The sequence below is a fragment of the Sapajus apella genome, unplaced genomic scaffold (genome assembly GCF_009761245.1).
Source record: "Sapajus apella isolate SASKATOON/1434 unplaced genomic scaffold, GSC_monkey_1.0 scaffold115, whole genome shotgun sequence".
Lineage (NCBI taxonomy): Eukaryota > Metazoa > Chordata > Mammalia > Primates > Cebidae > Sapajus > Sapajus apella.
This window is the reverse complement of record NW_022437055.1, coordinates 2,858,541-3,002,719: the sequence shown is the minus strand read 5'-3', so window position 1 is coordinate 3,002,719 and position 144,179 is coordinate 2,858,541. Positions and strand designations below refer to the sequence as shown.

The window sequence follows — 144,179 nt, the reverse complement described above, 5'->3', positions numbered from 1 at the left end:
AGTAGTGAGCTCTAATTTGTGTTTTTAAATTATTAGTGTTGGCAGACATTTGAAGAATAGATTAAGAGTACATGACTTCTTAGCTCCTTAACAACAATTTAGAGCTAATAGCATGGTGAAGGTCTTAGAATTTCCAAGATAGGGTGGGTGCAGCGGCTCATGCCTGTAATCCCAGCACTTTGGGAGGCCAACGCAGGTGGATTGCCTGAGATAAAGAGTTTGAGATCAGCCTGGCCAACATGGTGAAACCCCGTCCCTACTAAAAATACAAAAATTAACCAGGCATGGTGGCACACGCCTGTAATCCCAGCTACTCGAGAGGCTGAGGCAAGAGAATTGCTTGAACCCAGGAGGCAGATGTTGCAGTGGGCCGAGATGGTGCCACTGCACTACAGCCTGGGAGACAGAACAAGACTCCATCTTAAAAAAAAGAAACAGTACATGACTGATAACAGAGATCAATTATGAGCCTGCTGCAGAAGTCCAGGAGAGGGTTGGTGTGGTTTGCACTAGCATGATGGCAGTAGAGTGGAGAGAAATGGACAGATTTAGTAATCATTTAATGTAGTAAAATCTGTGGCAAGAGAGAGTTTGCCTTGGCAAATAGTGCACTATGCCCCTCCATTTCTTCTAGCTGCAGTGGAATTGAATCCTAGAGTTATAGGAAGACAATCAAGCTGAAGACACTAGAATTACAAGAAACTTACTTTAGCTTCAAGTAGGAAATGGTAAATCCATGCAATCATGTTCATCTTTGATGCTTCATAGTTTATGAAAATAAAATATGCTTAGCTTTCATTTAAGCAACATGAATGTTGATTTACAGAATATAAGAAATATGAGGCTGGGTAAGCACTGTGATTCAACCAATAGCAAGTGTCTCCAATAGTGATGTCAAGTGATAATTTTGAGGAGAGAGCAGCACTATCTTTTCATGGTACTGTTTCAGAAAATAAAGACTTGCTCTCAGACATTCCAGATTTTTCCTTTTGTTGTTCTGGATGGAATGGTCATGAATATATCTCTCCAGACTGGATTTCTCTGAGCTCCAAACTCATATGCCTAACTGACTTCTTGGTATCTTCACTTATATATCAATAGGCACTTTAAAGCTACTATGATCAAAACTGACATTATTTCACCCTTCACATTTTGACCCTCTCAATCTTTTTTCTCCCTCATTTATACCTCCATCCATCCACCCATTAACTAAAGCCAGAAATGTGGATGTCATCTTTGATTCCTGTCATTCCTTCAGCACCACCTCATCCAATCCTTCAGCAAATCCTCTAGTCTCTACTTCTAAAGTAGAACTTGAATCCTTTCACTTTTCTGACTACTGACATAACCCTAGGCAACTCCATAACCATCTTTGGCCTGGACTTCTACAAAAGTCTCTTAATTAATCTACCTATACCCAACCATCTCTGTCCACCATCAATTCTCTGCATTCACATTAGACATAAAAGATATAAGACATAAATCTGAAAATATATATAAGATTGGACCACTCACCTACTTAAAATCCTTCAAAGTTTCCCTATTGCCCTTAGAATGGGGTTTCTCACCTCAGCAATACTGGTATTTCTTTGTTTTGGGCAGGGGGCTGTCCTGTGCCCTGTAAGATGTTTAGCAGCATCTCTGGCCCTTATCCACTATAGTAGCAGCCAACCCCAAGTTGTGACTATCAAAAATATTTCTAGGCATTGCCAAATGTCCCCTGAGGGAGGAGGGAGCAAAATTACTACTGGTTCATAACCACTACATTAGAATAAACCAAATATCTTACCATGGCCTATACGACCTTTCACAAGCTGAACTCTGCTCACCTTTCTGATTTTAGTGTGTATCATATCTCACTATGCTCAGTATATTCCAGCCACAATAACCATCTTTTTGTTATTTGAATATGCTCTAGCTTCAGGGTTTTTTCCTTTGCTTAGGCTAATCCCTCTTTGGAATACTGTCCACAAACATGTCCCTGCCTCATACCACATTTGCTTATTTGATAGTTGTTCACCCTTCAGATTGTAACTCAGTGAAGAGTTACTTGATTTCCTAGACCACTGAAGTTCTCCATATGTACAATCTCAGGTACTGATACACTTCCTTCCTAGGGCCATGTCAGTGATGGATCACAATTGTATTTCCAGTACAGGCTCTAGGGATGGGTTCCTAGGTTTTAAACCCAGCTCTGCCAGATGTTAGCTATGTGGCTTTGGATAAGTCACTTGATTTATTGAAGACTTATTTCCCTCTTCAATGAAGAAGGGGCGTTACTTTATTGGATTACTGTTAGGAATAAATGAATTACCTAATGGAAATTATTTTATCAGCATACCTACCACATAATAACTCAATAAATGCTAGTTACTACTACTACTACTGTAACTGCCACTACTACTACTATTACCAATCATTGTTTATTGCATCAAGACAATGTGACCTTAGCTGGCAATTCAGCCATAGCTTTCTAATTATTTCCTTTTTGGCCTAAGAGGAGCTGCATTTTTCCCTTTAAAATATACAAACACATTGTTCATTTTGCTGATTTTATTTTATTTTTTTTTCACCTTTAAGGGGTTACTTGAATATTTCACTGTGGAGAGTGTAATAATAATATTCAGCCAATTCAGCATGGTCCTTTCTTGGTAAGTAAATTGGTTTCTGTATTAGTTCATTTTCATGCTGCTGATAAAGACATACCCGGGCAATTAACAAAAGAAAGAAGTTTAATGGACTTACAGTTCCATGTATTTGGGAAGGCCTCACAATCATGGCAGAAGGTGAAAGGCACGTCTCACATGGCAGCAGAAAAGAGAAGAGAGTTGTGCATGGAAACTCCGGTTTTTAGAGCCATCAGATCTTGTGAGACTCATTCACTATCACCAGGGCAGTGCAGGAAAGACCCGCTCCCATAATTCAATCACCTCCCATTGGGTTCCTCCCACGACATGTGGGAATTGTGGAAGTTACAATTCAAGATGAGATTTGTGTGTGGACACAGCCAAACCATACCAGTTTCTTAGGTGTAACTTCTGCTACTTAATGACTTTTCTCAGTCCTTGCCTACCTACTGTTTGTTCTTCAGTGTCATCACTGGAAGAACTGAAGAAAACACTTATGTAATGCTCAAATAATTTCCTATTGATTTTTTAATTGTCATAAATCATCATTATTTTAAACTTAAGAGGGTCTCTAATAGAATAAACACCCCCCTCCTCAAATATCTCCATACCCTTATCCTCAGAACCTATGAGTATGCTACCTTCCATGGCAAAAAAACACTTTGAAGATATGATTCAGTTGAGGATCTTGAGATGGGGAAATTATCCTGAATTATTCAGGTAGGCTCAACCACAGGGGTCCTTAAAGAGGGAAGGCAATGTGAGTACAGAATGAAAGACAGAGATTTGAAGCTACTCCACTGATTTTGAAGTTGAATAAGGGGGCCAGGAGGCAAGGAATTTAGGTGGTCTTTAGAAGCTGGAAAAGGCAGGAGGCATATTTCTTCCTTAAAGCTCCCACAAGGAACCAGTCCTAAGATGAAAGCAAGAATGAAGGGGAAAAAGTAAGATTTTCTTGTTAACTCACTGTTTTTAGTTTTTTTATTTATTGATATATAATTCACATACAATAAAATTCAACATTTTGAAGTGTACAATTCAGTGGTTTTTAGTATCTTAACAAGATTCCACAATCATTACTATTATGTAATTCTAGTACATTTTCATCACCCCAGAAAGAAACCCCATATCCATTACCAATCACAAACCATTTTCCCTCCTCCTAGCCCCTGGCAACCACTAATTTTCCTGTCTCCAAGAATTTGCTTATCATTGACATTTCATATTAGTGGACTTATACAAAATGTAGTCATTTGTGTCTGATTCTTTCACTTACAATCTCACAAGTTTAACCCACGTAACATGTATCAGTACTTCATTTATTTTATGGCTGAATAATATTCCATTGTACGGATATTCCACATTTTGTTGCTCCATCATCAGCAAAAGAGTGTTTGGGTTATCCCCACTTTGGGATGGATATTATTGTGAATAATGCTGCTATGAATATTTGTGTGGGTGGAAGTTTTCCCTTCTCTTGGGTATATGCTATATACCTAGGAGTGGAATTAAGTCATATAGTAACTCTGTGTTTAAATTTTTAAGCAACTATTAGATAGATTGTATTCCATAGCAGCTGCACCATTTTATTCCCATTAGCTGTATATGAGGGTTTCAGTTTCTCCACATTCTAATGAACACTTGCTATTGTCTATCTTTTTTATTGTACCCATCCTAATAAGTATGAAGTGATATCTTATTTTAATTGTAGTTTACATTTTCCTTATGGTCAATAATGCTGAACAACTTTTCATGACTATTTGCATATGTTCTTTGAAGAAATGTCTCCAAGTGTCTGTTGCTGATTTTTAACTGGAATATTTGCCTTTTTGTTATTAAGAAGTTTTAGCTCTTTACATAGTCTAGATATTAGACCCTTATTAGCTGTATGATTTATATATTATTAGATATTTGCATATTATTAGATATATGATTTGCAAACATTTTCTTCCATTCTGTAGGTTGTCTTTTTACTTTCATGACAGTGTCTTAAGAAGCACAAAAGTTTTTAATTTTGATAAAATAAAATTTTGCTATTGTTTTCATTGGATGCTTGTGCTTTAGGTGTCATATCTAAGAAACCATCACTCAATCAAATTTTACCGAGATTTACACTTATGTTTTCTTCTAAGAGTTTTATAACTTTAGCCATTCAATATAGATCTTTGATTCGTTTTGTGTTTTCAGTTAATTCTTGTATATGTTGAGAGGTAATGGTTCAACTTCATTCATGTGTGGATTTCTAGCTGTCCCAGAAAGATTCCTTAAAAAGATTATTCATTCGGTCGTAGTGGCTCACTCCTGTAATCCCAGCACTTTGGGAGGCTGTGGCGGGTGGATCACAAGGTCCAGAGATGGAGACCATCCTGGCCAACATGGTTAAACCCGATCTCTACTAAAAACGCAAAAATTAGCTAGGCATGGTGGCGTGTGCCTGTAATCTCAGCTACTTGGGAGGCTGAGGCAGGAGAATTGCTTGAATCCGGGAGGCGGAGGTCGCAGTGAGTCGAGATCATGCGACTGCACTCCAGCCTGGCGACAGAACAAGGCTCTGTCTTAAAAAAAAAAAAAAAAAAAAAAAAAAAGATCATTCATTCTCCCATTGAATTGTGTTAGCATCCTTGCCAAAAGTTAATTTGCCATTAATATATATTTACTGCTGAACACTCAATTCTATTCCATTGATCTATTTTTATGCCAGTATACAATAGCCTTGATTACTGTAGCTATGTACTAATTTCTGAAATAGGAAGGTGGGAGGCCTTCAACTTTATTTTTATTTTTCAGGATTGATTTGTCTTTTTTGTCACTCTTGTATTTCCATAGGAATTTTAGGATAAACTTGTCAATTTCTGCAATAAAAGAAAGCTGGGATTTTGATAAACATCACGTTGAATCTATAGATCCATTTGGGGAGTGTTGCCCATCATAGGGGAGTCTATAGATGAATCTATAGATCCATTGGGGAGTGATCCATCATAGTCGTTCTGTCTATGAACATGGCGGGGTCTTTTCATTTTTTTTTTCATTTAGGTTTTCTTTCATTCAATTATTTTTTTCTTTAGTTTTCAAGTTATACATTGCTTTTGTTAAATGTATTTTTAGTGTTATTTCTTCTGAATCTATTTTCAATGGAATTGCTTTCTTAATACCACTTTCAGATTGTACATTGACAATATATATAAATACAAGTGTTTATTTTTCCAGTACAATTCTGTGTATTTAAGTGATACCAAGGGAGCTGTCTTTCCTCACACTACATATTTTCTATTACAGATTTCAAGGTAAGCCTTACTTCATGAGACTCTTTGGCCTTGGGTAACATCTATGATATATTACCAAGTTATATTGTTCATATATGTATTCATTGAATGACAAATAAGTGCCATGTTCTGAGATTGGATACACGTATATAAAAACTCATAGTGTCTACCCTTCAGGAGTAACATATAAAGAGACTAGAAACACACAATGTTATACATTTTATGAGAAATTTGTCAAGATAATACAAAATATTGATTCACTACCTATTACAATTAATTTTTGCATATTTATCTTGTATTCTACAAATGTGGTAAGCTCATTTACAAGTTCTAATAGTTTTCTTCTGAATTTTACTTATATAAGTATTTTCTTATGTAAGATCATACCACCTGCAAATATGGTTTTACCTCTTCCTTTCCTGTCTGGATGCATTTTACAACATTTTCTTGCCTAATTGCTCTTGCTGGCACCTCCAGTATAATGTTGAATAGAAGCAGTGAGAGGCCTCTTTATCTTGTGCCTCTTATTAGGGGGAAATCTTTGTTTTACTATTCAGTATGATACTAACTGTGGGTTTTTCATAGCTTCCCTTTATCAGCATGAGAAGGTTCCTTTCTACTCCTAGTTTATTGAGTATGTTTATATGAAAGAAAACTGAATTTCTTCAAATGCTTTTTCTGAATATATTGAGATGATCAGGTAATTTTCCTTTATTCTATTAATATGATATCTTACATTTTTTTCTTTTTTTTCTCAAGTTTATTTTAATTGCATTTTTAGGTTTTTTTAGAGCCCTAAAAAAAGTTAATCCTGAGAAATATTGTCAGTTTTTAAAATTGATTTTAAGAATAAAATTTCAGAGGTCTACACTCTGCCATTTTCACTGATTTCATTGTTTGACTCATTCTTTTAGGACATTTAAGAGTTTTCATAAATATCTGGTTTTGAGAGACCTTTGTTACTGATGTGATGAGAACACATTCAATCTGAATAACCACAGATTAAAAGAAGTTTTTCTTTTAACTTTTAGAATTAGAATAAACTATAATTAAATGAAGTTTAAATAAATGGTCATTTAAATTTCATTCCTTGCTGAAAATATTTCAAATATATATATGTAAACTTTCATGGACCACTCAGGACATAGACATTAATGGATGCAAGATAACATTTCTGTACTCATTGAGGATTTTGCAATGGTCAATGGCCATCATTCAAATACAGGCTCTGCTGTCAAGCTGGTCTGGATTCAAATACCAGTCCTATTACTACCATGTGACCTTGGAAAAGTAAATTAACTTCATGTCTTTGCAAAACTCGACATCACTAATCTTCAGTTTTGTCAACTATGCAATTAGAATATATTATAACTTTTACATGATTGTTGTCAGGATTAAACAAAATGACAGATCCCTAGAATGGCTGGAAGGTATAAGGTGTAAAGTGTTAGCTGGGGCCAGATCAAAAAGAGATGGGCATGTGGAATGTGCCTTATAAATCTTGATTTTTTTCCCTATTCCTTTTTTTTTTTTTGAATTGGAGTTTCACTCCTGTCACCCAGGCTGGAGTGCAATGATGCCATCTTGGCTCACCACAACCTCCACCTCCTGGGTTCAGGTGATTCTCCTGCCCCAGCCTCCCGAGTAGCTGGGATTACAGGTATCTGCCACTCTGCCCAGCTAACTTTGTATTTTTAGTAGAGACAGGGTTTCTCCATGTTTGTCAGGCTGATCTGGAGCTCCTGACATCCGGTGATCCGCCTGCCTTGGCCTCCCAAAGTGCTGGGATTATGTGTGTGAACCACCACATCCAGCCCCCCTATTTCTTTATATACATATCACAGGAAAATGGCAGAAAATTGGGCTTATTGGAAACTAAGACACTCTCCCCTCCAGGGGATTTGGTAGTGTTTGTTAACCAAATTGACTGCCTTTCACTTGCATTTCATTTTTGTTTTAGTTTGTTTTTAGCAGAGATGGGGTTTTGGCCAGGCTGGTCTCAAACTCCTGACTTCAAGCAATCCACCCACTTTGCCTCCCAAAGTGCTGGGATTACAGGCATAAGCCACTGTGCCCAGTAACTTTATTGTTATTTTCTTTTCTTTGAAAGGTAATGACAACAACATTTCAGTAAAGTGTAAGTTCTAGTTGGTTGAGTTCCAATTAATTGAGGTTCTATCTACTATCAATAACTGGGAGTTGACTTTAAATAGAGAAAAAACCTTGTGATCCTCTGAGTATGTAATTTTGAATGGAAAAGTATTAACACTAATTACTTACTCAAGGGTCTGTGAGAAATTCTGTATTTGGCTTTTTATTTTGAGGGTCTTGAGTGGCCTCTAGTATTACATTTCTAAAAAGAAATCCATCCAGTGAAATTTTGTTCAAGTGAACTCAAATTAAGCTTCCCAATTAATTCATTTAGCTTTCCTTTGATAAGTGTGTTTTGTGTTAACATACTGGTGTAAGAAGAACAACGAATACTAAGTCAATTGAGAGTAATTAGCAAAATGGTTCTTCTTTTATTGGGTTTAAATGTGATCCTATCTTTGAGGGTTTAACCTTTTCTAATAAGATCATTTGGTATTAAGATAGGGAAAAGTGAATCATTAGTAAAATCCAAGCCACTGCATTGACTTTTAAATCTGTGTTCCTTTTTCTACTCAACCGTTCATTTCTTTTATCTCCATACTCTTCAAATCTTCTTAATGTTTTCCTTATATATTATAAGACAGGAATTTAAGCCACTAGTTTTATGTAGCGTGTACATGTGCATAAATGCCTATATTTATTTCCATAAACTTTATTCTTGAATGTGCACCTTAGGGTCTACAAAAGATATCCACACATCTCGATTGTTTATCACAACAGCCATTTGAAGTCAGAGTTTTTATTCCCATTGTTATAAATGGGGACACCTGGATTTTTTAATCCACTTTAAGCTAAGTTTTCTCCACCCTGTACACACAGTATTTAAACAACATTTAATAATTTAAATATAAATTAGTGCTGTCCCTTTTAGAGCTATACACTTATTTTGTTTTGGTTAATGACTTCCCCCCCCTGCTTGGAAAGTATCTTCTGAGACCACTCTTAATGACTCTCAGTGGTGTATAAGTTTGGTCTTCTGAGAATGGATTTAATTTTGGGAAAAGACACCTTCTCTGGAAGCGAAGTCTAATGCAGGGCAGGTGTTGGATCAAACTGAGCAATGCTGTTTATGTTCACCCACTAGGTGTGGATCTGAAGAAATGACTGTTTTTCTTTTATGACTCAGACACTGGCTCTAAAGACATTTCCCCAAGAGGAATTCCAAAATGTGAAGTACTGGCAGTGAAATGGCTACTTTTGAAAGACAAAGGTCACTTGGATGTTTCAAGTGCTAAGATTTTCTTTCAAAGTAGTCTCATTGCATTTTAGGTAGGCAGTGGTCATTACACAGTAGATCAGCTTATTCCCTGATGATTTAAGTATAACTTCACTTTCACTGACCTCAACTTCTGTAAAACAAAGTCTTGAAGTCACTTACTTTAAAAACCCTACGCTTCGCTTAAATAACACTTGGCCCCTTCAGGCACTCAGTAGGCATTGCCCTAGGATCAAAATGAAGAATGATTTTATGTCCTGCTGATGTAGGAAACATCTTAGTGAAGAGAATTGCCTCTGTTGATTGGATTGAGGAAACCTAAAATCTAGGTAACTTATTGCTAATCTTTCAAATGTAAAGAACTTGGATGCATGTGGATTTTACTGCTCTGAAGGGAATTGTGACTCAGGTCAGGACTTAGAAACAAGTGTAATCAGTGGCAGTCAATATCCTTTTAATTCTGGGTGGTCACAGTGTTAAAGGGACTTTAGGCAAGGATCCCATAACCAAAATATGCTGAGAAATACATAATAGGATTCAGGAGAAATCATCCTCAGGAGTATTAAGAAAAATTCACAGTTCTGTGGTGCCCTTCTTCTTTGCCACTGAAATGCAGCCAATTCTTGGTGGTAGAGCATGTAGCCCACTTCCACATAGCACACTGCATAGCAGAATTGGAAAGAAGAGTAGGAAAACTTTTGATTCCTTCCGAAAGTTTCAGCAAATTTTTATACTCCTGTGAAAGGCCCTGATGCTTCTCGTTGTAATGCTTTGTCTGGAAGAGCAAGTATCTGGTAATTGACCTTGTTTAGGATTCTTGGAAGCTACAAACACAGGGCTGCCAGCTTTGAGATTTTCCATTGCATTGTGCAATGGCACAGTCACAGGGTTCTGTTGTTGGACCATTATGCAGCAAAGGAGCACACAAATAATTCTTTAAGAATGTTCATTTGTGAATAGTTTGCTTTTATGGCATATGCTTCCTTTCGAGACAAGGAACACTGGAATAGGGATGGTGCTGGCTACAGAGGGCCACCCCTAACGCATATTTTGACTTTTAATTTTTACAGCCAAGGCTGGAGTGTTCCTTTTGGACTTTGAGCTAAGCCTTAGTCATTCATTACACATTGTTATGAAGCACCGGTTTAAATTACATTGCCTTTCTTCATACTCTCCTCCTTGGTCTGCCTTCCTAGGTCCATTTAAGAAATTGTTTCATAGAAGCACTATTGAGAGGAATCAACAGCTTTTCCATATTTCCCTTCTTATGTGCACCTCCTCTGTCTCTCTTTCTCTCCCTCTCTCTCTCACACTCCCCTTTTCTATTTAGTAAAAGCACCTGCATTATTTGTATGTGACTGTTGGCCCTTTTATATTTCATGGAATAACAGAAAGAAAAAACAGTGACAACTTGGAAAAATGTGCCACTTCAGTATACTCCATTTTTTAAAGTTGCTTTTTTCTCTGACCTATGTAAAATGTAAAGGTCTAAGACATATTACAGCTACACTCCCATTTAACTGTCAGCCAAGTACTCAGAACCTTCAAGCAACTGGCAGAAATTGCAATTGCATCTGCAATCTGGGGAAACCTGCATGGGCCAGAAAGCCTGCACTCCAAAGCTGGCTGCCTAAGTCTTCAGACACATGGGGAAAGATGCTGAAGTTATGCTAATTGCAGCCATCAATGATTGTGGAAAGAGAGTACTCTGTGGCTAAGATTGGCTGGTCATGGCATATAATCAGTTTATGTGCATCTGGGGAAAAAGATGCAGGTTTGTACAAAAAGGGAATACTGTATCATATATGAGCTGTTTTTAATGAGCTGAAAAGAATTATTTTTATAATAAACAGTGACAAAGGCTGGTGGAGAAACACAAATGTCATTTTTTTCTTTGCCTTAGAAAAGATGAAAATAGGTCTCATCATAGGATGAAGAAGACAAAGATGAGTAAAAATTGGGGGAGGCAGTGTACAAAATACAAGATATTTAAACCATTTAGCTATAATTTCTCCAGTCCTTCTGAATCATTCTGTTATCTATGGCCGAACCTACACAAACTGTGGTTTGAATTGGGATGGAAAAGTACTGATCCACCCTGTAGTTCAGAGGTCTCAGAAGATACCTAGTCCAACTCATTTCACTCATGTATTCATTTATGCCTTCCTTCCTTCATTTATCCATCAAACATGTTTGAGTGCTCACTGCATTCGAGGTGATAGTAATACAAATATCAGTAAGATATAATCCATGCTCTGAAAGAGTTCAAGGACTATTGGAATAGTGCATTAGCAGACAGAGTGGAAAGTGGAGAGGCTGAGTTGTGTCCAATACACAGTGGGAGCACAAAGGGGAGAATGATCACTTTTGTAAAAGTAAGTTAAAAAAAAATCATAATAGGGCTGGGCACAGTGGCTCACGCCTGTAATCCCAGCACTTTGGAGGCCAAAGCAGGTGAATTACCGGAGATCAGGAGTTCGAGACCTGCCTGGCCAACATGGCGAAACCCCACCTCTACTAAAAATACAAAAATTAGCTGGGCATGGTGGCACATGCCTGTAATCTCAACTACTTGGAAGGCTGAGGTAGGAGAATCACTTGAACCCAGGAGGCGGAGGTTGCAGTGGGCTGAGATAGTACCACTACACTCTAGCCTGGGCAACAGAGTAAGACCCTGTCTCAAAAAAATATTGTAATAATGAACAGACCAGGTAACACCATTACTGATGAAGAAAATGAGGCCTGCAGAGGGAAAATGAGCTGCCTAAAATCTGTGTGGGAGGCAGAATTGGATACCATCTTGCCATTGCTACAAAGGCCTTTGGTATCACACCTCTGAAGAGCAATAACAGGTCAGTCTTGCCCCCATAAATATGAAAGGAAACCTGAACCATTAACTTGAAGAATTCCACAGAAACAAAATTACATTCTCCTATGGGACATGGGAGGTTAGAGAATGATTAGAAAAATTTAGTGTTCCCTCCCTTTACCTCCCCCTCAGGCTTATTCTGCTCAGCCAGAACCACCCAAGACAGCCTGGACGTTAGGTCTTCATGAACTTTTTTTCTAGTGGGTTGTCACCAGGGCTGATGGTTTGTCTACAAGAGTGACGTCTTGGGGTTGGTAAAGGGCTGTATTTCTAATCATCCCTAACTGAGAGGTTAGATCAGTTAGCACATGTGTTATCCTCATTCAGGAGTGAAGGGGCGTCCATGCTGCTGGGACAGCCTCACCGATGGGCAGTTTTATTGCATAAAGAAAAAGGAATCTCCTCTTCTCCCCCATTAATCTGAATTTCATTTTCTAATGAGTCCACCTTCTGGAAATGTTACTGGAGTTACATGACCAACTTCAAGGTACTTCTTTATTAAGCCATAATCAGATGGTTTCATTTGACAAGATTTGAACATGAAGAAAAACAGTAACAACAGACAAAATCTGGTAATCTGGCTTTATTATTATTTGTTAACAGTAAAGACAAGGGTAAGGGATTATGATCTCGTCTGTTTCCTTGATCATTTTAAGCATATTTGTGATACAGGCCTATAACCCTTTTTTGAGTTAAGATACGTATATCAGAGGGAGTAAGATGATGGATGAGTTATCTAAGAATATGCAATAAATCAGTAATGCTAGAGGCAATGATACTGACTGTCAAGCTAGGATTTAACTTCCTTTGGGTCACATTACAATTAGAAAGTAAATGTGTGCTATGTGTAAACTTTGCAAAGGAATATTGTACCATGAATTTTTTACATGCTATCATTTAAATGGGAATGTTAGCTACACAAAATGGAAGATTATAATAATGTTAATAGGTTTTTTCTTCTTAGACTTTATTCATTTATTTGGGAAACATACAGGGTTACACTGTTCTAAAACTTACAAAAGTTCTAAATTCATTCATCTTCATAACTACCTTTTGAGGTAGATGCCATTATTATCCCCAATGTCCATACAGATGTTAAACTGGTTTATTTTAAATTTAAATTTGTTAATAAAGGGAAGAAGCAGTTACATATTTACCTCCCATTATTATTCAAATCTAATAGACCCATTTTTTCTTCCAAAGAAAATGATTAAGGCAAATTGCCAATTTCCATTTTTTCAGAGAAATCAATATTTATGGCATGCCCGTTATACGGCCTTATCTTCAACTTCACCCTTCCCTTCATCAATGAAAATGTACTATTATTGGCTTTTGGAAGAACACAGTAACTTATGTATAATTACGGGCTCTCTCTCAGGAGCAAAGCAGACTTGGGGTCTGAATGTTATTTACATTCAGACCCGTGTTTTCCTTCCCAATACTTCTGCTGTCTTTTGGCTAATTTTAGCTGTGTGAAGGGGGAAGACTGATGGATCCAATTGCCAAAGCAGACAGAGTGTGGACTTGCAGTGCCAGGTTCATGCCGTAACTGGTGATCACACCTCAGTAGAACCTTGCAACAGTTCTTGTAATCCCAGCTGGGCCTCCCCTGAGCAGAGACAGCAATTATGTGTAGTGGCTTTCAGATGTAAACAAATGTTCATGGGGAACTGACTTATAATCAGCCAAATCATTTCATTTATGGCTTGTATCAAATTGGAATGAAAGGCTCTGATCAGGGAAATCGAGTGCATTCATTTACTATCTCAGCAAGTGTTTTTAGAACTTACGTACATTTCTTTCCCTTTAGAGATATGGCTGTTCAGTATATTTAAGACTTTGAAAGCATTTTAGAAACAGAGTGTATCTTAAAAATAACTTTATATCTCCTTTTGTACTTAGCTCCAGTATACCAATGTACATTTGGCCATTTTCCATTATTGTTATTTATTATGACTCAGTGCCATATGCCTGGGAAGGAATAACATAGAAAATTATGTTTTTACAGGAATGTTGGTGGTGCCATGTTGTTTCTCTGTTTCTTAATCTCTGTCTCTGTTTCTTTCTCTCTCTTATTAACTGTGCTTCAGCAAATGCTTTAAAATGATGATAGCTGAGAGAATTGTTTAAAAAATACAAAAACCATACTAAAATTTATATAGAATGAGTTAAAAACTAGAATGTCTATTTCTTTCAGCCATTGGTTAGGAATGAAACCAAAACTGTGAAAATGGATGGGCAGATGTGGAAAATGTGAGCACATAAGACTGAAGGATTCCGCATCTCTATGCCCTGCCATATGCATGTCCCACTCAAAACTTTGTTAAGACCACTCAGTGCTTCAACTCGATGCACAGAGGAAATGCTAGGCACTTTGGGGGTTGAAAATAAGCAAGTGAACTCTCAAGAAGAGGTGTATGAACTAGTTTGAAAAACAAGATAATGTACAGGAAGAATTCAAGTCATTAGGCCAGCAGTCTGAAACTGGATATGAAGCTGGGAATCAAAGTAGGCATGGACTGGGTAATTTTCCTGGGGGATAGGGGACTTCAAGGAGTCCTTGAAGAGATGTCAAACTTGAGGTTAATGGAGGAGGTAAGAATTGTGCTAGGACTGAAGCATTTGGACCTGGGCTCAAGTTCTGCCTCCTTCTCATAATGGCTGTATAACGTTGGGAAGATTATTTTATTTACCATACACTTATATAACATGCCATATGTGGCAGGCACTGTTCTCAGTGCTTTGTCAATAGTAACTCACTTAAGCTTTATAATAATTCGATAAAGCAGGTACTATTATTATCCTCTAAGAGGAAACTAAGGAACAGAGAGGTTAACTAAGTTGCGCAGGATCACACAGCTGATAAGTGGCACGGCAGGAGCAAAACCCAGGCAGCTAAGTCTACACGTAGCTACTATATTATGCTGCAAATTTTTCAGCTTTTCTATTAGTTTTCCATTTATTGAACAAATAGAGGCAAGAATTCATTTGGGTCCTGTTATGAAGAATACACGTGATAAGGTCAGTGAGGGTGCCTGGTACAAAGAAGGTACTGGATAAAAAAGCTGTTTTTTTCTCGTTCTCTTTTTTTCATTGCCTTTCTCTTGAAAACTCAGCTTCGTCCTGGTTCTTGGAATCAGTCCTCCTTGCTACTTTCTTGAATAGTATATGCTGCCTCTCTGCTCAGATCTCCTACCCTTGCTTCTGCAGTGTCCATGACTATGCTCCAGCCATTTTGTGAGTACTTTCTTTTTTTCCTTTTATTTTATTTGGTGATTGACTTATAATAATTGTACCTATTTCTGGGGTACATAGTGATGTTTCAATATACATATTGTACAGAATGGGATCAGGGTAATTAGCATATTCATTATCTTGAACATTTGTCATTTATTTGTGTTGGGGACATTGAATATCCTCCTTCTCATTATTTGTAAGTGCTTTCTTAGTATATGTTAAGTTCCCAGCCACAGGTACCTACCCCATCCTATGGAGTGGGCCAATCTCTAAATTATGGCCCCTCCTAGTCAGTAGTTATTGAGCCAAACCTAGCTGTGTTCCACACAGGACATCCCTGTCCTGTCTTGGGGAGGAATGGGTAGGCATCTGTCTTCTCTAGGTACTTATTCACTCAGTAGGTACTTAATACATATCTGTTGATTGTGTTTCTGACCCTGTGCTAGGTGATGTATGATACACATGAAAATAGGGAAATAAAAAACAATTCAGGTCAAAGGGAGCAGGGAAGACAGTAGGACTAAGGAAGTGCTATGTTCCATCCAGGAGATAGTACGGACCCTGGCTTTGCCCAGCTTTAGTCCCCAGTAGCCCTTAGGCTGCCTCCCAATGCTCTTTCCCCCTTCTTTCCCTAGCAGTATCATTTAGCCATCCTTCATCTGCTGGCTTCAGGGTACAACTCCCAGAAGCTAAGTAATCTGATAAAAAGTAATCTCTGCTAAAGTGTTCATCCAGCTAACAGGTTGATGTGTTATTCTTCCTGGGTAATTTGTTCATTTTGAGAGGGGTTTTTGGAAGACATTAAGGCATGATGGCAGGAAATTTTAGGTCTCATTGCAGCCTAGAGAGGAAGAGAGTGCCCCCACATGACCCAGGCTTTCAGGATTAGCCTCGGTCTGGTTTCTATGGCCGTTCACAAAATCTTTCTGGTGCCAAAGCCACTTCACTGTCTTATCGCTTTTATTATGCCCCAACCAAGTTTGGATCAAAGAGAAAATGCATGATCCTCTTGTTTTTTTGTATTTGGAACGCGTTTTCTTGGACCCATGAAGAAAATTCTCCTGATCGCAAAAGAAGCTGAGGAATGTGCTATTTTACCTGGATAACAATAGGCAATACTCATGATGATCTGATAGGCAACATTCTAAGTGATTGAGATATGTGATCTCATTTAATTCCCACCGCAAACCCCATGAAGTAAGTACCATCATTATCTCATTTTTTAAATAAGGAACTGAGGCACAGAGAGGGTAAGTAAGTTGTTTGAGGTCACACTGCTATCATGTGAACCCATGAAGTGTGGCTCCAGGATCTATGCCCTTAATCACTAACCTATTTCTGTCAGTGTCTCAGGTTCAAGTCTCCTTTTCCTTCATAGAATCAGTGGATAGATCAGACACAACAATTGGCTTATAGAGATTCATCATTAAGGCACACACTCTAATCCCGTAGCTGGAGTATAGTAGCCATGTCCCATGTTTGGCAGAGCAGAGACGGGGCACTTACCTGGCACTTTGACCTTGCTCATAGCAGCTTAAGATACTCTGAGGTTGATATTGCCCTTTTTCCTCCTATGCTGCACAAGGTTGACAAGGGACTGCCTCTCGAGCCCTCCTTCTCCCACTCCACTCTATCCCCCAAAAAAGAAGGAATGCTCAGACTGGGGGTTGCTCTGCAGGTTTGACAAAGAACAGCTGAAGTGTGACTAATCCTATTTTCTAAAAGTAAAAGGATGATTCTCCAAAGTAACCCTTCAATATGACTGTAGGTAAGCCAATCTCTTCTCAAGCTAACGTGCACACTATGCCTCCAAATCTGCAATGTCTTCCATATTCTCTCACCAATGGAGCACTTACTGTGTGTCAGGTACTATGTTAAGTGCTTTCAAAACCTTGTCATATATTGATCCTACAATATATACTTCAAAAAGGTACTAGTATTATCTTCATTTCATTTATGAAGAGGCTGAGAGAGAATAACTTGCCCAAGGTCACTATACTACCAACAGATATTCTTTAGCTTCTTGCCCATTCTATGCATTTGTGCATTGTCATTCAGTTTCATCTCAGGTTCTATGATTAAAGGCACCCATTCATACTGATATTACATTCACAGTATCTTGAATGCAAAATACGAGATCATAATTATTGCATCAACATGTCTCATGAGAGTTAAAAGCATGTTTTAGCATAATTAAGAGGTAGATAGTTGAAAACTCAAAAATTGGCATAGCAGGGTTTCCTGTACATACAAATGTAAATCTTTCATGTTTATGTTCATTGTTCTTCCTGTGATGATAAATCTAATGGAATTATGATATGTAGTATTTTCCACTTGACATAGTTTAGGGCCTTGAAGAAGCTTTTGATTTGGCCTTGCCCATGCATAAATAATTAAAAGACAATTCAATTTGAGTGCCCTTTATAACAGAATTTAAAAATAATGAATTCAGCTCATTCACTTTAAAAATGAACAAAAGCAATGTTTTATTCAACAGATAAAACAAATAAAAAACATTCCTGTACCATATTTTAACCATTCCAAGAACAGAGGCAGAAAGAAAGCTAAGAAGCGTAAAAGGTGGAAAAAAGGTGTAGTAAAAGGGGTGATAGAGGAAAAAAAGAAATATAGTTGGAATAGGGAAAAATAAGGAAAGAGACAAAGTGCCAGAAAAAATATTCATAGAAGGTAAAAGAACAGATGTTGACAGATGCAGAGAAAGAGAAGAAGAAATGGCACAAGGTGAAATGAATAGAAGTAGTTCATTTGAAATAGCGGTCTAATTCTCCCATTGAATTATTTATTTCTCCAATTCAATAGTGTTTTATTAGACAGAATGCAAAAATAATAAAATAAAATAATATCCCCATTTTAACCTTTTTAAAAAGCAAATGAATATGCCTGGATGCAATCAAAGTAAAAAATACTATTTTGCATTTTAACCTTTTATTAATATTATGTTTATGCAGTTTTCTGTTTTTTTATTACAAGATTCAAATCATTTTATTGAATTAGTATATAATAAATAGCTTAAGCATTCCCCTATTTTTTAATGTTTAGGCTATTTTAAGGATTTCTTTTGTATTCTAACTAAGGTTGCTTTTTTTCTTCATTTGAATTATTGATTTAGGGTAATTTGCAGGATTAGAATCCCTGGGTCCAAGACTGAATATTTTTATAATTCTTGACTCTTTTTGCAATGCTATTTGCAACTTGAATAAGTCTTTTCTTCCAGAGCCTGTATAGTATTGGGTTTTGTAAAGTCCTAATTTGGGCAATTGAATTAGTATCAAATGGTGCCTCCTACTTTGAACTGTGTGTGTGTGTGTGTGTGTGTGTGTGTGTGTGTGTATATATACACATATATTGCTTTTAGCATGATGATGTTCTTTGACCATTTGTCCCTCGGGGATCTTGGAGGTGTTCTAGATTTGTAGTACTTCTGAATATACTTTAGATGATATTAATTTATCTCTGACGTTCCTAGTATTTCCACCATTTAATCTCAGTGTTGATCTTGGTTTTACATTGCTGTATCATGTTGTACTCTGACCAGTCTTCGTAATGTTTCCTATTATTTCAAAACTTAAAAAAAATCCCCATAGTTGATTTAAATAGTCTAGTCTCATGGTTAAATAGTCTGTTCCTTCTAGTTTTTAAACTTTTATTTAAATATTTAAATTTTTAGCTTATGTAGAAAGAATTGTTAATTATGGTAAGAGATAAAAGCTTATGTTAATTCCTCTCCATAATCATGATGAGTAACTCCAAGTGAATTTATTAAATAATGAGTGTTTTCCCCATTGTTTAGTTATGCTTTGTTCATCAAACGTTAAATTCTTACATTTACTACGGCTTTCCCCAGGTCTCAAGGTCCCATTTACTGATCTATATTTTTGATTTGCATCAGAATTCTGCTATTTTAACTAGAGTTAGCTTATAATACATTCAAGTATGTGGGAATTATTTTAGACTTTTGCTTTTCTAGGACACTTGTATATAATTGTTAATGTGTCATTTTTAAGATAATGGATATCTTCATTTGAATTGTCTACACTTATAAATTGACCTGTGAAGAAGTGTCATCTTCATACTACTGGTGATTACATTCAGAAACACAGTATGACTTTACATTTATTTAAATTTTTCTTTATTTTTGCCATTAAGGTTTTATATTATTTCTTTTTCTCACAATCTTCTGTGTATTGGCTTATTTCCAAATATTTTAATGATTTTGCTTTTTATTTTTTTGAGACAAGGTCTTGCTCTATTGCCCAGGCTGGAGTGCAGCGCTGCAATCATGGCTCACTGCAGCCTCGAGAACTCTAGTAATGTTTAATCTCTTTCAGTAAATTATGTGGATTTTCTAGGTATACAGCAATGCTATCTAAAAATTTTCAATCTTTGATTTTTGGGGCATTGAAAATAGTCTGTATGATACTATAATGGTAGATAATGTCATTATACATTTGTCCAAACTCATAGAATTTTGACAGTGAACTCTAATGTAAACTGTCGGTTGAATGATAATTATGTGTCAATGTTGGCTCATCAATTGGATGTTAATAACTGGAAAGGTTGTACATGTGTTGGGGGCAGGCTATATGAGAAATCTCTGCACATTTCAGTTCTGCTGTGCACCTAAAACTGATTTTTAAAAGATAGTCTTTGATGTAAAAATTCTCCATAGTTTCTTCCTTTCCAATATTTATTGTTAATCTATCTTTATATCTTATTGCCAAATCAAACATTTATCAGAAGCGCTAGACTTACAAATGATTAAAACACTCTTATTTTAGTTCAGCTTTTAAGAAAATAATGTTTTGTCAATAGGTAGGAGGTTAGTTCTTTGTTTTTTGAGTATACATTCTTTACTATGTCAGAGACATAGTTCACTATTCCTGATGTAACCATAAATAAGAGTTGGATTTTATTAAATACCTTTTTTTGGCATTTATTGGGATAATCATATATTTTTCAATATATTGATAGTTGTTGAAATTATCTTTACATTTCTGGGATAAACACTATTTAATCAAGACAAAATTATTTTAATAAATGTCTGTATTGTATTCATATAATTTTTGTTAAAATGCCCACATCAATGAGAGACAGTGTGGCATACTTGACGGAGCAAGTGTTTGAGTTTAAATCCAATTGGACCTCATAGAAGCTTTATTCAGTACTGTCTGGTAGTTAAAACAGAACCCTGTCATCAGAGTTAAAACATGAGCCCTGTCATCAGAGAAAAATAGTGTAGAATTGTAGTTCTGCTCCCTAATAACGTTTTTTTACTTTCGGCAAGCCTCAGTTTTTCTGTTTTTATGGGGACATAAAAAATATTTACCTTATAAGGATTTTTATGAGAATTAAATGAGCTAATGTGTGAAAAATACTTGGTACAGTGCCTAGCATGGAGTAGTTCCACATTAAATGGTTACTGTTACAATTATATTCCTAAGTGAGAAGAGGGCCTGATTTTCTTTTTTATATCATGCTTCTATTTTGAATTAGTCTTACCTTTTCGTATTATTTTTATCTGTATTATTCTTAGCATATTTCCCCGAGGGCAATTTTAAGAAATATACCATACTTTTCAATAATCAAGGAAAATTCGTATAATATGTTCTTAAAAGGCTTGGAAGAGAAATCACTTTGTACATCCATCAGGTCCAGGTGTGCTTTGAAAGATGTGGTTTTCTAACATTTGTCCACTTTTCTTCTGTATTTATTAGAATATGTCCAAATAATTCTGACAATTTTGTCCAGGTGAAAAAAAAAAAAAAAAAAAAACCTTGAGTTTCAGACATTTTCTTTGCAACTTGAGAGTTGTTGACCAATTTATTATCTATGCTTGCAATTGTTCTGCATTCAACTAGTTACTAAATTGCATTATAGTTTCTTCTGTAAGAACACAGTCTATATCATTTTACACAGGGGTTACCTTGGAAGCCAACCTTTAGTTGATTGTTTAAACCTTTTTAAGAACCAGATTCTGCTTTTTTCCCCATTTATTTAGTAGGAACCTTTGTGTGAACCCCAAAGTCCAAATTCCCAACTCTGAATGAAAAGACTCTTCAAGAATGAATGAATAATCAGTGTCTTTAGCTCTTGAACCAACCTTAAATAGCCAGAGGCTTCTGTATGGAATGACCACAAATAATGCTATGGGGCCATCGCTAGAACACAGCAGTAGCAAATAATACTATTGTTGATAGGCTAGTGAGAATAATCCCACAGGCTCAAAACAGAAAAGAGATGTTTGACCTTTTGTCCATAGCAAAGCCCTGCCCATATGTCCAATAGTACACGTTGACTGTTTAAAATAATAATAAATGAGTTATGTGGTATAGCAGAGGATTAAAAGGATAATTGTGATCAAATATGTTGAAAGTTCAAAAACTTTTCCAGACCCTGGTGCACTGATATATGCATGAGTCTAATGTTTCACCTATCTGACATCTTTAAAAACACAGCAACATTTGTTTGCTGGTGGATTACAATAATCCTTTTGTTACTAAATTATTACATAACTTTTAGAATTATTTCCAGCATCAGTCAAAGTTAATTATATTTATTGAAAGAACATGATACTTGAGAGGTTGCTCCATCCTTATCTAGAGTCCTAGCCTTACATTTGAGTAAGTGTCCATCTCAAGCGATAAGACCTAGTTAGGGCAGAGAAAATATGTCCCGTGGGTTTGTTGAAATGTTTGCTTACACACCCGCATTTGACTGGCTAGGTGGGAGGAACGGGACTTATTTATTCTTATTGTTATTATTATTTGAGACAGAGTCGCACTCTGTTGCCCGGGCTGGAGTGCAGTGGTACGATCTTGGGCTCAAGCAATCCTTTTGCCAGCCTCCTGAGTAGCTGGGACTACAAGCACGTGTCACCATGACCGGCTAAGCTTTGTATTTTTAGTAGAGATGGGGTATCACCATGTTGGCGAGGCTGGTCTGGAACGCTTGACCTCAAGTTATCTGCCCACTTTGGCCTCCCAAAGTGCTAGGATTACAGGCGTGAGCCACCCCACCAGCCAGGAGTTTTTATATTAAATCCAAGAGTTAATTTTTAAATCCAAGAGTTGCAAGACACTGACCTTTGAAGATTCATCAGGATTGTGGTTCTCAGATGATTTCAAAATGCGATGGGGGAACAGGCATATGTATTCCAAGACTATAATGTACATATATTATTGTGAGAATTCATCTGGCATATCAGTCAGTACAAGATTCTATTTTTCCTGGGTCATGCCACCAATTATGCCTAAAGAGAAGAACAGAAGAGAAAATATTGGCTTGCTCTACCCACTCTACTAAAATGGAAAGAAAGTAATTCCAAGGTGAGTCCACCCCAGAGAGCAAATTGGCCTTTGAAAAATGCTGGGAGGAAGGAGTAGCAATTTCTTAGGGCCTTTTACAACACTACCCAGTGGCCTGGTGGCATGGAAATTTGCCTAGCTTCATTTGTGGAGGTTTTGCCACCCTGGATAAAGGAAGGCAGTTTACCAGGCTAAAATTTGTCTATAAGGTTGCTTTCCCCTCCAATGTAGGAAAGAGAGAATAATAAAGTCTCATTTGCAATTTTCACTGGCCAGAAATTAAAAGCGGAAGAGACAATGTTGAAGCTAAAGTATCCCAAGAAATAGCCAATCGACCTATTTATGCCTTAAATGCAAGAAAAAACAATTATTTCAGCAGTTCAGTCAGATTGAGCCAGTTTTCGTGGAATTAGCAAAACGCTGACTGTCCCACAGAAGATGTGGCTTGCAATGGTGGACAGAGGTAAGAGAACTGGTGTTCACCCAAGTTATGTTTAATATAGACACTTCTTTGTTGACTCACTGTGATAACAGTTCCTCATTTGTTAGATCATTGGGTGTAAAGTTACATAATTCAGTCATGCTCTTCTCTCTAGCTGACTATGGTAGCCAGCACTGCCTACTTTTTGCTGTGGTAGATCTTGGACTGCCCAAGCCACTTCATGCATGTTAGAGACATTTGACTTTTACAGCAGTTCAGGCAATTTGGCAAATTTGAAGGAAGGTGGGGAGAGGTGGTTAGGAATTAGCATCTTTTCCCCTTTTTCTCAAATAACTAGAAACGCCTAGTGTCTTGACTTACGCTAGGTTTCTACCCAATATAACAAAATTTCGGACACCATCCCTGCACATTGTCCCGATGACTTTCACCATACTTGCCAAGCACCATCGGGGGTTTTCGCAATTATTTGAAGGGCAGTTTGTACCCAGTCTTCTTCTCCCAACAATTACCATCCTACTCCTATTATCTTGGACTTAACAGATTGATTTCTTGCCGAAAATTAGCTGGAGAATTCTATTTGGATCAGTCCATCAGAATTAAAAAGTATAATTAGCCTGAGAATTCACTCCACTTTTCAACCTAACTGCTGCTTGAATATCTACTCCAATGTTTTGCACTTTGTGCAGAGCATGTAGAACTCTGTCCCCGGGAGAAGCAGTTGATTACAGGAAAGCAGACATGAATTGCTATGAGCTTGTCACTGACGGTCCTGCATATGTGTGTGTTATCAACTACAATTGTCTTCGTAAAATTAAATAAAAGCACGCATTTATTATTGTGGGGCTCCAATTAAGGGACAGCTGGTGCTCCTATTACACTTGCATTAAATGGAAACTTGTAATTTCGCTGTGCAGATGCACACGTTTTAATCAAGATATAAAACTGCATTTGCTTTGTCCATTTTCCAAAGTAACTGGAACCTTACCTCAGGGTTCCTACTATCCTGCAAACTCCGTGGAAGAAGGGGAACAGATTGCACTCATCAGCATTTCCCTGTCTGAAATTCTTAGAGGGAAATAAAGGACTGGGACATTTATGAAAGGAAAAACCTCCAGGAAGGCAGCTGGTGAGTATGAACGTATTTATTTAGCCTATAGTGAGTGGGCATGTTTATCAACTAAGATGAATTTCGAAAGGACCCATTTCGCCTCACCTGTCTGGGCAGTGTCTATGAGCGTCCCGCTGTGAAGCACACTGCCTTTCTCACTGGCACTTCAGTTCCTGAAGCGGCAGAAACTTTGCACCCCCACTCCACCCCCGCCTCTGGGGATGTGTGCGTGCGCCGTTTGTTTTCGCTTTTATAAAATCTGAGCGTTATGATTTGCTCCCCCCAATGAAATGACAAAGGGTCTGTGCAAGGGGGGCTGGACCGCTGGGTTTGGGGGCGAGGCGCCACACCCCCTGAGAATAAAGCCCGCGCTGCGCTCTCGGAGAACCAGGCACGAGTGAGCGAACCACACAAAGAATATATTTCGCTACGAAACAGCGCCCTACAGGACGAAAGTGCCCGCACTCGGAGCGTGAGCCGAAGCGCGACTTTTTGGCGCTCTTTAGGAGCAGCGAGAGGGAGGAGGAGGCCAGAGAGTCCCGGGTGGGCGCGGGAGCCAAGGCGGCCCGCGGCCGTATTCCCGCCCGTCCCGCAGCGGCGCGCCGAGCCAGGTGAGGTTCGCGGCGGCACTGCGGACGCGGGGCGCGCCGCGTTACCTGGCCGGTCGGGGCGGGGCGGGGCCGGGCGGCAGATCGCCTGCGCCGCTTCCGAGTCCGGCGCTCCGGATGCCCGCGCGCAGCTCCGCTGGCCGGCGGAGTTTCGCGGGAGTTGCAGTTTTGGCGCCCAAAGTCCCCTAGCCGGCGCCGTTTCCCTCCGCGTGCCGCGTGTGTCCGGCGCAGGACGCAGGGAGCCTCGGGGGCCCGGGCTGCCCGGGGTCGACAGGGCTCCGCGAGGGAACGTCTGGCGTCCGGCGGAGGGCACTGGCCAGGGCGGAGGGCACGCCTTTGGCGATTGCCGGGCGGGGTTGGGACCGGGGTTGCCATGGCAGCTGCGAGCCCGGGCGGGAGCCCCACGCCCGGCCGCCGCGAGGGAGCTGGGGCGCTCCGAGGTGTGCTCCGAGTGGACTGAACCAAGAGTCTGGGAGGAGCGGGGAGGGCCGGCTGGGGGCCCCGTCCCTTCCCCCCACAGCCCGCCAGCCAGGCCCGGGAAGGGGCCCCGAGGAGCCCAGAAAAGAAAATATTCTGGGCCCTGGAACCGAAAGGAGTCTTGCAAAAGCACGAGGGGGCCAAGGGGGCAGAAGGGAGAGGGGGGACCGTCGCCTCCGTCCTAGAGTCCCCGTGCGCTTGTCTGTAGACTTGACATTTTATACCCCAGAGCCGCCGACTTGGAGCCGGGTTGCAAGTCCCAGCCCTGAAGTTCTGGAGGTGGGGCGGGCTTTAATTTGCTTATATCTAATGATTTCAGGAATCTCGCTTTAAAATGGCGGCATTCAGTATGCACCCCTGCTAAAGGCTCTCCCGGCACCGGGGCCACCTCGCGCAGCGCTGCTTTTGCTTCTGCCGCTAACAGATGGCATGTGCCGCTGCCGCTGCCCCTGTTGCTGCCGCTGAGATCAGGGCCCCTTAGCCACTGGGTTTGCGCTAACAGCGTAAGGTAAGGCTGGAGATAATTTGGGATTTGTAAGAGTGGCTGTCTTCCTAGGACCCCGAGGAAATAATGCCTCGTAAACTTCATTTTACAAAATAGCAAATAGAAGGAAAAGTCATCCTGCAACTTTGTTGCGATTTTAGAGCTTTGATCATTTCTTTCCTCCTTTCCTCCTCCTCCTCCTCCTTTTTCTTCTTCCTCTTCCTCCTCCTCCTCCTCCTCCCCTTCCTTCTTCCTTTTTTCTACTTTCTTCTCTATCTCTTTTTAATTTAAAGGAAATTCTTGCATGGCATATCAGCAGCAAATGCTTTTTAACAACTAATTTCGCCGTTTTCACGCGATATCATGAGCAGTGCCACAGCTTCCTTGCAGAACCTTGTCTCTTCCCGCCCGGAGTCAACACATTTGGGTAGCTCGCTTTTGCAACTGGGGTTTGAAGGGCATGCGGGTAGATTTTAGGAGACTATTAAAAAGAGAACTTTAGTTTTTAACAGTCACACAATAAGCTTTTATGGTAAGAAAACGAAATTAAACCCAGACGAGTAATGAAAGTTGACATTTAAGTGACTCATTGTTATAGTTTCGTAATTAGGGTAGTAGACCTACTGTGCGTTTTTCTGACCACTCTTGATTGATAGATAAATAGAACAGATAAATTTTTTGTGGCTCTAATTAATGTGTTTTACAGGAATTATTTTCTCCTAGATGTTCTTACATCACTGTAAATTGAGCTGGGATCCCCACAGCCTCTCCGTATTCGCGTGTAGACTTCATGGGAAAGCATCAATTAAAACAAAACTTGCAAAATTTAATTTTGAAATGATTGGTACTTTTTTATTAAGCGGACTCTGCTTTAGTCAATAAACGTTTGGGTCATTACTGATACCATGTTTGGAAAACAGACTGTTGGTATGTGGGAATAACTTAATATCCATGCTTCATACTATTTATCTAAATTGTTTTTTCTTTCCCCTCTGATGAAAGGTTTATTGACAGCTAGGCTTATCCGACGCCTCAGATTTTTCCTGATTATTTTCCTATTTTCTACTTGGCCGATGAAAATCTAGTCCTGAATGTTTAACTACTTTTTAAAGTAATTTTTAACTTGTTCCTTATGTGTAATACCTTTGGTGGATGCTTTCATATTTACCAAAACTTCTTCAAACATAGCCTAAAGTGGGCTTTTGCCCACAGCTCAGCTGATAATATTCTATCGCTGTGCACTTCTTCTCCCAAAGCAGTAGAAACTACTTGGTTGGCAGATACTCCTGCTACTAAATTTAGTAAGTGTGGGGAAAGGGAGAAAAATATTGTTTTGCATTTATTAAAGCATGGTGTCGTTTTCTGCCCAGGTGCTGCAGTCTACCTAGAAACAAACAATCAAACGGTTTAAAATGGAATTTACTATACAACAAATTTTCAGCAGTTTTTCATATTATTCTTGAGAGAAGTATGTGGGGCAATTCATTGCTTCATGTCTAAAATGAGAGTTCCTGCAGGTACAACAATAAACACTTGTATTTTGGTAAAGAGAGGATGAGGAAAAACAACTTATCCCATTTTTAGTGATTACGGACTTAGATCCCAGTTCAGAACAGCTTGCCTCTGGGTGTGCTGCCTTGCTGCTAAAAGACTTTGGACCAAATGCATCCTTTAAAAAAGTGAAAATACTAGACCTTGAGGCCAGAATAGACAAACTGGGGGAAATTTTGCTAGTTAACATTCTGCTGCCTCATACAGTGATGAGATTGGAGACCTTATATGAAAACATAAGTGAAGGAGTTTGTAAAAAAAAAAAAAAAGTTTTGAGAGATAATTGATATAGTGCTGGGCTACAAGTGGTGACTGCATGTTTTGCTCTACTTCTAAGGGCTACTTTATTTCTCTAATTTCCTTTGCTACTTTAAGCCATTGTAATGACTCCCAGGACTATTATAAAGTACATTTTTTCCTCAACTGTCCACTTTGGGCATTTCACAACAGCTGCTTTTTATGATTATCAGCTGGTAGCAAAGTACCTTTAATATTCTCTTGCACCTACCCTCTACCTAAATAATGCTTTGCACAAAGTAGGTGCTTAATAAATGTTGCATTTAAAAAGAAAAATGAATAGCTTATAAACTCACAGCGGAATAGATTTTGGGTACAACTTTTAAGCAGAAGGCATTTTTGTGCACTCACAAGAACCTAAACATTCAAAAATTAGTATGTACATTCGCCTAGCTGCCTGCATTGTATGTGCAGGCAACTCAGTGGGTTCTGTTGGCTCTCATTGTACTTCCAGGCACTTGTGTACTTCATCTTCTTGACTAGTAGATGTATTATTAACTATCCAGCTTCACTGTGATACTTCCCAGTAATCACAGTGGCTTGGGAATAAAAAAGGTTTTGTCTTTTGAGTGACTGTATAGTACATATAGCACATGCTGGAACAGTGACAACCTCGTGACTGTTGTGCAGATGTTGACAATATAGTTTAGTAGAGTTTTGTTCTTCACCCAGCTGCCTTTATGTGTGAGGGAGGAGGGGAGTGAATGGAGTGAAAATCTCTAAAATGATGAAGATTTCTATTAACATTTTACTTTGATTCTGCTTATAGTACAATAAATTCAGGAATGTGGCAGAATTTTTCTGTTTTGAAATAAATAATGTGGTCTGATAGGCTTACAAATAGGGATCGGGGCGTAGCCGACAGTACATAGGTTATAGTACGTTTTTGACAAGTAATTTGATCCTGTAATTAAAGTTAGATAACGTTCAGTGCCATGTTAACACTATCAAGTGTCTGTAAGAGCATGAAGGCAACACTCACCTTTACTTCATCAAGGTTCTTCCATGCTGTTGAGTTTTCTTACAGCAATGTCGACTAGGCAGAACAGATGGATTTTTCCCCGTTACAAATGTATGTGATGTCAAGAAAATAGAAATCAGAAGTTGTGTTTGTGGGATTTTTCTGCCTTTCTCTAGGTGTGATGTAGCTCTCACTTCAAATATAGAAAGAAACCTGAGCCTCAGCCAAAATGAGATGGACACTTTTCCTGAAAGAGAAGAAACTGTGTCTGGGAGCAAGTTGTTTAATTGTCAATTAACCAACCAGCAAACAAACATAAATTATGACTGAAAGAAAGCAATTAGATCTATAATAACGTGGGCCTTTATGTCTTACGGATACCAGATGGTTCCATGACGTTCTGTTCTTCCTAAATGGTTATCTGTTGCCTCAAGATAGCCAAATGACAGTGTTGGAAAGGCAACTTTGAGAATTAGGGTAAATAAGGTATTAATTGTCTTATTGGATGTTAATAACATCCACATGACCTGAAAGGGATAAGAAAATATTTTTTTTCGGATTATTCTAGTAAAACTTCAATCTTAATCCATCATTTGGATGTGCTTGGTATTAGATTGAATGATAGTGTTTTTTAAAGATTGATGGGGAAAACAATATAATCTGGGAAGTAGGACCTTATCATTTTTATTTAAGAAATAACGGGACTTCCAAATTGTCTAGGCATACAAACACATACATACATGAGTGTGCAAATTAGTGGTCAATTCAGAACAATTTATGCAGATATACATTGCTTTCTCACTGGAAGATTATAGAAAAATACCTATTTTTACAGCATTCCTCCAATTCTAAGAATAAAGGAAAAAACATTCACTGTAAACTATAATAAATATTTGATATAGTGATGTCTCTCTGAGGCTCAGGAAAAGAGCCAGGGCTCTGATTGTTCAACTCCAGGCAGTTAACTTTCAGAAAAAAAGATGCTTTGCTCAGAAATCAAGAGGAAGCAAGAATAAAAGGAGGCTTGATTTAAATGTGTGTGTGTGTGTGTGTGTGTGTGTGTGTGTGTCTGTGTCTGTGTGTGTTCTCCCTTTGTATGTATATGGTGGTTTTCAAGAAGCCCAAGCATAGGACTCAATTAGACATGCTTCCTAAAATATTATATTGACTCTCAAGTTTTACTTGTATCAGCATTAATTTGGCTCCAATGGAAAATGAATGATTTGTTTTCTGATTTGAGACAGGAGTTTGTTTTGAGCCCAGACAGTGAGTGAACTTGAAGAGCTTAGAAAGAAATGGTCTCCCGTTGAGAAAAGGCAACCTGGACACAAATGCAGGGCATTGGCAGTAGAGACTAGAGGTCATTTGACCTCTTTAAGCCATGGAAGCATCCCAGAGTCTGATAGTTTACTGGATTTTGTTTTCCACTTAGGATCATTCAAATTAGCTTAAAATTGCTCATATTGGATTCTTAGAATCCTGAGCGTCTTGACATTACCTTCAACTGGTGTGAAAAATTGAGAAAGGTTTCTTCAGGCTTACTAAGATTTTCTTGAATGTACCAGTAACTCTTCATTAAGCAGAGGTTATTGGGTCTCTTTACCTCATATCCCCAGTGCCTAGTAAATAGTAGGTTCTCAGTAAAAGGTTGTTAAATAAATGAAAGACTATATTAATCTTTCTAACTTGTTTTTGCATGTTACAAACATTCTTCCTTGTAGCATTATTTCTGTTTTTTATTGACAAAAGAAAAAACAACACCAATAAGCAGACTGAACACTAGATTGAATGACTGTTAGAGGCCACAGGAGCCACTCAAGTCCAGGGAGATGCAACAATGCCAGCTTTGGGGCTGAGACTTTGAGGGCTGGCTTCTGCTACTTTTCTTTCACTTGTAGTTGCATTTAGAATACCTCCCCCACACCCAAGCGATATCAGTCTTCATTATAAAGAAATGTTTACGTAGAAACAGTTCTTTAACTGTTTCGCCAAGTTAAAAATAAAGAAAAAAATCAGAAATACTGTGACTCTGATGCCTCCCGTCATGTATAGTTGAGGAAGTGATGAAGTTACAGACAAAATCCAAAAAGGACACTGGGAGCTGTCTCATTTTCAGTCAGATGCTAATTGCCCATTTAGAGGCTGGATTTGCATAGGTTTTTATTTACCAAGATACAGGTATGAATAGCGCCTCTTTTTCTTGTGTCCAGAAAGCAAAGTCCACACAGTAGAAGAGACAAGAGCTGTCATTTCAGATCCACCACAATCATCTTTTGTGCCCAGAGGATAATCCGTCTTTAGGTACAGTGCTTGCAATTTCTCCTTATGTGGCAGTACAAAGTAACTAAACAAGAGGTTGTGTTGGAGAGTGCCATGGGAGGGGTGGCCTATTAGCGAAATGAGAGAGTGAAAGAACCAGACAGCTTGCATTTTACCTTTTGTTTTGTAGCACTCAACTTCTACACAGGAAAACAAAACAAAGCAAAAGAAAATGCCCTGGAGAATATTAACTGGGCATATATCTCATGAAATAATTCCTCAGTTACTTAATTTACGAATGGGGAAAATGAGATTGTCAAAATATATAATATTAAGGTGGCTGTTTTAAGGTTGGATTCATGTATTATATACTCAGAACACTTTTTTTCTGAGTTCAATTTAAAATATATAGTGACAAATTCAACAAGACCCATGGCACAGAGGTGGGGATCACATTTAACCTCTGAAAAGTAGGCATTTGATAACCAGTTGGGGGTGCTAGTTTGCGAAAGGGTACATTGATATTTTAAAAATTGTTTGCTGTCTGTGATCCTTGGGGATCCCAAAGAAAGGATGGGGGTATTTCTTTCAGAAGTGATTTTGAGAAAAATTTAAACTCCCAACTCCTTTATGTCAGTATTTTCCCCCAAGTAATTGGACAACATAAAGAGAAACCTTATTAGCTCACCCAAATATATGAAGTGAAACATAGTACATGTTATAGAGTTATATTTTATATTTAAGGACTTCCAAATACATAAAATCATTGGGGAGGGGTTGGGGTACCATGCCTGTGTAATCTTATATGTTTCATGAATGCCTATAGCAGTGGCCTCAGCTGCAGACAGAGGCTGTGTCATTATGCACTCTGTTGGCTTTCTGAAGCCAGGGCCAAGGCCAGACTCAGATTGACAGGCTCCACAAGGGAGGGCCTTTTTTTGGGAAGGACCTTGGATTTCGGCAGGACTTTTTGTGGTGTACGTTATTGTTTACATTTATTAAATTTACTTTGTAATGCAAATGAAAATATACGGTCAAAATAAATAAACCTATCTGGAGATAGTGTTAAACATATGCATCTGAGATAATTTGTGAATTTGAGGCCTTAGGTAAATGGTCATCATGATGTTTAGATATCATGACATCAGAACCAGGGAGGAGACCAGTATCAGCAGTGAAGGGCTCCACTCCCACCTCTAAACTTCAGTTCAGTGTAGGTTCCACTCACCATAGAAGATGACTTGAAAATCAGTGTCACCAATCCAAATGAGGAGAAAGGGGTAACACCTGTTGATTGACCAGAGGGAGGGTCTGGGAGTTCTTTTTACAAATTTACATGTGTATTTTTAGTTGACACTTAATAATTGTAATATTTATGAGGTAGAGTATGATATTTCAATACATTATACAACGTATAATGATCAAATCAGGGTATTTAGCATATCCATCACCTCAAACATTTGTTATTTCTTTGTGTTGGAAACTTTCAAAATCCTCTCTTCTAGCTACATGAAAATATAAACTGAAGTGTTGTTATTTTCACCCTACTGTGCTATGGAACACGACAGTTTATTTCTCCAGTGTAACTATAGTTTTGTGTTCATTAATCAATCTTTGGCTGTTTCCCAACCCCTACCCTTCCCAGGCTCTAGTTACCACTGTTTTACTCACTGCTTCTGTGAGATCAACTCTTTCAGCTTCCACATATGAGTGAGAACATGCAGTACGTATATTTCTATGCCTGGTTTATTTCATATAACATAATGTCCTCCAGGCTCATCCATGTTTTGGTGGGACTTTTGACTGACTCGCAAGTTGCCCCCCCTACCCCATGTTTAATCCTATCTTTCTCTGAGAGATAAACCTGGTTTTGCTGGGGAATTCATTTGGATACACTGAGATTCAGTGCGGCAACAATACCAGGGCAGAATGCTTTTGTTTCTTACTGAAACTCCCCCTCCAAAGCTGTTTTGTGATTGAGAAGTTGACAGGCTAGAAAGATGTGTCCTAGGGCTTGGCATTTCGCAGTGTTGAACAAAAGACAGGACTGCCTCCGTATTTTGTGAAGAATGTCATCATCATCATCACATCCTCTTAAAAGGATCTGAAATGTGATTTGATTTAGAGAACTCTCTTACATGCATATACTTTGAACTTGCACAGGTAATTTTGTGGGATGATCATGATGAGACAGGAACTCTAAGAAGCTAGTTTTCTGGGATATTGTAGTCTCCAGCTCTGTCACAAATGAAGGCACATGAAAATTGTGTTTCTGAACATTGATCCTAAATTAACAGGAAACAGCTACGCAATGTAAGATCTGATTCTAAATGCTTTTACAAATATGGGCTTTTATTCCAGTATTCATTAAAATACAGGGGTTCAAGTGACTGGATCTGTAACCTGTGTTAAGTGAATGTTTTTTGGATAAAAGTTACATTTTTCACTTTCAAGCCTAGATCATATAATAGGCCTCCTTGTTGCCTTGTGTCTATTCCCAAAGAAATCTCTGTAATATTTTTAGCCATCTAAGAAAACAGTTCAGACAGAGGCACTCAGAAACAGTGACAAGCAATGACAGGAAATGCTGGTTGCACTGGTCTCCTTCATAACTTAGTGAGGCCACAGCTGGCTGATTTGCTTTTAACTTCCTGTTTGGGGGCTATTTGAGTCAAAAGTAGCTGTGTTTTCCATATAGAGTTTTTTTTTTTTTCTTTATTCTGTAAGGCCACAATAAATCTGTCACTGGGCTGCATGTTTCATATATTTTATGAACTGTATCATGTGGTTTGAGTTTAATTTGAAAGGCAGTGCTTTTACAATCAAGGTCCCTCCCCCCCACTCCCCCCCCCACACGTGCAGCTTTGTGGTCTGGGATTGCATGGGCCTTCGAAACTTTATGGCTTTATTTACACAATAGTGATTGCTGAGGAGGGCATTTCCTGCCAGCTAATGACTGGTTGGAAGGACCAACAGTCCAAATCCACGGAGGGAGGACCATTCATTAAATGCCAGGAAGCAACCAGGCTGCTTTTCTCATGAAGTGGTGGGGAGAAAGTGAAACCACATTCTGCCCTTTGAAGAGCCCAGAGCACCGTGGGCCGAGCTGGGTATGGATTGGTGCCTCCTCATCCATATGGATAATTGAGCTGCTTTTCCTAATAAGTGATTGGATCTGGTTCCACAAATAAATTAACAGGGCCAAACTACCTCTTTCCCATAGGTTACCAAATTGGGCCTTCGATGGGAGGGCATTTCCTGTAGGTCGACGGTCCAATAGAGACTGGCCAAATAAAGTTGAGGGCCCTGAACTTGCCATTAACTGCCTACCAGATAATTCTTAACTCAGTGTTACAGCTACTTGAAAAACCTTTAAGATCACATAATTGAGTTTCCTAATTGGTTGAATAACTGATCATTAGTAAAGTGGACAAAAACTTGGAAAGGAATGGAAAGAATGGTTTGTTTTCACGGACAGTTTAGCAGCATATAGATGTTTTACTTTGATCTACTAATATAATGAAAGTAAATAATACACATGAGGAGTGCTTTGCCTTTTGTGGAAGTACCACTGAGAGCTGTAATAGTAATCATTTAACCCATGACATTTCCAGGAAACAGTTTTGTCCTCAGTATAATTCTTGCCTGCTATAAAGCAGCTGAGGTGTGAAGAGTTTGGCATTGATTTAGAGCAAAAACAGAATAAGATCGAGGCTGGGTTCACATCCAGGAATCCCTGGCTTCCTGGCCTGCCCTTCACTCCCTTAGCTTCCTAACTAAACCTTCAATTTGCTAAAAAGTTAAATGTTTATAAAAGACAAACATCTGTTCTGAGTTTTTTGGTAGGTACCTCCATATAAAGGAGGCTATGTGACAACTTCTCCCCCCCCAATATCCCTGACTCCACAACTTGGCTTGGTCCTTTACCTTGAAATTTAAATGTCTTTCTTATCTTCCAAATTTGGTGGGGGGATGGCAGGGGTGGGCTGAATCTCTGAAATAGAAGCAATCATTGACGGCCAGACACCTGCATTTCTTCATGGAACTGAGTAATCTGTCACATGCAGAGCAAACCAAATATTAAGTTTCATTTTTGAGTCTGGCAAATGTCATTACATGCTTTTTAAATATTCAGTAATCCAGGGATTGCTGGTCATTACCAGTTCACAAAAGTGAAAGGGTTTTCTGAAGTTCAAACGTTCCACAAATAAACTGTATACTCATTACCGTTGTTATTATTAGATGATGCCCAGAGCAGATTTATAAACAAAAAAGTGGCTGATTAACTAAAATATATGTATTTCAAAACATTATTTTAATTTTTGAACACTTTTTAGTTTGAATGTTAAGACACACTAAAATTTTGCTAGCTCAGATTACCAAGACAGTATTCGATTTACAAACTGATTTGGACTAAGAGCAAACAAGGTTTTTCGTAAGTAGATTGGCCTGAATATTTACACACATTTATAATTAGCAACATAACTGTATTTATTTATGCATTTATATTTATATTTATTTTTATTTTTGGAGATGGAGTCTCACTCTTTCGCCCAGGCTAGTGTGCAGTGGTACAATCTCAGCTCATTGCAACCTCTGCCTCCCAGGTTCAAGTGATTCTCCCTCTTCAGGCTCCTGAGTAGCTGGGATTACGGGCACTCACCACCATACCCAGCTAATTTTTGTATTTTTAGTAGAGATGGGGTTTCACCATATTGCTCAGGCTGATCTTGAACTCCTGCCTCAGGTGATCTGCCTGCCTCAGCTTCCCAAACTACTGGGATTACAGATATGAGCCACCGCGCCTGGCCTGGACATTATTATTTTGTTTAGCAAAATCTTTCTTTATAGATAATCTAAAATATATATTTCAAGGTGGTTCAGGTTCAGTTATCACAATTTGGACTAGTGGTGTCAAAATTAATGTAGATTTACTCTACTGTATTTGGATCCAACAGCATTACCTTGTGGTATTAGGAAAGTCTATTTATTCTGTCATTGTAGTTTTCAGTGGTAGGCAACAACTCATTAGTGAATAATGAAATCCATTTAGTAGGTTGTGATTAGCATTTCTACTCAGCAGAATTGCGTTAAATAGTAAGAAAATATCAACATGTGTCATGTAGTAAGATTAGGTATTTTGGATGAACCTATTATTTCAAATCCATGCACATATATACTGAGTTACGATGTAAATTGTGTTTCTTACTATTTGTTGCTGTCAGAAAGGTTTAAAAGTCAGTGTTTTAGTGGATGTTATTTCTGTCTCAGAAATATTTTTCCTCTTTTTTTTGAAGGGAAGATGCTCAAGGAATGCTGAGGGCTTTGGTGTTGATATACCTAGGGCTGGTGGTTCAGTATCTAATAGTTATGCATCTTCTTTTCAAACTGAACAGTAAGATGTTGCTATAGATGTGCTATAAGATTTAATGTCCAAGGTATTTTGCAGTCCTGAAGGCAGAAACTTCATATATTATGTATTTACTAAGTGGTATTGCTAGAACATTAGGACACTGAAAATAAAACTGTCTGGAGAAAAAAAGCCAAAAAATGGTGTTTAACAACAACAAAAACAAAAAATGCCAGCTAAAAATATTGGGTCAATTGAGATGCTTCGAACTGCAAAAGAATTATCCAAAAATATTAAATTGGAAGAAAATCCAGCTGATTTTACTGAGTGAAATATAAGTTAAAGGGCTCAAAAATTGTTTTTGATTTTCATAAATCAAAAATGGTCATACCAAGAGAGAATGTGTTCACAAGAAGGAAACAAGCTGATTGATAAATAAATATAAATGTTTATGCTGGAAAAAGCCTGTGGGTGTTTGTTTTTTCTGCAGTGAACAAAGGCACACTTTAAAATGAATTTTAAAATTGTAGATGAGGCATAAGCTGAAAGTCTGTTAAACATACCTAGAATATTAATGGGAATGATTACAGAAATGAAAAAAAAATAGCCACATAGTCTTTCCAATCTTTCTTTTCTTGGTGCTAATGAGTACTGAGCCCAGTAGTAGGAGCAAATAAGATTTACTCACACGAGCAGATAGGAGATTAACTACTGAATGTGACCCATTAGGATATTGGAATCGTCCTTAGAAGTCTGGCCAATTTGTGCATATTTCTTAGAATTAAATGATTGTCAGGGGGAGGAAAATATTGCCTTCTGGGGTACTATTGCATTTCCGGTAGGATCATGAGGAGTTTGTCTTCATCCTCACCTCTCCTCCATTTCCCTCCCAGTGTCATTAAATCTCTCTCTGCCTGGGACATACTGAATTCATTCCCAAAGGTCTCTTCCTGTGGATATCCTTCAGAGCCTTAAAGCACTGTTACTTCCTCAACTTTGAGGACTTGACATGCAGTAAGGCTTTGTAGATATTTGAATGTAAAACTAAAGTGACTGCTCTGAAAATAAAATGTCAGCTTTTATGACTTAGTGACTAAACTCTGTGATTGTGACTTTATATCTCCCTTATCAGATAGAGTACATTTAAATATTGTTAAGAATAGAAAAAGACTTACACATCTACTGATTGTGTAATTAGCAATCAATTTATGGAATGAGATGCAAAACGAATTAAGTACCATAATAAAGAGTTACATCAGGAGTTTGAGGCCAGCCTGACCAACATGGTGAAACCCTGTCTCTACCAAAAATACAAAAACTAGCCAGGCGCAGTAGTGGGTGCCTGTAATCCCAGCTACTTGGGAGGCTGAGGCAGGAGAATCGCTTGAATCTGGGAGGTGGAGGTTGCAGTGAGCCGAGATAGCGCCATTGCATTCCAGCCTGGGCAACAGAGTGAGACTCCATTTAAAAACAAAAAAGACTTACATCATCACTAGCAAAACCCATTATATACATTATTCTGTTCATGATGATAAAAACTAAAAAATGTTGATGGGTGAAACTGAATACATGCCCTCATCCTGGGAGTTAATGGTTTTAACTTTCTTAGTCTGATGTTGAGATCTTTAGAAAGCAGTAATACATATTTTGGGGGGTTATAGAATACTTTTGCCTTTAAGCATCTATTTCACTGTAAACATTTACAGAGTAGTATAGAGTCGGTTAAATAAGGTGTAGGAGGTTTGAGTGTGAGTTATTCAGGGTTTTCAGCTGTAGGAAGCATGTAGTTGAATGTGTGTTTTAGGCAAACAAAATTAGTCATTGTTTTGGGTGTCAGCTACCTTTTGCACATTAGCGTTCTGGGATTTTTTGTTACAGGGTGCTTGAAAAATTAATAGTGATAAGCAAAAGCTATGTGAAGGGGAGTGCTCAAGCCAACTAAACCCCAACCTATCATTAATTTAATGCAACATTCTAGCTTTCATCAGGCTGTCTGGGAAATATTATGACCTGTTATGTAACACACCTTCCATATTACATTTGAAACTTTAAGGTATACACGGAACTCAAGACTTTTGACAGACGAGTTTGTTTTGTTTCTTGTGAGCGGAAATTTTCTTCGGTAGGCAATGAGACTGTGGAGGCAAACTTTCTTGTAGAATGGAGGAGGAGGAAGGAAAGAGAGAAAGAGCTGCATGGTTTGCTGGTATTTTGCTTGCGGAATCCCTTATACTACATTCCTCATTTTCATGAAATCCAAAAGAAGTTTGAAATGCTGTATTGCTGTTAGCAGAATTTTCCCTAAACTCATAAATGAGGGAAACCCCTTGGTCCCAAGAATTGCAACCATTAGCACTCTCAGGAAGCCTGCAATTATTTGGACATAAGGAAAACAAAATATATATACCTTCTACTTACTCACAACTGTTTAAAAAATAAAAGTAAATAAATAAATAAACGTAATCATGTTGAAATAAAGCCTGACCATCTCAGATCCAGAAGAGGAGCTTTGGCTCATATTATTCCTCATGTTAGGTAATCATTAAAACAGAAGAAAACAAAACCCTCTTGAAATGGCAGATTTTTAAAGTTAAAATAAGTAGGGTTTCCTTGGATCCTTATAAAGAGGCTCTTGTGGAGCATACATCCAGACTTTTGAGACTTTATACTTTTTGCTTCCTAGAGCAAGAAAGACTTAAGAAATAGGAAGTCAGAAAATACAGTAAAAAACTATGGCTTCTGTGCTGTTAAGGGTCCCTTTCTGATTGGATTGATGTGAATAATGGTACAGAATTGAACCATGTAAGATGTTAGAGGCCTGAGACTTCCCTTGACATTTCCTTATGTTGGCAGGCCCAGGCAGTTTGACGTTGGCTCTTGTAGCACTTGGGTGGCAGGAGAAATAGTGTTTACAGCCACCTTCACTTCCAGGAATGTATTATACTTTTAAATCAATCTTAGTATCTGTAGTCAGGAGTTTATATATAGGAATAAAATTTGAACCCCCACTTTCACACCCAATAAAAATGTCCTGTAATAGGTGTTTATTCAGAGTCAACTGACATTTATTGAACAATTACTGTGTGCCAGATGCTCTGCTAGGTACTTTCATTTTGTTATGACAGTTTTTTTGGTTATGAAATACAATTGGTTTTAGCCAGGCCAATACGTTCTTTGGCATCTAATAGATAGATATCAGGCTAAAAATTCTATCTTCAAGTCCCTGCTCACTTTTTATATACAACACCTCCAACCCACAATCATTGCTTTTCTGTCTTGCTTCATCATTTGGGGACCATCTAATGGCCTATGGCCTGCCTCTTCCATCTGTGAAGATATTTATTTCATTATAAATCAAGCCAACACTAATCTCTTATCCATCTTGATGTAACAAAAGACTGCTTTCACTATTTGATGGATGGTGCTACAGTAGGATAGGAGAAACAGAAGAAGAGGCTTGAGAGGTGGATGTAGAGTGAAGAGTTAGGAGTGTGAAATGATGTGGAGTTAAGTGCTAATGAAAGCCATGTAGAAAAATCTAGAACAAAATTGGATTAAACTTGTCCAGAATGCAGAGAAAATAACAGGGTGAGCTGTTGAAAATTAATCCCTCAACCCTAGGAGTGTCCAGGACAGCCCAAGTTGAGCCACACAGGAGGAATTTTTTTGTAAAGAAGCAAAGGGCAAATAAAGTTTCTAGAAGAAGAGAACAATCAAAAGATACCGCAGGAATTATGTAAGTTGAGGCCACTGGTTTGGGCATTGAAAAGGTTGTTGGTGACTTTGGAGAGCCAAGAAGCTGGTTTCCAGTGGGTTGAGGAGTAAATGAAAAGTTGGAAAGTGAAAGTGGTAATGATGAATTTTCGAGCTATATGATGATGAAGGATGAGATATGTTGGAACTTCAAAAGGAAATTACATCAAGGGAAGGAAAGGTTTTGTTATTAGGATAGAGATGACTTAGATGTACTTACTCGCTGATGAGAAGGAAGCAGAAGTGAATATCGAAAGTGTCTGTCAAGCATGGAATGTGTTCTGAGTGGTTACCCTACTTGCCCAACATCTCTGTTAATATGCACAGTACTAATTGTGCAGTCTGATCAAGTAATTTATGCAGAACTCTGGTGAGCCTGAACTTTGGGTCTTCTGGTCTTCTTTATTCTTTTTGCCTTAAAGGCAAAAAGGAGGATTAGGGTTGTTCATAAAAGAACTGGGATAGCTACAACCCCCCAAAAAAAGGGGTGGGAGGAGGAGGGTGAAAGACAGTGGAATTCTGCCAAAATAACGGGATTATTTTTAAATGGCTTCAGAGGCAAAACAATGCTACTGAAATAGTGAAAATGTGACTGACATCTTTTTACAGCACAGGCTCAATGAAAATGAAAGAGAGGGTTGGGAAAAGCTATAAAAAATGAGAATTCAAATATAACTATCAAGAATATAGTTTTACCCTATCATTTGCCTTTACACTAGGATTCAGTGTCTTTCATAAGCTTGGAAATTTACCATAGGCATTAATTCCCATATGTTGCATCTGACAAGTTCAGTTTTTCATGGGTTTTATATTTCAACTTGTAATAAAAATAAAAATAAACCTCAGGTCTGGTTCAATTTCCCTCATTTTAATCACCCTCCCCATCTTCCCATCTAGAAGAATATATTTATTTCCCCCTTTTCGGAAGCTTATGATTATTGGTAGAAAATATCTCTACCTTCTCTACCTTAAGCTTTTAATTTAATGTCTAGGTTGATTCTAGTCAAATAAAAGGTGATGCCGCTCTGAGGTTCTGCAGATTTCTTTTTACTCTGAAGCGGAAAACGATGGAAATTTTTCTTCTTCTTTTTTTTTTATCACTTAAAATGTTTATTTTATGCTGCCTATTTGAAGATGTTTTTGGACTTTTAGTTTTTTACATGCATGTATAAAGGGAAAAAATAAGCAAGGTAACTCAGTTAATTGTTTCTAAACTTCATGCCGAATTAGATTCTTCTAAATCACTATCCTAATCAGTCTTGATGAAAGGAAATTTTTCAATGCAAATGCATTGAAAAACTTAAATCTTTGAAATTATATTGTAGAGATACTAATGATCTAAACAAGCATTTTCAAAACTATGTTTATTTTGCCACATGTTCTAGGATAAAAAAGATTTATTAAGTGGAATGCCTTAGAATTGAGGTTGAAACAAATACCACATTCTGAAAATTAAATTGCATTAAAGCCACATTCCTAAAAATGTATGTAAACATATGTATGCATATGGGTTTTTTTTAGGTGCATATGTGTGTGTGTGCCTGCGTGTGTGTGTATTCCTTTAAATTTCAGCTTTTGGCTTTTTATGCTGCATTTCAAGTTACTGTTGCAAACATTACTTGTTGATAAGAATTTAAGAATACTCTATCAATAGGGATCAAAGTAGATTAATGACATCTTCATGCCAAAAGAACACATTGCATAAAATCAACAGGACCTTAGATTAAAATATTTCCCCCAATGCTAGAGAAAAAATGTTTGTTAAATGCATTTCTTAAGTGAATACAGGAATTTTGCTTTTAATTTTTTGTTTATGGTTTCTAGTATAAATTTCTTTATTATTTTATACTGGGAGAAATAGATTTTATGGTATCCTATATAGAGAAGAAAATCAAATGGCTTTACACTTAGATTATGGAGGATATAATTTGACTTTGTTGAAAAAAAATATTCGGCAGGTTTAAGTTCTGGAATAATAGCATGAATGAGCTTAATAAGCCTGTGATCAATGATTTGCAACTGTTTGCTTGATAATTGGAAGGACTGCAAAGGAAAGCAAGTTTATGTGGTTGGTTTCAATTAAGGCTATTGTTGAGGCAATGAGACAGCTTGGTAATCAAGCTGTGAACTCTGTGCATCTCTTAACTAATTCATTTAGTGTGATATCCCCTCTAAGTCCACTTTCTGTGTTACCGATTAGCTATACCTCATAGGAATCTTAGCCCCACTTTCAGGGTCTGCTCTGTGGTTTAATATTATGTTGATTATTTACTGGATTCAGTAAAGAAGTTCAATTTGCGAACATATCCTTTTTGGGTTTGGGTAGTATCAATAATCAACATTGTTAGAATCCTTTTCCTCTGTAAAATTACATTTTTGAACAAGTTTTACACATTGAAATTAAAAGAATTAAAATTGGAAACCTATAGAAAAATGTATTTCCCCCAAAAGTCTTTACTGCATTATCTTTTGGGGGCATGTGTCTGTATGATTAATATTGCAATAAATACCAAAGAAATGACGACTTGTTTGTTGAGCTTAAAGTGGAAAAATTCCAGCAAGGAAGACACAAGTGAGTGGTGAGAGAGTATTTCCAAACATATCCCTCTTAAAACGTCTTAAAATGGCTTTTCAGGAAAAAGTTTTTGCCTCCATCTCTGCCCAGCTGCATTTTAGTTGAGAGAGAGAAACATTTACTTCAGGATGCTAAGTACCTTGCCTTATTCAAAGACAGAGAAGCCTAGTTTGAAGGACTTGTGATCTTTGAGAGGTATTCACTTCCTCCAATTCAAATTCCAATCAATTTCTCTTGTGTATGTACATCATCAGAACTCCCTTTTGTCTGAAAGTGCAAGCTTATATTTAGTCCTTTAGCCCCAGTTCCTGGTACAGCATCAATGTTCCTAAATATCCATATTGACATTCAAAGTTCTGTCTCCTCTTTTCTTGCCAGGAATTTGATTCTTCCAATACTCAAATTGAAAATTGTGCCCTTACATGTGTAGAGCAGTTGGCACAAAGGGGAAGGGAGCTAACTTATCTGACTCTAGTCAAGAAGCCTACACAATTTCACATGAAAAAAGCAAATCTACAAAATACATGGAGAAAAGTTAGGTATAGCAGTTGTGTGTGAAATCTGCAGTTGATCTTCTATAGCATATCAATGCTGGCATCCTCTCAAGGCAGTCTTAGCCAGGAAATCACTATACTTATAATCTTGGAAAATTGCTTCAGCAGCAAAATATATTAGATAGCATATCTTCTTTTTGTTTGCAAAGCATATTTACAGACTACATATGATGAGTTTATAACAGGGCATCCTAAGTGCTAAATATCTTTCCTTCCCTCCTGCAGCATGCACATACACAAATAAACATAAGAGCAGCTTTAACTTATATTTAAACCACAGCTATATAGTAGCTTGCAGTTACATTGTATTTTTATTTTACAAAACAGGGGTCTCTGTGGCCCAGGCTGTAATGCTAGTGACACAATCATAGCTCACTGCAGCCCAAACTCCTGGGGTCAAGCCGTCCTCCCACCTCAGCCTCCTGAATAGTTGGCACCAGAGGCATGTGCCACCATGCTTAGTTAATTAAAATGAATTTTTTTTATAGACAGAGTCCGCTGTGTCATGCAGGCTGGTCTTGAACTCCCGGTGTCAAGTGATCCTTCTGCCTCAGCCTCCCAAAGTGTTGGGATTACAGGTGTGAGCTAATGAACCTGGCCCAGTTATAGATGTGTAGCAGTTGTGAAAGTTTTTCAATTGTGTTTTTTCTTGTAATAGCAGACCTAAAATAAATCACTTAATTGTATCTTTTTATTTAAATGTAGTATTAATTGATAGGCAATTTTTAGTTTCCGAGTGGGTCTAACTGTAGAACAATCCACTGGAGAAAAAAAGGAAAATAAAAGGAATATGATATCATATTAAGAAGTGGTGGGATGAGGTGATGTAATTTTGTACTTTTTCTAATAGTAGCAGCTACTTACTATGTGTGAGTCTCTTTGGTAAGCACTTTACACACATTATCTCATCTAATCCTCACAGCAACCCTATGAATTTGGTGTTCTTATTTATCTCCTTTTTACAGATGGGGAATCTGGGGCTCAGAGAGAGGAAGTAGTATGCCCAAAGACATGCTACAAGTAAACAGTAGCATCAAAACTTGAACTTAATGCTCTAACATTAGTCTATACTTATAATCCCCAGGGTTATATTATGGAAATATAAAAAAAGGTTTGATTGGGAACTTGAGTTTACTGCTTGTCTCTTTCACAGTGTATTAGCCACCTAGGATTGTGCACTGGATAAAGATAGTGCTGCATGAATGAAGTAAACATCTGGAAGCACCAGATGCGACAGACATTACAATTCACTTCCGAATTATAGAATTATAAACTTTTAAAAGTTGAGGGGGGAAGCATCATGTGATTAATAATACACTTGTGCAGAGTAAGACTATTTGGCATAATATTGGCAGTAATAGCAATCCTAAATGTTTCAGACTTTTAAAAGCTGTATTACAGTGAGATTTACTATTATTTAATAGAGGTAGTTCCTGATATTTTTCTAGGAATGTTTCCTTTAGGAGACTTTAATTCACTCTCCTTTTCACCCCAATTGCAATTTTTTTTTTGCATTTGTTGTTCATTCAATATACTTGATTGAGCACATACTCTGAGTCAGCCATGTTTCTGTGTACTGAGGATATAACTCTGAGCATGTAAGTAAATGAATTTTAGTGTTAATATAAGGGACCTAGACATTTTTCTATAAATTGAGCATCACAAAGCATCATTGCCTTTATTGCCTTGGATGTCCTTCTTTATCTTAATCATGTTGTTTTCAAACATGATGACTTTATCCTAATCATGTTGTTTTAAAACATGTGTACTGATTTAGTCACAATAGCCAAAAAGTGGGCACAGCTCAAATGTCCATCAACTAATAAATAGGTAAGCCAAATGTGGCATACCCACAAATGGAATAATACTCAGTAATAGAAAGGAATGGAGTATTGATACATGCTACAACATAGATGAACCTTAAAAACATTGTATTAAATGAAAAAAGGCAGACACAAAAGGCCACATACTATATAATTCCATTTATATGAAATGTCCAGAATAGGCAAATCCAGGTACAAGAAAGCAGATTAGTAGTGGCTGCTTAGGGAGTAAGGAGTGGGAGTACAGCCTCAGAGGAATGGGGTTTCTTTGGTGGGGGAGTGAGAATATTATAAAATTTACTGTAGTGATGGTTGCAAATATTAGTAAATAAAACTAAAATTCACTGTATTATATTTTTTTCAAAAACTACTTGGATTTTTAATGTGCCAAAATCTCTGGTAACAGACATGTATAAATTTTAGATTATGTTTGTATATTTTTGTGCCCTTTGGAGGCAGTACAGAGAGGTGATTGACAAAAAGCATTTTGGAGTATGCCCGATTTTGATCCTAGCTCTTCCACTCATCTGCTGCATAACTTTGAACCAAGTTACTTAGCCTCTCTCTGTCGCAGTTTCCTCATCTGTGAAATGGATACAATAATGGAACCTCCCTTTCAGAATAGTTATGAGCAGTAAATGAATTAATATATATGAGTGTGCTAAAAACAGTGCCTTGCACATGGAAAACGCGTGCATATTTTCTGTTGTTACATTTTCAATTCAACTGAAATGTCATGTTTTATTAGTCTGTTATTCATAAATCATATACACTCACCATTAAATGACATTCAAGTAATTGGAAATTGAATGTTCCTTTTACAGGAACTTATAGTTCTTGAGTGTTCTCACACCAAAAGCCAACTAGATTTTCTAGTATCTGTACTTGAAAATAAGAGGTCATGGTTGATCTTTTCTGCTCCTTTTACATGGTCACAAAGTTTTATAATGTCACATGCCTATCTGTTAGCTTGATAAAATCTCTATAGCTCACACATTATTTGATGCCAAAGGATCAGTGCTTTCAAAATGTTTGATGCATAGTTACAAATCCATAGGAAATAAAGCATAAACAGGGTTGAATTCACACTTCTTGACTGCATTGATGCCATTCTGTTTGCCAGTCTTGTGATTTACAGGGGCATTTTTTTTTTTAGTCAGCCAGTAGCATCATTGGCAAATATGCTGTCTAGGGCAGTGTTTGTGAGTTCCGCTTGGCCAAAAATTGACACATACAAAGTAATAATAAAATACTATTATTACTATTATTATTAATACTACTATTACTAATAGTAATAACTAATAATTTAAAATAATAACAAATTAACATTAAGATGATTGTTTTTGCCTTAGTGCAGATGCAGATTACTAATAACCTTTCATCTTTCAATATTGCTTCATATTTATTATTTCTAGTACAGTGATGATATATAGTCATTTTCAGGATTAAGCACAAGTATAAACATTGAAAACAGTATAAAAAATGATGGAGCTAGTTTGGCACAGAAAAATAGAAGCTCTTTGAGACAAGATGCTATACTATGTGCGACTCAGTGTAGGGTTTACAGGAGATTCGCTTTGCACTTTTAACCTTTTGGAATCAAGTTGTTAACAATGTCTCATCATTGTATTTAGGTCACAATTTTTTCTTTGTCATTTAAATGTAAACATATTACTGTTGTGTCCACAAGAAAGTTTCCTCAGCCCCAACAAGAAAATGAATTATAGTCCTTATGTGTATGATCATTATTAATTTTCAATCAGAACTTCCCTTAAATAAAATGTACAAGTAGTTAAGTTGGGTTTACAAATTTACCAATAGTCTTTATAACCTGCTGTAATTATCTCTAGAAATTTTATTGTGTTCAGTGACTAATTCTCCAGAGCTTTTACTAAGATAAATGAATGGAAACAGCAATAACCAGTTTCCTTGTATTTCCTAATTATTGGCATGCCTTTTAGTCATATTTTAGACCTAAGGAGGGCTGTGTCTCTCTCTAGGCATCCAAACTATGCTTTCTCCTAGTTGGCTTCCTGGAAAATCTAATCCTCCCTCTTGCTCATGGACTCAAGTCCAACTAAGCTCTTGTATATCCCTTCATGTTGTGCATATAATGTCAAGGGATCTGAATTTGTGTTGTGCATTAGCAAGCACCCAGCACAAGGTAACAGTGTAATATTCTGGTAGTATGCATGTGTATGGCCATATAGTATTCAATATTTATTGAAATACTTCCTTACTGGTTGGTAAATAGACACTGCTATAGTACCCTTTCCAATGCTCACTCCCTGACAACCCCCCATGATTCAGCAACAAAAATGGCAACACCTGGCAGAACACCATCAGTCTTGACTGGCCTGTGACCATGATATAAGAATTGTTTAATATTTTGAGTATCATTCCTGGCTCATGGTTTACTATGAGGTCAGTCCCCTGAGTCACTGCCCAGGCCATTGGCGCTCTGTGACATTCACAGCCTTTTTCTGAACAGTTTTTCCCTGATTGCTTCTTAAACATTAGCTAGACTTCTGAGAGAAGAGTTGTATCTCATAAAGAAATGGGATACTACTTCCAGACCTCAACTTCTAACAGACATTGTAGATCTCATGAAGGCCGGGTCCTAAAGCTTTTAACATACTCATAAGGAAACCCCCCAAGGCCCTCTCTAAGAACACTCAAGAGCCCATGTCATTTATATTTTAAGACCCAAATCTTAAAGACTCTTGATTTAATACCTTACACAGAGCAATTGTTTGCTGCAGTTTATTTGATTGAATGTGACTTTGCAAACCACAGAAAACTTAACCAGTGTGTTTGTGGGGAACTTAATAGAGGCAGAGGCATAGTGAAGTCATGGCCAATAAATAGCTGCCAGTGAGGAAGAAGACAGACAAACTGTAAAAAGTGGAAATGAAGACACCAGACACACAGGCATGTGGAGCCATTTGAGAAAGTGCGCAGTATATCCTTCAAGGCATTACTAAAGTTTCTTTCTAATGATAACCTAGAATTATCAGAAAAAGCATTACTTTTCTCACTGTCTCATGTCTAAGGGAGAACAAAGTTTTACCAAGCATTTCAGAAATATTTCTATCCAAAGATTGATTAAAAGAGAAAAATATTAATTTATAAGAGTTTTATTTTTTGAAATTTTATTCTTATTGATCTCCTTGCCTGACGTTTTTCCAATAAGTGAGGTGTTGTAATAAGAACTTTATGTGAACTTACAGACTTTTGTAGTATCTGATGGGCTTCCAATATTAATCAAAATTATTTGTTATAGAAATTATGGCAGTGAGAAAATTATTTTGGGACCAGAGCCAGCATTATAAAGAAGTATCCAAACTGACAGAAGAGCAGAAGATCAAACACCGCATGTTCTCACTCATAGGCGGGTGTTGAACAATGAGAACACATGGACACAGGGAGGGGAGCACTACACACTGGGGTCAGTTGGGGGGAAATAGGGGAGGGAGGGTGGGGGGTGGGGAGCTGGGGAGAGATAGCAAGGGGAGAAATGCCAGATGTAGGTGATGGGGAGGAAGGCAGCAAATCACACTACCACGTGTGTACCTATGCAACAATTTTGCATGTTCTTCACATGTACCCCAAAACCTAAAATGCAATAAAATAAATAAATGGGAAAAAAAAAAAAAGAAATGGCATATGGAATCAACGTTTTTGTGGGGTTTTAAGTCTCACTTTTGAGTTCCCACTTAGATGTGAAAACCAAAAGTCCCTCACTCTTTACTGTTATTTTATCAACCTTTGCAATTGTGAGGAGCAGATATTCTTGATTGTAACTTAACATCATAAGTTATTTATTTACATTGTATGATCATATTATTTATTTTCAGTGAGGGCTACTGATACATTTTCTCAGGTACAATGAAATATTAATTAAGTGAACCCAACTGTCTGAAACCCACAGTTGACAAAAGCTTTATTTGGATTTGATCATTAGGAAAAATATGCGTTTGCCAAGGAGTCAGTGTTGAGGAAAATATAAACACATTCTTTAGTAATGAGAGAAAGTTTTAATTCAGTTTACGATATACTGTTTACTAAGACAAAAGAAGGAATGGTATTTTGAAATGGTTTCTATCAAAAGTGGTTTTTAGCAACCACAATTTAAAAATTCATTCAGTATTTTCATTAATTCAATCTATTTCATATGTCTACTGATTTTGGACAATATTGCGCTTTATCTTCTCATAAAACAGAGAAAGAAAAGCTATTTTTCTCATATCAATTTTTCTTATTCATAATCTCATGCCAAATTATTCTCCCCTAACCCCTTAAAAATTGCAGACAAATTTTTTTAGGGACAATGATGGCTTAACTTTTGTTAACTTTGGGACATATACAGATCATGTTTGATAGATTATAAATGAGAAATCTATTTATTTCTAAATTTTACACAGTGATAGGAGTTGCTATGCAATTGATTCATTTCTAATAATCTATATATAACTTAAATATCACAAAATGAGAAAAAGCAGTAATTGAAATGCATGGCCATAGTAATTTCTTAACGTTTATCGGATACGTATTTCTTTTTAAATCGTGTGCAAAACTCATTTTGAACTAGCCACTGTGCTTGCAATTCTGTTATCTGCCACTAGGTGAGGTGGTTTGTGGTTGTAAGTTGTAACCATCTGGGCTTGCCATGTGTGGATAACAGAATAGGTTTATAGTACACAACTAAATTCGTTTTTTTTTTTTTTTTAAATGAAAATTAACTATTAAAATAGTCAGTATAAGTATTCTTTCCGTTTTTTGAGACGGAGTCTTGCTCTATCACCCAGGCTGGAGTGCAGTGGCACAATCTCAGCTCACTGCAAGCTCCGCCTCAATCGTTCAAGTGATTCTCCTGCCTCAGCCTCCAAAGTAGCTGGGACTACAGGCGTGAGCCACCATGCCTGGCTAATTTTTGTATTTTTAGTAGAGATGGGGTTTTGCCCCGTTGGTCAGGCTGGTCGCAAACTCCTGACCTCAGGTGATCCTCCTGCCTCAGCCTCCCAAAGTGCTGGGATTACAGGCATGAGCCACTGTGCCTGGCCTCAATATAAATATTCAATCAGCTTCCAAGTATAGTCAGATTGGTATGCATTTTTAAATAAAATTTAAATAAATGAAAGTGCATAATTATGAGTACTTTTCTTTCACCAAACTCTAAAGGTTTTAAATCACCTCATGTACTTTCTTTAGTTTTCTTTACAGGAGAATTTGACTCTTCCTGTCATTCAAAAATTTTTGTTTGTTAGAAAGCTCTGGGCCATATGCGTATGGACAGCTTCCTGTAGGCTCTTTGCTTATAGCTTTCTCTTCTATTGTCCTAGTTAATTGTTTTGCTGCTAGTTCTAAGTGCCCTAAATAACTAAAGTCTGGGTTAGTTGGGTTTCAGTTGAAGTGTTAAGCCCTAGCAATTTTATATAGGAAAGAACTGTGTCATATATTAAATACAGTGTATCAGTAGGTTTAGCTCCTTTTTGGCCATTGGACATAAGATTCCACATGCATGTCCAAAAATAACAACATACACGCACACACACACACACAGTGCAGGTGTACTCACCCCTCTACACACACGGGTTTATAACAGTATAGTATACATATGTAGACATGTGGCTGTGTCTTTCCTTGGTCTCTGAAAAAATCCTGCAATGATCTCTCTTCCACCAGCTAGCTTCCTGCTTATCACTCATTCTAACTTGTACTTTCTTTTGGATTTTGATGCTTGGATTGGTATAAAAACTAATTTGCATCAAATCATGAAATTGCCTGTTAACTTCGCTCGTAGATTCCCAGCAGTTTTACAGTCTGCTTTGCAAAAGGAGGCCAATAGTGTATTTCTACTGCATTTTTGAAGGCATTTATTTCAACTTTCCATTCAAATAAATAGAATGGTTGCTTTAGTTATTTGACCACATGTGCTATCATGCCATGAAAATCGAGAGTTTAACTGTAAAGAGAAAGAGGAGAGAGGAAGGGAGAGGGAGAAAAAGATTGAGATTGGGAAAGAGATTGAGATTTAAACTTTCTCCAAAATGTAGAACAAAATATTCAACTCCAGTTGTCAGAACTGAGCTCTTATGCTGGCTCTGTCACTCTTTGTAACTATGACTGTGTCATTTATCCTCTGTAGTCCTATTGTCTTCTCTGAAAAATGAGGGAGTTGGCCTGTAGATCATCACTGTCCACACTGTTAGTCTGGAACTCAGGCTTTCATATTAAAGCAAAAATGTGGGGGAATGCATCTTAGCTTCAGGTCTGCCTACATTCATGACTGAACTACTCAACTTCCCATAAAAATAACAGATTCTTATGTATAATAGAAATGTATATGTTCATTATTTTTATTTTTATTTCTTGCATTTTCTGAATCTTCTGCTATCAATGCAGTGCTTTGCATTTGGGATATCTTGTTAGATATATCATATTCCCATTCATGTTAAAGGAAAATAAGAACCCTGCAATGATGATTATTATTTTTTGTTCACATAGGTAAAATCATTGTGATCTACAAGAAATATTGCCTTTGGATAAGAGAATGTATTCTAAAAGGGCAACGCTTGTTATTTTATATTTTTTTAATAAGAAGCTAGTGAAATTCAGAGCTTAATCCAGTGCTGCCTCTAATAGTTTTGGGGTGTGAGATTATCTCCCCAACTAGATTATAAACTCATTGAGAGAAGAAAATATCTTGTATGCATTTTTTTATCAACCAAAAACCAAATGCAGTGCTATGCCCCTAGCATACAGGATAGAAATCTACACTATAATAATAAGTTATTGACTTATGGTATCTTAGCCTTGTGTAGTCGTTTGGGGGTTTCTAGCCCAGTTTCCCATCCACTGTGACAGAAGCTCAGTGAAAAGGAGTGCACCACCCAGAAAAGCCTTTCAGCATACTGTTGGAGAGCTGAAGCTGTCAGAAGTCTCTTCACTGTGTTAAGCTAAAGTATATCTCTCTGTACCTTTTACCTGTAGATCTTTCAGGAAAAACATAAAGCAAGTGAACCATTTGTCTTTATTTTTTCTTGTTCATCTGTGTTCATCTCCAGAATTTATCATTTCATAATATTTATATAAGGACCTTGATGGCTTCAGAGCAGATAAATAACAAATTATTTTTAAAAAATTGAGTCATTGCAGCCATAAAAAAGGAACAAAATAATGTCTGGAGGCCATGATTCTAAGTGAAGTAACCCAAGAATGCAAAACGAAATACCGTAGGTTCTCACTTATAAGAGGGAGCTAAGCTATGAGAACGCAAAGACATACAGAGTGATGTAATGGACTTTGGGTATTCATGGTGGGAAATTGAGAGGCCCGAGTAAAGGATAAAAGACTACCTATTGGGTGCATGGTACACTGCTCAGGTAATGGGTGCACCACAATCTCAGAGTTCACCACTATAGAATTCATCCATGTAACCAAAAGCCACTTGTACCTCAAAATGCTGTTGAAATAAAATGTAATAATAATTTTAAAAATTGAGTTACTGTAAAGTAATGGGATGAGGTTTGTCAGATTTATATTTCACACTGAATGAGATAAGTTCAGGTGATTTATTTCAGAAGCACTTAATTAGTATTTACTCTGTGCCAGACATTATTCTAAGCCCTTTATAAATATTAACTAATTTCAATCTACAAAACGGCCCTAGGAGACAGATTCTATTACTAACACTATTTTATAGATGAGGAAACTGAAGTACAGATTATTTAGGTAACTTGCCCAGGATTTTCAATTAGTTAGTAAGAAGCAGAATGATAAACAAGGTCTTCTGACTCCAGAATCTTATTCTTAACCACTATGCTATGCTGGGATAACTGTTATGGGTCTCAAAAAAATCTAGGACATTTAATTTTGTTTCTCTTTTGTTCTCATAAGTAAGTACCTACTTATTTAATGTTTCCAGTTTTTCATGAGAATTTTATTTACTTATTTTAAAATTAATCTTAAAAGATCTGGAAAAGGTACTGCATTCATTTGTTCTGTTTGTGTCACTTTGAAGCACTCTACCTTAATTTATTTTGATTATATAAAATTTTTGCCTATTTAAGTAATTGGCATTGCTAATATCTGGGTAAGTTTTATTATCGTCTCTAAGGATGCTGTTACATCAGCTCTGTTTTCTATCCCTTGGGCAACCGTTAACTTTTTTCCATCTAGGCCCCTTGCATTCTCCCACACTTAATTGAAAGATTCATGTTGACTGAAGTCAAGCCTAAAACACCAAATAAATACTATAATTTACTCATTTTTTTCATTTTCTTTAAATTCCTAACAACCCATTTACCATGTCTGTCATTAACTGGGATCTTGGCTTTATTGAATACCGACTTCACACCAAGCATTTACACATCTGTCATATGATTTATTCCTGCTAGGAGACTGAGATACTGAGTTTAAATATTTTGACAGAGGTTCAAATTCAGGTCTTTGTGATTCTAAACCTTATTCTGTAGTGTATACAACAACACACTTTTTTCATTTCTCTGGGTCTTAGTTTCCTCACCTGCAAAAGGGAAAAAAAGTACAAAAAGTAGGCTGAGAGCCTATTAAGTGTTAGGCACCAGGCTAGGTTCTGCTCTGAAAGCGTTCACAGAAATACACAGCTTTAATCTAATGGGTTCATGGTGGCGAGATCTGTTTGAACAGTGTTTTGAGTACCCATTGCTCCCTTTTACTTGGTGTAATTCAAAAGCTGGCTCTAGAGGAATGAGTAGGATTTCTCCCTTTCTAAGGAAGCACATTCCATAATTCTATAATACCTTTAAATATATTTTTAAAAATCAAATTTATGTACTCTTCTTTCTGTACACAGGTTTATTAAGTATGTGGCATGGAAATTATAGTTTATTAGACTATTAAAGTTCATGAGAACAGGAACCATGTCCACTGCCTTGGGCTAGTACATAACACATATTTGGAAAACAAATGAAAGAAAACATAGTTGTAAATATGCAGAACACAACTGACAATGTGAAGTTGCATTTAATGAGTAACTCCTATATAATGCACACCACCTTTATTATTTCTACAAATTTCAACTCAGCTAGTATTTATTGAGAATCTAATATTCCAAGTACTACACTAGGAGAGGTGATATTCAATTCAAACTAATGTTGTACTTGAATGCAGTCATTGAATCTGGGGGAGTTTTAATAGAATGATAGATGGAAACCATATTGTAGTACATGCTGGAGTGATTAAGGGTGAGGAAGAGGAGGCATCACGTAGAAGAAATTTCAACCATGAAGGCTTTGGAAGCCTTACTCTAGAAGGAGGCAGAGTTGATGTTCAGGAAAGTCACATGGATGTTTGTCGAGGAGACAAAACTATGGCTCAAATGATAGTGGAAGGAGACCTGAGGAACATGGTCAAGGGATAGATGGGTTCTGCCTTGGTTGGTTGTGGTTTGTCCTTGTTGGTTGTGGTTGGTTGTCCTGCCTTGGTGTGATTTGTCCCTGCCAAGACTCATCTTCAAATTTAGTTGCCAATATAATGGTATTGAGAGGAAGTGAGCCCTTTAAGAAGTGTTTACATCATGGGAATTGCACCCTCACAAGTAGATTAATGCAGTTCTCTTAAGACTGGGTTTATTCTCATGAAAGTGTTTTGTTATAAAGTGGGCCAACCACTTTGTCTCCCTCTCTTTTGCATTTACCTACTTCTTGTTCTACTTTCCATTATGAGCTGAAATAGCACAAAGCCCACACCAGAAGGAATGCCTAATCTTGGACTTTTCTACCTTCAGAACCATGAGCCAAAATCAACAACTTTTCTTTATAAATAGCCCAGTCTTATATATTCCTTTATAGCAACAGAAAATGGACCAGTTCCTAGTGATGTTATGGTTTGGCCTATTCTTCAGTAACCCTGTGGGCTTACACGTAAGTTTACTATTGTTTAAATGAAAGGTATATAACATCAGTATTCCTAAAATCATATCATTTATCCACGAAGACATTTTTTGAAATTTGTTTGAAATTTTGAAAATAAAATGTAAACATGAGGGACTGTGGCTTATCCATGTTTGTACTTTGAACATCTAGTTATGTGGCCCTGAGTTAGTTCTTCCTAAGTGTTGGTTTAGTTAATAAATTTATAAAAGGTTAATTATAGATAACTGCTATTGATATAAATTGAATAAATGGATATAAGCCATCTACCCTGAAAGGTTTAGAGGCCTACAATTACCTGCCTGAAGGTAATAAGCTTGACTTGATCTTTCAGACTTATTTCCAACTCTAGAATTCTCAAAATTCTTATCCTTTACTAAATGAATCTTATCTGACTTTTGACAAACCTGAAAACATGAGTTGTTTCAATAATTACTAAATGTGATAACTGCTTTGCTGTTTGAGGCTTGAGTATCTTCAATGGAACAAGTGTTTAGTAGTACACATAACTGATAATACCATCCATATTAGACCCTGGAAATTTCAGCCTAGTTTTATGTCAGTGTGAGTTGAAAAAGTTTGTATTTGCTGAGAACCTTTATGATCTTTTGTAGGATTATACTGTTATTTTAAATAGAATGAAGGCATTTTGCTTCCCTTTCTGTATATGGAATTATATGGCTGTCAAATTTAGTAGCTTAAACCATTCGGTACTTAGTGATATAGATGATATAAAGTAAACCTTAATTTTCTCATCACCTCAGTAATGTATATGTATATGACTTTAAATTGATGGATGCAACATGGTGGCACCAAAATCAGCTTTCATGGACTTTCCCTTCACCTCAGTATAAATGTGAATGCCCTCCTTTAATTACTATTTAAGCCACCACTCCTTCTCCTCTGTCTCCTCCTTTTTCACCTCCTTCTTTTTGCTTAACCATTTAAGCTGAGTTGATTTTTTGAGACGATTTTTAATCTGTAGGTACCTTCTTACTTTCCATATTTGTTGGTACCATGTACAGACTTCCTTGCTGGTTTGATTTCAGTATTTCCCTTGATTTTATTTTCAAATTCTTGTTTTCTTTGTAGGCTCTTACTCAGATCTTGTCCTGAAAACATCGTGTGGTAAAATCTTTTAAAAAATATTTTGCCTCATGTATGTTTTCTTTTGTAAAGTGTCTGTTCATCTCCATCGCCCATTTTTGGATGGGCTTATTTGTTTTTTTCTTGTAAATCTGTTTTAGTTCTTTGTAGATTCTGGATATTAGCCCTTTGTCAGATGGGTAGATTGCAAAAATTTTTCCCATTCTGTTGGTTGCCAATTCACTCTAATGACTGTTTCTTTTGCTGTACAGGAGCTCTTGAGTTTAATTAGATCTCATTTGTCTATTTTGGCTTTTGTTGCCAATGCTTTTGGTGTTTTAGTCATGAAGTCCTTGCCTATGCCTATGTCCTGAATGGTTTTGCCTAGGTTTTCTTCTGAGGTTTTTATGGTGTTTGGTCTTATGTTTAAGTCTTTAATGCATCTGGAGTTAATTTTAGTGTAAGGTGTCAGGAAGGGATCCAGTTTCAGCTTTCTGCACATGGTTAGCCAGTTTTCCCAACACCATTTATTAAACAGGGACTCCTTTCCCCATTGCTTGTTTTTGTCAGGCTTGTCATAGATCAGATGGTTGTAGATGTGTGGCGTTGCCTCTGAGGCCTCTGTTCTTTTCCATTTGTCTATATCTCTGTTTTTGTACCAGTACCATGCTGTTTTGATTACTGTAGCCTTGTAGTATGGTTTGAAGTCTGGTAGTGTGATGCCTCCAGCTTTGTTCTTTTTGCTTAGAATTGACTTGGATATGCGGGCCCTCTTTTGGTTCCATCTGAAGTTTAAGGTAGTTATTTCCAGTTCTGTGAAGAAGGTCATTGGTAGCTTGATGGGGATAGCGTTGAGTCTGTAAATTACTTTGGGCGGTATGGCCATTTTCATGATATTGATACTTCCTAACCATGAGCATGGAATGTTTCTCCATCTGTTTGTGTCTTCTCTTATTTCGTTGAGCAGTGGTTTGTAGTTCTCCTTGAAGATGTCCTTTACGTTCTTTGTTAGTTGTATTCCTAGGTATTTTATTCTCTTTGTAGCAATTGTGAATGGCAGTTCGTTCTTGATTGGGCTCTCTTTAAGTCTGTTGTTAGTATATAGGAATGCTTGTGATTTTTGCACATTGATTTTGTATCCTGAGACTTTGCGGAAGTTGCTTATCAGTTTCAGGAGATTTTGGGCTGAGATGATGGGGTCTTCTAAATATATAATCATGTCATCTGCAAATAGAGACAATTTGACTTCCTCCTTTCCTAATTGAATACGCTTTATTTCTTTTTCTTGCCTGATTGCTCTGGCTAGAACTTCCAATACTCTATTGAATAGGAGTGGTGAGAGAGGGCATCCTTGTCTAGTGCCAGATTTCAAAGGGAATGCTCCCAGTTTTTGCCCATTCAGTATGATATTGGGGTCTGTCGGGGGGAAATAGGGTAGGGACAATGGGGGGTGGGGAGTTGAGCATGGGGAGAAATGCCAGATATAGGTGATGGGGAGGAAGGCAGCAAATCACACTGCCATGTGTGTACCTATGCAACAATCTTTCATGTTCTTCACATGTACCCCAAAACCTAAAATGTAATAATAAAAAAAAGAAAAAAATATTTTGCCTTCTTTTTATGATTTGCACGATCCAGATTTTGATATAGTAAGTTTATAAGTTAGCAACAGAGTTGAATTTGTGAAGGTACTGACAGTCTTGTTGTAATATTATAGTTTCATAGTTTTTTCATAATTTCCAAATCTTGGTTTAGAGATTTCACTTTGATTTGGATAGCCATGTTAAGGCAGAAAAATATTTATTATTGGCAGAAGGATCTACTGTGCCCAAGGGCTTTTATGCTTCCATTCTGCTAGCTGGATGCCAGATTTCTGAACCACATGTTCTTTTGAATGATGATTTTAAACCCAATGTGTCAAGCAGCTTCTAACTTATTTGCCAGATATGTATGAAAACATATACCTTCTAAATTATAAGCAATTCAGGATGCTCTGGGTTCCCTGGGTAGGAAGTAGTAAGCTTTCTTATTGTAATTTCAGGAATCTGGCAGAGGGGAAATGAGAACTTGGAGATTTTTTTTTGGTGTTTATGACTGTTATGATTTCTAAGAACTTTAAATATTGAAAAACTCAATACAATGACATGGTGACAAGTCTAGAATTGAAATTTGTGAAAGACTGATTTTGTTTTTAAATGAAATTTTAACATTTTTAAAAGTATGTACCTCATAGGATATTGGGGATGATTAAATGAGAAAATGAATATAAAATGCCTAGTACAGTGTCTGGCACAGAATAAAAGATCCATACATGTTAACTGTTATTAACATCCATGACTTAATAATCAATAGATTGACCTTGGTAGATAGAAATACCTATTAGTTAATAACACAGATACTGGCTTTAGAATACATCATATAGTATGCTCAGCAAAGCAAATTTATCTTCCTCATTGTGTTCTAGTGGTTATTTTGTGAACCCTAAACACACTCTTAGAATTATTAATACAATTCCCAGTATCCTGGTTGATTAGAAATTAATATAGACAATATTTTGTATGGACACAGTTTATCCAGACCAGATGATAACAGGAGAAATAGGCTCACAGAGGTAGAAACAGGAAAAAGAGAGAAAACCAAATATTTGTTTAACAGAAGAAATGTGCCAGATCTTTCAAGTTTTGGCTTGCAATAGACTGTGGCCAGGAGGGTCAGATGGTTACAGATAAACTAAATCTGATTCTAACAGGTTTTAGAAAGTAGAGAGGATCAGGTAGAGTATGATAGAAAAGCTGAATCCAAAGTTTGGACAACCGATAATAGAGAGGCAATGGAAACAAAACCACATGTACAAAGAAGATGTTGTTCTCTGAAACTGAACAAGGGTGTCACTGCAGTTGTGTTGAAATTAATGGAAGACACAGGCCCACAGAGGTCAATGAATCTTTATAACCTCAGAAGCAAGGGATTGCCTTTCTCTAGGGATTTAAAGCTACAGAAGATGCCCTTCCGGTTTTCAGTATTGTGAAAATGCCTCCATAGCCAGGAGTTAAGTTCCAACATGAATATGAGCTGTCAAAATAAACTAGTGAATGAGGACAATTGGGTTAAACTTCTGGGACTCTGCCCACCCATTCTGATCACAGATTGCCAAGATATCAGATAAGATGAAATTATAGTGTGAGCTCTTCGTGTGCACACTAAGAATTTTAGGCATTTTAGCCAAGTAAATGAACCCTTCTGGGACTCTGTTTAAGGTTGAAGTAATCAGCAGGTTACTTTGCCCTCACTGGCTTTGATAACTCTATTATGAGCTCATTTTATTTGGAATATTTTCATATTTGATGCATACTTGATTGTCCATATCCTTTTTTTATACCCAAAACTTGGATTTAAAACACATGCTTTGCAAAAGTCAGCACAGAAGTTGTTTCCCCATTTATTGAAGCAAATCAGAGTTGAAACTGATAGGTATCATGGCAGCACAGAAGTTGTTTCCCCATTTATTGAAGCAAATCAGAGTTGAAACTGATAGGTATCATGGCATCGTTTTTATGGAAGATGAGTATTAGATTATGGGGGTAAAGTGTTGCTTCCCAATCTTATGGTAAAATTAAACCAATATCCTTTCCAGCCCCCCTCTACTTTGGCAGTTCTATAATCTTTCTTTGAAGATTTATTGAGATGGACCTTGGAAGATTGAAGAGAACTATTCTATCTGGGCCAGTAAGATGACTTTATAATGACTGTATTATATTTACACACCTTTCTTTATATTAACAAGGGCATTCACTGCTTGTACAACATTCAATTAAAACATGTTTAAAAGCAAGCATATTTTACAGTTTCTCTAAATTTTTCCATAAAGAAAGGCTTATAATTTTTAGTCAAGCATAAATCACTTTGGAATATCAAGAGAAAAATGAATTTTTTATTTTAGAAACTTTTAAAGAAGGATACCCTTAGGCCTGTGTAAAGATTGGGAAATGTAGACCTTAACATTCTATCCTGTCTGTGCTTCCAGCATTTTACTCGTAACTTTTTACTAAAGCAGCCAACTTTCCAATGAACTCTAGGCAATTGGTTTGTAGATATGTATTTCAGTCATGTTTGTGATATGAATGTGAAATAATGCCTCTAGAAACAGTAAGTTCAGACACAGAGGGTTAGAGCTCTTGTGTACACTTTCCTAGAAAATTCACTTTCCCAGAAAACTCGCCTCAAGGCTACCAGAGGGTTTGGCATTGGTCTTTGAAATTAGGGTACATTTGGGACTCTGCCAACATTTTCAGCCACAAAGCTTTTTTCTCTGTCTTTTCACTAGTTTTATAAGTGCTCCTGATAAGGAGAGAGTACTTAGTATGGATATTGAGAATCTGAATTTATTGGCTATAATACCAGTGATGAATTCAGGTAAGGAAGCCCTCACTGGATGCCTATTAGGTATGGTAGTGAATCCCTTTACAACATTAAATCACATAGATGCTACCTTAGTTTACGTCTCTGCCAAATAATCATCCTTATGTGTCCCTCATGTTTGACTACAAAATTACTTGGGCTGTTTATAAATATTTAAAGGATGAATAAACATTTAGTGATAGTTTTTGATGTGTGTGTGTGTGTGTGTGTGTGAATGTGAATGTTCAACCAAATCTTATCAATGAATATCTTGGCCACCAAAATTTAATTTGATCCAAATTAAATTGGGATTACAGACATGTGTCTCCATGCCCAGATAATTTTTGTATTTTTAGTAAAGATGGGGTTTTGCCATGTTGGCCAGGCTGGTCTGGAACTCCTGGCCTCAAGTGACCTGCCCACCTCAGTCTCCCAAGTGCTGGGATGACAGGTGTGAGCCACCGTGCCCATCTGCATGAACACTTTCAAACCACTGGGGTGCTGGTTAAAGACCTATAGCAGGAATTTACAGGATGACACTATAGCCAAAACATTATTATTCAAATTTAGTTCCTGGTATGAGGTTATTCTTTAGCAAAATGTAACTGGAAAAAAACATCCCACTTGAAAGTACAACTACATTTTTGAGAGGAATTTCTATTATAGAGATAAAGGTTGAAAAGTGTTTGAGTCATTTCAGAAAATAGGAATGCAGTTATGTGTCCTTAATGACTGGGGTCATTGATAAATGATGGGTAGGTAGAAAAATGCAAACAAGAAGCTGTAATTTTCTGTTTCCCAACCTTTTTATGTCGGCCGGTCCTGAATTACTCTGTCTTGGCCTCATGGAGCCTGTAAAATCCAGAAAAACACTCTGACCTTTATCTACTTTCGCTTCACCTTTTGTTCTTCCACAGTATGTTGAATGCATGAACTTTACTCTGACTCTGTGCTGTGGGTTCCTTAAGTAAAACAATTTTCCAGGAGCAGATCATTTTCAACACTCTACATTTATGGCCTCTAAGATTCTACCCCGCTTCAAGTCTGTGAGAGAGGCTCCTCCTTCTATAACAAATATATACTTTTTGGGTTGCTTTCCAGGTTCTTCAGAAACCACCTATACATTATTTTTCTTCCCTAGTATAAACGTAACATCCTAACCAGCCCATGTATGCTCACCATCCTATATACACCAGGTGCCCAATTTGATCTTCCAGCCCTTATTCATGTTGTTACCCTGTTCAGAAATACTATCTGCCCCTCTTGCCTTCACCTAGATCCTTCTCATTCTGTAAGGCCCAGCTCCTCTTTCTTCTTGAAAACTCCTTTGACTACTCTAGACTTCAGTGATGCTCTGTTTTTAGAACTGTCATCTCATTTGTTGTTAATGTTACCAAATTTTGTTCTTAATTGTTTGCATTGTTTGCAGACATACCGTATATGTTGTTCTTACCTGCCCAACTAAATTAGTGGCTTCTTGAGTGCAGAGGCAGTACCTTAAGGTTCTTCTAATTCCTAAGAAGCACGTGATACAGTTCTGTGCAGATATTTGGTGTACAAAACATGTTCGTTGATTGGTATTTTCCTATATGAACGTTTCTAAAGGTTTTACTTGCCTTGATATTAAATATTTGTTGATTGGATAAAATGAATGATGGATATGTTTCTTTTTGTATTTTCTGCCTCTCTGGCCAATCCTCCCCTGCTGCCACCCACTTGAATGTAAAAGTCAAAGGACAGGGCTTTTATCTTGTTCACTTTTGTTTCCCTAGTACCTAGATCAGGGCCTGGGTCATAGTGGATGCTTGATAAATGTCTGCTGAGTTAATCATCAGCAAAATCACCCAGCATATATTAAATGGAATCAGTCTTGGGACCCATTTTGTATTTCATTTATCTCAAATGCTTGAGCATTATAGGACTGGAATTGCCAAATGTATCAAATTCCTGTTGCCTTCAAGTTGAAATCCAGTTTTTGGTGAAAGAAGACCTTTTAATGGCATTGGGATTTCTGTCACATGCACATAAGCAAGCACTTAACTAGTGTGATTTAATAACAACTATGTTTATGATCCAAGTTTTCAGTTGTTTTATATTAAATTGGGCTAGTTAAATATTTAACATATTTAAATGGCAGATTCTGGGTGTGGACCAACATGACTGAATAGGAACAGCTCCAGTCTGCAGCTCACACCAAGATCAATGCAGGAGGCAGGTGATTTCTGCATATCCAACTGAGGTAACTGGCTCATTTCACTGGGACTGGTTAAACAATGGGTACAGTCCATAGAGGGTGAGCCAAAGCAGGGTGGGGTATCATCTCACCAAGGAAGTGCAAGGGGTTGGAAAACTCCCTCTCCTAGCCAAGGGAAGCCATGAGGGACTGTACCATGAGGAATGGTGCATTCTGGCCCAGATACTGTGCTTTTCCCAGAAATACAGCAAAGCTTTAAAAAAAATTAATGAAAAAGTTCTGTACATAGGCAAAATATCCTTATTTTTATGACCTTTTTTTTTTTCTGGAGAGAAGACTTGGTTTTCTTTAAGATGCCTGTGAAATCATGGTTTCCATTTGCAGTGCTGAGCACCTCTTATATTCCTTAAAGAATGTGTGGCACTGGACCACTAACCAAAACACGTGAGGGAAACAGAACTTGAAGCAAATTTGAAAACTTGAAGGCTTTTAAATCTTGTCAGCCATCCAATTCAAGCAGTGTATGGCAGGTGTGTCATATATTTGTAGAGCCAAAATAAATGGCCACAAGAAATTCAGAAGTAATACAGATGTAAGGAAAGCTTAAAATGGAAAGAAAGAAAGAAAACATTGTTTTCATTGTTTATTCAGGGGTTGATAAATGCATTTATAGGAAGACCTCTTCAGTGATTCGTTTAGGTGCCAAATATCTTTGTGATATTCTGGACCAGGCACTGGCAGTACTTCTGTTATGTGCTGTTTTGTGGAGGGAAGGCAAAAGAAACTAGGAAACAAGGAAAGTATAGGAAAGCTGAGGCAAAAGTACCTGCTGGTAGTGGCCTTGCAAACAGCTCTATTATAAGTTACTATTTCTATTAAATTAGAAGTAAACATGTCTTTCTTCTCTTGTTTTACTTTCAAGATAACTTCCATGAGAAAAAAATGTAAATCCTCAAAAATAATGGAAACTACAGTACTTTTTCCCCAAAGGTGGAACTTCATAGAGAATCTGTTCTGTATATAATTTTAAAATAAAAGTTTTTACATTTTCCTTATGTTGTGTCTTGTCTAGGATTCTCATAGATGAGCATCAGTTAAAAGTCAAAACTTTCAAGTGGGATGGTTTTTTCCAGTTACATTTTGCTAAAGAATAACCTCATACCAGGAACTAAATTAGAATAATAATGTTTTGGCTATAGTGTCATCCTGTAAATTCCTGCTATAGGTCTTTAACCAGCACCCCAGTGGTTTGAAAGTGTTCATGCAGACGGGCACGGTGGCTCACACCTGTCATCCCAGCACTTGGGAGACTGAGGTGGGCAGGTCACTTGAGGCCAGGAGTTCCAGACCAGCCTGGCCAACATGGCAAAACCCCATCTTTACTGAAAATACAAAAATTATCTGGGCATGGAGACACATGTCTGTAATCCCAGGTACTCGGGAGGCTGAGGCATGAGAACTGCTTGAGCCTGGGAGGAGGAGGTTGCAATGAACAGAGATTGTGCCATTACACTCCAGCCTGGGCAACAGAGGGAAACTCTGTCTCAATAAGAAAAAGAAAAAAGGAGGTGTTTAAGGTTCTCTCAAAGTACATATTGAATTGAATCAAATTAAATTTTGGTGGCCAAGATATTCATTGATAAGATTTGATTGAACATACATACACACACACACACACACACCCAAAAGCTATTATTAAATATTTATTCAGCTTTTTAGGAAGAATTAATATCATGAAAATGGCCATACTTCCGTAAGTAATTTATAGATTGAATGCTATCCACATCAAGCTACCATTGACTTTCTACACAGACTTGGAAAAAACCACCTTAAACTTCATATGGAACCAAAAGAGAGCCCACATAGCCAAGATAATCCTAAGAAAAAACACACAAACAAACAAACGAACAAACAAAAAAACCCACAAAGCTGAAGGCAGCATGCTACCTGACTTCAAACTATACTACAAAGCTACAGTAATCAAAGCAGCATGGTACTGGTACCAAAACAGATATAGACCAATGGAACAGAGCAGAGGCCTCAGAAGTAATGCCACATATCTACAACCATCTGATCTTTGACAAACCTGACAAAAACAAGCAATGGGAAAAGGATTCCCTATTTAATAAATGGTGGTGGGAAAACTGACTAGCCATATGCAGAAGGCTGAAACTGGATCCCTTCCTTACATGTTATACAAAAATTAACTCCAGTTGGATTAAAGATTTAAACATAAAACCTAACACCACAGAAACCTAGAAGAATATCTAGGCAATACCATTCAGGACATAGGCATAGGCAATGACTTCATGACTAAAACACAAAAAGCAATGGCAATAAAAGCCAAAATAGGCAAATGATATCTAATTAAACTTAAGAGCTTCTGTATAGCAAAAGAAACTATCATTAGAGTGAACCAGCAACCAACAGAATGGGCAAAAATTTTTGCAATGTACCATCTGACAAGGGCTAATATTCAGAATCTACAAGTAACTTAAATAAATTTACAGGGAAAACAACCCCATCAAAAAGCAGGCAAAGGATATGAACAGACAGTTTTCAAAAGAAGACATTTATGTAGCCAACCAACATATGAAAAAAAGCTCCTCATCATTGGTCATTAGAGAAATGCAAATCAAAATCACATTGAGATAGCATCTCACACCACTTAGAATGACGATCATTAAAAAAATCACAAAACAACAGATGCTGGAGAAGATGTGGAGAAATAAGAATGCTTTTACACTGTTGGTAGGAATGTAAATTAGTTCAGCCATTGTGGAAGACAGTGTGGTGGTTCCTCAAAGGTCTAGAAATAGAAATACCATTTGACCCAACAAGCCCATTACTGGTATATACCCAAAGGATTAGAAAATATTCTATTATAAAGACATATGCACACATATGTTTATTGCAGCACTGTTTACAATAGGAAAGACTTGAAACCAACCAAAATGCTCATCAAGGATAGATTGGATAAGGAAAACATGGCACATATGCACCATGGAATAGTATGCAGCCATGAAAAAGGATGAGTTCATGTCCTTTGCAGGAACATGGATGAACATGGAAACCATCATCCTCAGCAAACTGACACAAGAACAGAAAAGCAAATACCACATGACCTCACTCATAAGTGGATGTTGAACAATGAGTGCACAGGGACACAGGGAGGGGAACATCACACATCGGGGCCTGTTGGGGAGTTGAGGGGTGGGGAGGGATAGCAGGGGTTTGGGAGATTGGGGAGGGATAACATTAGGAGAAATACCTAATGTAGATGACGGGGTGATGGATGTAGCAAACCGCCAATGCACGTGTATATCTATGTAACAAACCTGCATGCTCTGCACATGTACCCTAGAACTTAAAGTAAAATTTAAAACAAAGGGAAAGTAAAAAGCCCTCTGAGGAAATGAAAATGAGTGGCTTTGATGGGAAGAAAGAATCCTTTAAACTGAAACTGCGTCATCCTTTCGCCTATTTATTCACCTATTCCTTTTTCCATTAAACCTTTAAACTATATCATTCTAAAAATGTCAAAATTAACTTTTATTTTCGTGGAAGAATACTTAGGAATGGTTTCTTCCTATGGATCAGAGTGAAATCTCCCCCACCCTTACTCCCACTACCAGTTCAGTTTCACCACACCTATTATTAAGCAAAAACATTTCAAAGATGTTTTGAAGAACTACTATCCAAGAACACAAACAGAGATCATCTGGAAATTTAATATTTTTATAAGATCTTGTTGCTATCAAATGGACCGGAATAGGTCATTCTTTGTGGAGATTGAATTCACTGTATGTGAAGAATCTTAGGTATTGTCATCCCAATTTGAAGGCTAGAATTGTGAGAAAATATTTAACTTCACAGGTTTGATTGATTCAAAACTAACAGGTGGCCAAAGCTCTAGCCTAGAGGATGCCCAACTGACAAAATTCTTTTCTAGTGTCATACAACAGAAGGGTTAATGTTAAATTACCATTTAATCTTTATAGTTTTCAAAGTAAAAATCCTGGGGAATGCTACTCTAACCCCCAATGACAAGATAGAGCCAGCAAAGCAGAGGAAGACGTGATCTCTATTCTTAAGGCATTTAAATCTAATAAGAGAGGAAGGTTAAGGGTCCCAGCCAGCAAGCATGAGAAAGAATACAATAGATGCTGTAAGAGTCACACAGTATTGTGGCATGGTTAAGTGGGGGAAGGGACTCTGGAGTCAGGCTGCCTGAGTTTGAACCATGGCTTGATCACCTGCTAGCTTCATGAAATTGTGCAAGTTAAATTACTCAACTTTCTCCACCCTCATTTCCCCATCTGTAAGATGAGAACAGTAGTTGCCCTCTCTAAGAGGAATCTGGAGAGCAATAAGTCATAGTATAATTTTAAGATATTCCTCTTGATGACTTACTTCTATGTAGCAGTATTTGAGTGTGTGTTTAAGCGTATTCTTAAGTCATGGTGCTTGGTGTATCATTCATGGTGAGTTAGAGGTTTGTGCTGAAGACAGAATTCCTAGTGTTTACTTCCAGCTCTTCATAAATTCTAATACTTATTTTACTTCCTTGTACATCAAGTTACTTCTTTATTTAAATGAGCATAGCATGTTCCACGAGAGGAAGGACCTTACCAGTCTTGTTCCGTACCTAGAACAATGCTTGGCACACAGTAGATGCTGGATAAATGTTGGTTGAGTACAACTTACGGAGATTATGAAAATGTTGATACATCAGGCATGAATGTAATTCTGAGAACGAACCATAAGTACTCTACAGAAATGACAGGTTTCCCTTGTTTAAGATTCCCAAGAGAGATAAGCAATGCTATCTATGACATTTCTCGGCTAGAATCTATGCATGAGATTTGGAGTCAGAAGTTCTTGCCTGGAGACATGGCTCTACCACTAGGCTTTGTAACTTCAAATAAGTAATTTAACCTCTATGAGCTTGATTTCAGTCATCAGTGTTTTCGGTTATTACTCACGCACTTGTAAACTGCAAGTACAATAAAGTACAAATGCACTAAGAAATGGTAACTTTTCATGTTCCACTTTAGAGGACTATAAATCATAAGAAGCAGAACTATATTCCTGTTACTTGAGTCTAAAGTAGTGAAGATAAAGCTGTATTATCCCCAAAACAAAATTGATCTTAAGAATACAGAGAAAACCAGCACTTCTCCCTGTCTTGTGTACATAGTCAGACAAACAGAGCTGCATGAGAGAACTTCTCCCCATTTTTGCACCAGCTCTGTTAAGTGTTGCACTTAGTTTCTTCTGAGTCAGCCCCTAAAATAGTTTCAGTCTGAAGGAAGACATGTGGTGGATAGAACTGCTTTGAAGAATTGGCCAGAGCTTCAGCAAAGGTTACAGGCCAAAATTTTTAAAAAGAAAAAGAAAAAAGAAAATTCCTTCTTCCCCTATCTCTGATATTACATAAAATGCAGGTCCGGAAGCCAATTCTTGTTTGCATTTTTCATTTGTAAAACTTCAGAATTCACATGTATTATTTATTATGTTTCTATACTTGATGGACTTCTGTAGAAAAAAATCTTTCTCCAGACCCTCACTGTTTATGTTTTGAGCAGATCTTATATAGATAGATCTTTTTAGTCATTTTTCTTCCAAATGTGTTCCGGCAAGCTATATAATTTAGTTGTGGGATTAAGTTGGAATATCATACTCTTTCAGAGTAGTTTTCATAATACATTAAGTCAGTTACAGTGTGGAAATGAATTTACTCTTGAAATTCGACTTAGTAACACTACTAAGAAAAAATCTGTGGCTAAGGAGAAATTCAGAAAGCTTGGGATAGCTAATCCCATCACTAGTCAGGCTGTATTTGGTTGTCATGTCTCTTTAGACTTTAAAAAATATATATAACAGCTTTATTGGGATGTAATTCAATACATCCAATTCATCTATTTAAAGTGTACAATTCAGTGAATGGGTTATGATATTTCAAAAGTCATGCAATCATCACCAGTATCTAATTCCAGAACATTTTCATCACCCCCCCAAAGGAGACCCTGTACCCATTAAGCAGTCATTCACCCTTATCCCTTTTTCCCAACCCCTGGCAACCACTAATCTACCTTCTGTCTCTGTAGATTTGGCTACTCTGAACTTTTCATATAAATGGAATCATACAATATGTGGCCTTTTGTGACAGGTTTCTTTCGCTTAACATAACGTTTTCAAGGTTCATCCTTCTGGTAGCATGCATCAGTACTTCATTCTTATTTATGGCCAAATAACATTCCATTGTGTGGATATATCATATTTTGTTTATCCAATCATCTGTTAATGATGCTTACATTATTTCTACTTTTTGGCTATTGTGAATAGTGTTGCTATGAACATTCATATACAAGAATTTGTAGGAGGATTTCTTTATCCCTTGTTTTCAGATACTTTGGGTATATACTGAGTCATGGAAGTGAGGGACTGTCTGACAGTTTGCCACAGAAATTGCACTGTTTCATATTCCCAGCCACAATGTATGAGGGTTCCAATTTCTCCAATTTTTCTGCCTTTCAAAGTTATAGTTAGATTAATGAGAGTGAAGTGGTCATCACATTGTGATTTTGTTCTGCATTTCCTCTATCAGGTTATTTTAAAAATACATTTTTCTAGAAGTCATTTGTCTGCAACTTTAACCCTCTAGAACATAGCCCTGCATGTAACTTGATACAGAAGGGCCCCCAAAGAAGTAAGAGCAGTCTTAGAACTTCTGTGAGAAAGCTCCGCATCTTGTTCCATAGGCCCCTCATTCAGTGGGTAACTAATTGTTATTCAACATTCATGACTGGCTATTAGGTTTTTCAGAAGAGAGATGGAAAATTCACTGTGGTGAATTTTCTCTTATTGTGACAATCAGAGAAGTGACAGTGGATGTGACAATTAACAGTCTGCCACTGAAAGAGGAGAACTATTATACTTTCTAATACATTAACAATTCCAAGTCTTTGATTAGAGTCCAAATTATGTTCAATATTTTTTAATAAGACAAAGTTACATAGAATGAATACATTTTAGAACAATTTCCATGAAGAATGACTCAGAGAAAAACATGTTTTGCTCTTGAGTAGATAAGCTTATTTGAATTTTCTAGGTACTTAATTTCTCAGTGATATTTGAAAAGTCAGGTGATACTAAATTTCATCTTAAATATGGAAAAGACAAAGAAAATTTAGATTTTGTAAAGTTGTTGAAAATATTGTCCAAAAAATCAAATGAAATATTTTTAAGAGCTTTAATCTCACTTTTCAAAAAAGCTAACAGTTGATTTTTCTAATACTCAGAGCTCACTTTTACAAATTAGTGCTATTTCAATATGTGTTTATGGCATATGCCAATAAATTAACCTTTTCTGTATCTTCTCAGCTGTCACTAGAAATTGTAGCTGGTTCACACTGAGTTAAACTGCAAACCATAAAGCTGCATAATATTTAATCTATTTCGTTAAACAGCACATTCTGTCTCACTTGTTTGTACATACTGAAATCTTTTTCTGAGTTGTTCCAATTTCCCTTCATAAAGACTAAGGAGGCTACACAGAAAAAAAAATCCAGTATCTTTACAAATAATTTTTTTATTCACTTAGTTTTATTTATTTATAATTTCCACTTATTATTGGTTCTTATCAAATAGATGCTTGAATACATTTTTATGCAAAAAATACAACTTATACAAATAAAGAGCCCTTTGACTCACCCTTAATCCTACTGAGTAAGCCATTATTGTCAGCTTGCTATGAATTATTCCAGATATTCATCTCTTTATGCACATAGGGAAATATATTATTGTTTTATAGATTTTTCCATAAATCATAACACATATATATTACATGCAATATGCATTTATTTGAACTTGATAAACCTTGGTGATGTCTACACATCAGAACCCATATATGTGCTTCTTTCATTTTAACAGCTGCATGGTATTCCATAGCTATGCCATGTATACAACATAATTATGATACACCCATATATATATATATATAAAATTGTACTTTAGGTTCTGGGGTACATGTGCAGATCTTTCTGAAGCACATTTTACATTTCCATCCTCCACTCCACCTTATGTGAGATTGTTGCCCAGTCTTGTACTTCAACAGTGAATCTAAGCAGTGCTTGCTTTTACTATGCAGTTTGATACTGGGAAATGCCCTTTTTATTGACAACGGCTGACTGTACTATGTTGCACTGTCAGTATCTAGATGCTTCCTGTTTTAAATAGGATATAGTTACTTCTTTTCCAAATCTAGAGTTTGAAACGGAAGCATTGTGTTATTTTAGCTAATTTTATTTATTTTTTTCTTGCAGGTTCTGAAAAGTGCCTTTTCTGAAAACTCTGCTGCTTGGATTCTACTCTAGAGCTGTCTCTTTATAAACCCCTCTCCCTAACATAACGTTCCCTGCCCTCTCCACCTCCCCGCCGAACCTGGTGTGCTTGTAGTTTACTGTCAGCAGCTGGTCCATTTCTTTTTTCTGTGATTCTCAATTTTCCTAGTTATTTTCCCTCCACTTGATTTTGCAACAAAACTTTTTTGGGTTTCTAACATCCTTCCCAATCTTATTATTTATAGCTAATAAATAAGGAGAAAAACTTTTCTCCTCCTGATCTGAGACCATTCCACAAATCGAAGGGCAGCCAGCAGCATATGTTTTTTGCCAGAGTAATTGAAAACATCAACTGCAGAGCACAGAATTCTTTTGAAAGTCTGCCGGTTATTTCACATAAATTCGGCAAAGGAACAAACAGTTGGCTTCTTAGGAGTTGGTCTCTAATTTGATTTTTAGTTATTCTGATAGAGTTTTTATGATTGGCTTTTTGTTTGACTAGACCAGATTTGAGTTTAATGAAAACCTAAGTGCCAACAAATAGACGTTTCACCAAAATCACCAGTTATCTCTTCACACTTAGTTTGAATTCATTTTTAATCCTTAAACAGTCGACAATAATATTGTACTTAAGAGGGTACATTGGATTTTAATTTTGCTTTCAATATGACGGCTGTCAATGTTGCCCTGATTCGTGATACCAAGTGGCTGACTTTAGAAGTTTGTAGAGAATTTCAGAGAGGAACTTGCTTTCGAGCTGATGCAGATTGCAAGTTTGCCCATCCACCAAGAGTTTGCCATGTGGAAAATGGTCGTGTGGTGGCCTGTTTTGATTCTCTAAAGGTGAGTCCCATCTGAATGCACATAATTTAAATTTGTTGATTTCTATGTTTTTGAAATATGATGTGCTTTGAAATGAGTAAAAATAATAGCATGAAAATGATAATCTTTTTAAAAGACAGAATGTCAAGATAGAAGGTCTTAAAGTCAGAATGTCTTAATGACAAAATGTCTTAAGTCTTTGTGTTTGTAGAGCTAAACCAAATCTAAAGCTCATTTCACTGATGACCACTTATCAAGACAGATACACTTAAAGAATAAAAATTCAAGAATTTTTGTAGGAGTGAGGGATTGTAGTCTTGCTATTGTTTACTTTTTTGTATATGATTTAGATGTTAAATATAGTGATCGTAATCCTTCTATAACCTAGAGAAGCCCTTCACTGAATTATAGCTTATTATCCATAGTACCAAAATGCACTTGGCAGGGACCAGTCAGCTTTCAGAGAATAAATAAGTCAGACTGAGAGAGTAGAAGGTTTCCAGAAGGAAAATTATGGCATTTTGAAGTGTCTCAAAGTATATTTTGAACCTTTAACTTAAACATATTGCTGCAAAACTAGGTTCACTTAATTTTTCTCCTGGACAGCTGATTGACCAATTTCAGATTTGTGAGTATATTTTATAAGGAAAGTCCTATTACCAAGGTCATCAAGCCTGAGTATAATCTACTAGATTACAAAGAAAATATAGGGGCAGATGAGATATTATGTAGAATAGGACATATATGATTGCAGAAAAAGAAAATGCACTGATTTTCATGTTTTATTCATAGTTATCCTTAAGGATAAAAAGTACAAATTAAAACATAGAAGCAATAAATTGTAATGGATTTCTAGTTTAATTAATAAGATTTACTACAATGCATTTGAGATTTTTTTCAAAATCTGTCAAAATGAATTAAGCTTAACAAGAACATTTTCAGTTTTTTAATATTATTTTACCCTCATCATGACCAATTTTACCTCATTAACATTTTTATTTATGGCTGCATTGGCTAACAGAGATGTATCCCTTCATGTGATGGTTTCCTCAGGAAACATTTTCTTAAGTGATGTACAGATTAAGTATCACTTATCTGAAATGCTTGAGACAAAGTGTTTTGGATTTTAGAATATTTGCATATCCATAAAGAGATATCTTGAGGATGGGACTCCAGTCTAAACATGAAATTCATTTGCATTTTATATATACTTTTTACACATAGCCTGAAGGTAATTTTATACAATATTTTAAATAATTTTGCACATGAAACAAAGCTGTGTACATTCAACTCTCAGAAAACAAAAGAGTCACTATCTCAGCCACTCACGTGACATCATGTTGGCACTTAAAAAGTTGAGGCTTTTGGAGTACTTTATACTTCAGGTTTTCAGATTAGAGATGCTCAACCTGTACTACTTAAGGAGTTATTTTTACTTATTATGTGATTACTAGGTTGTTTTTTTTTTAACTTGCAGACCATTCCATTTTAAGAATTGAAACTTGTTATTGTAAAGATAAAGGTAATTTCTAGCACTGAAAAATCTCTGAATTGCTTTTATTTGTGGTAGACATTATGACTAAAGAGCTCATTTTGTTTTCTTCATTTCGGCTCCACTTCAGTTTCTTCTACAATTATTTTGTGTATTATTTAAATCTGCTGCTACAGGATTGGGCAGTGCCTTGAAGTGGAAAGAATGCTGAGTTAGTTGGGAGAAAAAAGGCAGCATCTTTCATTCAGTCCATATAGAGAGTTAGGAACTGCAGTAGGAACTTTGCATGTGTTGTTTCAGGAGATCTGGGGTACTGCCCCAGCCTCATTACTGTATCTGACCTCAGGCAACTTAACCTCACAAACCTTGAGTGATTTCATCTCTAACAGATGGGTAGTATCTTCTCTATCTAATTCTTTGATTATTGTGGAGATTGCAGTGAGCTAGTGTAAATGGAAAACCATATATCACTATAGAAGTGAATTAAATAAAAGGCTTTCTTCCTGTCAACTAAGGTTTGTTGTTGGCATTCTTTAATAAAACTCTATTTAGTTAGGGTTTGTTATTGAAAATTACAAACTCATGTTCCAAATATACATGACCAAATCTAGTTGCTGTGTGATATTAGTTGTTCAAGCTAAGTATAACTGTTTTTATGGTTACACTGATATAGAATTCCTTGTAGGCTTTGTAAATTCTGTCTTTCTGAACATCGTAGAATGTGGACGGAAATGTGTAATCTTCCTAATGATTAATACACTCAGGTCAGTAATTCCATTTAAAGGCAAAAGAGTCATAAACTAAACATTTTGAAGAAAAGTACCAGGGAAGGTAACTGTTTACAAAATGAGTATTGCCCTACAACTTTAAAGCTTGGAAAGTGTTTAATTTAGAGACAAAATATATAATAGCCAATGAATATTAATAATCCACTTAATTATTGAAATAAGTTGTCTACTCACTGTAGCCAGTGTTTTTAAAGTATGTTTGCATCATGTTACTACCCTGATGACCAGTCACACAGGTAAAGATGATTTACATAATCCTTACATTCTCATATTTTAGTGAAAACCTTAATATTTCACATATATAAAGCCTTTCAAACAATTATTTAATTCACCAGATAGCACATTAATCAGAGTTCCATGTATGCACAAGAGCTTTGTAGTTCTTATCCATGACATGCATGAAAGTTAAATTGAGGGTAATTGACCTATGTGCATTGTACTAGTGTCATATCTGTGATACGCAAATAACATACCTCAGTGGTTGCTGCAGCATTTCCTACTTCTCTTGAGTTCGTATAATTGAAACACTGTTGAAATTCGCCTGTGTACTATTTCTTCTCTCATGAGTGATTAAATAACTGAAACAATCTTTCCGTGCGTTTTGGGTTGCTGCTTTTGTTTTTGTTTTGTTTTGTTGTTCTTGTTGTGTAAGAATTCTATTAGTACTAGCTACTCTACCAGATGATGGTTACTGCCTTAATAACAGGTACAACAGATACAATGTTCTATAGTCACGTCACAATGAGGGAATGTTATGAAAATAAGAAGGGCAAATTGGATGGCTGGTTGTGTATTGTGCTGAAGTGCTGTGCCCATCAATCCATGAATGTTGAATGCTCAGTGATGAAGGCGGCACAATCTTCAAATGGAAATCTAGTGCAGTCCATGGATTAATTTCTAGATACATAGAATGGTCTCATGTCATGTGGATATGCAGCTGCTTTTGACTCAGTTGCCTTGTGGGCAATAATCTGTTTCCAAAGTTCTCTTCAAAGTATCACTTAATCCATGCTATGGCAATTTCTTGATATTACAGTTTGCCATTGATCTAGGTTGGTATTTTTAGTGAATGCTCCTTGGATTTAATGAAGGATCATCGTTTTAAAAACTAAATCAATCTTTGTGATTACTTTTATAGCCAAGCTATTCTGCTTCAGCAATATCATGATGTCTTGAACCTTTCCCTCTATACTTGAAGCAATGTTTTATCAGTAACTTTTTATGCATGAAGGGTATAAATGTTGTCATTATTTCATTATGACAGATCAACACCCATCACATCTGTTCATACCTCTTACTACTTTGGATAGTTTTGTGCCAATAATTTCCTGGTAAAGGCCATAGCATCAGGCATAGTTAGAGGATAGTCAAGCTAACCTATATACATTCCTAAGAAAATGGGAACTGGGTGAGAAATGCACATAAAGCAGTCACATGCCATGTCTTCAGATATCACATATGATCACAAGAAAAATAATATTGTGACAAGTAAAACCTGTTGTATAAGCATATGGATATGAATCTATTCTTGCAGGTCAAACTGGCGCAAGTTACCAGTATATTCTGTAATAGCACCGCTAGTCACAGCAGTTTTCATTAGTTTAAAATTTCACCGTTTTTGACTGAATACTTACTCATCCCTATTTGCTAAGGGAAAGTTTAACAGAAACTAGACACCTAGCAACGCAATCCCAGGGGTCACTGGATTATGCAAGACTTAGCACCATTTATCAGCTCCATCAGAGAGGTCTGTCTGCACTATAAAGATACATAAGCAGCACCTGTCATCCTGAGAGTCAAGGAAAATAACATTTTACTTAAGGATCTCTATTTTCTGTGATGCTAATCTTTAAAAGGAAGTATCTTTGACTGGTAAAAGTCAATGCTATTTTGGACATTTCAAAAACCTCTTTTGAAAGGAAAATAGAATTACAATTATAGGTTGGTGCAGAAGTAATTTTTTTTTTTTTTTTTTGCCATGAAGGTAATGGCAAAAACCACAATTACTTCTGCAGCAACCTAATGGTACCCAAACAAATATATATTGATAGTTCAGCCTTGCATTTTAAATGTTTTATTTTGAAATATTAATAATTTTAGGCTTATAGAAAAATTACAAAAATAGTACAGGAAACTTCTGTATACTTGTTATCCCTATCTGTATACAGATTCCCCTAAGGTAAACAACTTACATGCCATGCATAGCACAGTTATCAAAAACAGGAAATTATCACTGGTACAAGATACTTAAGTAAATTAGAGACCTTATTTGAATGTCACCAATTTTCTTCCTAATGTTATTTTTCTATTCTAGGATCAAATCTAGGATCCCACACGGCATTTATTCCTCATACCTCCTTAGTCTCCTCCAACCTGTGACACTTTCTCAGTCTTTCCTTGTCTTTCATGAACGTGACACTTTGGATGAGTACTGGTCAATTATTCTGTAAAATATATCTCACTTTGTGCTTGTTGAATGTTTTCTCCTGATTAGACTGAGATCATGTGGTTTTGGCAAAAAAAAAAAAAAAAAGAAAAAAAAGAAAAGAAAAGAAAAAAGAAAAGAAACCCACACACAGAAATGGTGTGCATGACATCTGAGGGTATATGATGTTTATAGCTCTTATCATTCATTATGTTAACTTTAATCACTTGGTTAAGGTGGCATCTACTGGGTTTCTCCACAATAACATAACCAATTTTTCTTTTGTAAAAACTGATAACTATCTCCCCCATTTATTCATCATCCCCTACAATATGCCATTGATTGTAATGGGCATCCCAATGTTCTAGATGTTAAAAAGTTAGCATGTGTCCATCTTAGAAGTGATGGGTAATGCACTTCTATAATTATGGTTAATCAAGAAAGGGAGCAAGAGGAAATGAGCATGACAGAAAAAATAGCAGCAACAAGCCACCGGAAAGACAGAAGACTGGAGAGTAAGAAGTCCTAGAAGTTGTGTGATATATGGATGCATATCATATACTCCTCCAGAGTGTGACAGCTGTCCCCTTCTGGTTCACAGCCTTGGGACTTAGCTGTGAATCAGAAACAGTCCCCACCTCCATGGTACAGACATTCTCCTTGGGAGTTAGAGGAGGAGCAGGTAAAAAATAAGTAAATATTCAGGTTAACAATATATTGTCAGGTGAGAGGAAAGGGCACAGAGAATGGCAGGGGCTACTGTTTTAGATACAGTGGCCAGGAGGCTTCCAGTGGGGTGACCTTTGAGGAGAGGCATGCAGGAGATGAGGGAACAGTGAAGAGGATTTCTAAGAACACTCCAGGCAACGAGACAGCCAAGGCCCTGAAGCAGTCAGGGGCCTGGTGTGTGTGAGGAACCTCAAGGTCGCCAGCGTGGCTGGAGCAGAGCCATGAAGAGAGAGGGCAGTGAGCAATGAGGGCAGGGAAGTCCCGGGGGTGGGGAGATCATTTGGGGCTCTGTGTATCATACTGAGGACTTTGGATTCTGTTCCAAGAGCTGGAAAGGTTGACATAATCGGGGAAAGCAAGCCCACACAAAGCAGAGGTGTCTATTCTTTATATTTTTTAAATGGAAAAGAGAATGATTTACATGAAGACAAATAACTCCTGTTTACAGATGAAGTAGAAGTCAAATGGTGCCCAATCCCTTTTCTTCACTCCCTTCTTTCTATGACTTGTACCTCAACTCCAGTTCATATGCCAATGGTGGGGGATTAGCAATAAAGAAATCTCATGTGAGGAAAGAGTTAACATAGCAGGTTTGGTGGCTTACTCTTTGCTTGTCTCCAAGGGAAACCTTAACTATCCCCTGGGAATGTGGCTACCATTCATTTTGTCACTGATTGGTTATTGTGTTATATACACCTGGAACAATGGACCATGCCATAACAGCTTGTCAGGGTTGCTTTGCTCAAGATCAAGATTGATGACTGATTTATTGTTAGGGTCCTGGATTACAGTTGCCATGGCCAGTTGGTAGCAGGCTTTGCATATGTGACCAGGACCCATCTGCGCCTCAGACCTTGAGACTAGAACTGGGCTTCCCAGGGTGAGACATTCCATACATGCCTCTGTAGTTTGCTACTAGAGAGTTTTTGTGTGTTCAGTGTGGCTTCAAACTAGGAAGGACATTGGAAGCTTGTGTTGGGCTTCTCTTGACTCTACTGATACATATATTTTTCCTGCTACTTTTCCTCTGTATTTTATACTGTAATAAATTTTAGTTGAGAACATAAGTTGCTATTGACTCTGTGAGTCCTGGCAAATGTCAAAGGTGCTTTTCCATGCATTACTATTTTTCATACATTATTTGCTTGATATTTTTTATGTTTTTTCATTTTTTTATGAGAGGGGCTTGTTCATTTTGTTTCTATTTTGTGTTTAATTTTTGAATGGATATTTTCATAAATCGAAAATTTAGCAGAACAGTTATCAACTGATAGCTGCATCAACAAAATGTGGTATATATATATACAATGGAATATTACTTAACCACAAAAAGGAACAAAGTACTGATCCATGCTACAGCATGAATGAACCTTAAAAACATGATGTTAAGTGAAAGAAGCCAGACACAAAAGGTCACATATTGTGTGATTCCATTTATATGAAACATCAAGAGTTGGCAAATCCATAGAGACAGAAAGCAGATTAGCATTTGCCAGAGTCTTGTGAAGGGCAGTAGGTGGGTGGGTAAGCGGTGAGGCATATGGGAAGTAACTGCTAATGGGTACAAAAGTTTTCTTAAGGGTAATGAAAATGTCCTGGAATTAGATAGTGGTGATAGTTACACAACTCTGTATATGAATATATTAATAACCTCTGATGTGTAGACTTTAAAAGGGTGAGTTTTATAATTTGTGAATTATACTCAATAAAAAAGTTTAAATTCAACTATAATAGAGTATACAGTGAAGTGTTCCCCTCACCTCTTTTCCTTAATCAGTTGACCTCCAAACTAATATTTTAGTTTTCCCTCTCCCATAGATATTTTATATATATATGAGCAAATATTTGTATGCTTCTTTTCCATTTGTTACACAAATAGTAGCATACTGTTCTCCTCCTTGCTTTTTTTAAGTTTAAAATATTAACAGTAAAAAGATGGGAAAACCTATGTCATGCTGACATTAATAAAAAGAAGCCTGGAGGTGCTATATTTATAATAAAGATAAAAAGAAATGCACAGGAATAAAGACTCTAGTTAGTAAATCTGTTCCTCACAGGCATATGTAAGTATGTGGATACTGTGGTTGAACAAATAAATACATAGAGAGTAGGTAATGAAAGCCTATTTTCTCACTGTCAGAGAAAAAAAGTTAAAAATAAAGAAAAGGGGAAGGTTAGGATGAATACTGTGGTGTAGATTAGAAAGGTTACATGTGTATGTATACAGGAATGGATATTGATCTGTGTGTATGCATGGGTTATTATGTATGCTTTCATTTCCTAGCTCTGTCGTGGGAGGACCTAGAAGCAATTAACACCCCAATAGCAATGAGCATACCTGGTACCCACATCTTTGTGTCTAATATCATTCTCCAATGAAGGAACCAGGGATCTTTGGAATAATGGCTGATTCTGGACAGAAGCAGGGAAAAATGCAAGATGACGCTGTAATGTCTTTTGCTGTAAGAATGTAAGAAAGTGCTAGAAAAAGGGTGAGGGCATGACAAGTGAGCATAGTAGCCAATGTGAAGGAGCTCCCAATGGCTGAAGTTGGAATAACTTGAGCAAGAAACTAAATGATGACAGTATTGAGTTATAGCCCATGAAATAAAATAGATGCCCATGAGTCCATGGTTACACACAAAAGAATTGGATAAATGGATAAGTTGGGGAGAAGGGACAACTTCTCCTTACAGAAGAATTCCAGTTAATAAATGGAGAACAAATGAAGGAAAAATCACTAGTAGGCAAACACCATGGTAATGGTTGCAGGCAAGATCCACTGATATGTGCTGAAATCAGTGAGTAAAAGTTGGACGAGAAACAGGATATTTGCATTGTCCCTAAGTATCTCTCCCAGGATATTTATCAATTAAAAGTGAAAAATAGACAAGGCATGGTGGCTGGCTCAAGCCTTTAATCCCAGCACTTTGGGAGGCCGAGGTGGGAGGATCTCTTGAGGCCAGGAGTTTGAGATCAGCCTGGGAATATAGCGAGACCCTGTATATACGAAACTTTTTAAAAATTAACTGGGCATAATAGTGCATGCCTGTAGTACTGGAAACCCAGGAGGCTGGAGCAGAGGATCGCTTGAGCCTGGGAGATTGAGGCTGCAGTGAGCAGTGATTGTGCCACTGCACTCCAGCCTGGGCAACACAGCAATACTCTGTTTCTAAAATAAAGAAATAAAGGGAAAATAGTCACTTTACAGTGAAGAAACCCAGCAGATGCCACCTTAACCAGATGTTTAAGGTTAACTTAATGAGTGATAATATATATCAACATTGCATACCGTCAGATAGGATACACATAATTTTTGTGATGTTCCTGCCAAAAAGACATGGTCTTGGTCTAATCATGAGAAAGCATTCAACAAACACAAAATGAGAGGCATCTTACAGAATAAATGACCAGTACTCATCCAAAGTGTCATGGTCATGAAAGACAAGGAAAGACTGAGAAATGTCACAGATTGGAGGAGACTAAGGAGAAATGAGGAATAAATGCCGTGTGGGAAGCTGGATTGGATCCAAAACAGAACATTAGGAAGAAAATTGGTGACATTCAAATAAGGTCTCTGGTTAAGAGTCTTGTACCAATGTTAATTTTCTGGTTTTGGTAATTGTGTTATGGTTATGTAAGTTTTTAACAGTAGGGGAATCTGGGTGAAGAGTATACAGAGACTCCAGGTTTATTTTTGCAATTTTTGTGTAAGTTCAAAATTATTTCAAAATGAAGTATTTTTAAAGTTAGCTTTTTCTAGTCTGCCCATTGAGGCTCAGAAATATTGTGGGATATTGTTTCTTTTCATTTTTCTTCTTTAAGAAACACTTTGAGTATGGTGATGAGAAAACTCTGAAATCCATGTCATGGCTGATCATGAAAGTGGTCCCCCAAAAGCTTGATGACTCAGATAACTAGTTAAGAAAGTGCTCATATATATAACAGCACTTCACAAACCTAGCAAATGAAAAATGTTGGCTGTAGAAGGAAAAACATTCATTTCAAAATTGTTGCCATCTACAGATGGGTAAACTAGAGATCCATTGAGGGAGAGCAACTTGCCCTAGTTCACATACGCAGCTATCTAAAGAGCCTGATGACTCTGGTGTTCTTTCAATCATTATTCAGTCTTCTTTCCTATGGAGGAGAAGGAAATGGAGAAAACATCCATTAGGCTCTTGTTTTAGTCAACCAAAAGCATCCAGCTCTTATCAGAGTCATGCTACTCTACATGACATTGGGATGTACTGTCTGGGAAGTTTTGTGGTTCTCCTTTATTTTTGCACTTAAAAGTGAGGCGTGGAGAAGCCAACTTTTCCTTTGCTAATCCCTCCCTCTTTTGTTGTTTCTGATTCATGATAACTTAGATTAAGACTTTAAATTAACCTTCATATTTACTTAATAGACAATTATTTGGATAACTTGTTTTGAAAAGAAGGCAGAAGAGAAGCAGGGTGTTTTTAATTTTTAGATAAAGTTACCTAACTCTGTGATACTAAACTTTGCTAGTTACTGAGTGTCAGAACACTGAGCTGTCTCTGCTCCCTTGTCCATCCTTCTCCCCAAACACTGCATTGTTGAGTTTGCTGGCAAGAACTGGGAATTATAACTGTGGCTGTGAATCACATCTTCACTGCATAAAACTCATTGATGTCTGATTCTGTTATACACTCATTAGTACGGTGCCCTGGCCCGCTAGGAAGAAACCTGTCTTAGATCAGCTGAAATACTGCAGTAGCAATTCAGCCTTATTATGGGTCAAATGTTTTATGCAATAATTTGGAATCTAATCCAACTTATTTAAAGTGTTGTTTTATGGGATCATAGCTCAAAATCGTTTCTCTGCAGCCAAGTTGTAATTGGGCATCTGGTGAGAAAAGACTTGGGCTAGGGCCAGGCATGTATCCCCCAACCACTATTTGATGATACCATTTATACTGACCCTTTGCTACAGTAACTTCATTAAGTAGGAGAGATTTGAAAATCTGAAATTTAACAGCTATTATATGTCACCTCTTTTGTCTGGAAGAAACTCTTGATGTTAGGATAATATATATCTAATCCTACTTGGTTCGTAAATAATCTCTTCATGTAGCATAGCTGAATGAAGTCTTTTTCTCTATATCAGATTTTTTGAAATGTGGATACGAGGTACATCTGGAAATAGCAATTAGTTCTTCTAGGAACATGACATTGTTCGTAGAACATTGTTTACTTCCTGCCCTTTTTGCCCTTGCAGATGACCTTCTGCATGTACCATCCTTGAGGTGATCCTTGTTTTCCTCTATCTCAGTGTGTCACTTGGTCCCTGACTTATGGGGTTATATATTCCAGAGTAACCTTAGCTCTCTGCTATTTTCCTTAAATATTCTTTTTATTTTTTTTTTTTGCTTCAATGTTTATTCTGCTACATAATCAGTCTTCAGTTTCTTAAATTTGTGGGGTATTTTTAAAAATTACTTATGTCTAATCCAGATTTGCAGTCCTGCTTGTGTTTTCAATGTTTTTATTTCTGTGCCTTCAATTCTCGCCCTAGAGTCAATTTTTACTGCTAGATGTCATTACAAGTTTATCTCACATATTTTGCCATCTTTCTTGATACTGTTTTCTTAAGTCAGTAAACAACTCCATTTGTTTTTCACCCTTTTATTTTCTAAATGATCTCCAGGATTTGGGTTGAACCATGTTGTTTCTAGAGATAGAGTAAATCATTTTTGGTATCTTGTTGATGATGAGTTTATGTAAAATAGCTTAATGTCATGTCTAGTCTGTTATTTAGTTAAGTAGATAGGGCTATAGAATCCATCTGTTGGAAATGGTTTTAACTTGGTCATAGGCATTTAAATGTATGCCTTAAATTGGATTTTTGTCTATCATAAATAAACTTTTTTTCTGTTCAAGCTCAAATTTTTATTTATCCACTGGAAATTGGTAGAAAAGAAATTAGGCTTTGCTTCTACCAATATTCTTATGAATAGGTATTTGGACAGTGAAGGCAGTTTCCACACTGAAAACTATACAAAAACTTGAAAATGTAAAGTCCACAGTAATATAACTATATTACATAGGACAAATTCCCTTTAATTCCATTAAATATAACAAAAACCAAGACATAGCCTATGTGTCATCCATTATTTGTTAGCTAACTGAATGGTAGTAATGTTCTACACATTGTCACATTGTCTTAATACCTTTGTTCATTCTCCTATTTGTGAAAGATAGTAAAACTGAAGTAACAATTTGAGGATTTTTAATACCTCCATGTACTCTGTGTTCTTGTTTTAAATATTGCACAAATACCTATCCTAGGAGTTGTTCCATTTAACAAAGTTTATTTTTTCCAGCTTTTATAAAAATGTAATCTCTAGAGTTTCTGCAATTTCCTGGTTATTTTACTTTTTTTTTTAACTAACAAAGAAAGTGTTCTGTGTAGAAACAAATTCAGTCTTAACTTCCATGTTACTAAAAAATTTCAAAACCATGGCCTCTTTAATCTGCCAGTATCCCACTGCAGGAAGAATTTCACCTTGGAATATTGTATCTTTTTTTAAAGGAGCCTGAGAAGTAGTTTTAGAAAATGCCTTTTTCTTGGGTGAACACTAGATGCAACAATTGAAATATCTGAAATGAAACATTCTATCAGAAATGGCATAAACATAGAAAATACTGCCCTGTCACACATAACAGTTCTAACAAGGGCTCCTTGTGTGGCCTTGAGCAAGTCATGGGAATCCTACTACCTGTGTTTCTCTTCATATGAGAGCAAATAGCAGCCCTGAGTTTGTAAGACTATTGGTTGTGGTTTCCTAGAAGGACTTTTATAAATGTCAGGGGTTATTTAATGCTGAAAGTTCTGTTAAATCCATTAAGAATTCTGTGTACATTCAATTCCCCAAAGAAATGATTCATTCAACAAACATTTATTGAAACCTATTACTTGTTAGGCGCTGGGCTCAGTACCGTGCAGAAAACAAAGTTAGGAAAGACTTGGTTCTTGCCTGACCTTTTAGTAAGAGGTTGCTTGCGTTATATGCCGTAAGCCAGATACAAACTAACAGCTAAAACAGTCCAAGGAGACAGGTAGGGGCTGGGATTATATCCAGCACTGGTGAGTAAAGATGCAGTCATGGGAGGGACACTGTTTAAGGTATTCTTTGAAGAAAGAGTAGGAAGATATTCCAGGCAGAGGGGATAACCTGAGCAAAGATAGAGTGGGGAAAACTGAGATGTTTGGGGGTTGAATGTTAAGTCAGAATGGCTGAAGCATGAGAAATGACACCATCATCTTGTACAAAAAAAAATTGATAGAAAAAAAAACTGGCAAAAGGAAGCACCTCTTAGAAAGCTGTTGCAGTATTTACGATATGAAATATTAAGGTTTTGAATTAGATGGTGGCAGTAGGAAGGGAAAACTGGAGATGGAATTGAGATGGAGATGAAGCCAACATGATTAAGTAGAAAGGAGTGGATATTTCACTCCAGCTTACTGACCTGAAGCTCATCTTAACATCAGATTGCTTTGAAGTTGCAGTGAAAGTCTGCCATACTTTTTTTGTTTGTTTTGCTTTAGATGCTATCTTGTCCACGATCATATCTTTTGTGCCTAGTGCATGTTGGGGCCTTGAAAAATATTTGTTGAAAGAAACATGAGGTTGTTGAAACACTTTGAGAGAGGGAGAATAAATATGGGCTCAACTGAGAGATACACAGAGATCTCTTAATCTGCAGCTGTACTTTGACTCCCAGTTCAGATTTTACTCAAATATGGATGAAAATTGTATACACCCATGTGCCAACTTTCCTCACTCAACCACATTTTAACCTAGATTTGATGGCCTACAGTTTGCTGATATTTGCAAATTTAATTCCATCCTGTAGCATTATAGAAATATTATTTGACCAAATGCTGTTGGATACTCTCCAACTGTTACATTTTGAGTGCTTTTATCTTATATATGTATTTTTTTAAATTTACTTAGTGGCCATTGTTAAGTGTTATTTTTAAAATAATTAGTGTGATTATGTAGTAATAGTCTAGCATTTTTTTTGTCTTAAAATGTTTGAAGTTGAATTGTACAGCAGATAGGTAGCTTGCAAATCAAGATATTCTTGAAAGCCTAATGAGTGCTAATAAGGTGATTCTGAATCAAGTACAAGCTCATAATCTTCAAAAAGGGATTTTTTTAAAAGGGTGACCGCCTAGTTCAAAAAATGTATATTTAAAGTTTAATAAAGAACTCTTGTTCTAAATACACAGTGACATTTTGAAAGTCCAAAAAGTTTGAACATAGAAAGACAAAGAAAAATTATAATAGAGAGAGCCTATGAATTGACACTTAAGAAAACCTACAATAACTGTAATTTGGTCCAAGCATTATGCTTTTAAAAGAAATGGGAAAATAATAAGAAAGTAATTTCAACATGGAAGTTTAAGAAAGTATCTCTAGGCTTACGTATTGTATCTTCTTGGAGTTTGTACAGTCAGCCCAATCTCTTAGACCTTCTCCATGTTCATCTCCATTCCTGGATAGTGATTGTTGGTTTTCAGAATAGGTGATCCTGAGGTCTTGGTGCAATCCTCAGTAACCAAGATATGTATGATTCAGGTTTGGACAACTGGCTCTGCTTTCAAAAACAGGGAAGGTGTCTGGAACATTTGAGAAAAGAGTTTCAACAAAAAACAAAATTTAAAATGATTTTTAAACATTTAGCATCATTCAGCTGATGTCGACTTTTGGCAATGATTTCTAGAATTGTGGCTTGCACATTTTAATAGGCAACTGACAGATAAAACAGAACCAAGACTATCACCCCTTTTTCCAAATTCTTGAGGCCTCGCTTTAGTGGCATGTGACATTTAATTCATCTTTGAAATGATAAAACATTTAAACATGTTTCACTTATTTCTCCCCAAATTTTCCTATTGTCTCACTAAAGAAATACCTTTAAAAAGTGACATTGGTTCTGATTCAGAGATTTAAAAAAAAAAAAAAAGAAGGAAAGAAGGAGGAAAGGAGGGAGAGAGGGAGGGAGTAAAGGAGACACCCATTGAGAAAGGCTTTTCATTCTGAAATAATTCAGCTCAAATAATAATGTATTTGTAACAAAAACATAAGGAAAGTGGAATGAATAGAGTAACATACTCATGAAAAGAGGGTAATATACAGAGTAGGATTCCTTCATCCCCAAGAGAGAATTATTTGTGACATTTTTATCACATATTTTTTATTATAAACTCCTCTGCTTTTGTAAGCAAAAATGAATAGCTGTGATTAATTATGGCTGAGAGAAGTCTCATTCTCCCTATGGAGCTTGCTCTTCCTCCTTTTCAAAAGCACCACTAAACATACACCAAAAGTCACCTTTGATCTCCCTATTGTTCACAACCTCCAAGCAGGTGTCAAGCTCTAGGTCCCGGTCCCCCCAGCACAAGTACTCATGCCTCTGTAGTTAGGAGAGAGAGGAGATTTGTAAACCCCTGGTAGGCAGTTTCCGTGTCATAGTTTTCTTCGTTTCTTCCACAGTGTCTAGCACAGTTTTTACTTTTATAAAGTAGAGGTATTTATTAGATGCTTTATTTTATCAGGCAACAGGAACAAATGCAATTCAGTACATTTTCCTATTTACTGTGGTTGCCAGAAAGCTCACAGCTATGTTTTGGGCCCAGCTGCAGCAATTAACCTTAGTCTAGAATTTTGAAGTTTTTGATATAATTATCTCCATTGTTCTACCCTCTCCATTATATCAGTCTTTACACTTACTGTAATAATCTTACTGCAAAAATATCTTTCTTGAAGGTCATTTCGAAGGCTTTTGAGAAAAATGTAATTGTCTAAGAAGTAAGAGAGCAAGTCAACAACAGAAGGGGCTAATTCCATTTCTGAATTTCTTATTTGCAGCTTATAAGGCTATCTGAGTGATTTTCATTTGGATATGTTAATGTATTCCAGCCATTCCAGTATGGTTAACTGGGGGCCTCAGTTTAAAATGGGCTTCCAGTGATACTCACAAGTAAACCAAATGCAGCTGGGGCTACTTGTAAAACAGAAAGGAATAAATAACAAATACTTGAAACTCCTTAAATGTTTATTTTTTTTTTCATTAGGAAAAAAAGAGAAAGGGTTGTATGAGATGTATTTTTTCCTTACTGCTTCGCTGCAGGATGCAATTGAACTTGTATTCAGTGCTTGTTTTGAGGTTTAGTAATCTATTGATACTTCAGCTTTCGATCATCTGTGCTGAAACGCTGTGTTCAGCATTAGGTTGTTTGCCAAATCGATGTGGAAAGTATTTTCCTCCCTTTAGCTTGTTTTCGTTCCAGGTATCTTTTTTTTAGGGATGAGGAGAAGGGGTAATGTTCTCGAATGATTGGGATTTCTGCACTCAGTAAAGGTATGAGTTTATTGGAGAGCTGAGGAGCAGTTTTTAAAGAATCCTATATTTGTTTAAATTTGGGTACATAGGAAACATTTCAAAAACACTCTGGAAATGTTTATACAACAAATGTAAGCAACATACAATACAGAGCTCTCATATACATACTCACCATCATAACTAATAGCCCTACTTTGTAAACAGAAAATGAATGTGTTTCTTAGGAGTAGTAGAATAGATTTTGAGACGGCCAATCCTTTTTCATGACCTGGACCGGCCTTCTTTTACGTGACTGCTAATACCATTACTGATGTCAGAGATGTGAAATTAAGATGTCCAAATTTCTTCAATATGACCTTTTGGAAATTGAATTATCAGTACCATAAGAAAATGCTTAGCAAATAACTAAATCCGCTGTTGGACAGGACAATATTCCCTTAGAGAAGGGGTTCTCAAATGTGTGACGAACAGACTAGCAGCATCAGCTTCACCTGGGAGCACTACACACTGGGGTCAGTTGGGGGGAAATGGGGGGGGACGGTGGGGGGAGGGGAGCTGGGGAGAGATAGCAAGGGAAGAGAAGCCAGATGTAGGTGATGGGGAGGAAGGCAGCAAATCACATTGCCACATGTGTACATATGCAACAATCTTGCATGTTCTTCACATGTACCCCAAAACCTAAAATACAATAAAATAAATAAATGGGAAAAAAAAAAAAGAAATGTAAATTCTCACCTCACCGACACCTACTGAATCAGAAACTCTGGGGGTAGGCCTGGCACTTTGTGTTTCAAGAAACTCTCCTGGTGATTTGGGCAAGCAGTGAAGTTTGGGAACCATTAATTTAGAGAAAACTATAATTGGTTTAGCAGGATGTCAATTAAGGATGATGTTTTAAAGATTCAGAATTCTCAGGACTCTGTGTTGTTCCTCCAGTGTCTTCTCCTTCCTCATCACTTGTCCAAACGGCCCTTTCTTGATATATATTCAGATCTGTTGGAAGGAAAATGATGTCTGTTCTGGAAGACTTATGTTTTTTTGGGAGACCTATTATATTTTCCCTCCAAGGAGCATCACATTGCTTTTTAGTTGAGAAAAGGCTCTGAGAGGTATTGCATGAAAGACAGCAGTTTAGTTCTGTTTAACCCAAGAATTTCTCTAAATCCTTTGATCACAGAACCCTATCTTTGTGGAGCATAGAGAAACTTGTCATGGAATATTACATAAGAGATGATTGTCCAAGAATCATGCTGGTGTCTAAATGTGTGGAACCCAAAAGAAATGAAGTTGTTTTAATTATTTACTTATTATAACCCTTTGAAAAGATTAGTAACTTTTTTGTACTGCAAAGGCTTTATTGTAGGTGTTAATAGCTGCCACACATGGATGTTCAAAATTTCATATGTAGCAAGTGTGAAAGCAAAATGATGTATATATGTATGTATACACACACACACAGCATATTTAGACATTTCACACTTATATGAGTCAATCTTCACTTCCATAAGGTTAGCCTATTAAGATGAAAAATAAGAAAAATGAAAAATTAGCTCCAACATTTATAAACAGTTTTCTAACAAGATTCAATTTTATTATTTTGGCAATTTATTTAAATGATATTTACAATCACTTAGCCACAATTATTTTTTAATATATTAAGCACCCTTAACATCTTTTACAGTCTCTTATTTGCCTTTGTCTTTCTAACTTAGCAGGAAAAAAAAAATGACTTGCCTGGTTTCTTTTTATCGTTTTAATATATATTACAAGTAAAATATAGCAGTACCCATGGCAAAGTTAGAATAAAAATAGTACCAACTAGAGTGTGACGCTCCGTGCTTTTTTATATAATACAAATGTCTTTGAATGTTTTATTCATTATGATTTTAAAGTGGATGTACATTATGCTAAATCTTAAACTTGTGATGGTAAAAGAGTGTCTCTTGACTAGGTAAACTAGTCTTCTAAGTAGGCACTGGCTTATTACCACTTAAAAAGAAAAAGAAGCAATAATTCTTTTCTCCTTTTAGTTATTTATAAGGATGACATTAAAGCTTGGATCTGCTTCTTTATCCTTTGCCTTTTCACCTAGAATACCACTAAGTTGTGGGAGCAGCAACTATTTAACAATAATATCCAGCTCTAATAAGAGAAATGTCTTCAGTTTTCTAACATTATCCATATATAAATTCCCTCCCTAGGCACATAGTAATTTATATCACTCATATAATTGGTAATTACTCTATGATAATATATTACCTCTTTTAGGGAGGTAAAATGATTTAAGGTAGTTATGATCTGTCAGAGTTTTTATACTTAATTCTCAGAAAATATTTTAGTTCTATTGTAAAGAACTAATAAAGAAAAATATATTTTTGACATTTTATACTGATTTTTCTTTCAAAACATACTAAATTTTGCTTTGTTCCTTTTTCCTTTCAAAGCATGTAGGAAGCATGTAGGGGCAGGAATTATTTCTAGAGAAGTTAACACAATTGGAAAATAATTTACCGATGATTTAAAAGTAATTAGAATTAAGGGCACTAGAATCTCAGCTTAGCACTCTTTCTAATAAAACACTGTATTCCTATTAAAACTTAAATTCATTTCTTCTTTGGGAACAGATAACATTAGAGGTCAGAGTATGAACAGCCTGTGACCTGCTTCCAAAACAGTTGATTCTTATAACAGTGGATTTGTTTGTTGTTGTAATTATTTTCCCTATTATATTGTCTTTAGAAGTATAAGTACACTTTTGGATTCTCCATGCTCAGTTGTCTAGTCACTTTTTTTATTTTTCTGAGACAGGGTCTCACTCTGTTGCCTGGGTTGGATCATGGCTCACTGTATCCTGCCTCAACCTCCTGGGCTCAAGTGATCCTCTCACCTCAGCCTCCTGAGGAGCTAGGACAGCAGGCATGTGCCACCATGCCCAGCTAATTTTTTTTATTTGTTTTTAGTAAACACAGGGTTTCCCCATGTTGCCTAGGCTGGTCTTGAATTCCTGTGCTCAAGCAATTCTCTACCTCAGCCTCCCAAAGTGTTGGGATTACAGGCATGAGCCACTCTGCCTGGCTCATTTTTTATGTAACAGGCAGATTTTCTAGTATCATCATCAAAATGTCTATAACACTTCATTTTAAAATGCTGTGGAGAAACCTGAATGATAAATCGAAGACTAGAATTGATGTGTTTATTTTATTGGTGTGTTTACATGATGCAGCCACATATTAAAATTTGTATTTGAAACCCTTTAGTTTTATTTTGTGAATAATGTTTACTTAACCAAAAATAAATTGACAATAAAGAAAGGAAAGAAACGTAATTTGTACATTTAAAGCACTGAAAAAGTCAAACCCTAGTGCCTAAGCCCACAGATCATCACCTCCACTTTGCAGTATCTCAAAATATATCTACTTTACGATCATTTAACTAAAACCTCCACTGAAACTGAGCTTTCGGTGGGGTAGTCTTTTGTGAAGTGATGTGTGCTGTTCATGTACATTCTCGTTTGCCTCTGTCCTTAGGGGAATGAAATGCTTCAGAAGAACACTTTGTACCATTTTGTGTTAAGGTTGATCTTTTCTCATCATTTGGAGACTTTCTCTGCTTTGTGATAGTGTCGACAGCACTCACTTGTCATCTGAGTAAACTTGCTTCTGAATGGCACTATGGTGTTTTTAAAAGATTATTCTCTTAGGGTAGTAATGATAGTCATGAAGTGCACAGACCACCTCTTTCACTGAGTCCTGCTTCCATTGGTTCTCAGTCTCCATGGTATATCGCTGGACTGTTACTTTTGTCAGGTCATGGCCGTTTATGCTTAAGTCCTCATGACCCAACTCCTGATAATTGAGCATTGCTTCTCCCAAACAAACTAGCAAAATTCTACTGTGCAAACAGTTACTAAAAACTGTGTTAAGAGATAACATGTTTCGCTAATTGTTCTGCTTCAGGAACTATGGAAGGCCGTTTCTAACATTTGGTTTCCTAGGGCCAGGTGCAGTGGCCCACGCCTATAATCCCTATCACTTTGGGAGGCAGGTGGATCACTTGAGCCCAGGAGTTCCAGATCAGCCAGTGCAACATGGGGAAACCCGTCTTTACAAAAAATACAAAAATTAGCTGGGCATGGTGGTGTGCACCTGCCCTACTCAGGATGCTGGGGTGGGAGAATTACCTCAGCCTGGGAAGGTAGAGGTTACAGTGAGATGTGATAGTGCCACCACTCCAGCCCGGGCAACAGAGTGAGACCCTATCTTAAAAAAAAACAAAACAAAACAAAAAAAAACCATTCAATTACCTTGTCTTATTCATTCTCAAGTCATCCAAGATCCCTAGGTTCTGAACAAAATAAATTTGCCATAAATTTGGGCTACTAACTGGTGTCTGGACATACCTAACAGTCAGTTGATATGTAGTCTTTGTTATAATCTTAGAGGGAATGTGGTGGGCCAGACAGTATAAATATTTGAACCAGTTCATTCCTCTATTTAGAACTGTCACAGTATTATGAAGCAAAGTATCCTGATGGAGTGTGAGCTCTGGACCACAGAACACATGGGTTCAAATCCTAGCTCTGCTACTTATTAGTTATGTCAGGTTGGGCATGCTTCTTCACTTCTTAGTGCCCTGTTTCCTCAATTGTGAAGATTAAATGAGATCATGCATATAAAGCACTTTGAACAATGCCTGGCACATGGTAAATCTACAATAAAGTTAGCCGTTAATATTCAGGTGGACATGATGTGAAAAACTGGAAACCATTTTACAGTATTCTAAAAAATCTGTCAAATTTTGTTTTTATGACTACTTTCATGATATTAATAGAAAATATAATTTTATGGGAGCCTCAACCTGGTGTCTGTGTATCAACAATTGTCTCATGCCAAGCAACATGAGCTAAAGCTGTATATATAATATCTACAGCTTATGCATAAGTGATCTGAATTAGTTAACATCAAAAAGGTCATTTGACTTTATATGCAGGAGTCTAGTATACCAAGTCAATGCAAAACATGAAACAATGTAAAACCAAATGAATACTCCAGTTATCTTTAATAGAAAATAAATGTAAAAGATTAGCACACTGATATTTTACACTATTTCGTTTCTTTCACTCTATCCATTTTGTCAAAATCATTGAGAATGGAATTTGATTTACCTTATTTAACAGATATAAACTGACTTTTTTTTCAAAAAGACATGTTTTCTGATTTTATCTTGATTTTGAGGGAAAGTACAACTGAGCTAGAGTAGATTTATTTTTTTCTCACCGAAATAAGGATTCCACTAATTAAAAGGCACTGACTAGAATATCACCATGGCCTGAATGACCCCAGAAATCCTTTCGTGCTTAATATAGACGATGTACATTTTTAATGAACACTACATCTTTAGACATGTACTACTCTTCTAATAAGTCTTGTTCCAGCTGTTTAAATTGACTAAGGGAGTACAGTTCATAGATTTTGAAGGTAACTAATTAACTCTCTGTTCTTTGCTTTATTTTTTCCTTGCTTTGGGTGTGGAGCTGTGCATCCTTTGGCAGTGGTCATATTTCAACTCTTTCTCTGTAAGGCCATGAGACATTTATGGTTGAAACATTGATTTATTTTAAAGCAAAAAGCCTCCCTTTATCACTATTTTCTTTAACCCCATTTCTAGTTACGTTGTTTGTGGAGGGCCTTGTTTAGTTCTTTAAATACTGGGAACAGTTTCATCATCATTAAATATTAACTGCTCACTGGAAGCAGAAGTGAGCTTCATTAAGGTTGCTGTATTTACTAAATTAGACTGGAAGAGGAACATTTTAAGACACAGACACATATCTGAAAGAGAGAGTGAAGAAAGGAAGAAAGACAGAAAGAGAGAGAAAGAGAAAGAAAGGAAAAGAAAGAAAGAAAGAGAAAAAAAAACCAAAAAGAAAGAAAGAAAAAGAAAGAAAGAAAGAAAGGAAAAAGAAAGAAAAAGAAAGAAAGAAAGAAGAAAAGAAAGAAAGAAAGAAAGAAAGAAAGAAAGAAAGAAGAAAGAAAGAAAGAAAGAAAAAGAAATCTCAGCAGTTTCATTAGAGCTTTGTCAATTGTGTTCACATCTCTGAAACATTTCATCCAAAATGAAAGTTACATTTTGGATGAAACTTAACATACTTGGTAGATAGTCAGGACAGGCAGAATAGATCTTTATTTTAGAAGAGAAAGCATTTGTATCAATACCTTGTTTTCATGTTTGTAGAACAAAAGCAAACAGTAAGTTGGCCTAATTTTCAGATGCTTTTTAAAAGAATCACTTGGCTAAAAATGCCACTTAAATACACGATATATTTAGAGTTTGGAATTTTCTCTGGGAATTTGCCTGATACTCTAAACTACATACAGTTGTATTTTATTTTTAATTAATAATTATTATGGGAACATAATTGTGCATATTTATGGGATACATGTGATGTTTTGATATAGTTATACAGTGTGTAATGATCAAATCAAGGTAATTGGGGTATCCATCATGTCAAACCTTTATCATTTCTTTGTATTAGGAGCACTCAAATCCTACTCTTTTAGTTATTTTAAAATATACAATAAATTGTTATTAACTATAGTCACCTTATTGTGCTACTGAATACTTGAACTTATTCCTTCTATCTAACTGTATTTTGTGCCCATTAACCATCCCCTCTTTATAAACCTCTTCTCACTACCCTTTATAGCCTCTGGCAATGATCATTCCACTCTCTATCTTCATGAGTTCAGTTTTTTGTTTTTTAACTCTCATATGAGTGAGAACGTGCAGTATTGATCTTTCTGTGCCTGTCGTATTTCACTTAACATAATGTTCCCCAGTTCCAATCATGCTGTTGCAAATGACAGAATTTTGTTCTTTTTTATGGCTGAATAATATTCAATTGTGTAATGTACCACATGTTCTTTATCCATTCATCCGTTGATGGAAACAAATTGATTCCATATCTGGACCATTGTGAGTAATGCTGTAGTAAACACGGGGGTACATCTCTTTGAAATACTGTTTTCCTTTCTTTAGGATAGATACCCAGCAGTGGGATTTCTAGAGCATATCATAGTTCTATTTTTAGTTTTTTGAAGAACCTCCATACTGTTTTTTATAGTGGCTGTGCTAATTTACATTCCCACCAACAGTTACCTACTTACCTGCAATTTTAATAACAAGTTAGCACAAAGGTTTCAGTAGAACTTTTAGTGATGAAATATATATTTTCCCTAACAAAACATAAACTTAGTCCATGCCTCAAAAGTATTTTAATGGCAGTCCATGTCACCAAGTAAAAACTTTCTACATGGAAATTCCATTTTTGCTTATTATAAAGTGGAGACATTTGGCTTCATTGGGGGGTTGAAACATAATTTCACACTGATTAACTCACCCTGTAAACAACCATTTTGGTACCATGTTTTACATTTCTTTATCTGAACGAAGATTCATATTTAACAAAAGAGGAACTGATTTTCATCTTTGTACCCCTAATTTAAAAATACAGAGGTAAACCAATAGCTATATCTACCCTTTATATAAAGTTTGAGTGGAGAGCTATGTGGCTGGTTATAAAGACATAATTATTTAATTCATTCTGAGCAGCACACTGAGTCCAGCAAAGATAAATTGTTTAACTCTGAGCAATAATCAGTGCCTTTCTCACTATATACTCTTCATATACATTTGTAAGATATTTTTGCAAATTAAATTTTGCTTTGAAACTTTTCATTTTACTTAGAGACAGGAAATTTAATTTTGTCAAGTGGAAACCCCAAGGTTTAAGGTTAGTGCAAAACTAAAACCCTTTGGAGTTGAGGAGATTGCCCAATACCTTCTGACTTCCCAGGTTTCGGTACAGCAAAAACTCACTTGAGACCCTTAAGTCATGGAAAGCCTAAAATAATTAGCACAGTTTCAGGGGGCAGAACTCACAATGTAGGAAAGCCAGTTAGACAGAGAAGGCTTGATGTTCTTACTTCAGAAGTTGCTTGACTAAAGCCTTCAAATGCAAGAAGAAAGCCACGGCAACCATTTGGAAAGATCTGATGAAACTTACAGCTTTGAAAAGGGGTGTTGGGAAGATGATTGTGGGATGTTACTTTGCAATCATAGGAATATATCCATCTTGTTAGCTTTTGGGAGATCATGGATGGGCAAAAATGTCATTTCAAGAGAAGAGACATGTTTTGGGAGTTCACTCTATTTTTCTATTTAAGAGAGAAATCAAAATGAAAGTACGAAGGAAAACTAACCTAACCTGCAAAACACCATACAATTTGCTTTAAGCTTTACTTTATTTACCTATAGAATGAGGAATTTCGATTAGATCAGCATTTTCCTAAGGGTACACTAAAGAGAGATGTTAACGGGAATATCATGAAAAACAGGGGGCACGGTTTCTGAGTTAAACAATATTGGGAAATGCTGAGTTAACAAAGGTAACCAGGTTTCTTTACTTTAGGACATGTGAGAGCCTTCATCATACTCTTGTGTATAGTCAGCATACAAGAGAGGAATATAAAGTGACATTTCTTATACTCGATTGACCAGTGAACCCAGCGTTTGAGGTTCCTCTCTTGGGATTAGTTGTCTGTGGTACATACTCTGGCAAATACTGGACTAAATGATCTCTAAGAGCCTTTCTAGCTTTACTATTTGATGTTTCTATGATATGTCCGTAAACATATAAACTTCCCCAGAGCAGTACAATTTTATTATTTCTGACCTTACTAATTCTTAATCTTTGATCATTCCAATGAAAGCGTCTGCATTCTTAATGAAAAAATAAATTCAGGACTGTGTCTAGCAATTGCTTAAATGTTCACGATTGTAATGTGAGGCTATTATGGATTGCCATTTTTCTCGAATATATTATTTGGTTCATTAGAATTAGCCATACCTCTCTACTTTGCATTCTTTTAATGTGAGTAATCGAGGATTGACTGAAAAAGATATCTATGCAAATAATGGCTATTCATCTGCATGCTCTGAATCTGGACCTTCATAGAGCTTATGTGTGCATATAGAAACGTAATGCTAAGCGGTCATTTTCCTGCACTTTTTGACTGCTTAGCATTCTGTTTCTATATGCACACATAAGCTCTATGAAGGCAGGGCTGAAGGAAAAAAAATGGTTAACCACCCCTCCTATCTGCACACACAGCTAAAAGCCTTAAAAATCTTAAAAGCCTCATCTTTATGTAACACTTCATATACTCAAAAATCTATGTGTAAATTTGGAGTTACATGTTAGGCAGGTGTTGGTCACACACCATCCCCCTCTTCATTCTAGCCTAAAGGGGGAGCTCCAGTGGACATCGAGGGTATTTAAATATACTGTTGCGCCACCAGTGGGTGGGAAGGTGGAGTGGCTGCCAGAGTAGCGAGCCGTGTGAAGCTTTTGGTGGGAGGAGCTATGGATCAAAAATTGCTGTCTCCAACAGTCAACTTCCTTAAATTTCCTTGCAGCTGATCAGGTAAGCTGGGGCTGAGAGTGCCTTCTACTTTACTCCGGGCAAATGAAGGCCTGAGAGCGCCTGGGCTGATTTCATAAAGAGGGCTGCTAAGAATCTTAAGGTAAACAGGTAAAATGGGTTTTCAAGGATTTGCCTTTATTGAGCTCAACTCATCAAGGTAGAAGCAGAGTGGGAGAGGGCTGCCAGATAAAATATTGTATGGGGCATACTTATACTAAAAAAAAAAAAAATTCACTGTTTATCTGAAATTCAAATTTACCTGGGAGTCCTGCGTTTTTATTTGATAAATCTGGCATCTCTAGAGAGGATCCTAAGCAGAAACCCTAGCGGGGGAACGAAGGGGGCAAGCAACCGGTACCCTCTTTGTCCTGGCTTCTAAATCGTCGTGGCAAGTGAATGGATGGGGTGTCCAGAAAAAGGAGGTAAAGAACCCTAGGAGCAGGAGATTTGACTAATGGGTTAGAAACACCTCCTTATGTTGTTTCTTAATGAAGTTCATGTAGAAGGAGCTTTTTGAAGTTATGTGATTTTGCGTGTTTCATTTCTTGTAGTAACAAATTGAGTACCATTACTTTTTCTCTCCCATTTTTTCCGTTTTTGATGACATTTTCTGTTGGCAGCTATCAGCTGCTCTAAAGACAGCGTCTAGGAATACTTAGCATCAGGGATGCCTTCCGACTTTTGATAATTTGGTACCAATGTGCTTCGTTGTGTTTGGGTTTTAATTTTATTCTGGCTGGCTGGGTTGTAAATAGATGATGCGTTTTTGATGAGCTTATTATTGACTAGTCATTCAGTTAATATTTTTCTACAGGGATGGACGGTATTCCATGAGAGCCGTGGTAAAAAGTGTGTAAGTGGGGTGGGAGAGGGCAGGAAGTAGATTTAAGGTATTAGTGAGGCAGGCTTGCTTTCACTGTTAACAGCTTCTGGGATTTTTATTGTTATTTGCTGTTCAAAAAATTTCAAAGAAAAACATCAAGCTCATGATCATTTGAAAATGAATATTTAACGTAAATGAAGCTAAGCGTGGGTCATGAAGGGAAGCCGCAAACATTTTTCTTGTAAGAAGGCATATGCATTAGAGAGCCACAAGAAGGCCCCACCTGCTGTGATTTTCCTAAAGCCACCTTTGTCTTAGTAGCTTCAGGGAATTTGACTTGCGGCTTGTTCAGAGAAATTCAGGATGGGGGTGGGGCAGTTGGAGAACGCAGTTTTTTTCTAAACTGACCCTGGAAATGCAGGGCCCTCCTGGGCAGGCCCAGGTGCTGATTAGATATGGATCTGCTGCTGGCTCCTTTATTCGTCCGGTGGGGCCCTATATCCTGAGGGCCTCTGTGGCCAGAGACCCCTTGGAATCAGACCAGAGTTTGTGTCTGTGGGTCTCATGGATTCATGTCACTTTTGGTTAAGTTATACTAAATTACCAGGATGTTTCAGCCATGATGGCCACATATTCCTCAGGGTCTATATTCATAGGAAAAATAAATTAGGAACTAGCTATTTTCTGGACCTGAATAGAATAACGGTTCATTTGGAACAGACAACCAGGAGCAGCCTCAGTCATGTGTTGACTATTGTTCTCTTCTTGGAGGGAGAAGAAAGAACTTATGAAAGAAAATAGCAAGAGAAGCACTTAGGCTTCTAAGGCAGACTTAGTGTTATGCCCTATAAAATTATTCTCATGAAGTTCAACAAATGTGTATGGAGGGGTGACTATTCATCAGGCGCACACGCACGTCCCTGGAGACTGAAGAAGAGGAAGATGTAGTTCTGCCTTTATACTGGCTCAAAGTCTAATAGAGGAGACAAGCATGTAAACAATTTATCGATGTACACTGCGATAAGAGCTACGATAAAACTGAGTACAAGGTGCAGTTGGAAGCACAAAGGAGGGAGAGATAAATGGGGGCAGGAGTGGGGAGATGGTTCCAGGAAAATCTTTACAAAGGAAAAGCCATTTGAACTGAGAATCCATATTGGGTAGTGAAAGTCTGGAAACTTGGCTTGTGTGCTTACTGAGCTGCTTATGAATTACGACAAGTCACCTCATCCCTTTGGCCTTCACATTCTCTGTAAGATAAAGGTGCACAAGATGTTCCCTACAATCAGATTCAGCCCTAAACTGTTTCCATCCTGGGAATCAAATTATCTTAGTGGGCTATTTCAGAACAAAAGTGTGATTGTAGAGCCCAGTACTCCCTTTGTCATTGGGAGATCAAAATGTAAAAGTTCTCTGGAGGCAGATAGGCAAGAAAATTATTCCGCCCTCCTCCCAGCTTCTCGCCTATTCAAACTTGTTATTTGGTTTGCACCAAAGTCATTGCCCTGTGTATGTGTGTATGGGCTGTGTCAAGAAAACAGAGTTGGGACAATATGAAGAAGGTGGGTACAGTGCTGGCTGCAATGGTGGGGGGTACTTGGCTAGCCCTCTCCATGGGGATTGACGTTCAGCCTCATTAATTTTGCCTTCATTATATTTAGGAAATGGTTTATTAAAGAGTTTTTCCCCTAAATTTCTTGCCTGCATCTCACATTTAAATTAAAAGTTGTATGCAGAATTTTAAGTCTGCGTGTTGTGCATTTATGTCAACATTTATAGATGATACAATACTTGGAGGAAAAAATGATGCAGAGTATCCATTTTTGTAAAGACAGAATTCTAAAAGGAAGAAGGTGGGAAATTTGCCAGTAGTATGCTGATATCTGGCTAATAACTCATTGTATGTTGATCTTGACTCAGGCTTTTCCTAGCTTTAATAAATCTGTGATGCACACTGGGGGCAGTTGCGGGGGGTAGGGGAGGGACAGCGGGGTGGGGGAGGGTGGGGAGGGATGACATGGGGAGAAATGCTGGATATAGTATAGACCTAAAGTAAAATTAAAAATAAATAAATAAATAAATAAATCTGTGATGCTTGCAGGATCTAGCCAAACTGGTACATATGATTTGTAATTCTGAAATCATTGTTACTTCCTCTGAGAAGCCATGTGTGTCCATGTAAGTATGTTACGGTGGGGCACCATCATCAGACTTTTTTCATTTAATACATCATGATTAAAATGGAATAACAACGTTTTTCTTCATAGAACAAATCATCTGTTGGGTTCCTTGATTTAACATTTAACTTTTAACTCTTAGCAGTCTAGCAGATCAGTGAGATTATGTATTTGAAAAGTAATCCAGTTATAATTGTATTTGAGAGAGAATATTTAGGAGTTTTTTTTCCATATGAATCCATATGTATTTGACGAAGCAAGTCATTCTGCAAACAGCTGTTTCTCTTAAGATACTGTGGCTGACAAAGGTTAATTTGCAGCCTCCCAGGTTCCTTTTCTTATTCTGATGTATGGTAGGGCTTTCTCTCATGAACATAAAGTACATTTCGCAGGGTTTTTCTACCACCCAGTGCATGGGAAGTCTTGTGTCTGACAGACTGTGACTCTCATAACTCCCTAGACATAGGTGGGATTTGAATCTCTACAATTATACTTTTTTCTCTTAGTCAAAGGCTTTGTATTCATTTGGGAAAAGCCTGAAGGTAGGAAAAAGGCAATACATTGAATTTGGGAGGCTTTATACATGTTCTACAATGTATCACTTTGTCTGTCATCAACTTCTTGATGCAGATGTACTTCAGAAATGTCATCGGCTATTTTCACCCTCTGCTTGCTGCTTTTTGAGTGCATTTTTAAAAGACAGTCGATGGGAAAGGGGAGCTGGAAGATTCATATGATTCATAGGTGTACTAGCACTTATTTCAGCAGATAATTGCTTTCCTATTGAATCACTTTGCTATTTTCTTTACTCAGTAACACAGTGAAAGACCAGTTGAAAATGACATGTTTTTTAAGCCCAAAAGGAAATGGAAAAGGAGGGAAATTGAGGCAAGCATAAATGAGCTTGCACTCTAGTCTCTTCAACGTTTCTTTAATCTTGAGTGTATATGGGAGGGGGAGAGAGTTGATTTCCATGTCTTCACTCCCCTTAGCTGCTGGTTTTAGTACATAGCCTGCTCTGCCAGAGGGTGGCGACTGTCATAGGTACATTTACAGAGCCGTTTAAGACAGGGCCTGATACTTTGCACTAGTGTGTGCTAATTCTGAACCTATGGGTCTAGATTGGAAGAAGGAGGGCTTGGGACACCACTGACTTGGCTAGGGAAACCTGAAGGGTGATTTTTCAGAGCCAACATGGCTGCTAGGCTATCGCACCAAACTGTTATAGACCCAGTGTGACAGGGTACCTTGTGGCCCACTCAGAGTGCTTAGGTGGCCTACGGAAATCATTGGAACCTTCCTAGTACAGAGTTATTGATTTTCCAAAGGACAAAAACAATAGATGATTACCTACTCGACTGGGACAGTCCCTCCCTAATCCCCACTCCATCTCAAACTTACATGCTTTACGAAAGCCTTAATTCTATACCACGGATTAAAAAACAAGTGTTAACAGATGTCAAAAACCAAGTTTGTTCTCTCCCAAACACCAATTAAAGTATTTTGGCCTATAATTAAGTTTGGGCCTCTTGAAGAATGAACACTATGTAGAGGAGATTTATTATCACCAAGTGTTGTGCGTATAAATATATTATCCTGAGTTCTAAAGTTGTCTTGGAAAAAAACGGGCATAGTTTTCTTTTGAAATGTTGTATTCCACAGATAACATAGATATTAAATTACTTGGTCTCCTCATCTATTGTTTGGATAGAGAATGCAGATTTTTATTTTATTTTATAAGCTTTCTTGAACATAAACAGCAGTTTCTGGTAAGGTGATGTTACTATGCATTTGCATTGTTATATAATTAAATTATGGATTCTGTCATTCAAAATAGAAGCTTTATAAATTGAGTAAAATCTCATAACTAAGATGAATAAGTTTATTTAAATCTCATGCTGCCTTATATTCTGTAGTTTAGTTTTATAGCGCAACTTGATATAATTTTTTAAAGTGTAACCTTTTTTCTATTTCTGTGTACTGTTTTTGCTCTGCTAAACTGTCGTTGTTTTCTAAGAAAAAGCTTAAGATAAGTTACTTTATGTGAAGGATATAAAAGCACAAAGGCATGTTCACTTCTTTATCGGTATATTGGCAGGAAATGTGCCAAATACAGTGTGTTCTCTCCCTCCCTTCTTCTCCCTCTGATTACATTCAGTGTAGATGATATTAAAACTAAATTGTAACAAATGGTGAAATTCCAATTATTCTTTTTTCTTTCTTTTCTTTAACTTATCTAATGTTTGGAATTCCTGAATATGAAAGACACTCTTCATTATATAGCTTTTTTTTTGCAGTGGAGTTACAAATTGTATTCTATGCTTGTGTAGGCTAATTGTCTAAACAAGCTATCTGGGTGGCTCTGCAATCCTTAAGCAATGCTGCTCAGCAGCTGCCTAATTTCTTTTCTCACTACTGCTGTCAAACTACCCCAACACATAGGAATTTGAGTGGTGGCCCTAACTGGAGTATGCAGCAAGATGAAAAATAGTCAAAGGAGAAGGAGGGTCAGGAGTAAGTTATTTAGACCCGGTTAGGCGTCAGGGTCTCCAAATGCAGCTGCAATTGATAATAAAAAGGACTGAAATTCAGAAAAGCGGTCAGTGGTAGAGATAGAGATTTAAGATCCAAGCAATTGTAGAAGTATTTGGAACTTTGAAAAAGCTTAGTTTCTCCGGGGAAAAGAAGTTAGAGAGGAGAGCAAGAGGATTTAGAACTGGGCCTTGGGGAAATCTTTAATGTCAGGGTGTGGGAAGAGGAAGAGAAACCCTGAAGTAGAAGTGTAAACTACCATGTTTGGCTGTGGAAGTCACCAAGTGCCACTGCCTCCATCAGCTGTTAATTCTGAGCCTGATCACCTGAGTTTTGTAGATGGAGAGTGGAGAATCTAGGAACTAAAGATCCTTGCCAATTTCTGTCTTGCTTCACCTTGGTGGGTGTAAAAAGAAGCTAATGGTTTCTCTCGGGGGTATGTTTATGGGGAAAATAGCCCTATTACTGTGATTTAGCACACACAGGGTTCTCCTTACACTCATTATATATGTTGAAATTGCACAGGTATTCCTAGGCTACTTTTAAGAATTTAGGGGGATTAGGTTAATACGATTCTTAACTCATACTACCAATAAATTATTATTTCTCCAAGATTTGCATAGAAATATAAAAGTACATAAAACTAAGATATTTGATTTTATAAATCATTTTAATTTAATTTAATGTAAATTGAGCATTGGGAAAAACGAAAAGACGAACTCCACAGAAGACGATGGACACTTTTAATTTCTCACACTGACTTTTAAGTTATACTCAGCTTCTTGCCAGAGGAGTTAAAACAATAGAGCCACCTTGTCCTAGTGATCTAATATTTAAAAAGAGCAGTTGCAGTACATCTAGGTTTGCATTATATGTAGCTCTAGAAAAGTTTTGAAGGTCATGTCTTGATTCTCAATGAAATTATAGGAATGTTTTAATAACAAGATAACTAAACAATGAAGAAGTGATTGCATAAACTATGTAGGCATCATAAATAAGGAAGACACATAGCATGTGTTGAATGAAAACACTTGGTGAACAAACTCATTTTTCTCTTGGGAATTCAGGTGGCCTAGCAGCTTGCACTCCTCCATCCAAAAAAATGTTGCCCTTTTGCTCCCCACCTTCCCCTCCCCCAATAACCTCATGTACTGTAAAGAATCTTAGCATCTGTGGGAAACAGAATTGTTTGCAGTTGTGCTTCCTTAAAAGGTTTATGGTGGACCTGGTAATCCAAATAAGAGAGACTCATTAGCTTCTTTGTATAGTGCTCATGAGTAAAACACAGTAATGGGTCACATTGTGACAATGTGATCAACAACTAGTCCAGCGACATCCTTTGCTGCTACATAGTAAACATCATAATTAGCAGCCATGCCAGCATTTAGGTGACACCAAAAGCATGTTTGGTTCCACAGAACTGACATACTATCCTGTCTTGAAAGTGCTTAACATCAATAAAAAACATTCAATTTGCTGAGAATCCAAAATACACTTTGGTCTCCATCATGCAAGTGATCTAGGGCCATTATCTCCGGAACCTAAGGAACAAAATGGTTGCCAAGCATAGGGATTTATTATTTCATTAACAGACTGTCAGTGAATTTCAGGGTGTTTCTCGCCTTATATGGATTCAAGAAGAGTTTTGGAGCTTAGATCGTCCCCAGATAATGGAGTTCAAAATTTATCTATTTGTGGATAGTTTTAATTAAATGTTTTCCCTATTCTTCATTGTTAGGGTCGGTGCACTCGAGAGAACTGCAAGTACCTTCACCCTCCTCCACACTTAAAAACGCAGCTGGAAATTAATGGGCGGAACAATCTGATTCAACAGAAGACTGTCGCAGCCATGTTCGCCCAGCAGATGCAGCTTATGCTCCAGAACGCTCAAATGTCATCACTTGTAAGTTGCAGCTATCTTTTGAAAATTGCCAATAAATATCTACAGTGGAATAACCTGGCAGGGACTTGAGGAAGTTAGTTGCAACAGGATTTAGGACACAAACTAATGTGTTCATTGACACTGCAGAGCTGTGCACATGAAGAGAGCAGTCAGGTGTGTTGCATTGAAAACCTGGCTGCATTTATGCATGAGTTCAGTTCGTAAGAGAATATGGACAAAGGAGCAGGGACATTTTAAGATAAGAAGAGCTTTTATTATTATTACATGGAAACCTTTGAATTCTAGGACATTAATTCAAACAGATTTTCTTGTTTGATGGGGATTTTGTTGTTTTTTATTTCTTTTTGAGACAGAATTTCACTCTTGTTGTCCAGGCTGGAGTGCAATGGTGCAATCTAGGCCCACTGCAACCTCTGCCTCCCAAGTTCAAACAATTTTCCCTCCTCAGCCTCCTAAGTATCTGGTATTACAGGTGCCTGCCATCACGTCCAGCTAAATTTTTTGTGTATTTTTAGTAGAGACGGGGTTTCACCATGTTGGCCAGGCTGGTCTCGAACTGCTGACCTCAGGTGACCCACCTGTCTCAGCTTCCCAAAGTGCTGGAATTACAGGTGTGAGCCATTGCACCTGGCCTGTTGTTGCTTTTAAATAAACTTTCTATTTTGAAATAATTTTATATTTACAGAAAAGTTGCAAACACATTAATAGTACAAAGAGTTCCTGTATTACCCTTCATCCAGTTTTCCCCACTGTTAACGTCTTATATTACTGTGGTAGATTTGTCAAAAGCAAGAAACTGGAATTGCACGTCATTACTATTAACTAAACTCCAGACTTTAGTCAGATTTCCCCAGGTTTTCTATTAATGTAATCCTTCTATTCCAATGTCTGATTTAGGGTACCACGGTGCATTCATTTGAATTTTAGCTCCCCTCTCTTCTCTGCCCTATCACCATTTCTCAGTTTTTCCCAATTTCTCATGATCTTGATGGCGGCTTTCCCTTATCCTAGCTGCAGGATTTCCCTATGCAAAAATTAATAAGATTATGTGTCATTCTAGACAAGTATCTATTATTTTTGTGGACTTGTGAGTTTAAATGGATCCTTTAGAAATTAATTAAGCTATATCTTTTCATATTGTTTTATTGAAAATCCACTTTTGTCCCTATGCCTTAAAATATAAACTTTCATTTTGCTTTCACATCTCTTAGGGGGAATTGAAAACTGTCCCTTTTCTGCCATAGTTCTTCAAGCCTCACATTTAACTCAGTGGTGCCTCATTCTAATTCCAGCTGGCCTACTTCCTTTAAAGTATTAACAGGATAAATTTGAAAAGCCTATGTTACCTTTATTTGTTACACACTTAATCAGTGACTACAATGAACATATTGAAAGCTGAAATATGTATGTAGTATTTAGATGCAATGTAAATGTGGGAGTAGGACAGTCTGCTATCAGTAAAGCCCATCTCATTAGAAAGTTGATTCTCAGAATTCAAGGATATGGCACACTTTCATGAATACATCTTTATGGATAAATGCAAAAACAGGTGGGAGAGGCAATGATGAATCACGAAAGGTTTGTACCATGATACTCTTTTTCCAGAATGTCTAGACAGATTTAAGTAAAATAAATAGATTTCATGTTCTGTACTATTAGTTTACCAAAAAGATTTGCCTTGGAACTCAATGGTGATTAATTATGTTGGTAAATTAGTTCCTAGAAGGTAAGCTCCTCAAAGCTCCTCTTTGACCCTCAGTAATTCTTTACATTGTTGAAGTCCTTGCACAAACTCTTTCTCTGGGCTTTCACGTACTGATGTATCCCAGTCCCTCCCTACTTCTAAGGGCAGAGGGAAGATAAAGTCTTTTGGATACTGAAAATTGTTATGAATAAAATCATAGAGAAGTAAATGTGCTTGGTAAGTACAGAAAATGTGAATGAGCAGGGAATAAAGCAAGGCAGCTTTTATTTTTTTTCCCAAGCTTTACTGAGGTACAGTTAGCCAATAAAATTGTATATATTTTAAGGTGTACAGCATGTTGATTTGTTAGATGTATACATTGTGAAATGAGATGGCATGGATGAACCTGGCAGGCATTAAGCCAAGTGAAATAAGGCAGACACAGAAAAACCAAATACTATATGATCTCACTCATATGTGGAATCTTGGAAAAAACTGAATGCATAGAAACAGAGAGTCGAAAGGTGGTTGCCAGGGAATGTGGGTGGAAGGGGATGGGGGAGGATGTTGGTCAAAGGTATGGCAAGGGAGATTTTAACTCACAGTTGCTACTCTCAGCTTCTCATGGGATGTCTCAATTTCAAACTAAGCAAAGAATAGGATGCAGATTTCATTATCAGACACCTGAGCCCAGTGTTTCCTACAGAGCTGGAACACTTATCTTTTTAAAGGTCAAGGGACAGCTTCAGAGTACTAGTGAAATGCCTTGTTTCAGGGAATCAGAGAGCAAGAAGTGGAGTAAAGTAGGGATACTGAGGGAAGCCGTTCTATTCAGCCTCTGCTAGAGTCTCTCCATTCCAAGTCTCACTCTTCACATGTTATTGATCAATCATGCTGGCTCACACTGGAGAATAGGGAGTAACTTTTTTGAGAATCCAATAAGAAATCCATTTTGCTTTCCAGCCTTTCTTCACTTGTGCTTTCTAATTTGATTCTCCATGCTTTCTATGTTATAATATGTTTCCTGATCTTTTCTTCGATGAGGGTAATTTCAGACTTCAGATGAGAGAAGATGACTGATATGATTCACAGGAGTACAGTTCACTTTATAGCATATTACAAGTTACAAGGCATTACTTAGAAGACCCAAGGCAACAATTGGAAATTGCTTCTCTACCTTGTAGGTTATTTAATGATAGCTGTTATGATGCGATGAGCTGATAAATGATTAATTCCTGCAGCTATTATGTGTACAAAAATCTAACCCCAAGATGGTTGTTATGTTCTTCTCCTATGATCTAAGGAAGCCACTTTGTAAGCATGGTATAATTGAGCTAGTGTGAGCAATTTTAAGTATCATTTACCAGTCTGATTTGGAAAAAATTTTCTTTATTGTGGATCCTGATATTATTACAGAAGTAATGTATCATTTTACTTAATTTCTCTGGTACCTCCTCTCCCCAAAACAACTCTCTATCCCTTTTAATCACCCCCACTCAATAATCTGATTCTTGTCTTTAAAATAGTCAAGCTTTTGTTTAAGAAATTTCCAGTGATGATATTTGTAGGGTTGCATATTAAGACCCATTTGTATCACTGGCTTGAACTTCATGTCTTTCCACAAAGAATACTTTGATCTGTTTCTAGGATACCAGAAAAGCACATCTGCCTTGGCAAAATTGAATATGGTTTGCTTATTATAAGCCCCTAGATAAAGGGAATGTCAACCTAAATGCGATGGTAGCTAAAGAACAGATACTGTTAAGTGTGAATGAACAATGAATAAAAGCCACACCTAGTCAATTTGGGTGGAATGCTGACTGGAGCAGGCAAGTTGGTTCACTCTATTAAACAGGTCTGAATTGACATTTGCCAGTATAAAAGTCCACCTCTGAAAGCTTTTTGTTGGCTTTATTAAGGAAGTTCAGCAGGTGAAACAAAAGGTGTGACCCTCTAGTGTTTTTCAATGCAGTTTGAGAGAGATTGTTTCTGACGTTCCCAACAAAAAAGTATAAGTTGAAGTATCCCCTTGGCATAATCAGAAGGGAAATACAACCACTGTGGAAGAATGTTAGAAAGAGTAGACCCTGAAGCAAAGCTAATGTTTTAAAATTTCAGCTTTACAATTAGGAATTTTAGTTATGAGGAAAGATTCTCACTACTGGATGTGGTGTATGTTTTTATAAAGTGAATATGATACTATAGGCTGTTGAAATGTTTTTATTTGGATGTTTTGCATATGTATACCTGTCCATATCCAAACTAAAGGAATACTTGGGAAATTTCTTTAGTTTCTTTCTTTGAATGTGGTGATTCACATGGAAACAGATCCTGACACACAGGTGAACTTGACCCAGTAGAGTGTATTCATTTGATTATTTATATAGGGATTGTTAACTAAGCACATTTGAAGTTGCACTGGGATGTACCAAGTAATCAGGTTCTGTTGTGTGCCATTTATGGCCGGTATTCCTGTTGCCAAGTTACTGAGTTCCAAACCATGAAGGCCATAAACAAGGGTTCCTCTCCAGGTTTTTCTTTATCTCAAATTGAATCATCTGATGTCTGCCTGGATCCCTCTCTACCTTTCTACATCATTTTTATAATTCTATTTGCCAAATGTATTTCTCATAAACAGGCTTGTATGTTTAGCTAACATTAATATAGTAAGGGACGAAGGTGATGTAACACTTCAGAACCAAGAGAAAAAAATAGAAAGTTCAAGTAGATAGTAGGAATGGAGATATACCAATTAATGAATAATGAATAATATTGTTTTTAATGTTTCTTTTTCTCTTTTACTAAAGGGCTACAAGGTATTATAGTACTTAGGTTTATATTACTTATAAACTTAGTGACTAAAGATAAAATTGGAAAATATTTATTTATTTATTTTGAGACACGATGTCACTCTGTGGCCCAGGCTAGGGTGCAGTGGCATGATCATCGCTCAGTGTTGCCGCAAACTTCTGGGGTCAAGCCATCATCCTGCCCCAGCCTCCTGAGTAGCTGAGGCTACAGGTACACATCACCATGCCCAGATAATGTTTTTTTTTTTTTTTTTTTTTTTTTTTTTTTTTGAGACAGAGTTTCGCTCTTGTTACCCAGGCTGGAGTGCAATGGCACGATCTCGGCTCACCGCAACCTTCGCCTCCTGGGTTCAGGCAATTCTTCTGCCTCAGCCTCCTGAGTAGCTGGGATTACAGGCACGTGCCACCACGCCCAGCTAATGTTTTGTATTTTTAGTAGAGACGGGGTTTCACCATGTTGACCAGGATGGTCTCGATCTCTTGACCTTGTGATCCACCCGCCTCGGCCTCCCAAAGTGCTGGGATTACAGGCTTGAGCCACCGCGCCCGGCCTCCAGATAATGTTTTTTTTAAAAAAATTTTGGCCAGGCAGAGTGGCTTATGCCTGTAATCCCAACACTTTGGGAAACTGAGGTGGGCAGATCAGGAGGTCAAGAGATAGAGACCAGCCTGGCCAACATAGTGAAATCCATCTCTACTAAAAATACAAAAATTAGCTGGGCATGGTGGCATGTACCTGTAGTCCCAGTGGGAGGCGGAGGCAGGAGAATCTCTTGATCCCGGGAGATGGAGGTTGCAGTGAGCCAAGATAGCACCACTGCACTCCAGCCTTGCAACAGAGTGAGATTCTGTCTCAAAAAAAAAAAAAAGAAAAATTTTGAATAGAAATAGAAATGTGATTTCACTATGTTGCCTAGTCTGGTGTTGATTTCCCAACCTCAAGCAATTCTCCTGCCTTGATCTCCCAAAGTGCTGGGATGCCTGGCCTACTTTTTAATTTTTTTTAAGTCAGTTGTTAAATGATACAGTACTTGAAAACAAGAGGACAAATATTCACACTAGAGTGATGGTTTATTAGCTCAAACAAACTTAGTTTATTGACTGAAATATTTATTCTATAAAAAAGAGTAGTTTTGTCACGGATCTTTTATTAAGAATTATTATTTTAAAAGGTGGCCCAGACATTTTGTAGGTTTAATAGAAAAGAAAACTGTGTCTATTCTAAATTACCAATCTCATGGTCAGTAGAGAAATTATATTTTAGTGAAGGTTCTACAGCAGGTTTTTTAGTTCACCTACTCATGCAATGATGAATGATGGCATTTCATTCTTTACTCTTGATGTGGTGACATTACCTGTTTTGTAAAGCGATTTTTGTAAAATATTCAAGTCAGGAAAAGACAGGCATTATGTAATTATAAGGTTAATATGCTCCTAATATAATTACAACAGTCATGATCATGCGAACTTCCACATTGAGGTTGACCAAATCACATTACAGAAGTACCTAGGGTGCTATCATGCCACGATCATCTAGATTTTATTATTTATTCTGAAAGATTAGACAAAATTTTACTTTTAGGTGTATCAGCTGAAGCCTAATGTTATCTATTTGTTCGACTAACATTGTTTTCAAGGTGGACTTTACCCTGAGACTAACATGAGGGGTTTAGGGATGCTCATTTGGATGATTTCCTTCTAAGACCCTGAGAGGGGTCCTAGCAATGTATTTAAAATGAGTTTGTAAAATTTGCAAAAGATATTTGTGTGTTTCATTCTTAAAGATCTACTTCCCCACCCAGTAGTCTAAACCTCAAACCCACAGATCATAGATTTGCTACTTATTGCAATTATTGGTCCAAAGTATACTAGTTATTCGGGCCTTTTGCTAAGACTGTGTATGTCACCTAGCTTAAAGCTTCTTTTATATTAAAACAAAATAAATCCCCTAGCAGTCCCTTTGCTGCTTTGCCTCACCTCTGTTAATAGACACTGTGAAATCTGTTTTTTCAAAAGTTGAATAAAAATTCTACACTTTTGCGGCCAGAGGACAATTGTACATGATACCTTCTACAATGCCCAGTTTCTTTGATAGTCACAAATCTCAACATTCTCCCTTTATCATCCTTTATATATTCCTGTGAGATAAATTAAATGTAATCTCCTCTATTTTTGGTCCTTCTCCTCTGGTGCTGGTTAGCTAGTTAGTTGGAGCCTGGTTCTAATGAGACCATGGTGGCCTGTGAGCTTCACTGTTTGTGGTCACAGTGTCATCTACAGCCAGCTACCTTAAGATTGCTTGCTGTAGATCACAAATGAGGTGAAGGCTGGGAGTTTGGTGGGGTCTGTGAAAATCTCAATATGGCTCAGTAATTTGTCAATGAGAGGAGATGTCATATAAAAATCTGTGGTTGCCTCACCACCTGATAATTAAAGTGGTACCCCCAAACATTTCTAAGTTGCCTTAATATCCTGTAAAGACCTGTTAAATATTAATGTACACCCTTCTTTCCATAGTCTTCTCTCTTGAACCACTCTGGCTACCAGTCACATTAGCAATTCATTAATCACCTGGATTATACACATTGTGATTTACACACTTTGTAATAAAGGTACATATTTTTATAGTATCACTAAACCACTTTTTTTTAGAGCTCTTAATTAGGAAGCTTCTAGTATGGACTTAGCCATCCTAATTTTAAAATACATACATACATATACATCTGAGATCCCTGTATGTACATATATATGTATGTATGTATGTATGTATGTCTGTATAAAATACCCTGGGCTTTTCATACTATTTGATCTAGCATTTCATATCTTTATCGAAAAAGAGTTTAGGACTAGCCATCTGCCTAAAGTCTTCCTCAGTGGAGAGCAAGACTGAAGGATTTATTCCATCTCTCTACCACCATTTTTGAAACTACTTTTACTTCTTTTTGCACTCTGATTTTTAAATTGGGTTGGTCTATTTAGTAAATCAAATATTTAGTAATCAAATATTAATCAATGGTTTAGGAATCCATTTTTATTCAATCCAGTAAGTAGTTATTGAGCATATACCCTGTGACAGGTATTTAAATGAGTGAAGGGTGGATAAGATGATGATCACGATGATCAAGAAACAAACTCTACCCTCTAGGAATTCATTATGTAACAAAACTAAGATGTTGGATAAATATTTTCTGGTGCCCTTAATTTCTGATTTGTACCTGATTCTTCATATTTTTTAGCTTTCGGCCTTTCTTTTTTCCACATAGAATTATTTTTCTATTAGCCATGCAAGGTTCTGTTTTGGTTTGTGCTGTTTTGATGGTGTGTTGGTGGTTTGTCATACCCCTGATAATTTTAACTTTTAACGCAACTTGCACTGACATGTTCATAGTCTCCAGGTTTCCTGTGGGTTCCTTGCTTTGTTCAGCTCTTCCTGTTTATCTTCCAAAAACCCACATTTTGTTTACACTCCTTGTTAAAACTAGATAACCACTTAATATTTTGAACCTCTTTATTGAGGTAAGATTGACACACAAAAGCTGCACATGTTCAATGTATACAAATTGATGACTTTGGAGACAGATACTCATGATACCATCACTACAACCCATGCCACAAACTTGATTTTTTTAAAGTAGTCTTTGTTTCCTACTAGAATACTAAAGTTAATTGAATTGCCATTGTTATACAGTGACCACCAAGAAAGTTTTAAGTCACATCCTGTTCACCTCCTTGGGAACAATGTCAAAGTTACCCTGCTTATGAAGTGTCAATCATTTGCCCTCTTCCTAGGTGATATGCTGGTTTGTGTTTAGGTACTCCTTTATGGTTCCTGGCCTGCTACTGTATTTCTCCTCCCAGCAAATATGGGTAGCTCTGAACCATGACTAGTGTTCTCGTTTGTGTTATCCTTTATACCTCTTATACTCACAATCACATATTGATCTTTCACCTAACCTGCCTGCCTTCAATGCTTTCTCTTACTTGGAGACTTCTCTGATTTATAAGGTCAGAAAACCCAGATCAACATGGGGACAATAGTTCACTTTTGATCCCTGAACTTTTTTTTTTCTTAGCTCTCTCTAGAGCCATGGCGACTTATTCAATAACAAGTACAATTGGCACATAAACACCACTATCAGCTTGCATCTGTTTGTAACGTTAACTGTCAATTATTGAGAAACCAATTAACTAGTCTGGAGGTTATGTGGGTCTCCTGTAGCCTGCATTTTGGCCCCTTCAGTCCCCATGGAACATTAATCAAGGAGTGTGGAAATGGTCAAGCAAATACTGTGAAAGAGAGATTATTCAATTGTGCTGTGTGTAAGTGAAGTTGGATAGAAATTAAAAATATGTATTTCAGTGCATTTTGGAATTATATAAAGATAGAAATATGCATGATGGCCGTAAAAGGGGCTTCCTTTTATATTATATAAATGTTTGCAAATGAGCAGTAAAATGAAGATATTATGATGCGAGTAAAATGTAAGAGTGCTATTTTTCTTGTATTAAAATTGAGTCAACAAATTGTTACCAAATGTTTACCCTTCTGTAAAAGAAAATGTCTAATCATTCAATTCTAGACAGGAACTCAGAGATGGAAGGCCCCGATTATTCTGTTGACCTTAGGCCAGGATTTTGAAATATTTTACATTCACTTAACAATAATTGTAACCAATCTTGGATATTTTTGAGGTAACTACAAATAGATCTAGGCTATTGAGGAGATACAAAGATTGATTTGGCATAACATTTAATTTGTATTTCTTTATACTAGCTTGAGGAATAACCTGTTAAGTCACTATTCCTAAAGTCTGTGTAAATTAGACATTTATTTGAGGCATAATTTTGCATTAAATTGCATTGCCTCAGAATCCTTTAAGAGCAATCTGTGGTGGCTCTTAAAAATTTACCTTTACGGGATTCCAACTATTTCCCTATTACTCACTGAGTAGTAATTGTTCTACAAACAAATCATTAAGAATCCTAATATTAGTATTTAAAAGAACATTTTAGTGAATACCTTAGTATTGGTTTACAAAGCCAAATGTTTTCAATTTGTGGAATCTTGCTACAAATATTAAATTTACGTCTTGATATATAGGTATATATAATATATATTTATATATATTATATATGTAATTGGTGCTTTACCCCAGAAAGTGATGGAGAATTTTAAGTTTTGAAATCCTTTAGAACCAGGGTTGGTGAACTTTCTTATAAATGGCTAGATATAAATATTTTAGGCCGTGAGGTTCAAGAGGCAAAGTTGAGGGTATTATATAGATACTTATATAACAAGAGAGGAAAGAAATATTTACAGTTTTTTGTAATACAGGTCTACTAATGAGCACAATGAAATTTGTAGATGGACACTGGATTAAGAATTTCCTATAATTTTCATGTTTCATCAAATATTATTCTCCCATTTTTTTTTCAATCATTTAAAACTGTAAAAAACATTCTTAGGTTGCTGGCTGAATTTGGTTTACTGGCCCTACTTTGCAGAGCCTTACTCTAGAACAGAAATTCTTAACCACTAAATAGTTCATAACCCGACACCAGAGGTGAGTGTCATGGGGTCCTTGATCTTGTTGGGATCACAAGCAACATTTTTTGCATACATGAATTTTTCTGTGGACAGAGTCTGCAGCCTTCATCTGACTCTTGAAGAAGTCATGGACTCAAAAAAGATTAGGAGCCACTGTTCTCTAGACATTTCATTAATTCTTAGGACACATTTACTGAGTGCCTGATAGTTCCTAAGTACTCTGCAAGTCACTGGAAACACATGGGAATTTCTACTGCAGGAACTGATACTGCTAGAGACATGGGGATAAATAGTTGTTAGGTAGTCTTGTTCATAAAGCCTGTTGTCACCATTTTTGCTGGTTGACAAGACTCAGAAAGATGAAAATTTATACCTGGTTATGGGAGGGACAGCCTTCTCTTATTTTCAAGTATTTAGTAAATGATTTAGGTTGGAATTTAAATATCTGAAACATTTAAGTGTTCAGACCATTTCAGGCTATAAAGATAAATCAGAGTCAATGTGTTTAAAACCTTTTCCTGTACAATAAAAATTAACCCACAGATAGGTTCATGTTAGCTCAACTGACATCAAGGGCTGAGATATATGTAGAGACAGGATTAAAGTTGCTTATTAAAGCTGAGCTTGTGAGCTTGCAAGCTGCTTGATTTAACCCGTGGCTGTTAGTCAATGCTAAGCCCTTGAATGTTCAAATTCATGAAATGGAGTAGTTACCCTGGGGCAGAGGTGGTGGTGAGAAAACAGAAATGTCCAACTGAAAATAAATAAACCACTCAGGAGTTCCTGCCTCTGCCCCAGGATTGAGAATGGAATAGCTTGCTTCTTCTCAGTAAACAGTGTTATAGAATGTATTTCATACTCAAGGAGGAAATGGTCAGAAGAGCTAGGACACTCATTTTAAGATCTAAAGATAGCATAGTATAGTTTGTGGTAAAACCTTTGAAAAACCTAAATGCTTTCAGCAATCCCTTTACATTTTATATATAGACGAACCATTAATTTATAGCTTTTTTCCATACATGTGGAACAAATAACAAATCTAAGAAAGTTTAAAAGTATTCCCCCAAAAAAGCAGAATTTAGCTAGGAGAATCTCCCTGGTGAGTCACCCCAAAAAAGAAAAGAAAAAAATTACAGAAGTAAAAAGCTACCATAAACAGAAAGCATTGCTTAGACATATATTAGACTTCAATATTGTTAATTGATCAGCATTTATTAGTGATTAATAACTTTTTAATCTGGAAAATTCTCCCACCTCCAGGTCTTTCAGTTCAAAAATTAGTAGATGCAATAATGGTCCCGCTCAATTTTGTAAAAGGCAAAAGCAAAACGTATGCAGGAGAATGGGATAGTGACTTCAGTGAGAAATTTACCAGGAAAGTCGGAGACAACAAAAACTCAAGTGAAGTGCACTATTGTGTGCTTCAAAAATGGAGTTTTTCTCACCAGAGATTCTTGCTGATCTTGAGATGACTATGAATCATTACATTGATAAAGTCTGCTTTATTGCTGAAGCCTGCCTGGGTGGCTGTTTCCGGAAAATTTCCTTCTCTTCATATAAAATAATGTCACATCAGCTAGTTCCTGAGCTTAACATCTCATTCCATGACAAGTATCCCATATTCCTGTAGTCTTTTACATCATAAGACCTAGTTAGACTGGGTCAGCCCTTGGCTATTTGCCCCCAAACTTTAGAGTCCCTCTCCTGACTACTCCATCATCTTTCCTGGCACCTGGCATTCCCTTTCTACTTAAACGTCTTGGCAACCATGCCTTTTTTACTTACCCCCGTGAGTCTTGCCAGTTTTTTGGTGCCAGATCCTTCCTGCCCTTCCTGATGTCGCAATCAGCTAATTTGATAAACTCACCTGAGGTAGAACACTAATAGGGGAGTGCTTCCTTCTAAGCTGAATATGGTTTATAACAGACTCTTCTTGGAATGCTATGTGGGTAACAATTTCAAATCTGTGTGGGGATGGGGCAATGAATATACATTGCCCCTCACTTTATATTCCACAATCTGTATTTAGAGTTGTTTCTATTAATGTAACTTAGCAGATATGGGCACAGTTTCGTAAATGCTACAAATTCAGGGGGTTTTTTCACTGAAAAGAATTGTAAGACGCAAGAAAAAACACATGTGATTAGTAATACACAGTGAGACACCACCAGTTTCACAATAACTATAGAGTCATTATTAGAAATATACGACATTTAGTCATGATTTAGTATTCATTAAACTTTTAAAATGTATCATTGAGTATATCTGTCAACCAATCATTCACTAAGTGTTGGGCGCTATAGGGGAGATGAGAACTATCAAAGCAATAAAACCACATTGATAAGAAAAGATACCCACATGTGGAACAAACTGGAAAACAGCAAAGTGATAAATAATATGGCCACAAATAATAAAGGAAATACACATATTAAACTTTTTGGTCCAGGATCTTTGAAAATAGAAAAAGCAGTAATAGCTTTTTGTATTTTGGAGGCTTTGTTTTTTTTACGAGTTACATTCTAGTTTGTATACCATATAATCCTGTTATCTTATCTCTTTCTGCCTAACAGGGATTCCTGTAGCATTTCTAGTGCCTTCTTTTGAACTATGAGTATCATCTGGCCCCCTAGATAAAGACAAGGCTATGCAAGTCAGATTAGCTTGTGAAACAGGACCTCTAGGATGACTACAGTAAACAATAATTTCTGGTACACTTAAAAATAACTAAAAAACTATAATTAGAGTGTTTGTAACACAAAGGAATGATAAATGCTTGAGGAAATAGATACACCATTTACCCTGATGTGATTATCACACATTGTTTGCATGTATCAAAATATCTGATATACTCCATAAATATAGATGCCTACTATGTACACATAAAAATTAAAAATTAAACAAAAATAGGACCTCTAATTTAAAAAAATAACAAAATATAATGGACTGTACTAAACTCATTGTAGGTAGATATTAAAGGACTCACTTTTTCTAATTTACCCCTTTCTTCCTGAACTCCTTCCTGTGTTCCATAATTCTCAGCGGACCAAGAAGAGAGAAGCACAGCCAGTGTTTGGTCATACAGATGGGGCCTGTGGCAGGACACACTGCCTTAACAGCCAAGCAGTATTGATGGGGGAGAGGAAGGAGGAAGGAAAGGGACTGAATGCAAAGGCCATGCCTGTGTAAGGAAACAAGGAAGACAGTCCATATATGTAAAGTCATTGTTGACATGGCTTTTAGGGAAAAAAGAAAGAGTTGAAGGAAACATGTTTGGAACAGACTCTAGCGATGAGATTTAATTTGGCTAATTCATGACTCTTAAAATCATGTGGCTTATTTTATCAGCTTACAATAAAGTTATTAAATAGATCTGTTGGCTTAAAAGCAACTCCTATATGGCAATTAGTATAAGACTAAAAATAAATCAGAAGAAACAATGGTAGATTTTGATGTGGTGTAAGTAATTTTGATGTTTCTGAAAGAATGCCTCCATGTGTAATGATAGGAAGAATCTGTTTACCTCTAACATCTTTTTTTCTCTTTTAACCATACAGGGTTCTTTTCCTATGGCTCCGTCACTTCCAAATCCTCCCATGGCTTTCAATCCCTACATACCACATCCTGGGATGGGCCTGGTTCCCGCGGAACTTGTACCAAATACACCTGTTCTGATTCCTGGAAACCCACCTCTCGCATTGACAGGAGCCATTGGCCCAAAACTGATGCGTTCAGATAAACTGGAGGTATTTGTGAAGATATCTATAAATACCTGTGGAATAGATATTAACCTTATGCATAAAGGAACATTCTCAGAGCCCCATGTGTTGTGTGTTTTAAATAAGAGTACCCAATTTTTTTAGCTTATGGGGTATAACCTCAGAAAAATGTTAAATAATTTTACTACTGCAATCATACCTTGATATAACGTGCATTGATTCAGCTGTATCGCAGATCAAACAATATTTTAAGTATACCCAGCCATAGACTGTGAGATGGCACAGGAAGCCTCTGTGGGAATGTTCCTGTTACCCAGGCTCCAGCTTTCAGAAACAGATTACTGTATTTGTTAATGAGTCCCTACTTGCTAGAATAATCAAAGTGGGAAAAAAGTAGACAATATAACTGTATGATTGCAGAATGTAAAGCTATATGAATACAGAAGGTATATAAGTCTCATAGTGCCTAAACTTCTTTCTCCATTTTAAGACTGATGTGCTAGGTAATAAATACCCCAGATGCCTAAGAAAAGAAAATCTAAAAGAAATTTCAAACAGCTTTTTGATTTATTGAAGTCCTTCATTCTTCTCTTGTTATTCTTTGTACATTGAAATAACTAGTCTTTTCTTTACAAAGTCAGCTCCATTTGCAGCCCCTTAAATGCCTGGTGATGTATTGTAATAGAATTTGATTGTACATATAACTCAGTTATAGCTCACAAGTTGGCTATGGAAAACCACCAATGCTCTGCTGTGTGATAAAGACTCATCTTGGACTTTAAAAACAACTAATTACTTTTAAGACTGTGTATTAACTGGAGGATTAAAACTGGTTTTCAGTAATACTTTTAAACATCTTTATTTCAATGTAAGGACAACCTTCCTTTGGAGAGAATAGCAATTTTTTCTGGGAATAGAAATTCTGTCTGTTCACATCTCATGGTGAATATGGCTTTACATTATTCTTTATCTTTTTAAATTTGTTCTTAAATAATATATCCAATGTATGTATAATTACTCTTACATTCACTGGCAAAATAAATAAAAGCCAATGAGCTTCCAGTCATCAATATGATATGTGTGTATATGCGTGTGTGTGTTCTAAGGTTTGCCGAGAATTTCAGCGTGGAAATTGTACCCGTGGGGAGAATGATTGCCGCTATGCTCACCCTACTGATGCTTCCATGATTGAAGTGGGTGATAATACTGTGACAATCTGCATGGATTACATCAAAGGTCGATGCTCCCGGGAGAAATGCAAGTACTTTCATCCTCCTGCACACTTGCAAGCCAAACTCAAGGCAGCTCATCACCAGATGAACCATTCAGCTGCCATGGTAAGAAAAGACCTGCACTTGTGGCCTGTTTCAGAGTAAATGATTTGTATATTCCTCAATTTGTCTAATATCCTGTAACCATAATAATGGATGGTCATGAGTGGACCTTAATATGAACAGTCAAGGTTATAAGCTGGAAAAGAACAAACCTATTTATTCTACATTATGTACTAAGATTTTCTAAAGATAATTATTTAAAAGCTTTACTAATGCCTTTAACCTACTGTGCTCTTTTTCCCATTTTCAGAGAAAGGATAAATTATATGATTTAAACAGTCAGTTATTTTTGAGTGCTTTTATAGTTTCACTACCCTCAATATCCTAGAGAGGCAGAAAGTTGCCTCTGCTCTGTGAGCCACTTTCATGGGCACTTTGCTACTAACATCCTTAGTGCCTTTTTTTTTTTTCAAGTTAACATATTCAGGTTTTATAATTATGTATTATTTCTTTTTTTTTTTCCATTTATTTATTTTATGGCATTTTAGGTTTGGGGGTACATGTGAAGAACATGCAAAATTTTTGCATAGGTACACACGTGGCAGTGTGATTTACTGCCTTCCGCCCCATCACCTACATCTGGCATTTCTCCCCTTGCTATCTCTCCCTTTTAAAACAATGCACTTAAAACATAGGATATTAAGTAGGTTCCAATTTCCTAAAGGTTAAGGCCACCTTCCTCTCTGGAAGCATAGTATCAAGGAGAGCAGCCTGCTTAGTCTAGAGGGAAATTTTTATGTGGTTGGAAGCAGAGGCTGACTTTTTTGTTTGTTTGTTTGGTTGGTTGGTTGGTTGGTTGGTTTTTTTGTTTTGAGACGGAGTCTTGCTCTGTCACCTAGGCTGGAGTGTAGTGGCATGATCTCGGCTCACTGCCACCTCCGTCTCCCGGGTTCAAGCAATTCTCCAGCCTTAGCCTCCTGAGTAGCTGGGACTACAGGCGCGTGCCACTGCTTCTGGTGAATTTTTGCATGTTTTTGTAGAGACGGGGTTTCACCATGTTGGCCAGGCTGGCCTTGAACTCCTGACCTCAGGTGATCCACCTGCCTCAGCCTCCCAAAGTGCTGGGATTACAGGCATGAGCCACTACACACGGCCCAGAGGCCTAACTTTTAAGTTGCAGTAGAAAGCCAATTTTGGGGGAACAGTTAGTGTTGTTTAGTAACACTGAAAGGTAGGAAGCAGGAGAAATACTTGTGTAACACTGCAGTGTGATCGCTTAAAACGAGCGATTCTCGTGACTGAAGTTTGCCACAGCTGTCCATTGTTTTGATGTGCTGCTTGCTATATCTTTCTTTTTCTACCTGGACCTTTCCTCGTGTAATAAGGCATAACAGCCCCAATAAAGGACAAAACCCACAGGAAACCTCATGTTCCCTGGGTGTAGAAAAAGCACTGAAATGACCCTGAAGCCTAGTAGATGCACTGTGAGCTAAATCTCCTCGCAAACATTCATAGTTCAGACTCCCATGGCAGAGACTTTGCCTATTCACAACAGAGAGACACTTATTTTCAAACATCCCTATTAAGAAGGTTTTCCTCATACTGAGTTGAAATTTATCTTGCTGCAACTGGAACTTCACAAAAGAAGTCAATCTCTGTTCCAAGTGACAGTGACTGTCATGTTTCCTCTCTAAGCCAAATGCTGCAAATTTCTCCTACTTTTCCTCGTAGATTATGGTTTCAAGGACACAGTACCGTTTTCGGACTGGCTCCGCATTTTTTTTTAGAGCTGAACTCATTACATCGTGAAGGATCTGAGCACCAAATTAGAACAAACTTATTTTCTCCCTTGATCGGAACAACGTAGTCTGTTAATGAATATTAAAAAAGACTTTACCCAATGCTTTTTGTCTTAAATGCTTTTGAATGGGAGAATTTTCAGCTATGAAAATGGCTTTGTATGCAGCTGTCCATTTCTGATTATTTGAATGCGTTTGATAGAATGCAAAGGTTACAAGACAGCCCCAAATTTCCATGTAGAGAGCTAAATATTACATCATAGATCTTCAGTTGTTATTTGTGAATATCAATATAAAATTCCCTTTTAAGTAACTGATCACAGCAGGATCTTAGCAGTGAGATCAAGTTGGCCCACAGGAATTTGATAGAGGTAAGATTAAATAAAGGAGGGATTCACGAAGAAATTCAAGGTTTTTGTATTTTTTAAGGACTCATAGGGGACATGCTTTGTAGAAGAGATTTTTACCTTGTTCATACATATAGCTCAGGTTGAGTTCACAAAAAGCAGTTTGTATTAAAAAATAAACAAAAAAAGACATGAAGGGTTGATATTTAGTTCATCCACAGTCTCTCACCTCTTTGAGAGGTTTATGAGTTTAATAGTACAAGTACCACCCAATCGGAACTGGGCACTGACCCATCAGGATAAACCTCAGCCATAAACAAGCCGTACTACCTTACCAGCATCTACCTGTCAAATGTTCATCTAGGTTTCGCCCCAATTTGTAGTTTGCTAGGCAACATAACTGTGGTTCTGATGATCATAGCATGCTGTCAACTTTCAAGAGACAGGGATACTCCCCATTTATACCAAAGGGAAATCTTTTTAACAATCCGTTAAGTAAGCCTTCTGCCTTAGTCAGCTAAAATGTTCAGCAAAACCATTTTCTCCCAATGGTGATAAAAAGCATTTGAAATGATAGATTTTGTTTTATGGTTGGTGATTTTAGTCTTGACCTTTGTCATCTGGCCTGCTGGGATAAATTTGGAAATTTTATATCTCTAAAATTCCTCAACTTATTTTATCTTACTCTTCTGGCATGCTTCTCTTTATTTAGGTGAAATAAAAAGCAGACCTGTTACAATGTGTGCATTAACCTAGAGTTCCCAAAAGAAAATAGAGATACGTTGAGACCTTTGTTATTCACAGGAACGAGGTCATGGTATTACCCTTTGGACACGTGGCAGGATGGTTACTGAACACAAGTATTCCTGTTTCCTTAAAAATTTGGAACATACCTAATTGTTGTTGCTGGGACATGTTTATTAAGTAACGTGCAATTTACTGAGAGAAAAAAAAAAAGTAAAGTAGTGTTAAACTTCTCCAAAGAATATGATCCAGGGGCAAGTTTGACTGAGTATTATAAGCACAGTGGGATTTTGAAAAAACTGTAGACATGAAAGGATACTTTAAAAATGCTAACAGCTTATAGAATTAAACCTTACAAGAACTTAACAAAGCAAATGGTACATGCTGAAATGCACAGCAAGCCTCTATGAATAAGAACTGCATATATTTTGCTAACTATCTATATAGTATCTGGATGAGGTAGGTGGTGGGGGAGGAAATATTCATTTGCTTCTTCCTTACATGTGAGGAAATATACAGTTTTAGGATTTGAACTGGAAGTCTTTGTATAAATTGGATTTTATTTTATGGGATGACAGTGTCAGACTGTCATCTACCAACATCTGTTTTATCACCTATGTGCCATTTATGTCCTAGATCTGTATTGGAGTTCTATCTGGTAGAAATGTCTTTCCTGCTATATCAGTTGCTTTTGCTAATCTCACTTTTATAGATTCGTAGATGAGTATCCCTGAGATATTAGTTTTAAATGATTGTTTGCTGTAATAGATTTCTGTCACATCCTGCTCAAATGAGGTCTAAATTAGTGAAGTTGAAAACCTTTTTTTTTTGCATTTTTTTCTGTTTTGGATTACTGCTCATCTAGTGGACTGCCTTTTATGTTTTTCCCTTAAGATAGGCTCTCACTCTGTTACTCAGGCTGGAGTGCAGTGGTGTGGTCTCAGCTCACTGCAGCCCTGACCTCCTGGGCTTAAGCAGTCCTCCCTCAGCCTCCCAAGTAGCTGGGACCACAGGAATGCACCACCATGCCTGGCTAATTTTTCTATTTTTTTTGTAGAGATGGGGTTTTGCCATGTTGCCCAGGCTGGTCTCAAACTCCTGAGCTCAAACAATCTGCTGGTTTCAGCCTCACAAAGTGTTGGGATTACAGGCATGAGTCACTGCACATGGCTGTGAACCCCCTTATCTCTGCAGTTGGTTACCTTGCTGTTGGGCCACTGCTTATCCAGTGTCTTGCCCAATAGATACCGTTATGGAGGATTTCCAGGACATACCTTATATAAATGGTGCTTGCTTGGTTTGAGTACATTTGTTACTTTCTCTAGTACTAGTACCATCTCTCGCCCTACAGGCCCTGCAGCCTGGTACACTGCAGCTGATACCAAAGAGATCAGCACTGGAAAAGCCGAATGGTGCCACCCCGGTCTTCAATCCCGGTGTTTTTCACTGCCAACAGGCTCTGACTAACCTGCCGCTCCCCCAGCCGGCGTATATCCCTGCAGGTGAGAACACAGCTCTGGGCACTGCAGCAAGCTTGGTGATGTTGTGAATGTATACAATGCAAAGCAGCTTTCAAAGAGCTTTTGTAGGGGGACTGTCGATATGTATTTTGATTAAAAATAAAACAAGGAAGTTATACTTGTCTGCTGTTATCTAGAACTACTTGTTTTTTTTATAATTCAAGAAAATTCACGGTTTGAAATCAAACTAGGAAAAGGTATCAACATTTTTCTGTTTAGTATTTCTTGGTTTTTGCTTATGGTTAATTCACTTGGTTTAGTCTCAAACTAATTCCCTGACTCTTAGGTATCATTTTCACAGACAGTAAAGTGCTGTCAAAAAAAAAAAAAAAAAGAAAAAGAAAAAGAAAAGAAAAGAAAAGAAAAGAAAAAAAAGGAAGAAAAGTAGAAAAAATTCCCAGCTTCAATATTGTGGAAATGCATTGTCTGTATATTTTTGATATGCCAAAGGTAGTTAAAATAAAATTACCCTTAAATGCACAGTATAGTATAGTTTACATTAAAAAGATAGTTTTAGCCTGTAACTCTTGAATCAGTTAATATAAAATACATAGCAATTTATATTTTCTGGCATTTTGCAGCATATTTTGTTATCCCTTACATTCAGCTATATTTAAAAGCCTGTTTTGCACCAAATTGAATAGAAAATGTTAAGCCAGAAATTTGTTCAAGTAGATATTATATATCAGGGGGAAATAATTTACTTCCAGTGGTTTAGTAGTTTAAGAATGAGCATATAGTCTCTTAGGAATAAGTTGAAAATTCTAACCACTGGGAGTACAGTAGGTTTGGTTTTTTTGTTTTTTTGTTTGATTGGTTTTTTGCCGGAATGCTAAATGCCCCAGTTTGGAAACTATTTTTAAATGAAAATAACATAGATTCAAAAAAATAATTTAGAAATACTTGTTAATACTGGGACTTGAGAAAGCTTATTGGCTAATTAGTAAATAAATCAGCTAATTAATTTTTAATGGTAACACAAAACACCAGTCTTTAATTAGTAACCACAGTAATCCTTCATGCCATCATTTAAATTATACAATTTTTATACATTTACATAATAGTTTCTGAAAGGAAATATGGAATTCTTCAGCACTTTCTTACATCCATTATAATAAGTAGCTGCTGATATCTAGCAATTTAGACATGTTCTCCCAACTTAAGAAAAAAACCACATAATGTCCATTCAGTAAAAGATAAAACCAGTATGAGTTGATATGACTTTATTCCTGGCATTTTTTTTCTTCAAAAATTATGATAACTTACCTACACATTAGATCACTCTACCTTGGCTACTTCCAATTTGTATTATAGCTATGGAATGAATTCAATAGTCAAGGTGGTTGAATATAATAAAATATATGTTCATTATAGGTTTTCTTAATACTACAGTTACTTTGGTTCCAAGTTTGAATTTTTTGCCAGATTTGGCCAACATAAAATCTAGTTTCATAAGCAAAAATGTTAGAAAAATTTCCTTCCCCTTAATTAGTAGCAACATAAAAGCCTGTCCAGCTAAGAGGTCTCTCTTACGGGAAAGCCTGTTTGCCATATATTCATAGTTAAGTCCTACTGACTATGAGACAGTGGAGGAGACAGTGTTAACAGATTAATACTCTAAACAGAAATACAGACACCAGATACAAGATTCTGGAGTGTATTTAAAAAATGGTACATATAATAAATTTAAATTATCTTTCTTATGACAAAAATTATTTAGGATGCATTTGTCCACAATAAATATGTAATTTAAGTGAGCTGATTCTTTTACAGAAAAATTATAGCTCATTTTGTACCTAAGAATCCAAGAATTATTTTGATTACCTGGGTTTCTGATCTTAAAGCTAATCTGTAATTGTAAACATGGGAAATTGTTGGACTTGCATGTGCTGAGTAATTGATATTGCAAAGAAATAATCTTTCTAGTTAAAATAAATGTATTTCTATCAGTAAATCCTTAATAATCAAATATCTCTTTTCTTTACTTTCCATGCTTTTCTGCGTGGTGTACAGGGCCAATACTGTGCATGGCACCCGCTTCAAGTATTGGTAGGTTTTTCTACAAAAATTCTCAACATTTTCTAATCTGAAAAATGTGTTTTTCTGTTGTGACTATGAAAGATGAATGACTGAAAGATGTGGCTGGAAATTTTCTGAGTATGTTAAGGCTTAACATGGTGCTTTCTGTTTTATGTCTTTGTAGCATCAAAATAGCCCTGCTTTCTCAAGTCCTAGTTGGTTGCCACTGTGACCAAATTCTGGCCCTGTCATTTCTCTATTTCTGCCCTAAAAATAGCAACTGAAATATTTTAAAAGGTTCCTTTTTCAATATTTGAAACTAGCCAGAGTGGGCAGTTTTGTTCTTTGCTTAACATGTATTATTTAAAAATTGTAAAATACTTAAAATATCTAACTCGTAAAGTACAATGAAACAATTCCTCTCTGAAAAAGTTATCTATAGGACTTAAAGCATTCAGTGTTCCCATGTTGCAAGAGGATGAGTTCAGCACAGTCAGAGCATTCTGCAGTGTTCTGTAATGAATTCTGCAGTGTCCTAGCCTGAAGCGCCATTGGCACAGAAGCTAGGCACAACAGAATCATTTTGAAATGACTCTGGGTGTTCTGTGATTTTTTAACAAGCAGTTGCACACAGATCCTCTTGTTAGCCACTAACACAATATGGTAGCCATCTTTAAGCCATTTTATTCAGCACCCAATACTGAAGAGCATGAGAAAGGAATGGGGAGTTCACAGCTCCTACAGTCCTCATGGGCACCAGGAACAGGAGAAAATAGCGCTGTTTTATGCAAGGAGAGATGATCCCACCCTGTCCCATTCTATCATCTCATATCAATCCAGGCCATCCCCACCCTTTTGAGAGTTTGCAACAAATTGACCTTTGGCACCTTGGTGGACCAGAGTAGATACAGAGCCTCAAAGGCACCACTAAGAGGCTTCTTGAGAATAAAGGTCAAAATGACAACCACATAGTAGCAGCACTCACTAACATAGTGAGGTCTGAACCCTGGCAATGGAGGTGAGGCCCCTGTTACTGAGGGGTTGACTGTCTTCTGTAGGAATAGTAAACATTTCTATTAATACCAACAGGAGCACAATATGTATACATTGTAATCGTAATGTATACAATTAGACTTCTGCAAGTTTAAGAAATGTGTCTTTGCCTTCATATTTTGTGAGCTTTCTTGGAGATGTTCCCTTGTCCGTTCACTTTCAGAGCTCTGCTTAGGAATGCAAACTGCATTCTTTAGTGAGTCTGCTTCCTGTACAATTGCTGCACTCCCAAAGGGAAAACAAGAGTGTTTGTAGAATTGGCATGTGAGACAACAGGGATGGCTCTGGGCAATGGGTAACTAGAGTTGAGGAGAAGGGATAACTATGGAGTTTCTGTTAATCACCATTTGGGGTATATTCTCAGTTTCTGTGGCATTGCAAATGTCAATTCTCTCTCTCTCTCTCTCTCTCTCTCTCTCTCTCTCTCTCTCTCTCTTTCAGTCTCTCTCTGGCCATTCATTTTCTCTGTAGACTTTCAGAAAATCTGAATTTAATCTTTGTAGACATGATAAATTATTACATATGTGTGCTTGCCATTCACACATTAATTCCCCAGTTTGCTTTCTGAAATGAGCTAGACATCAGAAAGCAACCCGAACACTTTCTAAATGAGGTAGGAACTAGAAACGACAAAGAGAAAACATCCTGCAAGAGATTTCATAGCTACTAACCATTGTAGCTATAATAGTTGCTGTGAGGACAAGATTTACTATGAAGTACTCCATGTATTTGATAAATGGCCAAAGTTTCCTAGGAGTTTGCCAGAGAAGTACTTAAAACCCCGCATGCATCGTTTACTGTATTATTCATATCTGCCCCCCTACCACATACCAACCAGTCAACCTATCATGTCTTTGCATGCAGATCAGGTAAGTATACATATAACTGTCCATTTGCACTTGCAAATCTAGTGACAGCATTCATGTCCGTAAGTGAGCGTAAATTCCAATTTACGATTCCCTAATTCCATTTTGAATGTGCAATCCAGTTACTTGTCTGTTTAGCTTCAGATAGATAGATAGCCCCTGTAACATCGGATTTTTGTTTTCGTATGCATTCATTATAGCTCCTTCTAAAAATTTAGCCTTTTGAGTAAACTACAATGGGATTCTGCTCGAAAACTTACTAAATGTTGAGAATGGTTCCATATTCCATATTGGTAACTATAATTGGCTTTCCCCTTTTCTCTTTTTAATTTTCCCCCTTCCATGCTGTGTTGCTTTGCACTGACTGTGATTGCATGAACACCCTGATGTATTCGTCATTATGATGTCACATTGCTTGTTGCTGTGATACCTACCACACCTCATTCCATCATAAATATCATGGTTGCATAAATCCTCCACGCTCCTGTGTGTTGCTTCTATGGTTTTCAACTGAAAGTGCCCATGATGCACGGTGCTACACCTACCACTGTGTCTGCAGCAACAACACCTGCCACCAACGTTCCCTTCGCTGCAACAACTACAGGCAATCAGGTTTGGCCATTTATTTCAGCTGTTCAGATCGAGATAACTACAATGTTTTGGTAATGCACGGTATATGCTTTTTGGATTGGTGAGATTCTTGTGTGTTTCTTAAGCCATTGTCACATTTAGAGTTTTTATTTGTGTGTATATTCTAGAGTGCTGTATGTGCTTTGCTATTCATCCCAAGATGAATCAGTGGAGTTTTGCTCATTTCTAATTGGTTACCAGATGTCGCTCTTCATATTCTATATCTAATTGTTGGTAGCAGACCAATCCTCAAGTGTATATACTTAATATTTCTTAAATGCTTCCTCATTGGTCAAGAGAAGAATTTATTTTACTGCCATTTTTTATTATTGTGTTTAAACTTTGGCTTGGTACAGTCATCACCTTTCCCTTCAGATCCACTGGAAAGAAAACAAAATACCACATTTCTTTCCAAGACACAGATATCCTTATCATTTCCCAGTGATTGCATTAGAAGTTCCTTCTCATATGGACATTAGATGTGCTTGTTTCTTTGATTTTTATTTGCTTTAGATATTTCTAGGCAGAGTTTACAAGGCAAATTATAAGTCTGGGGGGAGTATTGAAATTATAAGGAGATACATAGAATAAGTATTGTATAATATTAGGGCCATTTTGCCTTATTAAAGTGGTAACCATACTTACAGACTAACAGTTCCACATATATAACAACAAAAACAGAATTATCTTAAGAAACTATTTTAATCTAAAATCTTTTTTACTACTGTAGATGCCCCAATTATCAGTAGATGAACTGAATAGCAGCATGTTTGTTTCACAGATGTAGACGTTCCCAGTAGAACAGTAAGTTTCTTTAAGTATTAATATAAATAACATTTATAGGTTACCTTTTTTATTTGCACAATTGCACTTACTAAAAGGGTTTAGCAAATATTTTCGTTAATAGACATTGCTTGTGACTTAGAGTTTAATTTACACACTATAAGTTTTCCAAATTGAAATGTGAGAGCAAATATGCAATATTTTTTATATGGCAATGACAGCTGGTACTGTCTTTTCCCAATGAGCTTACACATTCTTGAATGTTTTCCTGTTATTAAAGGAATATAATTTGTTAGCCATAGGCACAGATTACTTTTGAGTTGTAATTCTTTAACCATTTTATAGCTTCATTTTTTTTTTTTGAAAATCAAATTTCAGGGTTTCACTGAGATGATTATCTTAAACACAGTAAGGACTATGCTTCTCATGTGACATTGTTTTGAATTTTGAGTGACATAATTTAGTAATTGAGTCATTATTTTCATTCCAATCATGTCTCTTTTTAAAAATTTTGGTGGTGGTTGTTGGATTTTTTTTCCACCTTTACCCTCGATCTCCTCATTGCCTGGTGCTCATTGTGGCACACACTTCATTTGAGCAACCATTCACTTAGAACATGTGACTTCTGAAGCCACTGAAGACTCCTGGGTATTTTAATTAATTCTAGGGACTTACTAAAATAGTGTACCAATTCTGAATTGCATATCTTCGTCATCGAAAGTTTGAAGTTCTCACACCTGGAGTGTGTCATTTGGTTGAAGGAGGCAGCAGTTCTGTTACCTAGTGAACTAATTCCCGAGATCCCAGCTAGCCCATCTTTCCTGTTGAGGACACATGAGCTCAGAACACTAAGTGTTCTGGACAAAGCTGATAGCTGACTGGACATTAAATAAATAGGTCCCCTCGATCATAAGGAAGGATTTTAAAAGGTACCTTTGAGTACATAGGATAAATGAAGGAGCTATAAATTGTAATCATTTCCAGGGGTGTCATTTGGGATAGTGGCAGCTTGGGAATAGCACTAAACATGAGAATGTAGGTTTTGCCAACACTTGCCCAACTTTCATGTGTTGCTTTACATCAAGGTAAACAAAAGTTGTCAAATTAACTTTCCAACAGAGCATGTTTGGGAAGAGCGATTCCTTTTTGCTTGATTTTGTTAGCAAATATAGAGGTATTTGGTAGAACATAATCACTTCAATATGTAATTGAAAATGTCTGAAAATGTCTCTAAAGTTTAAAAATGTAATTTTGTACAATACAATGCCCAGATTTCACAATTAGGCTATTTCTGCATGGCTCTAAAACATTCAGAGAAAAAGTTGAAAGTGTGTTTAATATTTGCATATTTCAAAATGTTTGGTAGCAAACATGTTTTCTCAGTACATGCCAGTTGAAAGAGGTGGACACATGGGTGGACATTCAATGAAAAGTTTTGGCATTGAGTAGATAGATAATGCCTTAAATGTTGGAGTACGTCTCTGTTAGCTTAGGGCAGTTCTCCACATTAGCACTCAAAGGGTACCATAGACTATCATTGTACCATAGACTATCATATGTACATGGCTCTTTCATGATTATTCTCAGTAGTCCCATTTCAATGTGAAATTCAGAGTGGGGATATTTTGGCACTGTTTAACAGACACAACTGGAACAAGACCTGCACTCTATTGATTATTCGTTCAGTAACCCTTCAATATTTCTCACTCTCTTTTTCTTTCTTTTTTTTTTTTTTCCATTTCAGCTGAAATACTGAACAGCAGAGTTATGGAGTATCAGAATCTTTCCATGGAAACCTCCATATGGCCTTTCTATATATATTCTTGTATTTCTTCTTCTACCAACACTACAATAAGCGTGGTACAGTCAATATATTAAGCAAAGCAAACCTGCCAGCCAGCAAATTCAAATAAAAAATAAAGCATTAAAAATCAATGGAGATGTTAAAACAGAACATGAATAGAAAACTAATAACTACCATCCGTCTTATTTGAATTATCAAGCAGAACATGACCATAAAATTTGGTAACTCGTTACATTACTCTTTGTCATTTTCTAATAACCATGCTAAGTGAATTTCCAGAGTGAGCTTTTGGCTTACTGTATACATTCTTGGTGGATAAATTATTCACCTGTTTTTGGTTTTGTTTACAAGATAGTCTATTGGGTTGATTCAGAATGTAACAAATATATTCAGTACCATTTCTTGTATTGTACTGTGTTGTGCTATGTAAGGTTTTTACATGCTGTAGTGTTTTGCTGTATATGTGTGGTATTTGATTTCAACTAAAATGTTATTAGCGGGGAACAAAAGTATATGCTTAAAAACATGACAATTTCATGCAAATATGCTCTCTCTATATAGAATATTTCTGTAGGTTTCTTGGGACTGACATTTAAAATGCCTCACTTTTGAGTGTGCACAAAACCTGCTCATTAACATGCATGTGTATAATTTGTACCTGCAGATCTTACATTGCATAATACAATCAAATTGCTAGATTTTTTAAAGAGAGAAATAATTACCTGCACAAAGCAGAGAACTTCATGAAACATTAACCCCTAATTCACTTTTCTTAAATAGCTTGGAAAATAAGATTTTACCTTTAAATGAATTTCTCAGCATTTATACTAAAAGTTATGTAAAGTGCTCATTAGATTTTTTTGTGTGTGGCTTGAGAATCCTATCTCCTAGGTTGAGTATCTAAAACTGAGCCATTTGTCATCTTCAGCTGAAAAACTGATGCTTGGGAGCTTAAAATATGCTAATTACAAGTTATAAATCAAACAGAGAGATGGGGGCGTGGAAATAGTTTTTACGTACTGGAGGAAAGTGTGTAAAACCATGGCTGTGTCACCTTTTACACAAGCGCCATTTTCCAAATGCAAATGGCTCATGCTCTTTACTCTTTGAATAGCAAATAAGATGCAATCTAGTAAAAGTCAGTCAGGGTGAAAGACAATTGGTTACAAATGAGGACTTTCTTCCTCAAATGGACTATCTTCTGTATTGATCACAGAGGGAGCCTGAGTACAGGTTTGGAGAAATGGCTAGGACAGGAACAGGGAGGCACTTACAAACTATTCCTTGATTTAGTCAAAAGAACTGGGAAAGATGGTTGTAGTTGTCTTTAGCTTCAGTTCAACTGAGTTTCGTTTTGTTAAACAGTTCAGCGGAGGAGAAAGCATCTGTGATATATGGCAAGTGTCCCCCTGGCCAAACTTTAACATTAGAGCCTCTCACATTATAACCATGCCTCTTTTTTGCTTGTTTGGATTCGATTGCCTTTATATATGTTTGAAAATGACAATAAAGAGGGTTTTAGCACCCTTTGGATGAGACAGAGTAGCTATACTCCTCAGAGCTCAACTGAATTCACATTATTAATACCTATGAAATAATTTTATAACAAAATAGTAATTAATTCCTGTGGTGTGTGACATATCTCATCCACTCTACTCAGTTATTAATGTTACTATTATTATACAGTGGTGGAAACATACGATATTTTACATCAACTAATAGATTTAACATTTTCTAGTAAATAGGTGTTCTTCCACCAGAAAGTATAAAACCATGACAAGTAAAAAGTAAATCTGATTGAGGATGCCTTAACCTGGCTAGAAGTGTTTGAATCACAGAACAATGGAGTTAGCAAAATAATTTTCATAGTTGATGGAACTGAGGTCAGGGGCATATGACTTGCCCAAGGCTACCTAGCCATTGTGGGACCCAGAAATATCTCCTGCCTCCAATTGTTCCTTCTTTCCAGGTTTTTTGTGCTTCAGAACATTTGAGGCTCTCTCCCAAGGCAGACCCATTTGGCTCAGAATACAAGAGAGCAAAATTAGCTTTCTGGGAATTGATATTCTGTTGATCGTAATTATCCATCCAAATCTTGATCAACAGTGCTTTCTAAACAGCCTTGCTTGTATTGATCCATTGTCAGCTGTTGACAGTGTTGGTGGGATTAGAGATCAAGAGTTGTCCTGACTTTTACCTATGGACTCTCTGAACCAGTTAATTTCTGTTTCTGAAATCTTAACATTTGCTATAGAAGAAAGTAGCATATGCCTTTTTGAAATTGCTCACGTATGGAACTGAGTTTTGTATGATCTGTGCCAGTGCCTCTCCACAAGAGTAGATCTGATTACATGAATCCAGGAGGGATGCACCTGAGCTAGTATGGATATATTTCTTAAAAGAGACAAGAACTTTTTTGTGCAAAATGAACTTTTGTATAGTTTGACATCTGCATGCAACGTACTATCTCACTTAACTTTTTCAACTTTGGGCAAAGATGTACATAGGCCATAGATAACCTAGAGTATAGCTGTTTTCATGTTGCATTAATCACTGGAAGACATTAACAATGACTTACTTTTTAGTAAAAAGTTCAGTGAGAGATATTTAGGGTGATTGTATTTTTGGTGCCACAATTTTCTACATTGTTGGCATTTTAAAAGTTACTTTGTAACTGAGTGTAAAGAAAGAAAGAAAGCTCAAAGCCCTAAAGTTTTGATCAAATTGAAGAGTTTTGAGAGAAAAAAATACAATTTAAAATGGCACTCTTTAAATTAGATGTGCAATGACTTATTCAAATTATCTTTATTCAAGAAAAGAAAAGAAGAAAGATAAGTCACTAGACTATAAATTTCCATTTAAAAAGACAAGTCACAAAGCGAATCAGTGACTCTAAACAAAAATTTACTGAATGAATTGTATATATAAAATTCTAATCACTTATGATTCTTAGTTAACATTTTATAAGCTTTATATTTTACAGGGGCTTCTTTTTATTTATCCAAAATTATTGCTTTCATCCATTTTTCTCAGCCTTTTGCAAAAATATGCAAGAGTGCTGAAACTTGGATAAAAAGGGTCATGTATACAGAGAAAATAATCTAAAAGTTATCTTTAAGAGGATTTTAGTAGTGTCAACTTTTTAAAAAAGTACTACGTGACCATAACATACATGTATTTTAAAGAGGGATTAAGATTAAATTAAAATAAATGGATTCATAAAATTGCTATTTAAATACAGCATTTACTTTTGCAACTGGAGCATGATTCCAGAACCAGCTGTGGCATTTCATTTCACTTTTCTAGATCAGAGCCTTTAATTTGTAGTTAATCATGATGTGGAAAGTCATCTTCTCTCTACTCCATCAATTTTCTCCATCCATTTTTGAACATGCTGAAGCACTTTGATCTTGCCATAAGTGTTGTCCTTTACCACTAGGCAGTGTTCACTAATAGGAGGGCCTCAAATCACCTGCTCTCCAATTTGGGAAAAAGCAAGTACCTCCTCCCTACCATCAGCAGAAACAGAATGAAATTGATCTTTGCAAATTGAATCTGTTTTAAGTAGCATTACCAATAAGCATAGTGATGTCTGAATAATGAATGATACTTATTACATTTTATTAAATAAGAGAGAAAGTCCTTGTGCTACTTGAAATGTTATTTGGTTCTCTGTCCCCCTTTGAAGAGTATACATGAGGATTCTCTTAGGTAAAATGCAGCCACAAGTTTTCGGAGTTCCTTTAGTCTGTAGGGTAGGCTATGAAGTACATAATAATTAGAAACGGAAATCTTCATTCTTTTTCTCTCAAATACATTTCACACAAATTGAAATAGAAATAGGTAAAATTTATTAGGGAAATCTGATTTCCCAATTCCGATGGATAGACAGTAGACTTGTTTAACCAGTGCCTATAGAAGGCACTAGAATAAACAGCATGTCCAAGAGTATAACAACTTCTTTGTAAATTTATTTGCTAGCCTAATCAAACTGTAAATATAACTCACTAATTGGTACCATGTTTTTATTTTTCTTATTGTTCATTTTTAAGGTTTTATTTTATTGCTTTTCTGTAGCTCTAAGTAACTAATGAATTTAATTTTGAAGGAAAGTTAAAGAAAGTTTAAGCTTTTACTGCATGGATTCAGCTCACCTAGCTAGGTTCTGAACTGACACTGAAGTATGACAAGATACAGATTATAGTCCAAAATTTTCCTTCACAGTTCACAATTTAAGAACAAATGTAACTTTATATACAAATAATCATTGATAACTAATTATATTTAGTTGTTGCTTTGGCGACAAAACTACAACATGGCTACCTTTAGACATTTGTGTGTCTGAACATTTTACTTGTAAACTATAGGTAGTTTGTGACACTATGAGCATGGAGAACATACAGCTCAAAACTGAAAACAGACATGGTTGAGTCCTTTTTTTAATCCCGAAGGCCCATATATAAAAGCTGAATTTGTGTCCTTGTGTGACTTTTTGTGAAAAAGTTTATAACACATGGATTCTAGAATCAGGCTTGATAGTTTATAGAATTTGTTGTGTGGATTGGGTTATTCCACAGTATTGAGACTTCAAAACACAATCATTGCATTTTTAATACACTACCTGACTTTTTTTTATAACTTTATTCAAAATTACTTTATTCAAGTGGCATAGCTGAAGCTGCAAAAATTCTGTTTTCTGGAATTACATACACAAATATATCTACATGAGGATTCAAGCATGACTAAAGCCTCTTTTGAAATTAATTCATATTTTTAAAAGTATACATAAAGATACTGTGGAATGACCCCTTAACAGTGTTTAAGAAACATATGCTGCAGTTAATTGACTGTCTCAGTTAGGGTGCGGATGTGTGAGACACACCTTTTTTGCACTTATGTACATAGTCCATGAAAGCAATCCATGGAGCTTTTTTTAAATGTAAGAAGTCTGTGATAATAGTGGAAAAGTTAGTAAGAGAGAGTTATTTCTAAGGCTTTGAAAAGGAGGGTGTTTTTGCTCTAAGACTTAACTAAAGCATAAAGTTGCTTTGCTGTTATGGAGGCTTTCTAGTTTGCTACAGGTCACCAAAAGAGAAGGCTAGTAACAAGTAACAGGTCAACCTCAGCTAACAGCACTGAACAGGAGTAGAATAGCTTTATCATTTAACAAGATCATTAGCAAAGATTGTTTGCTTTTTAAATTAATCACCACTATAAAACACACACACACACACACACACACACACACACACACACACACACACACACACACACACACACACCCCAGGCAGGTTTCTAGAACAAATTTTCCTTTTTCAGTGGTTGCAAGCAGTGAAATACCTCATTTGTTACAAGATAGTTAGTCCCGTTATGATAGAATCCGATTTCATCTTTCAAAGACAGTGATCAGCTGATATATGTGTCAGTTAAAATGTTTATCAATTAATAGATATTTAAGAGACAATCAAATTGTTAATACTGACCACTGTTCCTCCTTTAAGATCCAGTTACCAGAACCAAATTGGCAACCATTGAAAGATTATATTTAAGGGTTAAGGATGGCCAGCATAGGGCAGTTCATTCCCTTCAACAAAGGAAAAAAAAAATGCCCCTGGCACAACTTTATAACTGGCTTTATTTACATTGTACCTGTTCAGTGGAAGCTGTTTTCTGACCTACCTTTACCAGATTACAAAGTATTTCACTGTGCCACTTCAGCCTCCCACTGTTGTTTTAACTAAACAGAAGAGAACCAGCCAAAATCTTATGTAACACAGGAGCTGGAAGAGAGTGTTTCAGTCTGACCATCTATGCCCATTTTAGCTCCCACAACACCTATAGATAGCCATTTAACTTTCTTTTTGCCCCCAGGCAATGAGACCTAGAATAGGTCAAAGTTAGAAAGGGTAAGCATCTAATCCCCCCAGGTACTTTGAGTACCTAGAGAAGGAGCCCATCCTGGGGTTGGTAGAGTTGCTATGCTACTCGTTTTGATAGTTCTTACTTACAGAGAAAGAAAAATAAACCAAAGCCAGAAAGCAATCCAAGCCTTACAGTTGTCCAATACCTCAGGGCCAGTTGGCTAGAATTTTCTCTCCCTCAGCCCATAATCACTTAGAGTTAGTCATACAACAAACAGCCTGACAATCTGACCAGCATTTCCATTGATATAAAATGTAAGCATTCCTTCATTCTGTAGTTAGGAACTCCAACTTCAGTCTTATCTCCAACATAATTTCCCAATTTAACCTGTGTACTGATATGGACATTTCTTTGTGAATCTTCCAGATTCAATAATATATTTTTCTAAGGTCAATAGAGATATGGCATTTTAAGTCAGGAAAAATCACCTATAAATTAGTAGGAATAACCATAGAAGCATCACAAAAGATAGAGTAGATGGCATGGTGTGCATGTTGACAGCCACCAGGTCATACTCTGGGGTTTCATCATAGAGGCTGTGTTTCAATAAATAAGAAAAATTATGGAATTAATTATAATAAATGCATGTAACTGAGGCCAAAAAAAAATCCTCTATTACTAAGCTCAAGAAAGTATTTAGTTTGACTAATTTGTGCTGTTTCCAGCCCTTTCGCTTGTTCTTGCCTGTAAGAGAATCACTAATACTCAAAAGCTGGATTATTGAAGAGAAATTTTATCTTTAAATAGAATCCATCCACAATTATTATATATGTAAAGAAAAACTGAATCACTATGAAATAAGTCACAGCTCTTTGCAGGTATTGCAAAATCCTCGCTAGGCATCTACATCATGTTAGTTTTTAAAAAAAATACCTCTGTAACAAGACCTAAAAGTAACATAACTATTAAGCAGTGCTTTTTTTCTCCCAAAGCATACAAGCTAAAGATTTATCTGTCATAAAACTGCATGGTTCCAGAGCTTTATTTCTGTGTAGAGATGCTATATGTTAGTGATGGAAACAAATTATTTTGTTGCTATGTCTTTTGTATCTAGCAGTTGAGAGAATGATATGACCATCATATCACTGGATTATGAGAATGAATGCCCTTTTCAAATTGAATTTCTTTTTAATATTATTGTTGCTGCTTTAACATAAAATGAGCCATTTGTTCCCATGCTCCCAAATTACAATGATTTAAATTTAAAAATTTTTAAAGGATTTTCCTAAATATATTCTTTTTTAAAGGGCTAACTTTATGCCTTCATATAACAACAATTTGGAATAATGTGAAAAATGGAAGCACATAATTTGGGTGGAAAATGGCAATTAAAAATACATATAAGAAAATTATTAGCCCTGTGCAACATTATAGATTTAAATAATGACCAGAATATTTCATGAGTACAAATTCTTCCCGTAGTATTTTTCCTCCCAAATGCAATAGCTCATTCCTTCAGCTGCAGATGCTTTGATTTTTTTTTCAAGTTATAGTGCTGTAGTGCTTGTTTATGTTTAAAAGTGCACATTTTGCAACTCATTTTAGTATGCTACTTCTTTGTTTATTTTTTGTTCTTTTAATAAAGTGCATAAACTACTTTGTTATGTCTTTTTTATGAATCCATATTCACTAGGAGTTCATTGAAGGCTACTCATGTTCTAATATTTTAATCCTAATATTCTAAAATGAAATTTAAATTTGTGATTTGGCTCATGTTATATTTCATACATAGAGTAAACTTATTTCCAATAATAACATCAGTATTTTGAATTATGTAGATAATACATGCATCATGTTAGGCCTATTACACGTGTAAGATTGAAGTTATTAACACAAGACACTTCTATTTTAGTAAAAGAAAAGTAAAATTTTTGAGAAAGCTTACTAGTTTCTATTGTGCCTCAGAAATCCTAAGGCATATTCTAAGATACATTATTAGAAATTTCTGTTTGCCAGTTACTCATTTCTATCCTGCATCCCCAGTGGAACATATGAAACCAGTGTTGTTCATTTCATACTTTCCAGATGGGCATCAATTGTTTCATAACAATGAGATGCATGAATTTTTCCATTAAAATGTTTTCTCTCACTTAAAATTGGTTATCTTCAACAAATGCACAGGAATAAAAGGATGATCATTTGTGTTGTTTAAGAAAGTAAATGTACTTCGGTAATACTTTATTCTGCCTTATTTCAAAATGCTTCAAAAACGTGAATCTGGAACTTCTCTGCATTGACCACTGTTCTGGAGTCGGGCTGATAGAAAACTGGGGTGAAGAAAGTTTAGATCAGAGGCTGTGGCAGAGCAAAGTATTACTGATGTGTCTCTTAACAGTGAGGGAGGAGGTTGGGTCCTTGTCAAGTGTCAGCTGCCCTATACATAGTTCCCTTGCCCCTTGTGCCCTGTTTTACTATTTCTAAAGTGATTCCCACAATGGCATTTCTTGATGAGCCAATTTTGAGCCATTTAATGTGTTGTACGTGTTTCTGTGAGTCTGATAATACCAGCACTAACACCAGTTCAGTATACAGACATTTACAAGAAGTCTTTGGCCTCTTCAGAATTCAATTAATGTCTTTCTCTTTGAAGCTGCTGAATGATAGGTAAGAATTCATGGCAAGCATTCCCAACCATCATCAAAGTGGAGACTTGGAGTTTCTATTGGCTGGAAGAAAGTCGACCCACAGGCAAAACCAGATGTAAACCAAGTTTGTCTTGGGTACTTTTCAAATTCTTTTCACAGCATCCTTTTCTCATCCCTCATGGTGGCCTCTGGCCCTCAAAAATCCTCATAATAGCAACTTATCAGGCCTGCTTTCTCTGATAGATCTGGAATTTTCCCCTTCAGTACTTTCCTGTTGTGCTTCTCAGACTATAGAGAACTGCTCATAGTTGAAATCTAAGAGACGAATTACACTATAGTGTTCAAGAATGGCCGTACTAAATGTGCTGCCCCTCATGGAAGTGTTCACATTTAAAAAGGCATGACTTTCCCATGGGCAAATATCAGGCAGCTACATGCATAGATAAGGGAGATTTATTTTACTTAAGCAAACTTCTAGGCATGGAATCTCAGTGTTTAGGTGCAGAGATGGAGTTCCCATAAGCAGTGCAGTCATTCACCACCTCAGGAAGGCTAAAAAATGAAGACTCATAATTTTGTTATTACCAGGAAAGTTCTGATATGATAATGAACCTAAAATACTGACTAGATAGTGAACATCCTAAAATTCCACTGACCAGAATGTACTCCCATGGTCATCACCTGTAAAGAGCATAATACAGTGACAGGCCAGATATATGATTATAATTCTGGATTAATTTAATGCCTATATTTGTTAAACTTCAACAGATGGACACACACCCTCTGATTTTCTACTTGGCTCTTTCCTGTACTAGAAATGCATATTTAACTAAACCCTCCCCCCTATTCCTTTCAGTGCCTGACTTACTGTCCCCCTTAGGCAGGCGGACAGTGGGTGTCTCCGGAATAAAAGCCAAAAGCTCTAAACAGGACTTTGGATGCAAAGGGCAGCCACCAGGAAATAGGGTGAGCTTTGTAAGAGGGACAGACTATCTGATTCCCATCTGTACAAACATGTCCAAAGCAAAAGCACAGCATTCTAAAGTGGATACAGAAATTAGTGTACAAAGGCAGTTCTGGTCAGTGTAGCCCAGCATTTTTGTGTTGTGCATGGAAAGAACACAGTGAAGAGGCAGGCAGGGCATATAGTGCTAAGTGCAACAGATATGCACACACAAATCCAGTTTTCCTGATGAGAGAGAGGGAAGTATCTCTTCATACATGATGTAATGCAATACATGCATGTACAAGTACAAAGAAAGATTGATTTTTTAAAAATCAGAGTAACTGGATGCAGAGATGTAACAGCACCTGCTAAAGCAGACAGCCTGTTCATTAAAAACTGGACTTGAGGGAATGGAGAAATAATCTGAGGATCCTCTAGTCAGCATGCTTCTAGAGACCTTATGGCTACAGAAGATGATGATCAACTCATAGAGGTATAGTAGGCAATGTAGTTCTCAAGAAGAGGGTGGGAATGCATAAGATGGGGACTAAGACTTTGCCATTAGCCTTTATGAGAAAGAATTGAACAACTCTTTGTTGGAAAAAATGGCTGTTAAGGGAGAATCGTATCTGTGTTAATTATATGTATTTCTATATAGTAAGTAGTTATTGATGTGCCTTTGTTAACCAGTTAACTATTTAATAAATATGTGTGTGTAGTTTATTCAGAGTGTTTCAGTCCTTCTCAATTTCTATAAACAAAGTCCCAAGTTAAAGAAATCAACTTATGGGGATATGAACAGACACTTCTCAAAAGAAGACATATATGCAGCTAACAAACGTATGAAAAAAAGCTCATCATCACTGGTCATTAGAGAAATGCAAATCAAAACCACATTGAGATACCATCTCACACCAGTTAGAATGATGATCATTAAAAAATCAGGAGACAACAGATGCTGGAGAGGATGTGGAGAAATAGGAACATTTAACACTGTTGGGGGGAGTGTAAATTAGTTAAACCATTGTGGAAGACAGTGTGTTGATTCCTCAAGGATCTAGAACTAGAAATATCATTTGACCCAGCAATCCCATTACTGAGTATATGTCCAAAGGATTATAAATCACTCTATTATAGACACATGCACATGTATGTTTATTGCAGCACTGTTCACAACAGCAAAGACTTGAAACCAACCCAAATGCCCATCAATGATAAACTGGATAAAGAAAATGTGACACGTATATACCATGGAATTCTATGCAGTCGTAAAAAAGGATGAGTTCGTGTCCTTTGCAGGGACATGGATGAAGCTAGAAACCATAATTCTCAGCAAACTGACACAAGAACAGAAAACCAAACACCGCATGTTCTCAGTCATAAGTGGGTGTTGAACAATGAAAACACATGGATACAGGGAGGGAAACATCACACACCGGGGCCTGTTGTGGGGTGGGGACTAGGGGAGGGATAGCAGTGGGGTGGAGGGCTAGGGGAGGGCTAGAATTAGGAGAAATATCTAATATAGATGATGGAGTAATGGATGCAGCAACCACCATGGCACGTGTATACCTGTGTAACAAACCTGCACGTTCTGCATATGTACCCCAGAACTTAAAGTACAAAAAAAAAAAAAAAAAAAGAGAAAAGAAAAGAAAAGAAAGAAAGAAAGAAATCCTCTTATGGGTAGTTATACTAAGAAAACTTGTACCCATCAGAATCCAGGCAAACAATGGTCATAATTTGGGGTTCACAGAAAGGGCTGCCAATGAAAGCCAAATGGCATTTGTCCTAACAATCATACCCCATTTTCACAATTAATATATAAAACCTCAGTGATAAGCAAGTGTTTACCATAAACTGGGCTACCAGCCAGTGTTACCAGAACACTCTAATAAGCAACTCCTTTCTTCTGATGGATACCATCAGAAATACTAAAGATGCCTGGAATCTCAGTGTCATTGGGATAAGACTCTGGAGCCAGAGGAACACCCAAACCATTCAGGAACAATATCCAAGGAGTGTCACACATCCGGGCATGTTTTCCTCTGCTCTCCATATACTGGAGAAATGCTGTTCCTGTGGGCAAAAAAAATACAGCTCTAGATATTGTTAGGGTTGCTAAGGGAAAAGTCAGTCCAAGAATAACTTATTTAGTAATAACAGACTAAAAAACTCTATCAGAAAATTATGATTGTGGATGCATTCAGTGCTGTGCCATTTGACCCTTCTCCTTTTTGCTCCATCCTCCACATTCCTGCCAGTCATTTTCCTAAAGTCAAATGGTGGATTATTTCAATTCCTGATTAAAATCTTCACAGTTCCTCAATGCTTATGGAATAGTCTATACTCTGACATAGCACTCTTTCATGCCCTGGCCTTGGGCTTCCCCTTCACCTTTCCCCTCTGCCTTCTATAATGTGTTGTAAAAGCAAACCAGAGGTGAACAGAGGTTCAAACAGTAAAAATGGATTTTATTCAGGACTACTGCCATATGGGAAAAGAGACCTCAGTATTGAACGTGGTTCAATTCTAAATACAGCAAGTAGAAAAGGGAATTTATAGCCAAGGAGTAGGGTAGGGGACATTGGATGGAAGATTACTAAAAGGAAGCATCAGAGATAAGGGTGTGGCGGCAGGATTCCGGCTAACCTGACCTAACAGAATTCTTGCTGAAGACAGGTCAGGGTGAAAAGACATCACCTGGGAGTTGGTGGAGGATGAGGGACCTGATTAGTTACCAAGGGTGGGCTTCTGGCTAAACCAATTAAATAAGATTCTTGCTAAAATTGAGCAATGCAAAGACAAACATGGAAGTGTAAACACGGAGGCCAAGTTGAGAAGAGGACTCAGAGGAATCAGATTAAAGTCTGATCAAGGAAAAACCTCATTACCGTATACTCCAGACAAGTTAAAGCACCACTGGGAAATGTAATAAAATAAGAGATCTTCTCCCCATCCAGAAATATTTTCCAGAAAGGTAGTAAAGAAAGAAAACACTCTTATTATTGAATAAACATTAAACCAGAATGTGATACACATCACAGGTAACTCGCTAAGAGAATGCAAAGACAGAAAGGAATTTCACCCCCTAATATAGTTAAGCAGATACAACCCATTACGTGTATGTTCCCAAGATAAGTAATGACTAGTCCTTGAGCAAGAGGATTTGAGAGCACCTTTTGTCACATAAAATTTTGTCCTAACTTTATGGTGATAATTGGGGAAGTCACTTGTGCTGGCTTAATCTGAAGAAGAAACAAATTTCTCATTTATTTTAGGCAGGAGGTAGTTTTGCAAACTGGAGAAGGGCCCGTGAGAGTTAGGTTCTCACCTACCGGAACTGGGAGATAGGGAGGCTACCTTCCTTGATATTTGCATTTCAAAAAGAGAGCTCCTAGGAGTTCTAAGACTGGGAGAAAGGCTTACTTATTTAGTCATTAAAAATATTTGCATAAAAAAGGCTTGCAAAGGACAGAGAAAGACATTTTAAAAGAAAAGGGAAGTGGGTAGTGTAGAAAGAAGTCTCTTCCCTTGTGTTCAACAGGGAGAATTAAGCTTCTTATTTTTTACTTGTATCTGCCTTTACACTACTCTCTGTTTCCCAGATACACACCATACTCTCCCATATCTGCATTTCCACTTTCCCCTCTCTTCTTCCCTCTTCCTTCTTCCCTCCTTCTCCTCCTCGTCCTCCTCCTCTTCCTTC

At 36.9% G+C, this 144,179-nt stretch overlaps 1 protein-coding gene across 13 annotated transcripts; it reads left to right on the top strand.

Annotated features, from left to right (window-relative positions):
* Positions 1-24,592: 24,592 nt before the first annotated feature.
* MBNL3 (muscleblind like splicing regulator 3) lies at positions 24,593-134,675 on the top strand. 13 transcript variants are annotated; one of them, XM_032260226.1, is made up of 10 exons: positions 25,544-25,602; positions 30,827-30,917; positions 104,256-104,420; positions 118,017-118,205; positions 119,285-119,515; positions 123,694-123,844; positions 125,876-125,911; positions 128,318-128,412; positions 129,161-129,234; positions 130,958-134,675. In XM_032260226.1, exons 3-9 carry the CDS (start codon positions 104,367-104,369, stop codon positions 129,215-129,217), a joined length of 813 nt encoding a protein of 270 aa, XP_032116117.1. In that variant the 5' UTR covers positions 25,544-25,602; positions 30,827-30,917; positions 104,256-104,366; the 3' UTR covers positions 129,218-129,234; positions 130,958-134,675. The 13 variants fall into 13 exon arrangements, with proteins under 13 accessions (XP_032116118.1, XP_032116117.1, XP_032116114.1 ...); XM_032260223.1 differs by lacking the exon at positions 25,544-25,602 and adding an exon at positions 25,644-25,831; XM_032260227.1 differs by lacking the exons at positions 25,544-25,602; positions 30,827-30,917 and adding an exon at positions 24,593-24,849.
* Positions 134,676-144,179: the final 9,504 nt, after the last annotated feature.

Excerpts from the sequence above, each read along its gene's own strand:
- MBNL3 (XM_032260216.1), top strand. The coding sequence starts at position 71,534 with ATGACGGCTGTCAATGTTGCCCTGATTCGTGATACCAAGTGGCTGACT. Across the intron at positions 119,516-123,693 it reads TGAACCATTCAGCTGCCATG|GCCCTGCAGCCTGGTACACT; the intron begins GTAAGAAAAGAC and ends CTCGCCCTACAG. Across the intron at positions 128,413-129,160 it reads CAACAACTACAGGCAATCAG|ATGCCCCAATTATCAGTAGA; the intron begins GTTTGGCCATTT and ends TTACTACTGTAG.